This window comes from Sciurus vulgaris (assembly GCF_902686455.1).
Source record: "Sciurus vulgaris genome assembly, chromosome: 3".
In the NCBI taxonomy this organism is placed as follows: Eukaryota; Metazoa; Chordata; class Mammalia; order Rodentia; family Sciuridae; genus Sciurus; species Sciurus vulgaris.
This window is the reverse complement of record NC_136463.1, coordinates 182,410,362-182,517,804: the sequence shown is the minus strand read 5'-3', so window position 1 is coordinate 182,517,804 and position 107,443 is coordinate 182,410,362. Positions and strand designations below refer to the sequence as shown.

Here is a 107,443-nt window from a genome sequence, read left to right as displayed (position 1 = left end):
CCCCTCCCCGCTCTTTCTGCGGTGCTGGTGGTTGCACGCAGGGCCTCCTGGATCACCGAGCAACATCCCCAGTCCATTTAAAACTTTTTGAGACAGGGTCTCGCTAAATTGCCCAGGATGGCCTCGAACTTGCGACCATCCCGCCTCATCAGTCTCCCGTAGCGGTGTCACAGTTGTGCAACCCCGAGCCCCGCAACCCTCCCATGCAATGCCTGGGAAACATCTCGCCTTGAAGGCAACGCTCTCAGCGTTACAGATCGTGGCATGAAGACACAGAGTTGGTGACACCGAGGAGAAAGGTCTTTGTTGATAGAGACAAGTCGGGTCGCGGCAGGCATGAGGATTTCCCTGCCCCGAGCGGGTTCTCGAGGCAAACCCGCGTCGCCCCGGCCACTCCAGCTCCCGGGACTGCGCACGTCCGCTGGAGCGCCCTCTGCCGGACCCCGCCGTTTTGTCGGGGACCACCTTGGGAAACGCTCGGCAGAACTTCATGAAGTCCAGCGCGCCCCTGGCATTTGCTCACTCGTACTTCATGCATTCAGCAAAGGTTATGGATGACAGCCTGTGCCAGGTGCTGGGCTTCCTGATGGCGATTCGAGGACTCGCGGGCTCCGATTCTTGGGTTCATAGGGAGACATAATAAAACATTCGCACAAACCGTGTTAACTGGCCGGGATGAAGAACAGGGTAATGACAACATATTACAGGGGCCAGGACCTAGTCAGGGACGTCAGCGATGGCTGCCTGTAGGAAGTGGCAGTACTCCTAACATCGAAGTTTGGAATTGAACAATGTCAGGCAGCCAGCCTGGTGCCACCAAGTGACTGAAGGGGCAGCGGACTGGCCACAGAGCAGTGCCAGATGGAAACAGTTTACCACGGAGTGAGAAGTTTCATCAGGGACTGCTAGCTGGAGGCCATTTTAAACGGAAATTCCTATCGTCTTTGGGCCAGTTTACACTGTCTGTGATGCTCTCCAAGGTAAAGGTCACGTTTTCCTTCTTCACCAAGGAGTGCTTTACTTGCAAATCACCCCAGTAAAGGTGAAAAACCTTTTTTACCAAGCAGTTTTTTACTAGATGCCAGACATTTCGATATTTGTTTTGGGGGCTGGACTTCGTTGTGCTCCTTTTAAAGAGCTTTGGAGGTTTTATTTATTTGTTTGTTTTGTGCTGGGCATTTAACCCAGGGGCACTCGCTAAGTTACTCAATTTACAGCCCTCCTGTCTCAGCCTTCTGAGTCCCGATTAAGGTGGCTAGATTCTAAGCGGGAGTTCATTTACTTGCAAATCACCCCGATCTTTTTCAGACTTGTTTTTTTAGCCTTTTCAGGATTGGTCTGGAGTGGTCTTTCCTCTCAGGCTAGTATAACCCACATCTTTAAGGTGTGGCACCTCAGGGGTCTCCACTGAACGCTGGTCAGTGGGAGCGCAGACACCCAGTTCTTAAGAGAACTGGGAATTGTTCCTTCCCTGGGAGGTGTTTGTGTCTGGCCTCTGGGGTTTTCTCCCTGTGGGTGCACAAGTTAGTCGTGGGCCAGAGATTCAACAGGTCAGTCCCAGACGTCAGCTCTCCATCCTTACTCCCTCCTCCCCACCCCTTCCCAGCCCTTCCAGCTGTCAGCCTCTTCAAACTGCTCTTTCCCTTTAACTTAGACTTCTGGGCTGCGCTGGGAAGAAGGTCTGGTGACAACAGGACGATGCGCAGATTCACCTTCGCGTGCCCTGTCCCAGTCCCGGCTTCAGCCCTTGCTCTAAACACACCGGTTCCTTTCAGTGGAGCACCGTGCTGCCAGCCCAGATCTGGAGGGTGGGTGTCTGAGAGGTGAATGTGCTTCCAGGTCTTAGCACACACAGCTAGGTAGCAGCATGTCTGTGTGCACCCACAGAAACACACAGGCAGGTGTAGTTACATCTGTATTTTTTTAATTTTTTTTTTTTAGTTGTTGATGGGCCTTTACTTATTTATTTTTGTTTCTATACAGTGCTGAGAATCGAACCCAGTGCCTCACACACTCTAGGCAAGCTCTCTGCCACTGAGCCACAACCAGCCCTATATTTATTTCTTTAGATATATTAAAAATCGTGGTCTTAGACCAATACCTCCAGTTCCAGTCCAACACGGCAGGCCTTTCCTTTGCCTGCCTCTCCTTTCCCAGCAGAGAGACACCTGGCTCCCATCGTGCCCAACATATCGACTTGTCTCTCATTGTCTGCGTGCAGCACCGCTCCCAGCTCCTCTGGCTGTGCCCACTTCCCAGGGCTCCATTCCCATTGGGGTACCTCTGGATTCAGCTGGCCCAGCCCCAGAGCCAGCTCCCTCCCTGGACCTGCCCATGGGGCATTTCGTTTTCGTTTTTGATGGAAGAAGGAAAGATGCCAATAATACACATTTAATGAAGGGAAAGAGGATGCAATTATTTTATTTTTAAAAGTTAATTAAATTACTTATTTCCTCCCTTTATTGAGTAACACCCCTTTAGTGACTTAAGATGTTGCTCTATCATATACAAAGTTAGGATAAGGAGGCGGCAGCTGGGGACTGAACGCAGGGCGAGCCACACCGCCCTTCCAGTCTCACCTCGGCGTGTGCCCTGGCATCTGCAGAGGGCCTGGTGCAGTCGGTCCATGTCCCCCTGTTGGAGCGGATGAGGGCAGTCAGGGCAAAGCCGGAAGAGCACAAGCCCTCCTCACCTCAAACCTGTTGAATCTGGGGAGACAAGGAAGCTACCTGGGCAGGTAGGAAGAGCAGACAGAGCCTGGACCGCCGGGTGACACCCGTGTAGCCCAAGCCCGGCTCCAGAGGGCAGCTGCTGCGGTCGCTCCCTGGGGATCTCGGGCGCCCACGGTCTCCCCTCCCGCTTCCTGCAGCGGGCTGACTTGCGGATGGCAGGGCGCGACCACCAGACGGCGCCGCCGCGCTGCCCGCCGCAGCTCTGGAACGCAGACCTCGCGGCCCCGGCCGGCTGTCTGGACTTGAGGTCACCGGACACTAACCGAGCCTCGTGGGGAGGGAACCTTCACCTCCCCAGATGAGGACCCCAGTTCGCGCCGCTGGCAAGCAGCCTCGCTGGACCGGTCCCAGAGCTGCGCCACTGCACCCGACCTTCAGGGCTGGCTCCCAGCTGTCAGAGGCCGTGTGGAAGGTCTTTTCCTGGATGCCCTGGGGCCACAGAGCAAGCACAGTCTCGACCACTTGGTCTCCCGCGACCCCACCCGACCCGGAGCGCAGGGGATGGGAATCAAGCCTCAGCCCCAGCCCCTGGTCCTTCATTCTTTAACCTTCTACCAAGAAAGGCAGTGGCTCAGTGTTCCGGCGTCTTCCTCCATCAGGAGCCAGGAAGAAAATGAAGGAGATGAGAAAACAGGAGGGCACTGGACAACCCTGGAGAGTGGGGCCTCCTGGGGAGGGGGCCTGCCTGCTGCATCCCCACCACTTCCTGGGCTCTGCCAGTACTGATGCCCAAACTGGCAATGCGTTTCCTTTCCTGGTGTCTCAGCTTCCTTATCTGTAAAATGGGACGGTGATCTGGCTGCCTGGCTTTGGGAGAATAGAATGAAACTGTGCTCACGGCACATGGAGATATTGGTCGTGGGGGGAAGAGCATTGTGGGCAGGAAGAGGAAGTCACCTTCAAGGAGTGATCAGAGCAAACCAGCAGGATCTGGGAGTGATGGGGAGAGTCTAGTCCACTCAAGTCCTGGCTGTCTCTCCACAAGAAGTGTCCTTTGTTTTTTGTTTCTTTATTTTTTATTTTATTTTGGGGGTAGAGGGGGATTGAACATGGGCACTTTACCACTGAGCCACATCCCCAGCCCTTTTTTAATTTTTGAGACAGATTCACTAAGTTGCCCAGGCTGGCCTTGAACTTGCAATCCTCCTGCCTCAGCCTCCTTCAGCTGGAATTACAGGCATGCACCATTGCACCCAACCTAAACAATGATTATTAAAACAATGCTTTGTAGAACGAGCCATTCAGATCCATAGCCCTGAAAACAAAATCCATAGGTGAGCCAGGCTTATATGATAATATATGATAAGGATGCACAGGCACTGACTTCTCTCTCCAGCACATACACCATACATACACACATAAATACATACACTCATACATACATACACTCATACATACACACATATGTATGTACACATATGTATACATGTATACATTTTCATTTCTTGGGGAGAAGAATGTTTAACACAGGGTGTTTTAAGAACTGGGGATGTAGTTTGTACAGTGCTTGCCTTGCATGCACAAGGCCCTGGGTTCAATCCCCAGCACCACAAAAAAACAAAAAACAAAACAAAACAAAAAACCTGCCTACATCATAAAATGAAAACAGGGTTAGATGCCTACCTAACATGCTAATTTATTCAAGATCTAGTAAGGACTTAAATGCAAAAGCAAGCAAACACAAAAAGTACTGGATTTACAAGAAAAAAAATACAGGTTAAAGGTTTCATAACTTTAAAAGAAATAAGCAAAAAGTAAACATAAAGAAAAATTTGATAAACTTAACCAGATAAAAATTTAAATACCACAAATAAAATTCAAATGCAAATGACAGGCCAGGTGTAGTGGCACATGCCTGTAATCCCAAAGACTCAGGAGGCTGAAGAAGAAGATCTCAAGTTCCAAACCAGCTTGGAAAACTTAGCAAGACCTTCAGCAACTTAATGAGACCGTGCCTCAAAATCAAAAATGAGAAGGACTGCAGATGTAGCTCAGTGGTCAAGTGCCTCTGAGTTCAGTCCCCAGCGCGAGTACGCATGCATGCAAATGGCAGAGCTTGAGATGTAGCTCAAAGTAGAGGGCTTGTCTAGCATGCTTGGGGCCCTGACCCTCCTGGCCTTAATCCCTAGCAAAAAAAGAAAGAAAGAAAGAAAACAAAACCAACGACAACCTGGAGAAAATATTTGCAACAGATATGGCAAGGGATTAATATTTTAAGCCTAAACAGTTTACCAGAAATCAAACAAAAGCCAGGTGCAGTCACCAGTCACCAGGCCTGTAATCCTGGTGACTCCACAGGCTGAGGTAGGAGGATGGCAAGTTCAAAGCCAGCCTCAGCAACTTAGGCCCTAAACACCTTAGCAAGACCCTGTCTCAAAATAAAAATTTTAAAAAGGGCTGGGGTTGTGGCTTAGTGGTTAAATGCCCTGGGTTCAATCCCCAGTATGGAAAAAAAAAAAAAAAGTTCGAGGTCAACCTCAGCAATTTAGTGAGGATCTGAGCAACTTAGTGAGATCCTATCTCAAAATAAAAAGGGCTGGAGATATGGCTCAGTGTGCCCCTGGGTTCAATCTCCAGTACCAAAAAACAAAACTCACGAATTTAATTTTAAAAATTGTATTTTGGACCTAAGAGGGCTATATCTTTAACTATATCTATAATAGTAAATTGTATATGTATCTCCAACACCTATAATGCCCCACAACAGAACAATACCATGTCTTACACATCAAATTGGCAAAGACTAAAAAACATTAATAAAACCCAGACTAGGAGAGAGTACAAGAAAACAGGTGTTTTCTGGAGGACAGTTTTCCAGTACTGATAAAAAATTGTATGTTTGCTTTTTGCTTTGTTTTGTGGTACTGGGACTAAATCCAGGACCTTGGGCCTTTCACATGCTAGGCTCACACCCTACCACTGAGCTACATCACCCCTTTTAAAAGGTCTGTGATGTGCTAGGATTCCCCAGGTGCTGTGCTCCTGACCCCTGACACCTCTGCCCTGTACTGGGAAATAAACCAGGATGATTATTTTAATTGAATTAGAATAATGCCACCATTTCCCCACAAGGGTTGGGCCAGGAAAACCAGTTTAAGTTAATTGGCACTTGGCCTTCCCTTGTCCAAAAGAACTGGTTTAGGTTTAGCCACGTACTCTGTCCAAGCCAAAGAGACTCAAGGGAAGGATTTCTGGGACTATTGGGAAGGAAGATTCCTTGTTCTTTGGCAAGAGCTCTTGGACTCCTGCCCTCCTTCCCTTTCTGGAAGGAATGGAGTGCATTATGAACCATGGAAGCACTGCAGCCATTTTGCCCCCAAGAAGGCTGGTACCGAGAACAAAAGCTGTCCTGAAGAGACAGCGAGAACTGATTCCCTAATGGTCCTGTGGAGCCATCCAATCACAGCAACCCTGAAGCCCCTCCCACCCCACCCCACCGCCGCCAGCTTCTCAGCCGGTCCTGAGACAAGGATTCAATGTAAATGACTTATTTGGAAAGTAATGCCTGGCAACAGCTACAGGAGAGGGTGGGAGTGAGACCGGGAGTGAAGCATGTTGTTAAAGCTGATGCTCTTGGTAACTGCGTGGTGGGAAATGCACTGACACCCACTCCTCAGGTCCCCTGGGTACCTTATGGAAATGCACGCAATGAGTCATTACGTACCTGTCAAAAAAACTCACAGGTTTGGTGGCTCCCACCTGTAATCCCAGTTCCTTGGGAGCTGAGGATTACAAACTACAGGCCAGCCTAGGCAATTTAGCAAGACTCTGCTCAGAATAAAGGATAACAAGGTTTGGGGGTGCGGCTCAGTGGTAGAGCACTTACCCAGCATGCACAAGACCCTGGGTTTGATCCCCGCTACGACCAAACAAACAAAACCCTCCACAACAAAACAGATGCTTTTGATACAGAAAACTGCTCAGGGTATGTTGATAAGTAGACAAAACAGATTACAAAGAGAATCTACAGTGCTGCCAAAGTCCAGGTTTGGCCATTGTACTGCAGTTACATGACATTTTATAGAGGGGCAGCTGAGGGAGACACTGGCCACTTGGAACTATTTTTGCAAGTCTATTATTTGAAAATAAAAAGTGAAAACAAACAAAGAGAAGCTATTGAATGATCCCACTGTTAGAGTTCTCTAATCAGTATCTAGTACAAAGTTGTACCTTGGTAGTAAGAATGGTTCTCTGAATAAGTGAGATCATGGACTTTTCCAGAGCTTTCCCCCTTTCTAGCTCTTCTCTGCCTCACCCCACACTTCCCAGCTGTGGGTAAAGGAGCAGCTAAATGGGTTTACAGAAAAAATTAGGTGAAAAGTATAGAGTGCTCATATCCCCTTCTGCTCCCTGAAATGTCCCCATTTTGCCTGGCATTAGTGTGGTACATTACTTACGAATGATAAACAAATATCAATACTTTATTATTACTACTAAAGTTTGTAGTAAACTATAGTAAAGTAAGTTTATACTAAAGTTTATTCTTAGTTTATATTAGACTTCACCATTCGTGTTGTATGTTCTATGAGTTTTGACAAATGTATAATGACATGAACCTTCCATTACAACATCCTACAGAATAATAGTTTCACTGCCCTAAAAATCCTGTCATGGTTTGGATCTGGAACGTTCTCTAAAATTTCCTGTGTTGAGGGCCTGGTCCCAATGCAGCAATGTTCAGAGGTGGGGATCTGGGGAAGCAATTGGGTCATGAGGGTTCTGAACTCCTCAGTGGATCAATCCACTGATGGACTAATAATTTGAAAGGACTCTTGGGAAGTGTATAAACTCTAGGAGGTGGGGCCTACTCTGTCCCTGCCTCTGCCCTTCCCAGCTGCCAGGAGCTGGGCAGCTTTCCCCCAACACACCATCCCACCATGATTGACAGTCTGACTCTTCTCAGGCTCAGAGCAATGGAGCCAGCCAACCATGGACTGAACCTCTGAAACCGTGAGCCAAACAAACGCTTCTCCTCTAAGTTGTTTGACTCAGGTCAGCCATTGTGACCACACTGATTGAAAGCTGACTAACACAGATCCTCTGAGCTCCACCTGTCCTTCCCTCTCCCCCACTCCCTGAGTCTCTGGCAAGCCCTGATCTTCTCATTGTCTCCAGAGTTCTCCCCTTTTCAAGAATGTTGTATAGTTGGAATCATACACTATGTAGCCTTTTTAGATTAGCTTCTTCCACCTAGTAATATATATTTTAAGTTCCAATGTCTTTTTATGGCTTGCCAGCTCATTTGTTTTTATTGCTGAATTATATTCCATTATGTGGATGTATCACAGTTTGTCTAAATTTTGGTTTGCTTTTGAAATAAAAGAAACCCTTCATTTAGAAAGGGGAAAAACCATTTTGTGAGGACAGGAGGCAAGGAATTCCAGCACTGAGCAGGGAAACTGGGTGAGGCGGCTGGCTGTGTGCAGGAGACAGGGCTGCAGAAGGAAGGATGGACAGCAGCAGGAGGCCCTGAGCTGGAGGAGAGAGGGCAGGACAGGTGCAGGAGCAGCTCAGATCCATGTCTCTCCACGCTGACTTCTGTGTTGAGGAATTTCCTGCCTGGCTTGTGGGGAGTTTCACATCCCTCCTTCCTCTCCGTCCAGGCAGCTGCAGTTGGGAGAAGCTGGCCACAGAGCTATCCTTTTATAAATATGTGACACGAACCTCCCAGGCGGCCAAGAGCTCAGAGTTTGGACATTTAGCACCTTCCCAGCCAAACTGGCAGGCTGCTGGGTGGCCGCTGGCACCAGAACCTGCTTTACCAGTTGACGACAGTCTATCTAACTCCACTGCATCTCTGGGGTCCACGTGGCTGTTGGATGGGGAGGTTAGACCTTCAGACCTCAGTGCTGAAGGGGACCTTACGGTCGCCTGGTCTACTCTTGCATGTCTCCCCTTGGGATCTCCTTGACAAATGCCCCAACAGGTGGCCTTCCGGCTTCTGTGTGTTCACCTGCACTGCCAGGCCAGCTACTCCATTTTTAGATAGTTCAAATAGGCAGGCAGCTTTTCTTAAATCTAAAACCTGTTTCCCTGAAACTCCCACCCAGACGATCTGGCTCCACACGACAAGGCCACTTTCCACCATCAGTCATGTAGGTACTTGAAGCTCTTCCCCAGGCACTGTTCCCTCCTCCAGACTAGAAAGTCTCAGCGACCTCCCCAGTGGAGCCTGGGGAGCCTGGTACAGTTAGCTGAATGCTCTCAGCCTGGGGAATCAGTTGGGGGCTTCCCAGGCTCCGAGTCAGTGCTGGGGATCCACAGCCTCCCGGGTTCTCGGGCTCTCAGGCCCTCACCCATGCTCCCTTTCCCATGGATGATCTGTTTTCCAACAGACAAAGCAATTCATTCTCCTGAAAGAATGGACATTTTTTTAAGCTGTCTGTTTTATCTCAACTCCCTAAGGTTTCCCTCCCAGTAATGGGAACAAAGCCCTTAAAGCTGTTCTCTGTTCCCAAACAGAGAGTAAAAGAGTAAATTGAGCCTGATAGCCAGATAGTGCTCAAACAGTAGGATTACCAGAAACTATTGACCAGAATCTACAGCCTGTTGTAAAACATTGTGAAACATGTTGTCAGCAAACCCAGACCCCCTTTGAAATTTCCTGGCAGCTTTGTTCCCCCTTTTCCCCCTTTCATGTGTGACCCCTCCCGATGTGTGGTTTCTGCCTTTATAAACCTACAAGATTTTCTGCTAGGGACTCGACTCCTGGAGTTGGGTCCCAGCGCGCTGGAATAAACACCTCTTGCGGTTTGCATCAAGTGACGCCTCCTGCGGTTGATTGGGGTTGCCATCCATCCATGGGACAGAGTTGGGGTTTCCTTTTTGGGGGGCCTTACACTCCCTTTGTTGATCTCACCCCAATTGTCTCTTGTTCTTTTTATGCTCATTTTGGACTAAAAGATCCTTTACATTTGCTGGGCATGGTGACCATCACCTGTAATCCTAGTCACTTGTGGGCTAAAGTTGAAGGATCTCAAGTTTGTGGCCAGGCTCATCAACTTAGTGAGACCCTGTCTCAAAACTGAAAAAATTTTTAAAAAGAACCTGGGTTATAGCTAGGCTCTGGGGAGGCTGAGGCAGGAGGATCACAAGTTTAGGGCCAACCTCAGCAATTTAGCAAGGCCCTAAGCAATTTTGTGAGAACCTGCCTCAAAAAACAAAAAAGGGCTGGGGATGTAGCTCAGGGGTAAAGTACCCTTGAGTTCCACCACAGGACCCCCTGAAACAAGAACCTGGGTTGTAGTTCAGTGGTAGAGTTCAGTTCCCAACACCAAAAAAAAAAAAAAAAAAAAAAAAGTGACGCTAGTACAGAGTTCCCATGTGTCTCACACCCAGTTTCCCATTATTTTCGTCTTATATTAGTATATTACACTTGTTATAATTAATGTCAACACTGACACATTAACTAAAGTCCAATTGTTATTCAGTTGTCCCTAGTTACTGCTTACTGTCCTTTTTTCTGCTCCAGGGCACTACATGACACCACATGCCATTCAGTTGTCCTACCTCTGAAGGCTCTGTTCTATGACAGTTTCTCAGATTTTCCTTGTTTTTGATGACTCCAAGTTTTGCGGAATGTTGCCAGCTTTTTGTAGGATGCTTTGCCACTGGAATCTGCCCAGTGTTTTTCTAATGAGTAGCATGGGATTATGGGCTTTGGGGAGGGAGACCCCAGAAGTGCAGTGTCATCCCCCTGCCAATCACATCCAGACATGTAATGATAACAGGACTTCTCCCTGCTGGTGTTGACCATGATCACCTGGCTGAGAGTGTTTGTTGGGTCTTTCCCAATAAATTCTTATTTATTTATTTATTTGTCAAATTCTTATTTATTTGTTTGTTTTTTTGGTACTGTGGGGTTAAATCCAGGCATGGTCCACCACCTCACCCCTTTTTTATTTTATGTAGAAACACGGTCTTCCTAGTTTGCCCATGCTGGCCTTGAACTTGTGATTCTTCTGCCTCAGTTTCTTGAGCCACTGGGATTACAGGTGTGCCCCACCATGCCTGGCTTCAGATTCTTTTTATTACTTTCCTCTGCTGCCCTCTTTGGAAAGAAGTCACCATGTGCAGCCCACACCTAAACAAGGAGCAATTATTCCATAAATTATTTGGAATTCTTCGCCATGGGGATCTGCCTATTCTCCTTCAGTTGTTCATTTGTCCAGTCATTTATTTATACCAGTATGGACTTATATTTATTTGATGCTTTAAGTTATGATCCAGTGCTACTGTATCTTGTGTCAAGTTGCCCCAGCTCTCCCCAGTGGAGGCCTTTGTTGGCCCCTGTGTCCTTTGATATACCCCTGTCAGTATGGGGTTTTAGGTTTGTTTTTAGTAAGTCTTTATTTTCTAGCACTACAACATTTTCTGGGATTATTTTGCATTTTTCCTGCCCTAGCTCTATAATCAGTTATTTGAGTCTAATTTTTTTTTTTTGGAGAGTTGTATTTAGAAACCAAGATCTGGGCTGGGGTTGTAGCTCTGTGTTAGATCACTCACTTAGCACACTTTTGAGGCCCTGGGATTGAGCCTCAGCACCACATAAAAATAAAGATATCGTGTCCACCTACAACTAAAATATACACAAATATTAAAAAAAAAAAAAAAGAAACCAAGATCTGGGTACAAGGTGTGCTTGATGCTATTGGTGTGACATTGTGTTGGACCCACTCAGAGGACAGACTGGGACTATATTTATGTATACCAACCCCTACATGCACACGTACCTATTTCTTTCCATCAACTTAATCAAAAAATGGTCATAATATGGATAGAAAAGATAATACAAATTGTCCTAAATAGATGAAAAACTCCATTTCACTCATACTAAAAGTGACATTGAGATACCATTTTTCATCTATCACATTAGCAAAAACTGAAAAGTTTTATAAATCTACCTACTCTTTGATCCAGCCTGAATTCGTTCTCTTGAGAAACAGAACTAAAAGGATATATTTATGTATATATATATATATATATGAGGAGATTTACTATGAAAATTGCCCCAGGTGATTCTGGAGGCCAAGAAGTCCAATTTGCAACCTGGAGAACCCAGGAGAACCAGTGGTATAATTCAGTTAGAATCTCAAGGGTGAGAATCAGGAGCTTTGATGGGCAGGAGACCAATGGAAGAGTGAATTTGCTATTATTTTGCCTTTTTGTCCTACCGGCACTCCGTGGATTGAATGAAGCCCACCCACACTGCTGAGGGCAATCTTCTCTCCTCAATCAACTGATTCAAATATTTATTTGCTCAGACACACCCACAAATAATGTCTTACCAGCTATCTGGGCATCCCTTAGCCAAGCAAAGTTGACACATAAAATTAACCATTGTGCAGTCCAATGCTTCCAATTCCAGGAACTGAGTCTATGGATATGCTTGCACGTGTACAAAATGATGGGTGTGTATACAAAGTTAATCATTTCTTTTAATTAGAAAAAGGTGGGAAATAATTCAAATGTTCATTAAATTAGGGGACTAGTTTTAAAAGATAGTATATCCATTTACTCTCCCACAAAACTCTTTTATACCCTTGGTTCTCTTCTTTAACAGGATAAAATATATCTCAGTTGAAAAGTTGGCATCTAATGTAATGAAGACTTTTATAAAGAAAATCTGGGGAAAGAAAGCTAAGTTGTTTGCATTAAATCTTCATTGGCTGTAGATAAGAGAGGTGGGGGAAGGCTGAGCGGGGAAAGCCTTGGGGTAGGAGTGCAGTCCATAAGAAGGGTTTGTTGCTTCTGGACTGGCCAGGGTTGCAAGCAGCATGCCATGGTGCTTAGGGATCAGGAACCTGGGGTTTGGAGTCAAGGGTTCTGTCTGTCTGTTTGTTGTGGTACTGATGACTGAACCCAGGACCTCGGGCAGACTATGCAAGTGCACTACCACTGAGGCTCTTCTCCAGCCTTTAAAACTTTTTGTTTTTCTTGAGACAGGGTCTTGCTAAATTTCCCAGGTTGGCCTTGCAATCCTTCTGCCTTCAGCTTCTGAGCAGCTGGGATTACAGGCAGGCACCATCACACCTGAGGTGAGTCAAGATTTTAATGCACCTGAGGGAATGCAGATTAGTTTGGGGGGTTTGGTTAAGAACTGTTATCTGATTAACTTCCCTCTTACTGCCTCCATTGTCTGGTCCTTGAAATTCAATTTAGGACATCTCAGAATTTTCCTCTTATCAACTTTAAGAGCCCTCTTAATAGGGACATGATGAAAATTGGCTGGAGGGGGACATCCAATTCTTCTCTCTGCCTTTGGAGACTCACAAGGGAAGAGAACTCCTTGAGGCACATTTCTCTGTTCATTCATGCTCCTGACTGAGAACACGGTAGGTGGAGAGCTTCTCTAAATCCCTCTCTGGTAGACAGAGGCTCTAGGGCTCAGAAAACAACACGAAGTGCCGCACTTTGACATGTGGGCTGATCTCTCTGACTTTCTCCCATCTGTCACAGAAAAGAAATCAGAAATGAGTCACACCTGGATGGACTTTTCACATGATATTCTCTGTCTCTTGGGATCAAAATCCAAAGAAGAGGGCTGCGTTGTGGCTCAGTAGTACAGTGCTTGCCTAGCATATGTGAGGCACTGGGTTCAAACTTCAGCACCACATAAAAATAAATAAATAAATTAAATAAAGGTATAAAAAATCCATAGAGGCCTGGGGTACAGCATGGGGCTTAGCATGCTTGAGGACCTGGGTTGTATTTCCAAAACAAACAAAAACAACAAAGAACCAACCAACAAATTCCAAAGAAAAAAAACCTTTTTTTTTTTTTTTTTTTTTTGGATCAGAGATTGAAACCAGGGGTGCTTAACCATTTTTTATTTTTATAAATTGCTTAGGGCCTTGCTAACTAGCTGAGGCTGGCTTTGAACTTTCAATCCTCCTGCCTCAGCCTCCCAAGCTTTTGGGATTACAGACACATGCCACTGCACCCAGCTAACCAACAAATTCCAAAGAAAATAATTTACCAGTTAATGTGTGTCTCTCAGGCCTATCAATTCTAAGAATAACTTACTGTTCCTCAAAATTTGCAACATTCCCCTATCTCCCTCTTCCACTATGGAGAAAGGAACAGAGTGTTTGAACCTCACTGGGTTAGTGGGCAATTGTGCTCCTGTGAGCCTCCGTGTGCACTAGGAAACGTGGGTATATTTTCTCCTGTCAATCTGTTGTTAGATCATTAGAAGGAAGGCCTCCTGAGGTCTGCTGGGATGTCCTGATAATCGAAACGATTAAGGGTCAGGGAAGGTCAGAGAGACCTGATTCTAAGACTATTTATCTATTTTAGCACATCGAAGTACCATTTGGGGGTATCTTTGGTTTTTTTCTTTTCTGTTCTGTGGATGGAACCCAGGGATGCTGGACCACTGAGCTACATCCCCAGCCATTTTTATTTTTAAAATTTCGAGAGACAGGTTTCACTAAATTGCTCAGGCTGGTCTCTAATTTTTGATTCTCCTGCCTTGACCTCCCACATCACTGGGATTCCAAACCCCACACAGGGTACAATTTTCCCTTCAGCCTTATAAGGTCAAGGTAGAAGTCAAGTCTCTGGGTATAAAATCCTATTTGTCTTTTCGACCAGGGAAGGGCAAGGTAGATGAAATGGGGAAAAATGTTGCTCTGGGTGGGAATTTTGCTTCCCACAGTTAATGGAGAGGGCCTGATAGGGAAGTGGTCTTGCAAGGCTAAAATGAAGAAAATGATGGGGGCAGACTTTTTGCAAAAATATTCATGGTCACAAAAATGGGGAACAGGGGATGTCTGGAACATACGGGTCAGGACTGGGGTGAGCCAGTACTCAGGCTTTCTGAGTCAGGAGGATGGTAGATTAGGGAAAGGATGTAAAGTATCACCCTCTAGGGACCACTGCCCCCTCCTGCCCTTCAGAAACCTCAGGGGAAGTGCCTGAGCTCACTTCTCTTGATTCTCTATGGCTGGCGGGGCTTTTCAGTAGGGATCATCCGGCTGGCCAAAGGGCCTGGGTGCTCTGGAGACCTCTTTCCCAGCAATCCAAATAATGACTTGCAGACTAGGTAAGCCTAACCTACTGCATTAGAAAGTTTAAGAACCCTGGATCAGGGCTGGGGAGATAGCTCAGCTGGTAGAGTGCTTGCCTTGCAAGTACTAAGGCCTCTGAGTTCGATCCCCAGTACTGCAAAAAAAAAAAAAAGTTCTGGATCAAAGTCACATTCTATCTCTTCCCTAACATGACCCAGTGACTTTGTGCAAGTTACTTAATCTCTTCCTGCCTGTGTCTTCATCTGTAGAGCAGGGAATATAATCACCTACCCATAGGGCTGTTGTGAGATTCATTTTTAAATTTTATTTTCATTTTTTTGGTACTGGAGGTTGAACCCAGGGGTGCTTTACCACTGAGCTACATTCCTTGTCCTTTTATTTTTTATTTTGGGACAGAGGCTTGCTAAGTTGTTGAAGATGGCCTAGAACTTGCAATCCTCCTGCCTTAGCCTCCAGAGTTGCTGGAATTACAGGTGTGCACCATGGCACCCAGGGGTCGAGATTTATTTTTTCTACCCTTTTAAATTGGTGTATTATAGTTGTACATATTGATGGAATTTGTTTGTTACACCAACTACAGTTCCCCTCAGTGCTTGACAAGGATTCCGCTGAGTAATAAAGGTGTTTGCAAAGTCTCATTGTATTGGGAATTTGGTTGCGACTTTCCTTCCTTGCTTGCTTAATATGTGTAGGTTTACTATTAATATTTTATGTGTTTTCCCTGAAAACAGGGGTCTTAACAGAACCAGGGTTAAAACATAAAAACCAGACTTCTAATGGAACAGTGATTTCAGATTTAGTCATTTGTAATAAAACTTTGAGTAACCAAGAATGTTATGAGAAAATACAAAAATAGATTCTAGCTGCCAATCCCCTGTTGACTACTCTCAGATGACCTGAAGTATGTAGGCAAATAACTCCAACCCTATCAGGAATGATTAACAGGAACAGAAGAAATAAAGAAAACAGAGTTCCTATAGTTAAAACACCTTATGACAATGCTTATTTAATTAATGGAAAGCCATGACATCCTTACAGAGGGATGCCTCTTAAGCCCCTGGATTTAGACCCTCCTTTATCTCCCACGGGATATTTAGATGTAAAATCAGGACATGCTATAATCTGGTTTGAAAGTATACATACAAGAGTGCAAGATATTCCATTTCTTAAAGATTAGGATTTACTAAATGCTGTAAATATTATTGGCCACCTATCTCCTGGAGAAAAAGTTCCTCAATGTTAAATTCACACAGTAGAAGATGATGTCATATTATTGTCAGCTTAAACTGTCTAGCACTTATTAACCACAGCAGTAGCCACACAACTGACATTTACTAACCCTGTTGAACTTGCTTTAACCTTTAGGATTAGTTAAGCAATGTTAGTATGTCTTATTGTTTAGTTATAGGTTATCATGAGTAAGCAATTAATAAAAATAATTAGAATACTTCATTGCCTGGTCTAGTAATGATTATACAAGATATTTTTGTTATTTTTCCTTGTGATCCTTTTCTGTTCTGGAAAAACATGTGTAACTGTCAACCTTTTAATGTATAAAAAGCTGGCTGGGAAAAATAAAATTTAGAACTTAGCATCCATTCCTTGAATTTGTGTTGCTTTGTTCTCCACCTCGCCGACGCCAATTCCATCACCTGTGACCACTACGACCCCTGCTAGGGCTGGACCCCAGCATTTGTTGATACATATTCATATATGCACATAATATAACAATATAGTTTAGCCACTCTCATTCCCCAGAACATCCCCCCTCCCTCCCTGGCTCCCACCTCCTGGTCCCTTCCCTTTACTAATCTCCCGTTAATTTTTAGGAGATCCACCCCTACCTTTCATTTCCTTTTTCCTCTCTAGCTTTCACAAATGTAAGAAAGCCTTCTGAGTTTGACTTATTTCACCTAACATGATGATCTCCAGTTCCACCCATTTTCCTACAAATGTCGTAATTTCATTTTTATGGCTAAATCAAATTACATTGTGTGTATACACATTTTCTTTATCCATTCATCCACTGATGGACACTTAGTCTGGTTCCATAGTTTGGCCATTGGGAATTGTGCTGCTATAAATGTGATATGCATGTATCACTGTATATGATGATAAATACTGAGGAGTATAACTGAGTCATATGGTGGTCCCATGCCTAGTCTTTTGATGAATCTTCATACTGATTTCCTTAGTGTTTGTACTAATTTACAAACCCATCGACAGTGTAAAAGTGTTCCTTTTTCGTCACCTCCTCTCCAGCATTTATTATTTATATTCTTGATGACACCCATTCTGACTGGTGTGAGACAAAATCTGTGTAGTTTTGATTTGTATTTCCCTAACTGCTAATGTTGAGCATTTTTTTTTTCAACCATTTGTTGGCCGTTTGTATTCTTTTGAGAAGTATGTTTAATTCATTTGCCCATTTATTAATTGGGTTATTTGATTTTTTGGTGTAAAGTGTTTTGAGCTATCGTCTAGATATTAATCCTGTCAGAAGAGTAGCTAGCAAAGATTTTTCTCTCGTTCTATAGGCTCTCTTCACATTTCTGTTTGCTGTGCAGCTTTGCTGGGCAGAAGCTTTTTTTTTTTTTTTTTTTTTTTTTTTTTTTTTTTTTTTTTTGATGCTGTCTCATTTATTAACTCTTGGCATTATTTCCTGAGCTTTAGGGGGTCCTATTGAGAAAGTCTTTGCCTGTCCCTAAAAGCTGGAGTGTTGATGCTACTTTTTCTTCCAGGATTTGCAGTCAGTCTCTGGTCTAATTCTGAGGCCTTTGATCCACTTTGAGTTTATTTTTGTGCTACTGTGAAATTTAAATGAAATACTGATAAAAGTAATTATAGTGCCTAGCATAGAGAGTGAGTTTTCAGCAAATGATAAAATAAATACATAAATACTGGTCTTACCATCTTCAGCACACAGTCATCCTCCCCTCTGCACCTCCAGAGTTCAGGTGAGTGAACTGCTTACTGGACTAGGCCACGCTGACCATACTTGAACCACAAATCTCCACCAGGCCCTCCTATCTCAGTGCCTTCCCCCTTTAGCCTATGAGCTCCCCTAAGACACACCCACTGCTTCCTGTCATCTCTCCCTCATCACCACCATGCTGTCCAGGCAAGTGTATGTTGATGGACATTCTAAGGATGGCAGAAGGCTGCTGTGGATGCTGTTGGCTCACAGCTAACACCTCAGCGAGCAGTATTTCCATTAATTATTGGAAAAGAGGTGGGTTCTTTGTCCAGGACATTTGTGTGGAGGTCATACAGAAGTAGGCCTGGTGGGCAGGATTTGGCTAATGCTTTCAGCTGATATCAGCTGATAGTACAGCTAAGTTGCTGAGGCTGGCTTTGAACTCATGATCCTTCTGCCTCAGCCTCCCAAGCCACTGAGACTACAGGTATGCACCACCATGTCCAGACTCTCTTCATTATTTCATGCAAATTTTTTTTCTTTTATACTTTGGGATTGAACCCAGGCACATTTTACCACTGAGCTACATTCCCATCCCTTTTATTTTGAAACAGTCTAAGTTGTTTAGGGCCTCAGTAAATTGCTAAGGCTGGCCTTGAATTCACAATCTTCCTGCTTGTCTCCTGAGTCACTGGGGTTTCTCAGGTGTGTACCACCATGTCCAGCAACTTCAAGCAACTTTTGTTGGAAGTTAACTTTACCCTCTAATCCTTAAGTAACATTGTTTTATTATATATTCTGTTCAGACAGAACTGTGGCTGAAGTAGAGGAGTCAACAGAGCCCAGATATTGATATGTTTGCAGGGCCTCACATTTCCTCATCTTGGGAAGAGAATGAGATCTACAATTAGTCATTTCTCTGGGGCAGAAAGGTTTGCTTCTGTGGCCCTGGGAGTAGAAGGGTGTACCGATGTCCAGGGGAAAAGTGGGAGCGGGTAGTATTCCAGGTCTTGCCTCAACTCCACATCCACTCTTTGTACCTGTGCTTTTGTGATACTGGGGACGGAGATCTGCAGACACTTCCACTTCACCAGCTGGCCTCCAACAGTGTTTCCAAGTAAGTGCACTTGAGGAAGCAGTTTGTTCCACAGATGAAGGGGGCTCCAGCTGCCATTTGCAACCTGCTCAGTCAGCTTCCTAACAGCCTCAGACACCAACACCTGGAGAAGCAACATCCATCCTCAGGCTCTTCCCAAAGCTGACATCTCCTGAATGGTCTTCTTTTCTTCTTTTTCACTGGGAATGGAACCCAGGGTCTTGTGCATGCTAGGCAAGCACTCCACTGCTGTGAGCTATACCCACAGTCCCTATTTCCTTGATTCCTGAATACTTTCTTGCTTTTTTCCCCAGTTACTGTGATTTCTTTTTGTCATATTATTAAAATAACTTGCATGGTTTCCATTTCCTGTTTGGATCATAAACTAACATACATAGAAAACTTCCTCTCTAGGGTTGGGAGGTAGCTCAGTGGTAGAATGCTTAGCTAGCATGTGTGAGGTCCTGGGTTCAATCCTGAGTACAGAGGGGAAAAAAATTTAAATCTAAAAAAATTTAAATCTACTAAAGCTGTCTTAAGACTGTACTATTTTTAATGTCTTGTTAACAATACTGGACACTATAGATTTTTCTCTGCATTGGGGATTGAACCCAGGGGTCCTCTAGCACTGAGCTACATCCCCAGCCCTTTTTATATTTTTTAAGGCAGGGTCTCATTAAGTTGCAGAGGCTGGCCTGGAACCCAAGCTCCTCCTGCTGCAGCCCTCTGACTCGCTGGGATCACAGGTGTGCACCACTATGCTCAGCTCTGTATTTTGTCTCCCGAGGCTCCCATGTTAAAGGCTTGATCTCCAGCCCGTGGCACTATTGGGAGTAGTGGAACCTGTAGGAGATGGGGAGCTGTGGGAGGCAGCTAGGTCATTAAAGGGCATAACCCTGAAGGGGCTAGTGGGACCCCTGCCCCTCTTCTTCCTTTCACTTCTGGGCCACCATGAGGTAAGAAGCTAGCCCCACCACAGGCCCATAAACAATGGGTAAGCCAAAGTAAACATTTTCTCTTTAAGCTTAATCTTAGGTATTTGTTATAGTAACAGAAAACTAACACACTGAGGTTGGCAAATGTTTTTTCCCTTTGTGTTTCCCATGGGTGCTGGTTATTAGAATGCCTCATGTTCATCTTTAGGTCAAACTACTTAATATAAAGAAAATATTCCAAGCTGAGGCCTGGAATGATTTCTTACCTCAAAATCAAATTCTTTGAACTTCCTTCTATCCCAATATTCCTTGGATAATTAACACCTATCCTTTGATATTAAAATCATAAATTGAGCTGGCTGCTGCGCATACAACTATAATCCCACCAACTTTGGGAGGCTGAGGGAAGATGGAAAGTTTGAGGCAAACTGGGCATGCTGGTGCATGTCTGTAATACCAGCGGCTTAGGAGGCTGAGGCAGGAGGATCACAAGTTCAAAGCCAGCCTCAGCGGCAACTGAGCAAGACCCCATCTCAAAATAAAAAATAAAGAGAACTGGGGATGTAGCTCAGGGGTAAAGCACCCTTGTGTTCAATTGCCAGTATAAAAAAAGGTGAATTGAGTTGCAGTAATGATTATACTAACTGGAGAATATTTCATAATAAATGTTCATCAGTGCAATCAGCACCATCGAGACTATTCCACATATTTGGTTCAAGTATACATTTAAAATGGAGACCCACACATCAAAGGGCAGAAGGAACAGCAACAAACCACCAGTTCCCTGCTTCCCTTGTATGAACAAGCCCACAACCTGGCTCTTGCGGATATTTTCCGTTTATTACTGCAGTAGACAATTGCTCTGAAAGTGCAACACTACGTCACTTTTGTCACAGCCTCTACTCCTTCCTCACTGGCAAGTACTCTGAAATTCATCCTTGGAGCGTTGTGGACTACAAGCTTCTCTCTGGGTAGAAAATTACGGACACTGCCAGTGCCACAGGAAAAATACACACATACGTGAACAGAAGGGTACACAGAGAAGGGCACTGGAGAGGAGTAAGAGCCAGTTTTGAAGAGAAGCCCCAGCAAAGCAGCTGGACAGGGATTCCCCTTTCTCCAGCGGCAACCTAGCATGGTGATCATGTTGACCCTGGCAGACCTTTATTCCCTCCAAAACAGGTGATACTGTGACCATAAACCATAACCATGTCATATCTTGGCATATCAGAGGCCTGCGGAGTCAAAATAAATGGAGAGACCTCTCAAGCTAGTTTGGAAAAAAGGGATGGTGTGATAAACTGACTATTCAAGCTCCCACATAAGCTGTTAAGAGTATCTGAGAGAATGTTGGGGCGATATGCTGTCTAACAGGGATGAGCCTGTTCTAACCAACATAAAGGCAGGGTATTTTTGATGGGGAAAAAAATAACTGTCAAATACTACAATGACCAAAGGAAGGGGAAATATGAGCAGCTCTAGAAAATACAGGAGATTAAAAAATCCAAACAAAGAACAAGACAAAAAAAAAGGTAAAACTGGACAATACACCTAAGCACTAGGTCTGACAAACTCACTCATAAACACATTGTACAAGTCCTCACACCCACACACACAACAATCAAGTAGATGCTCAAAGGCAGGCAAATCCAAAAGTCTGCTCTCTTTGGAATTTCCATGGCAATCTGGGTTTAGGCAAAAGTGAGGACCTCCTGGGGTCTATTCAAATCTCCAGAGGCAGCCTTTGATTCCCCACTGGAGCCAGTGTTGCTCCTGGCTTTGCCTGAGCCCTTCACAATTGTCTGTGCAGCAGAATGCATTCTTCATATTCCTGGAGTTTCAATCACTGTGAGATCTTCTTGGATCTAACTTCATCTGTAATGGAAGCACCTCCCTCTTGGCCCTTGTAGTCCCCTGTTTTCAGGAAGAAGTATCCCCAGTGGTGATTTGAGGGGGGTCAGGAGTTGGAAAGTTGGAAGAGAGGAAGATAAATATAATAAGGGAACACCTGTCACTCTCATACAATTCCTCAGACCAGGTGGCCAAGGATCCCCCAGGCTTCAAGGATATGTTTTAAGGAGAGGCCTTAATTTAAGGTACACGATCTCTGCTCACAAGAGCCAAGTAAGACAGTGCTGCTTGGAGGCTGCTCATTACTTACTTGGATCCTAGGTGTTCTTTTGACCTCTCTGACTTCAGTCCTCCTAGGGTCAGACCACGTGGCTTCTCTGATGAGGGACTGGTTATTTTAGAAGTATGCCTGCAGTGACCTTCGCCAGCTCTGTGCGGACAACGTGGGTCAGCACGCATCTGCTACATACACACCCAGTGATAAGGACTGAAAGGATTCTCCAACCACCACAGACAGGCACAGCCATGCGAAAAGCCATTCAGCAAGGTCACCTTTTCTCCAGGGTTGTAGAATATACACACTAAGTGTTAATACCTGGCAATACCAGTTATCACTTCCCTTCCTCAGTGAGGGGCATACAAGAACCCATGGAAGCAGGCTTGGCACACATGCCTTGCTCATAGGGGAAAATGATTCCATCGCTGCCCTCAGTGCCAAATCCTGCACTTGGAATCTGCATTACCATTTGACCCCCTACCAAACTGGGTTCTGCTCAAGCTCAAGTTACCAAGGCATATACTCTATAAGCCATGCCAGCAGAACCAGGGTTCCCACCAGGTTACATTTCTAAGTGCAGTAGTGCCTAAGGAGGAAAGAGTCCCACAGGAGGGAAACTGGAGGACGTAAGGCAGGAGAGAGGACACAAAATCCTAGGCGATCATCACATCAATTACACATTTTCAGAGACTGGTGGTCTGTGGGAGAGGAAGAAAGAAAATGGTCCCAATAACTTGGTGGCAGAGCTGGTAGAGGCATTCGGTTATTCTGGGACTCTGCAGAGGCTGTTCCTTGATGCACAGATGATCATAATACTGATAACGCTCATCCACAGCTCCAGCATGTCCACATGGTCACAGTGCCCTTCGCACAGCAGGAGAGGAGCGCACAGAGCACCCGGAAGGCATCTGGACAGCACACAGCGAAACAAAAGGCTGCACTCCCCCCTCCCAGAAGCCACTAAGAACAATGTCTATTACAAAGTCACGTTTTCCATTTCTCCGCTTTATAAAGTCAGCGATGCTGGAGGGTGTCTAGCGGAATCTGTCCTCCAGGAACGAGTGCAAAAGGGGAGCACACAGCTCACGGACGTCCCTTCGGCGGGCAGACGGAAGGACTGGCAGAGGCCTTCCATCCATTTCGGACAAACGCACACATACAGAAAAGGATTATTGCCACCTTGTGTACTTTCACAATGTGATTTTTGTATTTCGAAAGCTTGAATTGTCCCTGAAAAAGAAAATGGGAGAAAACACAGCATTCAATACCTGGACTGTCTAGACACAACCACACACATATAGGGGGAGATCCAACCCAAGCTCTTGGACTCTCTGCACCCCAGGATATTCCTTCCCTGCCAGTCTAATGACAAACAACAACCTGCCTCCAAGTCCCTGCAAAAATGTCCTTCAGTTGTTTGCAACAGCAACAGATTAGAAACCATTCTAATGTAGATGAAAAGGGGGCTGGTTAAATATCAATGTCATGGCCTCCTTGTACAATGTGACCCTATGAGGCTGGGAAAAAAAAAAAAAAAGTAAGTTTTCTACTAATATGGAAAGATCCCCAAGATCCACTGATCCTAGAACAGTGTATGTACATAGTTACCACCTGTGTGAGTAGGCACAGAATAAGGTTACACACATTGCTTGCTTAGACATTAAGAAACTCTTACAGGTTCCATAAGAAACCAGCAATAGCAGTTACCTGGGGCAGGGCACAGAAGGGGCACAGTAGAAATGGGACAGATGAAGTAAAGCATACAGGGAGACACACTAAACCTAACAGTGCATGTGATAAATAAAACCAACCAACCAACCAACCCTCTTCAGTTTAAAATACAATAGGAGGCTGCTCCAGGCACCCCCTTTTTTTTTTTAAATAAATTTTTTAGTTGTAGGTGGACACAATACCTTTATTTTTATGTGGTGCTGAGGGTGGTACCCAGGGCCCCATGCATGCTAGGCGAGTGTGCTACCACTGAGCAACAACCCCAGCCCTGTCCTCCAGGCACCTTCACTCTGGAAACAGCTCTAATCCCCCGAAGAGGAGCATGAGTGGGGGCAGGTCTCAACACATACACTCTTAGCAGGCTTTCACTGGACTCAGGCTGATGCGGCCACTCATTAGTAAACTTTCCTGTCCTCACTAGAAGTCCAAGGACATCTTAGCAGGTCATAGCACCATCCAAATCTCAAAATCCCAGGGATTTTAAAGGCCACCTGGCTACTGCTCTAGCCCAGTGCTTCAGGTTTAAATATGCCCAGAAATTCTCATTAATCTAGTTTCTGGAGTTACTATTTTCCTTTTAATTTTTATTTATAGAAATTCTCACTATTAACCAGGCTTGTGACAATTGGTCCACAGTAAATAAATATTTAGAAAGATATGCTCAGCTCAGATGAATGGCAGTTTTCTCCTGCTACTAGCTGATGGCAGCAGGAGGACAGGAACAAGAACCCCACTACAAAGAGAATGACTGGCCAAGTACATGGGGGGAGGTGACCAGTGCAGGTGGGCTCGGGCTCAGCAGAAACTGCTGTTCTTGCCAAAGTCCACAGATCTTTTTATAACTGATGCACTTGACCATGTGATCCATTAGCCAATGGCTGCTGAGCATTTCAACTACTTTTGCTGAAGCAACCAAACAAGGAATGTAAAGTTAATGGGTGGCCATCATTTTAAAAGACTAGTGTTATAAAAATTTTCAAAAGGACAGATCCCTTTGAGATAAAGGGATATAGTAAAGAATGACACAAAATCGATTTGATCACACCACAGTGAAAAGCAGGCACAATCGCTAAATGTGCGTTTCTGAGTCCTGAGGTATGATGTGCTCTTATCACCAAGCCTGCAATTCAGAGAAAGCAATTATATGGGGTCTGCTCTATTCCATTCCTTTTTCTGTATGACACCACTATGCTCAAGAGCCACTGGATGGCAATGGTCTATCAGAACAGATTCCACCTTTTTATTGGAACTGTAGGTCAAACCCAGGGGTGTTCTACCACATCCCCAGTCCTTTTTATTTTTTATCTTGAGATAATAAGGCTGCCCGGCTGGCCTGAATCTTGTTATTTTCCTTTCTCAGGTCCTCAGTTGCTGGGATTCCAAGTGTGCAGCACCAGGACCAGGGGCACTCCCCTCTTTTGAAGAATGCACAGACAGGCAGAGGCTGAGGGTTTCTGACTGCAATTACCTATCTTGGAGTCAGGGAGATGGCAGGTGAGTGTGCAGCTGTCCACCTGTGTAGTGGTGTGAAGAAGAGGATTTTCAAGCCAACTGTTGCCATTAGCTGCTCAGTTTATCTTCTGAAAAGAAATCCTGTCCTGCACAGGACAGGATTTTTCTCTGTAGCAGAAAAGTAGAAGAGTTCTACACTTTTCATTCAAATATTTAATAGTCTAATTACTTCTCTTATTAGAGGCCTCTTTATAGTCAGAACTCCTTCTAAGAACTCCTATCATGTAAGGTCCACTTGCAAAATGGAAACAGGGAGGAGAAAAGTAAAAGAACCAGAGAGAATCCAGCCAAGTTTTCCCAGAGTCTGATTTAACAGAACAAAGTAATGAGGACAGGTGACCTCGTGCTGGTGGCACTGAGGGCCTGTGGCTATCATCCAGCCTTTCTAAAAACAGTGGGTTCATAACAGCTCGGTGCCAAATTTAATCAAAGAAATGTGTTCACCTCAAACTAGCTGAGGACTAATATTCATCTGAGGCCTTCCTCCAGGCTGCAGCACAGAGATTAGGTGGCAGGGTAAGGGAAAATGTAGTTAAGAAGTGGCAAAGGCAACAGACAATTTTTTTTTTTTTTTCTCTTTCTGTGCTTTTTTCTTTTAAAAGCAAACTAGAAATGAGAAAATCTACCAGAAGCTAGCCCCTTTGGCCTCCTGGTTCCCTAGCCCTCTGGTTGTGCTGTGATGGTGCATGACTATGTTTGGTACCAAACAGGACTCAAGTGTTCCCAGTCCCACAGCTTCTAAATTCACATTCCCAGAGGAAAAACTGTGAGCCAAATACTCAACCAGCTTCATAATCCATTTTGCCTCAAAATATTATTTCTAGAGAGAAAGAGAAAAGTTCAGCTCTGGAACAATGAGTGAAGGCAGGAATTAACTCCTGCAGGTGGACGAGAGAGGGGCAAGTCAGCAGAATACTTCCCCTCTTGGAGATACTTGTCACTGTGCTAGCACCCAGTAGGAGCACTAAAGTAATTCCAGGTCCTCAGGTGAAAGCTGGGCGTCATCCAAGGAGGAATCCCACCTGAGTCTCTGCGCTGAAGAGTAGCTGGGAAGGGGTGCTGATGGTCAGCCTACTGACTAACATGCACATTGTCCTCAGGAAAATGTTCCCTGACTATCAGCAGTCTACCCCAGTGGACAATTCTGGCTTTCTCTCTGCTCCCTGCATACTCAGTAAAATTGCAAACTCCTTCCAGATTCAGTGGGGGTGAGTTTCCATCTCTCATCTCCCACTGAGCAATCATGCCAAGACACCTCCCAACAATACAGACCTCTGTCCTGTGCAAGACAGCCAGCTGTGTAAGTAACAGGATCCTATCCCAGAGGCTATTTGGGACTTCTATTGAAGTCATGGTTAAAGAACTGTACTATTTTGTAATATAATTCAAATAAAATAATCCTAAAATACTAGCAGTTATAGGCAGTGACATAAAATAGCTGATAAGTTGAGGAAAAAATTTGAGATTTATGAATTATTTATATAGCAGTTTTTCTGCCCATTTTTTTCACTGATCATGATCTTTTTGGAAGAGAGGGAAAAAAGGATGCACAAGAGATGGTTGAAGTAGCATGGGATGCTAATGTGGCAGATCAAACAATCATGGCAGGGCACCCATATCTTAGCACACCTTGTGCTGAAAGCAAGGCTCAGGCAGCAGATGAAATATGAATTCCTTTAAAGTCTGCTAAGACAATGAAGTGAGTTGATTCTTTGGTTTAAATTCAAACACTCTTTACTGACTCCCAAGGCTGTGCTTCAAAGAGAACACCTAAACCATCAAGTCACAAAAAAGATGGGGAAGCCACAAAAAGAACAAGGACTATACAAAAGCAATTATGCAGGTATATGGCTTTTCAAAGCAATTCAAAGATACTCTTCCTGGGGATTTAGAGTCTGTTAAGGGACTCATTTTAAGTTGTTTTCCATTCTGACCCAGCTTGGTGGACCAATTTTTAATTTGATATACTTTAAGAAGTAAACCCTTCCAATTAAAACGTTTCCTTATCACATTCACTATAAGCATCCTGATTTTAAGAATACTAAAAGTAAAATAAGGCAATATTACTAAAACAATTCCATTATACCGCCATGCTTCTGAAAATTTAACTTACTATTTTCTTTCAAGTATTTGCTATATTTCAGCCCACATGTCAATAACTTATCCACTATTAGAGCTGACATGTTTTTCATTCCTTCTTTTGTATACTGGCAGCCATCTTGGAATTCTACACTGACAACATCTTGAGGAGAAAGCTTTTAAATTGGAATTTTTAAAACCTGGTATTGTCATTTAAGACCTGAATTTATAATAATGTAATCAAACTATTAAAAGAGGGCACCATCAGTGTGTGTAGGAACCCTGCAACTGCTCATATCTAGATCATAATGGAACCACTTGGTACCCAGATCCCTCACTACCTGCTTCTGTGACCCATAGAATCACTTGTCTTCCAGTTCTCCTGAGAAATGCAGTCTCCTCTTCTGGGAAAACCTCATTTCCTTTCTGGGAAGGTGGGCTTCTAAAGCAGCTGTTGCAGTTAAGGCATTCTGTTCTAACTTCAGAAATACCTGTTTCCCAGGGACAGGAGTGGTATGGATAGCTTGATGTCCAGAAGCAGGCTCTCATCTTACAAGGCGAGACACAGACTGGGTGTATGTTTATGAATCCACTGAGCTCTATCCCCAGTCCTTTTCATTATTTTTTTATTGAGTTCTGGGGATTGAACCCAGGGGTGCTTCACCACTGAGTTATATCCCCAGTCCTTTTTGATAGGGTTATCGCTAAGTTGCTTGAGAGTCTTGCTAAATTGCCAAGCTGGCCCTTGAACTTGTGATCCTCCTGTCCCAGGCTTCTGAGATGCTGGGATTATAGGCATGCATTACTGTGTCTGGCTGGACTGGGTGCTTTGTGATTGAAATATAAACTCTCTTAAAGTGAATGCTTCAGCTGCACCAGGCCACCAGGCTTCCCTAGCTCAGTGTCCCTCCTGCCAATAAACATGTGCTGGTCCAGTTATGGTACAACCTGCAACTATCTCTTACATGGCCCTGAAATCCACCCCACCTCCACAGACTTGATAAGTCTCTGAATTTATATAAATCTATCCTCGCAACTGACAGACAACACCAGCAAACAAGGGACATACCTCTCACCTAACCCATAGTGAGGCCTGTGGAACTGCCCTTTTAGCCACAGGATATAGCAAACGGCTTAAAAATGGCCATATCTGAGCAAAAAGAAAAACGGTTTGGGGAATATTTACCATTAGGAAATGTCAACATTAGAAACTCAGAGGCCTATTGGTCCATGGAATCTGGTTTTCCAGATGGGAACAGAAGTATAATAAGTTAAGTGACCTGCCCAAGGGTTCCCCAGGAGATGGGACCAAGGACAACAGGAACCCAATAGTATGGGGCTTGATGTTTCTGAGGCTCAGTGTTGGTAGAGGCAAACTGGGAGTAATGGGGCAGAGGGCATCCCCTTGGGAAGAGGGCTCTCATGGCTGAGAGGTATGTCACAGGGTTACAGAGAAGGTAGACAAGGCCCTACCCTGAGTGAGAGACAGAGGGGGAGCGTCCGATCAGCGGCCGCTGCTGTTCACCAGGCCATGAAACTCCTCCCAGGCCCTGGCAAACCAGAGACAAAAAACAATAGCACATTCAGATCACACGCTTTGAACAGAGAGCAGGCACCATCAACCCACCTCCCACTTCAGATGCCCTCCTGGCCTCTGGAACTGCAGGAGGCACTTCCCCCCACACAGGTCGGGGCAGCTTGCCCCACATGGCAAGGCTGGCTCTCACTATTCCTCAAGGATTTGCCAGTGCTCCACAAGGCTACAGGGGAATCCTCTGAGGTCAGAGCTGCAGCTCAGCAATGATGGGAAACACTTCCAACTCACTGCAGCAAAGGACAGCAGCCCCTCCTTCCTTTTCTGCCTTGGGCCCCCCAGAACAGGTGGTGGCGACAACCTTTCTAGGCCTTCTACTGCAGGTATAGCCAGGTACTCAACTGCATTATGATGTTTAAAAATGCAATGAGGAAACTATACCATTTTCTTTTTCACGTTTTCAATCTTTTAACTCTTCTAAACTCAGACCCTGTGTCACGTTGTTTCTTAAGATGCGCATCTAAGTATTATCCTAGAATTTAAGATGTGTAGGTCATGGCAGATCAAATTTCCAGGGAACAATGCTCACTACAACTTTCAGGCTGATTAACTCAATTTAGAAACTGTAGTCAGGAAGGGCTAAGCAATGTGTCTGGAGGGGCACACATGCTTGCAGGGTAGTGTTCTGTGAACAGGCTCCTGGGGACTGCTGGATAAAGAAGGAAAAGAGAAGACAGATTGCCAAGGGTTCTGGAAGCTTCACCCATCTCCAGTGTCCTCAGAGGAGCTGATTTCCTATCTTTTTTGCCCTGGCCACCTCTTGGTCCCTAAGTGTTAGGTTCCCTAGGAATTATATATAAAATTTGATTCTTTTAAATCTGAATTTAATAATAATTATTCCACTCTTGGTTTAAGTTGATGACAGCACCCTGGATGACAATATATCATGTCCCTCACTACATATTTAATGTTATGACCACACAATACACTTCTTCATCAGATCTTCTACAGGTAACTTTTCTGTTTTGTTTTGTTTTTAAATAAAGGAGGGGGGGCTGAGGATGTAGCTCAGTGGTGGAGTACTTGCTTAGAATACACATGGACCTGGATTTAATCCCCAGCACAGGAAGGAGGGAGGGAGAGAGGAAGGAGAGAAAGGAAGAAGGAAAGAAGAAAAGGAGGGAGGGAGGTAGGAAGGAGGGATTTAATAGAGACTTGGTATACACTTCAATCTTCTAGGCAATGTTTACAACAATTTCATTAGTAGTTCCCTCTTTTGAACAGCAGCATTTATAATTAATGGTTTATAAGAGAATGATTTCTTTAGAGAATATTACCAACGCTACTAGGATACACTGACCAAGTTGAGGAAAAACATGAAGACCACTTGACAAGCACACCAGTCTTTGCCAGCTCCCAAACTCAATATCCACAGCAAGATGTATGCTCCATAGTCCTTTCTGGAGACATGGTGACGAGGTATACTCTGTGAGCTCATGAGTGATATTGGAAGATGTCACTGTTCTCTTTAGTCCAAATGAAGACAAGTGCAAAGCAAAATCCAATAACTGAGCAACAAACTAGAGAAATCCCTTTCTTTCTAAGAGTGAGATTTAAATTATTTTTTAAACAACTTAGGTATCGACAAGAAATTACACAGCAGTGTTGAAAGTTTCATCTTATGTGTCGTTTTGTTTCCAGAAAGGACTGTACCTACCACACAACAGTTCACTAGGTCAAGAGCCTGCAATGTGGACTTCAGAGCTCCCCTCTAGCCCATTCAGTATTAAACTGCCTTCCCATTTTCTTCAGAAATATTTTTACTATATACATTAACCCTTGGCAAGAAGAATCTGGATTCAGAAATTTCCCTGCATGAATTCAGTGGAAAAAAAATAGTTGGCCACAGTCTTTGGTATAATCACTCTTATTTTCACAGACAAGTCAGGTGTGAATATTCCAGCTACTTTCTATCTGGCAGCCTAGGCATATGAGGTAAAATTAAAACTTTCTTCTTTTCAAGGTAAAGAAAGAGCAAGTTAAATGGAAAAAGTGTCATATGACTGGAGTTATTAAAATCAGAATCACCAAGATCAACATACCTTAACAGGGAATTCTGAACAAATTCCAATGACACAGTAAACAAAGAGTCCTTTTCAAGTCCACTCATCGCACCTCACTTACCAGAAAGCAAATTCTGAGAGCAGAGAGATCATTTCTATGTAACTCTATATTTTACCCACCCCCCCAACCTCCCACCCAAAAGCCTGAAGGGTCAGGGTGGTGCACTCAGCCAGCCTGCAACGCCCATGGAATTTTGACTCCTGCCAATCCAGACTTCCCCTTGTTTTGAGTACTGGCATGGTGGCACAGATCACAAACACAAAGCCAGGCCAGTAACCATAATGGAGCAACTGAGGGCAAAGGTTATGATTTTAAGTCCTGATAGGAGAAGGACTTGTGTTGGTTCTTGCCTGTATATTCAAGTTCAGTGTTGAAATACAATGATACTGAGACATGGCTAAGGAAAGTCACCATAATTCAATCTGTCTCCTCCAGAATAAAGAGGAATCACCTATCCTTGACTCTGCAGAGAAGTCTAGCCAGTCTTTCCCAGGATGGCAGTCTACTATGGGAAGCTGTTTTGTCTTCCCCTTTCCCATTTCAAGCCAGATGCAGAAGAATCAATGAGACTATTCTTCATATAAGACAGTGCTGTTTTTCATGGCTCTATGCCCAGCTTTATCTTGATGGCCTCACAATTCTGGCTGTTATGAGGTCTATATTCAAAGCAGAGCATATGCCAGGCAAGTCACTTGATACAAGGTCTCAAACCTATGAGAACTCATTAAAAGGATGTATGAACTGGCCTTATTAAAAGGAGACAGGACCTGAGCAAAAACTAACGAGTTTCGTATTTCTTAGGGGTCACTGGCAATCAACAAGGACAAACAAAGCCCTCACATCAAAGCAGCTCATCACCCCTTCAGTGGGCAGCGGACAGTGAACACTCCTGGCTCACCTAGGGTTGCAGCAGGAAAAGGCCACAAGCAGTATGGACTGGAGGAAGGTTGACAAGAAAAACAGGTGATGGACAGTGGACACTGGACCAAAATGTGGCAAGCTAGAGGGAGGAGTACTTGCCTGAAGAACCTAAGGCACTCTCAACACCCTCTCACCCTACCCTTTGAGGAGCCCTAAACTCCAGAATACTTGGAAGACCATTGTTGGCTCTTCCTTCATTCTCCTTACAATTCTCAAGTTCCAGCAGCTGCTGTTCCTTGACGCAAAACAGTCACACCTATGGAAGAGCCACAATAAGTGAGCAAAGCAGAGCCAGTTCTGACTTCTATTCACATGTGGCTGGGACCCAAGGGGTCCCAAGGTCGGTTTGATGCTCTCTGAAGGACTCCTACTCTGACATCAAGCTCATCCCCTAGGCAGTTACAATGTAGCTGAAATTAAGGTCAACGCATGCAACATGATAGTGGAAGGTAGGGGGAAAGGGCCAGGTCTTTTTTTTTTTTTTTTTTGCAATACTGAGGATAGAACCCAGGGGTGCTCTACCACTGAACTACATCCCAGCCTTTTTATTTTTTATTTTGAGACAGGGTCTTGCTAAGTTGTCCAGGCTGGCCTCGAATTTGGAATCCTCCTGCCTTAGTCTCCCAAGTCTCCAGGATTACAGGTATGTGCCACCACACCTGGCCAGAGGTCTTTTCTGACAAATGCTAAAAACATATCCCAGCAAATCTCCCATATTCTAGGTACTTCAACCAATTTTGGGGAACACAATAAACAAAGAAGAAATGACACAAATGTCCCCAGAACATCTGAACCCAAGGTGCTAGTCCCAATGTGTGTTCTGTGGGATCCGGAGCCAAATGGAGGCTGGGGTAAGTCAGGAAAGCACAAACACAGGGTGCTGCTGCCAAAGTGGAAGACCATTCTGGAAAACTCAACCTTACTGCCTCTTCCACTCCTGAGATCCTCTTAGGCAGCCTGACCCAAAATTTCCAAAAATGACTATGTTTGATTTTGGTGGTAGCTTCTAAGAAAAACTAAAGTAACACGAGGCTTGCTGAAATTTTCCTGAATGCCAAGCTGCAGCACATACAAGCCAAAGCTACAAAGCACACAAGAGGCTGATATGTGCACAGAGCGTTCTCCTAAGTGTCCAACTCACACCAGAGGAAAGCCTCCCCACTCTAGACCCCGAGGCACAGGAATACTGGGCTGTGAGGAAGGGAGGGTTACCACCCTGAGATTAGGAAGCAGGGCGAGCAGAGGAAGATGATTTGGCTCTAGAGGGAAAGCAGAAGGAAGGAGGCTGGCAAAGAGTCTAGGGCTTAGACAGCTTCATACCAGTGAGAACACCCCATTAGCACAAAGCAAAGAAGCTATATGTTTGTCAGCCACACACGGACAGAAGCGGGGCTTTACCTCCAAGCAAGACATTTCTTTGAAGTAAAAGCAAATGGAAGTTAGCAAAGCAAAGGTCAACGATCCCCCCTTCCAAACTTTATAGACTATCAAGCTGAATTCAAATCAGAAGCCACTCTGGGCTGGTCATCAACGTTGTCTAAATGGGAACTAAATTCAAGTACCAGGAAATGGGGCCTCACTTTGAGAGCTAGGTGTCACCTCATTATGTCCGCCCTCAGCAGTCCTAGAACAAAGTTACCACATGATACTACATAATGGCTCATGGCAATGAGGCTGAATTCCCTGGATGGCTCTGCATGAAATCTGTGCCATCCCTTAACATGGTGACAGTCAGTCCAAAAGGCCACATCTTGATGCACCATAAAGAGCAAGAGCATGAGACAAGCTAGTTTAGCACCATTTATTTGTGATCTCAGCTGTTGTTGTAGCTGCTGTGTGTCAGCCTGTTCTCAAAGCATAACATGCTCTTCCACTCCTCTCGTCCAGGACAGAAGGGTCTTCCAGGTGGCACGCCAACAGAACAAGAGACTCCGATGACGCCAGCTTCAATGATGGTGCCATCCAGAGAGGGAGAGGGTCATGGCACATTCAACCGCGGCTTCCAGAGGTTTTGAAAAAGGAGCCTTTGGGGGCCCAGCCTGCCTGGCATTCTAGTGGAAGTGCAAAAGGTGGCTCATTGGGAGAGGAAAGAGAGGGGGGCACAAGGGAAAGTGGCATCTGGGTCTCGAGGAGGGTGTTCTGGCCCTACAGCTGCAGGGCTGGAGTCCCAGAGGCAGGTCTCTGGGGAAGCAGCGTGCAGTAGGCCAGTCCTTCCAGCAGACTGTGGTGGAAGTCCACACGCTCTCCTAGACTCTGGGAGGACCTACGCATGTTCTATAACAGTTAGGATGAACTGCCTCAAGGTATTAGAAGGAGAACAGCAGAGAGGGGAGAGCTGATGAAAAATGCCTCTTTCCCTTTCCCTACCTAGGTGCAAAGTTGGCTTTGGGGATGGGTGGGGTGGAGTGGGGGAAACTTGAGAACCTTGAAAATAAGAATCCCAGAAAATGATGTCGATCTCTCCAGCCTGGACTGAAGCTGGTAGGAGGGTGGAAATTGTGTCTATCCCCGAACAGACAGCAAGACAGATCAGCCTCGAGAAGAACAGTGCTACTACAGGACTGCTGAGGCAAGCAACCAGGGCCAGGCTGGATAGTAACTGCTGGTGGTTAGGAGTCACAGCCAGTCATGTGATTTTGGACCAACTTCCGTGGCAGTGTTCCCAGTTAAAAGCTGGCACTTAGCTGGTATAAGCAAACTCCACCCACACCATTACCTGTGTATCCATGGGAAAGAGAGTCCCAAATGGTCTGCCTGCTGAACACAATCACTGGGCTCACTACTAGTCTTGGTAAGAACTGCATGATGATGACATTATTACTAAAGATGATGATGACAGTAGTGATAATATTTGGCCCTAAAAGAGCCTTCAGAGGGCTCTCCCAGGACCCTCAGTTACAAAGACTAAGTCAGTCTCACCAAAGCCTTGTTGGTAAGTATTACTGTCCTATTATTACAGCTGGGGAAACATAGAATTGCAGAGTCTGGCCAAAGGCACACACTGACTGGGGGCCACAGGAAAAACTAAACCTATGGGCCTGGCTCCTAGCTCGCTGGTTCTGGCAGCCACCCTTCACGCCCTTCTCTAATCATCTGAGCCTACTTCTCACACCTGACTGCTGAAGGAGCAAGCCTCACCAGTGGCCTCTATCTACCCTTTGATTCTCCTCTCTCAAACACTACCCTGCTTCCTCTTTGACTTCAGCTCTACACACAGGGAATGGAGTCCTCATTCCTGGTAACAATTTCCCAGGACAAAGAAAACAGACTGAAGCTAACAGTTAAACAGACATGCAAAAGTGGGGTGAGGGATGGGTAGGGAAGAGGGCTTTATTGTTCAGTAAAATTATCTTTAAAAACAGTGGAAAAAGAAAAGTACTTTGTCTTTCACTTTCAGAGAGTGATTACTATAGGAAAGACAAGACAGCCCACAAAAGTGCACTGGGTTTCTGCAGAAGGGCTCTCTGCCCCAAAAGCACCTTGCAGTGTAGGTAGGCAGGAAGCCTTACCAATAAGAACTGCAGCACGTGGCCAGAAGCCTAGAGGGGGCTGGTCTGTCCCTTTTCCACAAGCCAGTCTCCTGTATGACCATATGCCTCTGGGCCCAACTATGGAGACTATTGCTAAGCTCAGGGACCTGTCCCCCCCAACACCCCCAACACGTACTTGATGCTGTCGGTGTGAGTTTTGTATTCCATAATGGTGTTGGGAGGTAGGTTAAGCACGCGCCGAAGCGTATCCCGGATTCGGGCTGTGGTTGCTTGGTCACTGGCAGTCTTATTCCATATGGAAATAATGTCCTCCTATGGAGAGAACAGAAGGTATCATCAAAGCAAACCAGAGGCAGGAGGCAAGCAAGGGCAACACAGGAAAGCAGACTGGCTTCAGGTAGCTTACCTGAAAGCGGACAGAGACCACAGCCCCACAGATCTCCTCCCCAACCATGAACTGTTCCCCCAGCATGGCCAGGATGAGATTCTCCCAGCAGCGAGAGGCCAAGCCCTTCCGCAGCCGGATGATCCACTTGCCACCATTTTTATTTGCATCATCCTATAAAAAGAAAGGGTTATAGCTAAAATAATGGTTCCTAGCTTTTTATTTCCCACTAAAGCAGTACAAAGCCAAGAATCTCTTAAATACTAAGTCTGGTTGCACTTTCCAGTTCTTCAACATTAAAAAAAAAAAAAAAAAAAAAAAAAAAAAAGGTGGTAAGATGAGGGAGAAAAGCAGTAGCAGCAACAACAAAAAACAAGGCAGGTATTCTTGGTAAAAGCCATTAAAAAAAAGGGGGGGCGGCTAGACAGACCTTTAAAGAATAATCCCTTTTTATTAGAACTACTTTAGGAATCAAAATGAAATGTTAGATTCCAAACATTTCATTTCATTTCATTTGCTACAAATTTACTGAGTGTCACCAAGTACCAAGTATACAAAGACCCAGAATCTACTTAGGTCCAAAAGGAGAAAGATAAAAATAAAATAACTACAGCCAAGCAGTTTGACAAGTGCTGCTGTAACAAGAGGACTGCACAGTAAGAACCTGACAGCTGGAAACACTCAAGATCAAGCATTTAAGCTGGTCTTGAGGGAAACAGGAGTTAGCAGGTAAAGCAGCTGAGGGCACCGAAGGCACCACAAAGAATATGTTTGTGTATAAACTGCGAATTGGTGAGATGCAAATAGGAGGATCTAACTGCAGAGAACAGATTTAGAGGTGATGGGAGATGAAGCTTGAAAGGTAAATAAGTTCTAAGAGGTTATTTAACAATAAGAGATACATAAAAGCTGGGAACAGTGGATTATGCCAGTAATCCCAGCAATTTGGGAGCCTGAGGAAGGAGGATCACAAGTTCAAGGACAGCTTGGACAAGACCCTGTTTCCAAATAAAAAATAAAAAGGGCTAGGGATATAGTTCAGTGATAAAGTGCCCCTGAGTTCAATCCCCAATACCAAAACCCAAAACAAACAAACTGCATAAAATATGGGGAGTGGGTGTACGTGACCACATAATCTTCTAGAAAAATGCCCTGGCATCAGAAGAGATGCTTTATGCTGGGCTGGGGTTGTGGCTCAGTGGTGAAACGCTTGCCTAGCAGGGCGAGGCACTGGGTTCCATCCTCAGGACCACATAAAAACAAATAAATAAAGGTTAAAGGTTATATTTTTAAGAAAAAAAAAAAAAAAAAAAGAGAGAGAGAGAGAGAGAGAGAGAGATGCTTTATGCCAGCAGTCACCTAGTGGCTCAGCAAAGAGATATCACAGAGCTCAACTGTGGATCTCCAGTTATGGCCTGTTATTTTCTTATCACTTTATGCTATGTAAAAGTATTGCACACATACACGCACACACTATAGGAATAGGTGAATAAGGGCAATTTTGAAAAAAAATCTTTAATGCTGTAACACCATCTGAGTTAATACTATCATCTTTAAAACCACCCAGCACCAATCCACATGATCAGGCAATGGCGTCAGCGCCCGTCCCCCGAGGTCCAGATTCCCAGGGTATAGCAAATAGTGTTGCAATTGAGGGAACACTTTAAAATAGTTTTAACCTTGGTAGGGCTTTAAAAAACAAACAATAAATTGCTCAAAAAGCAGTCCAAGGCCCTCAGTCCTACCTCCCACATGGGTTTAATTCCTTCTTTGAAGAGATGGAAGTCACTGTGGCCTGTCAGGTCCCCGGGACGTACCATGTGGCTATAAAACCTCCAGAACTGCTCCACCTGCAGAGAGAAGACCCCAAAATACCAAAGATGTATCTTTTCCTTTTTCTTTGAATTCCTCCAAAGATGTGAGAACATAGGCATAGAAGACACTCTGCTCTAGCTTTCCTCTTTGGAGGACACTTCCATGTGGAGCACTGTGTGAAAAGGAAGGTGTATTAGAGGAAAAGTCTACCACATACTATGACCAAAGAAAAATGCACCCTGGCAACACAAGAATAAACTCTAGACGAGGACTGCTAGCCTCTGCTAGGAGTTTGAGGAGATGACACCATGTCAATATGTACCTTCCCACTGAAGCTGTAGGGAATGTGTCATGTGCAGACCAATTTTCTATATGATGGAAATCCACTAGTCTTGAGGTATATAAATGCCACACAGCCTCATCCTGAATGCCTTTTTCAGAACCATATCAATTCTTGATCAAAGATTGTTTAACTGGCAATTACAGCCTTAGCTGGGACAAAACACATTTTAGTTCTATTTACTGAGTCTAAGCAACAGAGGCATCTACATGTACTACACTGTACCAGCATAACCTTACTAAGGCCAGGACAGTCCAAAATCAAACAGGACTTATTCTCTCAGAGGTAAGGTTCACATCCCTTTCCTTAGCTAAAACTGTTTCTCCTTGTTCCTCCTTCAGGTCTTCATAGAAAACGATATACTTCTCTATCAAATGTCTGCTCACTGATACTCAACCTGTTTCTCTCATCAGTGTCTTGATGGAGGCACTACTGCTTTGTAATTTGCAGAGGACACCTACTAAGTACTGGTCAGTAAAGAGGCACACTTAAAAAGCGACAGCCTGAGGAGAAACTGCCAGTGTTTGCCAACACCGTGCTGAGGAGGCCAAATCAACACACAGCAAGACACCATCACTGCATGACAGAAAATAGATACCGACAGACATTCAAATCATACTTCAAGATTTGGGTGGCAAATGAGGAGAACCGGACCTTATACTGTATGCAATGGTTCTCTCCTTCAGTTTCTCTCTGGAATAGGAACATGTGAAATGTTTTACACATATAAAACAAGTCAGGAACAGGTCTATTCTTAGGACTTCAAGCAGTGCCACACCTCAGCAACTGACAGGCTTAACTGTACACAGTGGTTTGGAATATGAAGTGGTCATGTGTACACAAAGAACAGTAATCTAGCCAGGCGTGGTGGTGTATGCCTGTAATTCCAGCAACTTGGGAGGCTAAGGCATGAGGATTAAGTTTGAGGCCAGACTCAGCAACTGAGAGAGACACTGTCTCAAAATAAAAAATGAAATGGGCTGGGGATGTAGCTCAGTGGCAAAGTGTCCCTGGGTTTAATCCCCAGTACAAACAAACAAACAACCAAAAAAGCAGTAATCTAAAGTCTTATTCAGCCTAACATGGTTAAAAGAATACAAAGTATACACCCACCAGAACCAGTGGCTCCCTCTGAATTAGAATTGGAGGAATGTAGTAGCAAGAAACCACTCCAACAGTGCAGTCTCCCAATCTTACATCCAAACTGCACAAGCTGCACTCCAACCACAAGAGGGATAAAGGAAAGTTTTGGAAACATTATTAAACTTTGAAAGATTTCTTTTCAAAAGACCCAAATGAAACAAAAAAATAAAGTTCAGAATATGAAGTGCAAAAAGGATCCCCATCATAACTATCTTCCTCATTTTACAGCTGAGAAAATGGTTTCAGGTCTTGCTCAAGCATGCAGTCAAGCACCAGAATAGATTAGCTCTGGGATGGTCAAGCCCACTGCTCTTTCCATTTTAAGACACTGCATTCTTAGTGACCGCAATTTCAAGAACTTTTAAAGGCTGTTAAATATTAGGATTAAGAACCATTGGGAAATACTGCTTTAGATTTGATAAAAGGTTTCACAATATAATTTCTTCTGTGAGGAATTTAATATTGTGAACCACTTCCAAATGCCCTGAATTATATGACAGCAGACTTTAAACACTTTTCACACATCCAGTGAGTACTAAAAAGGTATTAACCCAAGAATCTGATGACAAATCACTCAACATATAAATTATAAGGAGAGAAAACAAAATACAACCTCTTTCACAAGCACAATAAATTCACATTTTTTTTTTGTACAAGGGGGAAGAAAAAACTAGCAATATTCATAACTACTTCAAAGAATTTGACAAAGTCCTTGATAAAAACTGATGCCCCAGTGCAGTTTCTTCTCTGATTCATCAAGCGTTCATAACATAAGGACTGCCACTTTACCTGTATTGTCTACCATTCCCACGGAGCAGGCAATTCAAACTTTTGTGATCAGAAATATTAGAAATGCATGTATACTCAAAAGCTGAAGTCTACTGTTCCTTCTGCCTAGAACTCCTTTCTCATCATCTGTCAATTCTCTAAGTTCAATCTTAAACCTATCAGCTCCAAGGCAGTTTTCCCCAAGCTGGAATGGACCCTAACTTCCCTGGAACTCCAAAGGCACCAGAGCCAAGCCTCTCCTACAGTTCCATGCACTGTTTATCCTGTATTAGAAATTCCCAGCCACGCAGTAGCTACACTTGCCTGGGAGGCTAAGGCAGAGGATTCTAGGTTGAAGGCCAGCCTGGGTAATTTAGCAAGACCCCATCTCAAAATAAAAAAATAAAAAGGGCTGGGAATGTGGCTCTGTGGTACAGTGCTCTTGGTTCAATCCCCAGTACCATTAAAAAAAAAAGAAAGAAAAGAAAAGAAATCCCCAAACAAGCCTTATTCCCAAGAATAGGCTCCATAATTCTTTCGGAACACTACTAGGGTCTTGAGTTGAGTTCATTCACTGAACGTTTTCACTACCCTGTGGTGCTGGGGATTGAACCCATGCATGCCCAGCAACCACTAAGCCACATCCTCAGTACCTTAACAAACATTTCTTGAACCAAATATGCACCAATGTACAAGCTATTTGTAATATTTCAAACAAGCCTAAATCTAAGTGATGAGGCAGCACAGGACAAACAAATCATTTGCACCAGGCTGAAACTGTATCAACTCAGCATAGAAATACTGCTGATCTCATATTAAAGAGACAATTTATTACCAGTTAAATATGTATATCTGATTAATAATAAATGGAAAAATAAGGACAATTTTGAAATTGTAGCCTTTTGCCCTGCTTTTGGGTGTACTGTGTGGACTTTGAAATCTTCCCTTCGCAGTCCACCTGAACTGAGTTTCAAAAGTGGCTCCCACTTAATCAAGTCAGTAGCAGAGGACTTGAGACCTTATATTAGATACTTTACCCAGGTCTCACTTTTTCCTCATTTGTAAAATATGGATAATATCACTAACACCATAGGACTACTCTAACAATTAAAAGAATTTACATAAAGTCGTATTATTTACTGTGTCTTGCCTCTTTACTAGCTTATTGCAATGTGTACAATTTTAGTATTTTTTTCCAGTTCTATATTTGAAACAGGACAAATATGTCAATAAGTTTTAAAAAGTGACAAATCCTGTATCTGCTTCTGCCCACAGAATGAATGTACAGGACACAGAAAGTGTGTAATAATCTTTGTTGAACAGATTCATGTTAGCTTCAATTAGTACCTCCAAGTTCATAAATCTAGTCACCTGAGAAATAAAACAGAACCTGTTGTATTCATTGCACCCAAAAAATAATTATTAGAGATTTCATTTTCTTTCTAAACACAGGAAAAAGATGCTACTTTATGACAGTTACTATCATAACCAAATCCTAATAGAAAGCTCTTAAATATAAAAAAAAACCTTTCAAACTTTGCTTTCAACTTTATTGTCCAATTTTGTGACCATGTACTTTAAAATTTTGTATCCCCCAATTACACACTCTGCATGTAAGAACTCAACAAATAATATATCTACATAAAAAACACCTGTCAAGTGCGGGGAAAGGGGAAAAAAAATAACAGAATGAATCAAACACCATTACCCTATCTAAATGTATGATTACACAAATGGTATGCCTCTACTTCATGTACAAACAGAGAAACAAGTTGTACCCCATTTGTTTACAAAAAAAACACAAAAAAACAAAAAACACCTGTCAGCTACAGCCAGGCATGGTGGTGCACGCCTGTAATCCCAGCAACTTGGGATGCTGAGGAAGAAGGATCAGAAGTTCAAAGCCAGCCTTAGCAACGTAGCAAAGTCCTAAGCAACTTAATGAGACCCTGTCTCAAAATTAACAAATTAATTAATTAATTAATTAAAAGGCCGGGCATATGACTCAATGGTTAAACACCCCTAGGTTTAACAAACCAACCAACCTGTTGGCTGGGCACAGTGGCACCAGCCTATAATCCCAGCAACTCAGAGGTTGAGGCAGGAGGATCACAAGTCCAAGAAACACCTAGGACAACTCAGCAAAACCCTGTCTCAAAAAAATTAAAAGGGCTAGGGGTATGCATGTAGCTAAGTGGTAGAGCACTCTTGAGTTCAATTCCCAGTACCACAAAAAAAAAAAAAAAAAAAAAACATTTTTATATTATACCCTTCTACAGTGAACAATGGATGTCTAATGAGAAACCTAAGGACAAACAAGTCTGACCTTGGAAACTCAGGTTAGTTGAGTAAGGAAACCAGAATGTTAAACAAGTTACCAGAAGTGTACATAAACACAGCAACAGAAACACAGGCATGAGCATTCTGCCAAGGCACACCCCATTAAACCCCTAAGTACTCACAGAGGCAAAGGTGCCAATCTGCTTGATATTCTGTTCATAGCTCTGTGAGCTGGTGGGACGGCCTGGGGTCCTCCTGGAATACCAGAATGTATAGTTGTACTGCAGGGGATGTTCTGCTGGTCCAGGGACAACAGCCTGGAAAGTGAAGAAGGTGGGTTAGTTCTGGGCATTTGTCACATGCTCTGAGACTGTGAAACATGTAACAGTATTACTCCCTACTACTTTTACAATTAAAAAAGAATATATCTCAATTACAACGATTCCAAGATTCTGCTCTCCCAGTAAATTTCCCTAGTGGTTAAATGTTTCTCAACTCCTATAACACTTTATCTGTGTTCTTCTGGCTCTGTATCATGGGCATTTTTATTTGTTATGACTAGTCCAAACACTGCCTCCTCCAGGATACTTTAATCATTTAAGAGGGACAAACTGTTTAATCTGCTTGTGTCTTGGTTTATCACCTGCAAAATGGGGAAATTAATAATGGCCATCTCAAAGAGCTGCTGAGAGGGTCCAACGAATTAGTATATGTAAAGTGCTCAGTGCCAGAGTAAGTGCTCAGTATCAGCTACTCTTTTTAGGTGGGGGGGTGGAGGGGGGAACCAGGGATTGAACTCAGGGGCACTCGACTACTGAGCCACATCCCCAGCCCTATTTTGTATTTTATTTAGAGACAGGGTTTCTGAGTTGCTTACTGCCTCACTTTTGCTGAGGCTGGCTTTGAACTCGCGATCCTCCTGCCTTAGCTACCTAAGTTGCTGGGATTTCAGGTGTGTGCCACCGGGCCTGGTTCCAATATCAGCTACTCTTTCATTCACCTTTGTGTCTTCATAGTGTCTAGGAGAAAATGTTTGTACTTGGAGGGTAGGTAATACTATAGAATAAATAATGATTGCTTTGGTATCTCAAGGAAAAAGCTGATCCACCTAGTTCTCATTCTCTAAATTTTCTCTTTTCCAGGTCATTTTCAATTCAGACTATTACTGACTACAGAGTCTAAAGTCTGGAGGGATGTGTATGATTTCAAATACTCAGTAGCAACTTCTGAAGCAGCCCAGCCTAGCCAAGTGCAACAACTCGACTTGCTAAAGGTGGGCGAGGTGAATTATGCAGGTCAGACAGTACCTCGTAATCCCATGTCAAGAGGAACATTCTAACTCCCAATTGCTGTTGTGCTCCAGTGAATCCATGATTTTTTGAGAACAAAATCAGATATTACAAAACAGGGTACTATCAAGTTAGCCTGGTGTCTTCCAAATAAACAGACTCCACCAAGACAAGCATGACTCGTCTAGAGACAACTAGGCCCATGCAAGACAACCCGCACCTTCCTCTTGCTGCTGCTCTGGCTCTTGTCTCGCTCTGTTTTTTCCTTCTCACCATCTTTCTGTGTGCTGTTTTCTTCATTCTGATCGTGGTCCCCACTGTCATCATCTTTCAAGCTGAAAAGAAAGACAAAGTAATGTTATTGCATGACTAAGCTGATTTCCATGATCTAACAGAGCTACTAGGTCATCTAACCTACCATGTAACCAACCCAAGTCACTCAGAATGCAGGTCTGTGAAATGCACCTGAGATGAAGGAAGGGCAAAGAAATGTAGAAAGATAAATGAAACAAAATGCCCATCAGCTAGCCTGTGAACTCTAGGAGGCACTGTCTTTCAGTTTTCTAACAGGAAACACGATGAAGCAGTTAAAGGATTTTTTTTGCCAAAAACAGTCAACAATGAGTTTTTCTATTAAATAACTCCTCTGGCATTGCAAATGAAGTTTAAACTTACCTATGTATATTGCCATATCTCCTTACCACTTCTCCTAGACTTCCCCATTGTTAATGCTTTAGGTTCAGGCCCTCTTTTTCTGTCATCTTAATCACTAGGATAAATCCCTAAATGGACTCCCTGACACAAATCTCTACCTATCCTCCACATCATGAAATATCTTTCTCACTGCAAATCTGATTATTCAATTTTCATCCTAAAATTGTCAATTGTCCTTCAATCTTTGATGCCTAGCCTCCAGGTTGATAAAGTACAATGAAATGTAAGATCCTCTAGAATCTGACTCCCTTCATTGGCATTCTCTTCCTGTTCCTTCTAGTAACCTATATTCCCACATCAGGACCACCCCTTCAAGATGTCATTCTCCCCAATCCTCGATCCAGATGGAGGATTCCCTCAGAACAGTGTCTTACATGGTCTCAGTATCTCCTGCACCTGGGACAAGAACATGTTGAACAATTGTTGAATGAAAAGGGCAAATAAAAGCCTCAAAGAATGAGTGAATGTGCTCTTGCACTTTAGGGGTTACTTTTTCAAGCACAGGGAAACTACCTAAAAATCTACTGGATTCAGATAAAAATATAAACAGATGGTGAGTTTACAAAGGTAAGAATGTCGTTTATTCTATAGCTGGACTATTCACTTATTATGGGATTTTTTTCTAGAATCATCTTTCTGGCCTCATAACTATATGTGTAGTCAAATGGAATTAGGCAAATCTCAAGAAAGATACCAGAAATACTCCAAGTATAACCACAGACATTATCATATGAAGATGCAGATACTACATTTGTAGGGTTTTTTTGTTTTGTTTTGTTTTTGCCTATAAACCCCCAAAGTGCCTAACACCAAAAGCAACTGAGAAATATTAGAGCAGATTAATTAGCTGTGTGTTGAGATGCCTGCTCTGCCTTGTCACAGCCCTAGCTGAATGAGATACTTGGGTAGTTGTACACTGCGCCATGACTCCCCATTGCCACCCTGGCCAGACAAAACTAGGAAAGGCACCTGACCAAAGGGGAGTCCAGCTTGGTCAAATGCCTATGACTCAAGGCCTTGTTCAAAAATATAAACAATTCCTCCCTCAGCACTTCAACCAGGAGAAGAAAGATCACAGATTTGGAACCTGGGGCAGCGACATGGGCCCCATGCAAGAAAAGCCACAAGAGAATTAATAAGAAACAAAAACAGAACAAGCCCGGTAAAGAGAAAGAGAATGGAGCAGATGAGCAGAAAAGGAAAGAGGACAGCTTGGTTGTGTTGCCAATGCGGTCATCTCTGGCTTAGTTCAGCCTCCCTGGACTTCTGGAAGACCCTTATCTATGCTTATGATACCTCCTCCCCTTGATTAAACCTGTGCTTGTTTTCCTTTCAAAAGGAGCCTACCTAATACAAAAGTTCTGTGGATCCAAAATTACCAGTATTTACTAAGCACCTACTATGTATCAGCTACCAGAGTGCCTGTCCACAAGGACCAAATTGAGGAGATACGGGACACACTCTATGCCCCAGGATGGTGCTAAGGCTCCTGGTCCTGCCCACTTTCAATAGCATTTCCTGCCTGGTCCCAACATACTCCTCTCACTTCAGCAGATCAAGTTAATTGCAGTCCCCAGTATCACCCCTGTTACGATCAGCATGTGGTCTTCCCTCCTCCCCTAGTAACTGTCCTTCAGGACTCCCTTTCTCCTGGAAATATCTCCTAATCTCTCAGAGAGCAACATCAGAGGCAAAATCAGGCTCCCCTCTTCTGAACTTCCCCATGTTTACACTTGTCCCTACTATATGCTGTCCCAGTTTTCTGCCTCCCAATCAAGAACATCTTATGCGTTTTTCTAGTGCTTAAGCCCAGGACATCTAAATCCAGTTTTTAATCCTTATTGGGATATAAACTGCACTCCTTTTCTTAGCTTCCAACCCCAACAAAAGTTGCTGGGGTCCTCTTTGTTAGTTCTTGGTTGAAAAAGGGCAGTCACCCAACATCTCTCATTTTTGTCATCCCCCCAAAGCATTTAAACTCCTTTCTTTTTAGTGGTTTTGCTCCTAATCACTAGTAGAAACTAGAAAGAAAAATAAAATTGTCATAGAAGAAACAATGTTACCATGACCCCAGGACTGTTTTCTGACTCCTTTCTAAGCCAGGAAATGGAATCCCTAATGCACCTTCATCTAGTGCTTTTACTTCTTGAGCTGAAGCTAGCCAACCACCTGCCCCCTGAGCCTATGCATAAGGCAAATCTTTTACAACCTATTTCCCAGAGATTGCCCTTCCCAGCTTGAGGCTGGATTTGAGCCAAGGTATAGCTAGACTGAAAAAATCAGTGCTCCACAGGCTCAAGCAGGCAATGGGCACCCGAGGCTATCCAGACTGTGAGGCACCTGGTTAGCTTGCTAAGCTTCTGCCCAGGAACTTCTTCACACTCTCTGAACTACACCCATTCCTTGCAGTAGGAACTTGACTGAATCCATCTTATCTCCAGCTTCCAGCAGTGGCAGAAAACAAACATTTGTTTAATTCATGGATCTCAAGAACCAAAGTGATGAGTGCCAAAGAAGCGGCCCAGATAACAGTTAAGAAAGGGCTAAAAGGTAATGATACAGAATAAAAAGCAAATTATATAGATTACGGTCAAAATCAAGTATGATATCTAGAAAAGCCAAATCTGAAAACCAAGTTTTCACAAGTAGGACTGCAGTTCTTGAGAAACCATCTTAGGGGTTTACATGTCGATGGGACCAATGGCAACATGATCCAACAATTTGATGGGTCTATATCCTCTTCCCCTAAAAGTAATTACAATCTGTTTACATTCAGAGAAGCAGAACCCACATGGTAAAGGAGGTGTGAGCTCCTCCTTACTCTGGGTCCACAGAGTATTACTGTACTACCAGCTCCAGGCACCACACCTTGAGAAGGACTTCGGCAAACTAGAATACATCCTTTGTGGTGATGTGGTAAAGAGTACAGACTCCAAAAATGTAACAACAGTCTTAACAACAGAAATCAAAACTAAGGTCAGGAGTACTGTTCTCAATTTCTAATTCTAAATGAAAGAAAGCAGATGGAGGAGCACTGGGGTAATGGCTTCCATCCCCAGCACCACCCTGTCACACACAAAAGAAAGAAAAAAGAAAGCATGTGTTATTGTTTTTTCCCCCTTTTCTTCCTTTCTTTTTTTTTTTTTTTCCCTTTTTTAAGTTTTTTTCCTGAAAAGCTAGGGGACAAATGTTAAAAGTCTGGCTCAGTAGAACAGCTGATAATCAGAAATAACTAAAATGACCCATGTTAATTTTTGTCAAGGGATGCCTGAACCAAAGTAAAACAACAAACCTGGAAGGGCCCTTCCTGTTGTCTTGGGCAAGCTACACAACCTCAGAGAGCCTCATTTTCCTTACCTACACAAAGAGGTAACATCCTCTTTGCAGGGTATTAGAAAGAACAGAAACACCTTGCAAGATGCCTGTGGAAGCCCATTATTACCTTTTTTATTGCAGATCCTGAATGATTTGGGTAGATTGAGAGAGATAAACCATAAACTATCTATGAGGTTTGCAATCTGATCTGTTCAAGTTAGTGGAGGAAGGCGTGTATGGGTTACAAGAAAACGCCACTGAGGTAGAATTTGGATCTGGAGCTAGAAATTGTTGACCTTAGAATGGGAGTGAGGGGTCCATACACTGATTGGCTCAACTAAGCTGCAGAACGGAGAATGCACCCACTTTTTCAAGAATCAGAGAACTCTCAGCAATCAAGAAACGCGCCTGAGGAGCTGCAGAGTATGCTGGAAGCCCAGTACCCCTGAATTTGCACACCAGTACGCATTATATTGGGGGAAAAAAACCCAATTTCTAACAGTAGCACCGGGTCACTATCTATAAACAGTAATTCCACTTTACATTTATACCCCATTATTCGGCAATCTACACAATTTGCCGAGGGTGACTGGCTTCCTGCAGCAGGGTAATAACATGAACGTGGGTGACAACAGCTCAGAGACTGGGGACTTTTCTGTTGTCAAACAAGGGGCGGGTCTGGGACTAGAAATCTGAGTCTTCGGATAGGAGACAGATTGGACTATTACAAAAGGAGGTAAAAACATAATCTACCTCAAGATACAATTATTGTGATATTGTCAAAAAAAAACGAACAACAACAAAAAAAGCGAAAAGACTGTTGGAAGGCCTTGTATTCCCTCTCCGTACCCCTACGTGCTGTGATGCTGGACCGAGGATCGGAGTGGGTACCGAGGAGCGCGGGCGCGGGCCACACGGAGCTGGGAGACGCGAACGCGAGGGGCGGAGACGAGCAGAAAGTCTCGGGTGGCGGAGGAGAATCCCGCCACTGGGCAGCCACCCCGCCTCCGACAGCCGCGCTGCCCACTACCCGCGGGGGCCGCCCCACTCTGCAGAGGAGAAGACCGAGGCGCAGGGGCGCAGGGGCGCAGGCGCCCTTCCCCAGCCACCGGCTGCGTGCGTGAGGGCAGCGGGGTCGGCGGGCGGGGCTGCGGAAACAGCGAAGCCGCCGAGGTCTCCACCCCTCCACGCCACCGCGCCCGCACCCCGGGGCGGGGCCTCCGGGAGTCCCCTCCCTCCGGCGCACGGCCACCCCGTCCGCGGGCCCCACGCTTTGCCCGCGGTCCCCGCGGACCTGGGGTCCGCAGCACCCTGCACCCGCGCTCCCCACCCCCTCCTCCCCACCGGCCCGGGCCCGTGCGGCCGCGGCCGTGCCCCGGAGGAGGCCTGTGCCGCAGAGTGTGCGCCAAGTACCAGTGGGGGCGGGCGCGGGGGAACGGTTGGGGGAAGGGGCCCCGGGGGGCGGCCACGCGCCACTCACGCGTCGAACTTGTTGTTCATCCTCTCGCCGCCGCTGTCGCCACTACCTCACAGAGTGACTTCCGCTCTGCCTGGTCCCTCCGGCGAGGGCCCGGCCACTTCCGGTTGCGCGGGGCTCAGCGGAACGTCGGCGCGCTGGCCCGAAGCGGGACGGCTTTCCCTCGGCACCGACCCAGGGAGGATGCGCACAGGCGCGTCGCGGCTGCGCACCGCGGATCTGTACGGTCGTCGTCGGCCGCTCGAGGTCTCTGCGCTCGCCGCCGGGTGCAAACCCGACTTCACCTTCAGCGCGGTAGTGCGGCCGGGTGCCTCTCTAAGCCTCCCCGGGCTGGTTCCTCTGGCACTGCTGCTGTACCGTAGCGCCGACCTACCTTTCCAGGTTGCCGTCTGGATTCCGGAGTGACCGGCACGCAACACAGTAACCCCCCGATAATTGGTAGCCAGGGTTCGTCTTCGAGTCCTTCTTGTGGGCCAGGAGCTGAATGGAGCTAATTCTTTGCCTCCTGAAGCTTTCCGAGAGGTTGAGAAAGTCAGGCCATGGTGACAGCTAGTAAGGAACCTGAGATGGTCCCATGGCCATCCTCCCCACTCCCTAAGACCCCATGGTCCTGACTGCCCCAGGCGTGTCACGCACACACACTCGAGTAAGTGAACCTGCTGGTAATGGAGCCCCAAAGCCAACAACCCTGTGCTTGGGGGAGGACATATTTCCCAGGTCCCCTCTCCCCTACATGTTCCACTGTCAAGGCTTTAGGGGGCACTCACTCACAGTTTGGAATCACTGTTACCCCCACCTTCGATCCCGTGGTGAGGCTAAGGTAGAAATCAATACCTGTGTCCGTATTTACAGATGGGGAAACAGGCTTAAGAGGCATAAGTGACTGGCCCATTGTTGTGCCCTGGGCACCAGCAGAACTCAGGCCCCTTCATACTCAGAGCAGGGCCATGCCTGTACCTCAGGAAGACCTCAGCTAATCATCTTATTTCATGATAGGTGGGGCCAAGAGAGTCTGATCAAGGTCTCCTGCAAGGCGGAGCCCGGTGACTCCTTGTTAATGCTAGCTTCCTGCCTAGCTCTTCCTTGTTTTAACCATGTCTTGGAACCAGTGCAATGGCCCCGGCTTTAGAGAAGAATGGGAAGAAGACCCGTTGTTCAGGTCATAAAATCTTAGAGTGTGTGAGATTAGGTCAGAGTCAGGAACTCGGAACTCTGAACCTCCCTGAATCACCAGTGGTCTGGGGGAGTCCCTCTTACTCTGGGCCCAAATTTGCCCATATGGCACAAGGAGAAATAGTGACTCTTTCCTGTCTGTGATGCTGTGAGGAATTGTTAGCAATGAAAAAAGATGATACAACTCAAATCTTTTGTGGTCAGTGACAAAAAGGCACCAGTGGAAAGTCTTTGCTTCAGGTGACTGTTGGATGCTTGTAGCACCCAGGAACAGGGAGCTACATGCTAGCTGGCATGGGCTGCCACCCTTCTTTTGAGAGGGCTCTTCACACCTCTCTTGATTGCCCTCCTCCTGGGAGGACTCATCCAGCTGGGGCATGATACAGAACAGTTTTTATGGCTTCACAATGATGGCAGCTGATGCTTTGCTGGAGAGAAAGGAGTGGCTAGTGCCAGGGCCATCTAGCTGATGTTGTGTAGGTGCCAACCCCTGTAGTGTGCCCTGACCACAGCCCATCCCCAACCACTCCAGGACTCAACTCAGCTCTTTATTTCCCCAGCTCTTCCCAGGGCAATTTGGCTCACACAACCCAAAGGGCACTTCCCAAAGAGCATCCTCATGACCTAGCGGCAGAGCACAGCTGATGAGACAGGAGGACCCACAAATGTGACTCCCCTGTGTCCAGCAGCCATGGCTTGACTCAGTCTGGAGGGGGCAGGTAGGGACGGGGGTCTCCAGGGAATGGCTGGGCAGGCACCCGGTTGTAGTGGGCCATGAGGAAGATGCCAGTAGTGCCACAGATGAAGAGTGAGAGCATGGCCAGGAAGCAGACGCGGTCCAGCACGCGGCCCACCAGGAACCACTCCTCATTCCCCTGAGGGCAGGAGGAGGGTGGGAAGTGACTGTGGTGGCACCAAGCCTGCCCCGGCTCCTCTTCTGTCCTTGAGCCTCCATTCTCCATTTCCTTGGGCATTTCTCACCTCCCTCCAGGTGCCAGCCTGTCTTCTTCCATGTCCCCTCTCCCTAAGCACCCTCCTCCTCCCTGTTCCTAGCTCCATCTTTCCCACCCACTGCCCTATCCTGGACACCCCACTCACCCCCCATCTCATGCTCATGCACTCATGTGGCCTGGACACCCCACCCATCCTAGTCTGACCCACTTACGCTGTCAAAGTGACTCTGCTGGTGCCGGGCACGGGCAATGAGGTTGCAGGCGTCTACACAGGCCTGGATGGCTGGGGCGGCCTGTTTCAGGCTACCGCAGAACTCCTGGCTCTGCCCTGGCTCTAGGCCTTTCTCTGATGGGGAGAGAGGGTAAGGCTACTCCCCAATGGAGTGTACAGGGTAAGGCCACTCTCCAGTGGAGGACATCATAAATGGAGGAGAAACAGGCAGAGAAGTTGGTATTTCCTTAGAAACCTCAGCCCCACCCTCCCCAACTTGTCCAACACTCATCTGCTGTGCCCAGCTCCCCAACTAGAGTCCCTGGGCAGGAGTGTCCCCAGTGGCACGGTGGGCCTCACCTAGCTTCTCCAGTGCTGCCCTCACCAATCCATTGCGCTGCCGCTGCTGGAAGAGGAGTTCGCTGCGTGGCAGGCAGAGGGCCACCTCCTCCCCAGTTGTGAGGGACCACCCTGAGGAGGAGCCATTCTGGAGCCTGGGCCGGGTGACCTGCACAGTGGCTGGAGCCAGTGGGCGAACATGCATCCGTAGCAGCTGTGGCAGGAGCTGCAGGAACACCTGCAGAGGGTGTCGCTCTGGGTGGCTGAGTTTGGACAACCAGGCTGAGCTTTGGAGCTAAAGCTGGAGGTTTGCATGAAATCTCGTGCTGCCAGGTCTTGGAGGCAGCATGTTAGGGCAGTGACTGGCCTGGCACAGCTTGGCTGTTCTGTTCTGAACATGGATACTGAGGCCCCAAACTTTTGTGCATATCAGAATCACCAGGGTGCTTGTCACAAACACGGATCATTACCCACCCTGCCCCCCATGCCTGCTCTTCTGGCCTTGGACACACAGGTTCCTGGGACTCTACATGTGTAACAAGGGCCCCAGACATCTGCTGCAGGTGGACACACAGATTCTGAATCAGACTGCTTCCACCACTCTCTGGCTGTGTGACCTTGGGCAAGCTACTTAACTGCTCTGAGCCTAGATTTTCTCTTCTGTTAAATGGAAATGATACTAATATCCACTTAACAGGGGTTTTATGAAGATTAAATAAGCTCATGCATGTAATCTCCTTGTCATCCTCATCATCTACCCATTTGAGCACCAACTGGAAGGAACGGAGAGGATGGGTTTGCTGCTGAGTATGACCAGGGCAGCGTAAAGGTAAATGTGTGAACGTGCTGGACAGGAGACTGCTGGAGTGGACAGGGAGGGAGGGGCCTTGCCTTTCGGACCCCTGGGGCCATGGAGTGTGTATGGGGAGACCGCAGGGACACGTTGAGCACCACCACAGCATTCACGACAATGAGGATGGTCACCACCATGAGGAAGGTCAGGTACCTGTCAGGAGCAGGTGGGTGGGGGCTGGGTGGCCCTGGGGTACACGGTGCCCAGACTCCCTCTACCATGAGGGGTTGCTCCCCTCAGGTCCCCGAGCAGAGCGTAGTGGGTGGAGGGATGGCAGGAGGGCCATGCTGGGCGTCTCAAGAAGGGAGGGAGGGGTGGGTGGGAGTCGGGACTGGCCTTACTTGCTGATGAGTGGCACCGCCAGTGAGGTCTCGGGCACCTTTTTGGCCACCAGGAAGAGGAAGACGGTCTGGGCCAGGAGCACGTTGATGGCCACTGTGCACTTCTGGCCGCCCGCTGACCGTGACCGAGAGGCCCTCAGAGTGGGTCTCCCCCTCCCTCCTCCCTCCCTGCCCTCGGATGAACCCCTCACCCCACAAGGAGCCCCGGTCCCTGCTCCTTGGCTATGGTGCTGCTCTGCGCCCTGGGTAGGGCCTTCCCTGACCTCCCAGCGGTCCCCTGTGCCAGACAGGGGCATGGCTCCCCTCCCTGGGTTCCAGTACCCTTGGCAGGCAGGAAGTAGATGAGGATGGCCACAGAGGAGATGAGCACGCAGGGCGCGATGATGTTGATGACGTAGAAGAGGGGCTTGCGCTGGATGAGCAGGTAGAACACTACTTTCTGGTGGCCTGCCTCCTCAGCTGGTGCCTCTGCGTCCAGCAGCATCTGGGCTGGTCGGTGCCGAATGGCCCACTCCCCGTTCTCTACAGGTGGACAAGCAGTGGGCACTCTGAGGGACACCAGTGGTGTGGGAGACTGGATATTGACCACCCTCCCTCCAAAATGGGACTGATTGTCACAGAAGAAGTCAGAAGTTCCTTGGATCTTTCAGGAACTTTCTTCGTGGGTTGCTGTAGTTTTCATTCTGAGCTCCATGGAGGGGCATGGCCTTGGTCTGACCTTGACCCCTCAGCCACATCTGGTGGGGGTCCTGAAGGTAGAGGTTACCTGTGAAGGCCTCAGGGTCAATGAAGATCCACTCAATGGTTTGGCCACCTTCCTGACTCAGCTGCAGGTTGATCTCACTGGTGCTGTAGGTCTGAGACCTGCGGGCACAGAGGGCACAGGGGTCAACGAGTGCAAGGAGACCCACCCGCAAAGGCACAGACATGACCGTTTGAGGACAGCAGTGGGCACTGGGCTTCAAAAAGTCCAGCTCCACACTTCCAGGTTCTCCATAAAGCCCTGGCTCTGAGGTGTGGGGGTGGGGCGGGGGCACATGGGCTCTTTGGGCACCAGGCTGTTTGAGTCCAAGGGCCAGGAGGCTGCTGTTCCGTGCTGTCATCAAAGTACCCAGAGCCACTCTGTGTTCATCCCTTGCTGCCAACAACTGTAATAGAGAATGCATGCCCTCCAGGAGAGGCCCTCTCACGTCTGGTTATTGAAGGACCTGCGCTGCCAGATTTCCCTGCCAAAAAACCACTTGCCTAAAGACAGGAAAACCTCATGCAGGCCCCACTTCCCGCTCTTATGGAGAAGGAACCGAGACCCAGAGACCCCCAGATGTGGTTTGGTCACATACAGGCTTGGCCCCTGGTCCCTGGCCTGGTCTCCCCTCCTGGGATAGCCCCACCTGGTGGTGGTGTTGTGGGTGCCTAGGCACGCAGGTCGCCTTCTCCCCACCCCCTACTTACGGACGGCCCCAGATGTCGATTCCTGGCTTGGGGCACAGACTGGAAGACGGAGGCAGTGAAGAAGGTGAGTGAGAGGGCTGCTCTCCTTCAGGAGTCTCCGCCTGAGATGCATGCAGACTCCGGGAGCAACGGAGCCTGGCCCCTGCCCCTGGGGCACCCCAGGACACTCGCCCACCACCCGTGCCTGGGCCCTCTCAGAACAGCTCCTAGAATCGCCCCGGCCCCATAAGTGGCCTCACTGGAAGATGAGGGAGCAGTTCTGCCAGTCAAAGGGGAAGTAGGTGACAGAGATGGAGCAGGAAGATCGGAAGATGGCGGGTGGCAGCCAGTAGATACAGCCATCAGGGGACACCAGAACGTTGCAGTAGAGGGCCACCTCAAAGACGCCATCCACACTGTGGACACAGGCCAGGCCACCACTGTGGGTTCAGACCCTAACAGCCTGGCAGAAACCCCATGTGGTTGGAGGCCTGGGGACACCAACACCCCCAACCTGCCACTCCTCTGATAGGTCTTGAACCACAACTGCCCCCCAAGCAACTTCCCCCTGGACAGGCTCCCTCCAGGCCCACCCCTGATCTCTGCTTCTCTTCTCCTGTGATCATTAACAGTAATGGCGATAACAGCATCTAACACTGTTAGACTCTTAACGACAGACCCTGTCACCAGGCCCAGGTTGCAGGGAGGTGGCCCAGTCCAACAGCAGGACAGAGCCAGGTGTAGAGTCAGGTGCTGGCCCTGAGGTCAGGGTCCATGCCAGCTGGGGGTGGGGTCTGCCCCATGACCTGCTCATCAAGTCCTTCCCAGCCCCCCACCCTGTCCCACACACCTGCTCTGCACCCTCTGCCCCCACCCCGTGTCTTTTTCCAGAGTCGCCTTGTCAGCTGTGCCCTGGTCTGGCATCCTTGGTCCCCCCACCCCCGCCCGTGCCCGCTGCTCACTTGTTCTCCAGCACGATATCTGGCCGCCACACCATGGTGGACGGTACCCTTAGCACCCACAGGCCCTCGTAGTTTTGGGGGTCCCAGCGCAGGCGATAGTCACACCACTGCTGCAGGGAGAGAGGTGGCTGCCAGGCCTTTGCTCTGGCCTGCACAGTGCCCAGGAATGGAAGAGCAGCCCAGGAGCAGGAGGGGCTGCCGCAGGGGAGGCAGCTCTTGGAGGCCAGGGCCCTTGGGTAGGGACGCTCATAGAAGGGCAGCAGGGTGGCCTCTTACCATCTCTATCCAGACGTTGGTGGTGAGGGCCTCCTCTCGCTCATTCTAGGGGTGCAGAATGAAGGGCTGAGCCCCTCGTACCTTGCTCTCCCTCGTGCTATTCCCAGAGGCCACCGACGGAACCGAGAGGCCCCAGCCTCCTGAGCAGTGCCCCCACCAGAGGAGTTTCATGATCCCAGCAGCCCCTCAGCCCCGTGAGTCCTTCCTCCCTCCTGGGTGCTGGAGCCAGGCCCTTCTCTCCCCAGCAAGTCCCAAGGCCTGGTGACAGCCCCCTTCCCTCCCACCGCTCACCAGGGAGATGAGGTTGGTGAGGGTGAGTTTCAGGCTGACATTGACGATGTCTGAGTCACGCTCTGCAGGCCGCTGGTGGGGGTCGTAGCTGTGCATCAGGTCAGCAAGCAGGCGTGCCTCCTGGTTCCGGGCCTGGGCCCCTGCAACAGACAGCAGGAACCTTGACAGCCCTCCAGACCCCCTGTCCCCTGAGGCCTTGGACCCGTCCTCTGGGCCCCCCAGACCCAAACCCCCTGTACCCATGTGGACAGCCAGCAGTGGCAGGAGGAATAGCAGTCCCTGGCCTCCATGCATGGTGCCTCTGCTCTCTCCAGTGACAGGGATGGGACAGCAACTCCCAGTCCAGGGCAGAGGGAAAGAGATGGGCTAGGTGTCATGTGACAGCCTACTCCCACCCCGGCTGGTCACTCCACCAGCTGTCCGACCACAGCACTGTCAGCTGTCCCAGGATGCACACAATGCTGGGCTCAGGTTACCTGGGCCCCCAGACAGGGAGGGTGGCTGTCTGCACCCCCATCCCCACCCTTGAACACAGATGGTGGCCCAACCCAACCCTGTTTTCCAGGCTGGGTTTAGGACACAACCAGGAACAGATGGGTGTGGGACAGAGACAGCCCATGGTTTGTACAGGAGGTTCTCTGTGACGTGCTTGAGGACCCCAAATCTCTGCCACCAGCCTGACATCTTCGTGGGCCACTCCGCTGCTTGAGACACTGGGAGCAGGGGAAGGTGAAGCGTCCAGGAGAAAAACACGCACAGTCCAGGGTTTTGGTACCGCACGGCAGGCCAGTCAGGTCCTTCTGTGCCCTGAGACACAGCACACAGACCTGGCACGATGCTGTGGGATCGCAGGGCTGAGAAGGATGGGGAGCTCGGGGCTCTTGGGACTCAGACAGCTCCTGAGCGGGGGCTCCTCAGTGGAGCCCCATCCAACAGACTGTGGCAGGCACAGCACAAGCTGGGGACACCCAGGAGTGTCCCAGCGCTTATAAGAACTCAAGGTCCACTGAGGCAGCAGACAGAAGTTGAGGTCATATCTCCTGCAGTTGGAGGAGGGGAACCAGCGGGGAGAGAGGGTGAGAAAATGAGCCCCACTCCCTCACAGTGTGGCTGGGAAAGGGCCGGGCTGAGGCGGATGCCTACCTGTGGCCGTCTATTCTGTACATGGGCAAGAAGGGAGATCCAGGGGCCCACAGCGCCACCCACATCACACTTCAAGGGCTCCTGGTGTCCTGGGGACAGGTGCCGGGTTGTTGCCTGTGACACTTCACAGTGTGCTGGCAAACCAGAAGTCGGGCCGTCCTGGGAGACCCGGGAGGTTGGTTCAGAGGCCAGCCCCCCAGGGGCCCCGGTGTCCTTCCTGTGCTGCCAGGTCTGGGCTGGGGGTGGCGGGCAGCACCTGTCTTCCCCAGCCTCTCGGGCCTGGCTTGCTTTTCCACTGTGCTGCCTCTTGGGCGGCCTGCCGGCTGTCCTAGTGGTCACACCTGCCCCTGTCCCTCTCATTTCTTTCCTTTTTGCTTCCTTTCTTTCTTGCATGTGTGTTGGGAGGGAGGGGTTTCTGGGGCACTTTTGCATGGATCTACATTCACGGTCCTTTTTCAAATTTTATTTTGAGACAGGGCCTTGCTAAGTGGCTGAGGCTGGCCTCAAACTCAGCCTCCTCCTGCCTCAGCCTCCTGACGTGCTGGGTGACAGGCATGCACCACCACACAGACCCTCCTGTTTCCCTTGGCAGCTCCCACCTCCCTCCAGAGCTCTGCTCTCGCTGAGCATCTGTCTGTGAAACCCACTTCCCCTGGAGCTTCAGAGCCAATGGCCCCTTCCCACCTGTGACCGCTTGCCTGCCCCGCCCCGCTGGCCTCCGGCGCAATCCCTCGCCTCTTCTGCAGACCAGCGTCCCACCTCTCTGCTCCCCTCCAAGCCCACCTGTGCCAAGGCTCATCAGGGGCCTCTGGTCAGGAAGCAGTGCTGAGGTGCAGGGCCAGGTAGATGCTGCCACTCTGTCCTTTTCCTTCCCCACAGCATCTGGGAGGGACCAGCGCGGAGACTGGATTACACACTGGCAGGAATGGTGCTGCCCATCCTGTTTGGTCCCTCTCGGCTCCGGAGGGGAGGGCTAAGGATGCTGATTCCTCTGTGGGGGCAGCTGTGCCTGGGGTCAGGTGCGGAGGGCAGGGCCCACCAGGAGAGAGTCACAGGTGGGCATCGCTTACTGCCCATCAGCCCCTTCCCTTCCCTACCTCCTATTACAGAGGCTGAAAACTAAATAGAGTCACCCCTCGGTCTCCCAGGCAGGACTCCCTAGACACCAACCCTGCCTCTGCTCCAGTGGCTGGTGTAAAACAGTGCAGTATTTACATCCAACCTAGGTGGTCCTCCTGTGCGCCTTCCATCGTCGCTAGATTGCCTGTAATGCCTCCTCATATGATATCAATAATGTGCAGATATTTGTCACACTGTATTGTTCAGGGAGTGACAAGAAAAAGTCAGTGTGTGTATATAGTATAGACAGGGTTTTTGTTTTTGTTTTGTTTTGTTTTGTTTTTTTGTGTGTGTGTTTGTCTCAAATATTTCCAGTCCATGGCTGGTTGAATCCACAGATGCAACAGGATCCACGTGGCGATGGTTACGGAGGGCGTATTTTCCAAGCTCCCTTGCAGAATGGAGGTAGCTGTGTGATGTCTTAACCAATGGAATGCTATGGGACTTCATGTTGCTTCCTCATAAAAAGGAGTCAGAACTGTCTGGCCACTTTGCTGCCTGAACGTAGATGTGAACTGTGGAGCTGTGGCATTCATCTTGCAATCTGAGGCAGCAAGCATGAGAATAAGGCCCATGTGCTCTAGAGACGGGCCTTGCTGGACTGCTGAGCCAATGCAGCCACACTTCCCCTGGACTCCTGTTGTGTGGGAAGGAAGCTGGGGCTCTGGCCCTGGGCTTCTGGTTCCTTGTAGCTCAAGGCATTGATCCCTTGCCCACTGAAATACTGCTGGTGACCCTGCTGGCTTCCGGAGAGGCCGCCCGTGGGTGTGACCTCTGGGCAGGGAAGATGGAGTCCCATGTCAACCAGGGTGGACCAGTCCTGACTGGTCCCTGGCAGAAATGTGCAAAAGGCACCCTTGGTTGGGTGTGGCATTTTGGGGCTGTCTTCTGTGGAAGGTCCACAGTCACCTGAGCAGGTGACAGCTGGGCTCCTGGTGGCTGGAAGAAGACCCACTGCCAACAGCACCACCGTGTGGCCAAGGGAAGCACTGAGCGTGGCGGAGGGTCCTGACTCGGGCCCTCTCTCACCTCTGTGCAGGAATCAGGGACCCTCCCTGAATTGCTGGGTGATTCCGGGGAAATCCTGGGCTTCCTGCTTGGCTGACATGTGTGACTTTAAGCTGGTTTCCTTATTCAGATAAAATTAAAGATCTGCATCTGGAATTTGCGGAAGGCAGAAGTGACTAGGGTCAGCTTTGATCTTAAAGGGTATTTCTTTCTCTTCAGTTACATGAAGAACCTGACCTACAGTCTCCTGAGGTCACAGTCCCCTCTAAGGGAACCGTCTTGAGCCCTCATGACCTGAAGCCTGCACGCGAAGGGGTGGATAATCGGCCTACTGCACCCCATTCCTGTCTTCTCCCAGTCACCACGCCAGGCTTGGATGCAGGAGACTCAGGTACAGTCCCCTCACAGGGACCCCCCAGAGACCCTTTTTCTGTGACTGAGGCCCACAAATGAGGGTAACCACTCCTTAAATTTACAAGACTAACATCCCTTAAATTTAAGTACCTTCTCTCCTACAAGCAAATTCAATTTTCCCAGTCCCATGTGTAGGACTTACTGCACACACATTTTACAGATGAGAAAACCGAGGCTGAGAGCTGAGTTGTGTTTCTGCCAAGGTCATATTCCTGGTGTCACAAATTATGCCAAACTCCGTCACCTACAACCAACATTTATTATCACACACCGTTTCTGAGTGTTTGGAATCCAGGAGCAGCTTAGTTGGGTGGTTCCGGCTCAGGGACTTTGATGGGGCTATGATATGTGGAGGCCCCACTGGAGCAAGAGGATCCACTTCAAGTCCACTCACATGGCCACAGGCTGGAGGCCTCGGTTCTTTGCATGTGGACGTCTCCACAGCCTCAGCATCCCCGCTGGCTCCCCCAGGTGAGTCACTGTGAGTGGGACAGGACCTGCAGCGTCTTTTGTACCCTCACCCGGAAGGGATAGACCATCACTTCCGCCTCATTCTGTTGGTCACACACAGCGACCGGGTTCCGGGTGGACGGTACCGCGTGGGGTGAGTGCCCGGGGGTGGGAATCACTGGGCCGCGTAGGAGGTGGCAGGCCACAGACCCGCGACTCCTAGTTCCTACAGCCTCGGCCTCTGGCCCTCAGTTAGGACACAGTGGGGCTCCCTTTGGGAGAGCATCGCCATGTTTAGCAAATAAAAATACTGGGCGCCTGGCTAGACAGAGCTTCAGATTAGAAAGTGAATGACTGCTTAGAATGGCCATGTCCTGAAGATTGCCTGGCGGCCCTACCTTGGGAGGAGGAGCAGGTACTCGGGGCGACACGCAGGATGCAGGGTGTCCTGTTCTGGTGCCTTAGGATCTACATGTGACCTCAGGATGACAGGACCCTGGTGTTGCCAAGCCCAACCCTCTGACACCAGCCCTCGGCTTCCCACAGAGACCACAGTGGCCATGGCAGAAAGGACTAGAAAAATCGCTCTGGACCCTGCTGCTCTCCCCTCTGCAGAAAACCTTCCCCAGGCCCTGGAGAGACCCTCATCCCCACGTGGCCTCAGAAGCCCGAGCTGAAGGGGAGGCGGGGAGCCGGGAGCACAGGCAGAGTCCTGCCTCCTCCGCCCGGGGAGTGGGGGCAGAGGAGGGCGCTGTCTGTGGGGCCCTCACAGCGCTCTCTCCTTGAGGCTGGCCGCGCTGACACCCCTCCTGGCCCCTGAGCAAGCCCCTGCCTCCCCCAAAACCCTCCAGCCTACATCCACACTCAAGCTCCTGCTCTTGAGGAGGGGCTGCTCCCCGCCTTGCCCTGACCTTGAGCCCAGCCTCGTAGGACAAGCATGCAGCTCACCCCCTGAGCTGGCCTCCCCTTTCTGGCTCACTGTCCACAAAGCTGCCCAGCGGGCCCACCCTAGATGAAGCGTCTGTCCTGCAGGTCGTAGGAGAAGGGGTCCCCTGGGAAGGGCTGGGGTGGAGGCTGGTTGTAGGCGCCCTGCAGGAAGATCCAGGACGTGCCTACCACCATGACAGGTGTCACCACAAACAGGCAGAGGCGGTCCACCGTGCGGGCCACTTGGTTCCAGCTGTCCTTCTCCTGGAGGCAGGGCAGAAGCCGTGGGGTGAGGAGGACCCTCAGACTGCAGGCCCACCCCTCCAAGCGGGGTTCCAGCAACAGAGGTGGCAGCCTGGACCCCGTGTCTACAAGGATGCCTTGGTCTGGCAAACATGGGATGGGATGGAATGGCATGTGCGGGCCTTGTCCCCAGCAAGGGCCTAGGCCCCTGCAGATGTGGGCAGGACTGGTCATTGTGTCCGTACTTCAGGGTTGGGGGCCCAAGGAGGGTGGGCAGGTCCCTCTGCTCTTTTGGAGCCCACCCAGCTACTCCTGGCACTCCAGGCCATAAATGGAAAGGTGACTTTCTCCAGGGAGAATCCAAAAGTTATGTGACCGTGAACAATCATATATGGCTATCTCTTCAACGTCTGGCTCTGTCTGGAGTAGCAGGCTTGGGGTTGGGAGGGACATAAACTGTAGGCTTTGGGAGAAAGAAGGGACCTTTAGGGATACGCAGAGTGTGACCTGGACAGGTTGGAACCAAGGGGCCACGAGTGGCCCTGAGTGTGTGCCTGGCCCAGTGTGCTGCTAGGGTGTGCTAGGCAGGAGTTTCCCTTCTCTGGGAGAATACAGGCCTGGGAATCTGCACCCACCACGAACTCCCTCATCTAAGTTGGTGTGTGTATGTGGGAGGAACTGTGCCCTCTTAAGACAGGACACACTTGATCAGTGCAGGACGCGAACACCTGTGTGTTGCAACCCTGTGGCCTCACCTCATTGTAATTGTTCTGATCTCTCATGTGGCTAACGATGAAGTTGGCCCCGTCCACAGCAGGCTTCAGTTCATTGAAGAGTTCCTGCTGGGCTTGCTCGGAGCTTGCTGGGGGCCTGCCTGTGGACACAGGTCGAAGGGGGTATGTGGGGCCTGCCCCTGCCCACCTTCCATAGGTGGCACATGCCCCGAAGCCACCGAGGACCCACGTGCAGTGGTGAGGCGCCTGGCCAGCCCATGCCGCTCTGACTGCTTCTCGAACATGAGGTCGCTGCGGGACTTGAGTGAGAAGTACTCCTCAGCTTTGGAGATGTAGCCCAGGGAGCTGCTCCTCCGGGTCAGGGCCGCAGGGCGGGGCCCGTCCTCCGCCGGGCGGGACATGTGCAGGAGCTCTGGCAGGGTCTCCAGGAAGAGCTGCAGTGGCCAAGAGGATACAAGAAAGGCTGGCTCACAGGTGCAGATGACCTTCCCACGTCCTCAGATCCGTGTCTCCCATCTCTGGCTGCCTCAGACTGCTCCCTGGTCGGCCTGACACTGATTTCCCTGATCCCCTGCTGAAGGACACTGCAGGCTGCTTCCAACTCTCCTTCATTAGTCACAGCACAGAGCAGAACTTAGTCACTGAAAATGCATATTAAAAACAAAAAGGTAAGAGGAATGCCCTAAATGTGCCTGCTGTTCCTGCAGTGCCCAAGAGGCAAGGACAGCCCTGTCCTGAGCACCTGGACCCCAGTCCCCACCCTCTTCCTTCCTTCCTTTCTTCCCCCCCTCCCTCGCTCCCTCTTTCTTTCTTTCCTTTTTTTTTGGGGGGGGGGACTGGGGATTGAACCCAGGGGTGCTTTACCCCTGAGCTACATCCCCTGCCCTTTATTTTTGTTTTGAGACTGGGTCTCCCTGAGTTGCGCAAGCTGGCCTCAACCTTGTGATCCTCCTGCCTCAGCCCCCTGAGTAGTTGGGATTACAGGCGTGGGCCACCATGCCTGGTGGCTGGATAAATTTTTATGACGGCGTTCAATTGTGTAGTCAGCACCCAGATGCAATAGTAAACATTATCCCTGAAAGGTGCCCCTCTCTCAATTCCTTCCCGCCCCAAGGGAGCCACCATCCTGACTTCTATCACCAAAGGCTGGCTTTGAAGCGCTGCAGACGTGGCTTCATGCCTAGCATGCGTGAAGCCCTGGGTTCAACCCCCAGTGCCACAAAAGAAAAAGACTGTTTTTGCCTGTTCTTAAACTTCAGAGAAAGCAAGTCCAGCTGGTCTGTGTTCTTCCGTGCCTGGCACCTCTCGTGGGACAGCCTGCAGTGGAGGCTGGTGTGACCCTGTGTCTTTACGCTTCTCCTGAGCTTGGCCTTGTACAGTTTCCAGCTGTTGGCTGTTGCCAGCACTCACCTTCTTGACCCCCTCGGACAGCACGTGGGTGCTGGGAGTTCGGAAGTGGATGTTGAGGGTGATGACACAGATCACCACGACCATGGTAACCAGGACCATGCCAAAGAGCAGGAACCTGTGGGCAACAGGCAGCCTGGAGCCCGGGGCAGGCATGTGGGGCGGGCGGGCATGGGTGAAGCGAGGTGTGGGCCACACTCACTTGCCGATGAGGGGGATGGCCATGGACGTGGCAGGCAGCCGCTTGGAGATGAGCAGCAGGAAGACAGACTGGGCCAGGAGCACTGAGATGGCCACGGATGTCTTCTCACCACCTGGGGAGCCAGACAGCTTGAACCCCAGACCTCGAGCCCACAAGGTCCCCTGCAGCGGCTCCTGCCACCACTGTTCCCAATGCCAGGGTGCCTGATAAACATCACAGGCTATAGCTCTGCAGTGCCTGGGTACAAACCTCAGCTCTGCCACTTACTAGCTGGGTGACCTGGAACAAGTAGCCTAACTTCTCTGTGCCTGTTTTCTCAACTGTTCAATGTCGTGAGAGTGTTTGTCAGCACCAGGCAAGTGCCGAATGAATGTTAGCTGTCGTCAGACGCACGGGCACATGCCTGTAATCCCAGTGACTGGGGAGGCTGAGACAGGATGATAGCAAGTTCGAGGTTAGTGTCGGCAACTTAGCGAGACCCAGTTTCAAAATTTAAAAAAAGGGGGGGGGGGTGTGGGTGTAGCCCAGTGGTAGAGCACCCCTGGGTTCCATCCGCAGCACCACACAACGGAATAAACCCCGAACACTGGCTGTCTCTGTTAGCCCAGCGCCAGACCCCCACTTCTGAAGCGCAGAGCTGTGTGTTGCCCTTGTTCAGAAAGCTCCCGGACACTCTCGCCTGCGCCTGCTCCGAGGCGTCCGGGCAAAGCTCGCAGCTCCACCGACGCCGGCGCTCCGCCTCCTCCAGGGCCCCGCCCGCCGCCATTTAGAATGCCCCCGGCTTCGCCCCCTCTGCCGCAGCAGGCGCTGGGTGGCTCGTGGCTAATGTCCTGCGATTGTAAAATTGCTGCTTCCTGGAGCCAAGGAGCCCAGGCTGATTTTCTGCCCCCACCTCCCCGCTTCCTAGAGGCCCGCTTGCCCACTCATTGGGTCAACAGCTGTGGCCTCTTGGATGCCAGGCCCAAAGTCCCACAGTGGTGACCCTGACAGGCCCGGTCTCTGCCCCGACAGCGGGATAGTCTAGCCACTTTCCCTGGGGTCCCTGGGAAGCCTCTGGCGAGGCCCTGGGCATTGAGGCTGTCAACGGGCCAGGGAACCTCCCCCAGCTGGCCTTCTGGCCCTCGGGCTGGTGTCCGGGCAGGGGCCCAGGGGCCGGGAGAAGTGGCCTCCAGGATAAGCGAGGGGGCAGGGCGGGAGGGGGCCGCGGAGGCTCACAGTCGGCCGGCAGGTAGAAGACCAGGTTGATCATGAAGGAGATGAGCACGCAGGGTACCAGGATGTTGATGACATAGAAGAGCGGCTTGCGGCGGATGATGAGGTAGAAGGTGACGTCCTGGCGGCTGGTGCTGTCCATCGAGGCACTGGGGTCCACGTTGACCCTGGCTGGCCGGTGCACTATCTCCCACTCCCCGTTCTCTGAGGGTGCACATGGACATCTTGGGATGGGCCAGGTGTGGGGGTCCCAGGGACCAGGGGCTTCGGGACAGGATGAAGGTTTGGAGTAGAGTCAGCGACTGGGGCTCAGGGTCAGGTTCTGTTGGTGGGTGTCTGTCCCTGGAGGGGGACCGATGGGCAGTTTCCATCTGTGAAGGGGACGTTTTCCTCTGACACTAAGGCCATGCAGAGCTCAATGAGGAGTATGTCTCACGGAGATGGTGTGCAGCTTAAGGTTCCCAGTTATTGTGCATATCAAAAGGGAACTCGGCTGACATCAGCCAGTCCCAGCCTTGAGACAGGCAGGACCTGGTGGTCAGGGGTGAGCAGTGGGCCCCACAGGCCTGAGCCTGGCCACAGGGTTGGGAGTGACAGTCACCCCATCGGGTCACACAGCCCACACCCCAACCACACCCCTGGGGTCTCCAGGCACAGGAGAGACCAACTACCCCTCCTGTAGGCCACATCTGTCCTCAGCGGCCCTGCTGCACACGGAAGAGCACTGTGGCCTGGTGGGGTGTGGCGGGCCCGCGGTCTGTCCTTGGGTGTCTGTGTGGTCCTGAGTGTGTGGGCCTCCGTGGTGGGATGTGTGGCCTGTGTGTGCATCTGAGAGGGGGCGGGGACTGTGCCGGGTGTGTCCCGGGCCTGCCACACCTGTGAAGCCCTCGGGGTCGATGATGACCCACTCCACCGGGTAGGTGCGTCCATCCTCCTCCTCCTGCTTCAGGCTCAGCGTGATCTCCTCGGCCGTGTACTTGAGTGAACTGGGGAGAGCAAGGGGCAGAGGGTGACCTGTGGCCAGTGGGGTGGGGTGAGGGGCGTGGGCCATTCACCTCCTCCAGCCTGCGCAGGGGCCCTGGGCTGCAGGGGCTGGAGAAGTGGGCGCACCTGAACTTGAGGGAGCAGTTCTGCCAGTCGAAGGGGAAGTAGGTGACGGAGATGGGGCAGGAGGAGCGGAAGATGGCGGGCGGCAGCCAGTACACGTAGCCCGAGTCGAAGACCAGCACGTTGCAGGAGTAGGAAATCTGGAAGGAGCCGTCATTGCTGGGGACAAGGACACATGTCGCTGTGAGCACGGACCAGCTGAGAACCAGCAGGGCTGGGGAAGAAGAGCAGCTTGGGGCTGGAGGGGAGGCGCCAAGGGAGGGAGGGCAGGCCAGGGAGGGCTCCACTCAACTTATTCTCCAGCACAATCTCTGGAAGCCACACCATGTCAGGGGGCAGGCGCAGGACACTGATGTTTCCAAATTCCTTGGCCTCCCACTGTAGCCTGCTGTCTGTCCAGCCCTGGAAGACCAAAAGGCATGTCAGTAGTGGTTCTGCTGCTGTCCAGCCTGCCCCATTGCCCCCACTTCCACCAGGAAAGATCAAAGGGCCTGGGAGCCGTGCAGGATGAGGTAGGTGAAAAGTGGGGACTATTGTGGTCAGCTGTGTAGGATGCACACTGCACAACTAAGGGAGCATTGTTTCCATTGTAGGCCTATGTGTGTCTCTATTAGGAACTTCTGACAATTTTGACACTTTTATTAAGAGTGTCTTCTAATAAAAATCAGGGTAGAGTGACAATTTCCCCTGCAGATCAATTCTAATCCTCTTGAAGTTGTCACCAGAGCTAGCAGGGGTCCAGATCAGGGAGAAGGGCAGCTGGGCCTGGAGTTTCTCTGTAGGGAGAAGTCAAGCCCTGCTGGAGGGCAGTGTCCAGGGCAGACTGGGGATCCCCAAGTGGAAGTGAGCACTGGGCCCTGGACCCCTGCCCCCAGCCCTGAGTGGGGTGTTCTCCTTACGTGCTCTATCCACACGTTGGTGGTGAGGGTCTCCTCCACTTCTTTCTGTAATCAGACGGGAGGGCTCTCTCTCAAAGCACATGTCTCTCCCTCTGCACACATTCTCCAGGCACCTAATCTGGCTGAGGCCAGGGAGACCTGGCAGCCCTCAGGTGTGGGTAGGCAGGCCACTGCGTGTGGTGCGGTGGCTACATCCCAGAACTGAAGCTGGAGGGGATGGAGCGCCAGCCTTGGAGTGCTGGCGGCTTGCAGGGCCTAGTCCTGGGAGGGAAGCTTGTGGGCCTGGGCCTTGGGCTTCCTCCATGGCTCTCCCAGTTCTGGGGAAGCCACCCTCCTTTCCCAGCCCAGTGAGGGCAGGGCCTCTTACCAGGGAGATGAGGTTGGAGAGGGTGAGGGCCAGCGAGACATCCACGCTGTCCTCTTTGCGAGTCACCGGCCGGAGCTCCTTGTTGTAGCCCTTCTCCGTGAACAGGTGCTGGATCAGCCGTTCCTCCTCGTTCAGGCCCCAGCAGCCTGGGGAGGGCCAGGGATGGGCACTGGGCACTGGGCAGGGGACCCAGGAAGGAAGCAGCCCTGAGGTCCTACTGGGCCATTGGGCTGGGCTGAACAGAGGGGATCCAACTACTTCCTGGGCATGGGGACCCTGGAGGTCAGCCCCTCACAGGCAGAAACGGCAGAGTGGGAGTGGGAGTTGGGCACGATCCCAAGGAGGGGGCCATGCAGTGGGGAGCCCAGGTGGTGCGCGAGGAACCCCCAGGGTGGGGTGGTGTCCACCCTTACCGCACACTACCAAGGTCGCCAGCAGCCCCAGTGTCAGCACGAGGCCCTCCATGCTGCCCTCTGACTAGGTCCTGTGTCTGCCCTGCTTGTCTGCAAGGCTGTGGAATGAGGACAGAAGGCAGAGGGGACAGGTGCAGGGTGGGGGTGGGGGGCTAACGGAAGAGGCAGCCGGAAATGCAATCTGACACCTCAAGGCCGGTGATGAGTGGGTAGGGATGGACAGCCAGGGCAGGAGCCAAGGGTGTGAGGCAGCGCCAGGCCAGGTCTCCCAGGGGAGGAGCAGGGAGGGGGGAGCCCTGGTCAGTCGTGCATGATGGTGGTGATAGGCAGGCCAGTTGCTGCCACTTGGGAGACAGGGTATATGCTCAGATGGGAGCTTAGCAGAACCCCTCATTTCTCTATAAAGTCTATCAACTGCTCCCAGAAACTAGTCCCTGCTCTGCCCACCCCCAGATCTAATGTCCACTCACAGGTTCCCCAGCCAAGAAAGTTCCAAATGATCTCCATAGAACATAAATAACATTTATTAAAGCAGCTGCAATTCTCCGATCGCACTTCTGGGAAGACCCAGCACCCCACCTGCCCAGTGCCAACTGGGGCAGTGAGTTTGTTGGCTCATGCAATGATTTCTGTATCCTTCAGCCTCTGGGAGCCGTGGCCCTCACCATGGCTGCCTGGCAGGGGGAACTTGACGGTTGAGTGGGTGGTGTCCCTTCCTCCCCAGCCCTGGATCCTGCTTCACACCCGTCCGGGGTCCCTCAGGCTCTCCCTCTGCCAGGGTAGCCAAGCGGAAGGCCTGCAGGGCCTCTACCAACAGCCTAGGTAGGCTGCGAGCCAGTGTGGCCCGCTCCAGGCCCACCAGGCCACTGAAGGCCACGCGCCGGCCTCCCAGGCCTGCCCGCACCCAGGCTCTGAAGAGCCCTGTCAGTGTCTTGGAGCCCAGATCTGCCAGCACCTGTAGAGGGAGGGGCAATCAGGGACCCAGAAACCACACCCAAGTAGATCATGGGAGTCACCCCCTCCCTCCGGACTCCAGAAACTCTAGACTCGTGCCTCCCCTCCAACCCTTCTCTTTCCTGCTCACTCGTGCACCCCAGGGGCCCCCACCTCACACCTCTCCACTGCCACCATGCCCAGCTCCACTTCCCTGGTCCCCCTGGAGCTGGAGCAGAGGCAAGCCAGGCTGAGGGCTGAGTCTCACCTCCTGCTGTGGGGTGCATGCACCTCCTTCCTCCTTCCTCCACCCACCAAGGCTGGTCTCTCCTTCTCCCTGTCCCTGGGCACTGGGGCCCTGCATTCCCAGCATTCCCAGGTTCCCGTGAAGGAGTCTAGGAAGCCTGGGGACCTACCTCCTGAAAGTTCATGGCCAGGTGCTCTGAGGGGATCTGCAGGATCCAGGCATGAGCCCCCTGGAGGGCAGCCAACTTCTGTCTCAGGGGCTCCAGCCCAGGGCAGCCTGCACGGAGAGGAGAGGCTCTGGAATAACAGAATTGCCTGCACGGCGGCTGAGAGCCGGGATTCGGCCTCCCGCTGAGCGCCAGGGTTCCCGGGCAGACATCCTCTGCACGTTACAGATGGGGACGCTGAGGCTCGGAGAGCTTAAATGGTCACACAAGGAGTATCTGTTTGACACCGACGAGGGCCCAAAGCCATAACTCCGCTAAATTCATCCACCCTACCACGATGAAGGGGAGAGAGGCTGCGATGTTGCCGGGCGGGGGGCTGTTCCCAGCCCAGATCCCACACCCAAAGCTCCCCTGGACTCCGCCAGCCCCTCGGCTACTCCCCTCGCGAAGGCCGGCAGGGGGCGTCCTTACCGTTCGTCGCCCCGCGCTGCTCTCGCCTGGGCTTCCGGAACCACACTCCCGCAGCCCTCGGTCCTGTGGAGAAGCTGGGTTAGGGGACGCCTCCTCCGCGGGAGAAAGTGGCCCCACCAAGCAGGGACCTGGGGGGCCTGGGCAGGACTAGGGGGCGCGGAGTACCTGAGTGCAGCCGCTGCTCCAGGACGGGGTGCGGCGGAGGCCCCCGGAGCGACAGAGCCGAGAGAGCAAGGGCGGGGCTCAGGCGCCGCAGCCCCGGGCGCGGCCCGAGCAGTTCCTGGGCGCCCCGCAGCAGGCCCAGCAGCGTGTGCGCCAGAGAGCGCAGCTCTGCGGGAAGGACAAGAGTCTGAGTGGCGGTCAGAGGTGGCCCAGCCTCCCGTCGCAGCCGCTGCCACTGCCAGGGAAACCTGACTCACCGCATCGCCGTCGGCGTTGAAGGCACTGCTGGTGAGCCAGGCGCGCACAGGCGCCGTCGGATCCCGGGCACAGACGCGCGTAGAAGGCACAGAGCCGGGCAGCGTCTGCCAGCAGCTCCTCTGGCGGGTCCCAGGTCAGAAGCTCCCTGCAGCTGGGCTCGCGAGTGGAGGAAGCCGCTGCGGGCGGGGCAGCCAGCTCACCCTCTGTTTGCCACTGCCCACCCCCCGCCACCCTTTGGGACCTGGGGACCCGCGTCAGGGTGAGGAGGGAGCAGACTTGTCCCAAGGCTGTATGCGGGGCGCTCTGGGGAGGAGGAAACTGGAAGGGGGCGCTCACCGCTCATCTGCTCCAGGAGCCAGTCTTTGAACACAGCCACGCGTGTGTAGACCCCCGGTTTCCCTGGCTCCCCGCAGCCGTCGCCCCAGGAGGTTACTCCGAAAAGTACCTCCCTCGGGTGGGGGCCAGGCTCCGAACAGGTTAGGGGCCCTCCAGAGTCACCCTGGAGTACAGGAGCCAAAAGAGAGAGCTCACCGCATTCACCCCCCCCCCCCGCTTTTGCCCACCTTACACCTGGCAGGGTGTGTCTGCTCTGAGCTCTCCTGTACCCAATTTAGCTATGAGGACATAATTGCTCAGAGAAACTGAGTGGCAGCCTGACCCAGAAGGAAAGGAGGCCATCCCGCCCCTGCAAAGCAGCCCAACCAGTGCCCTCCATCCAATCAGTCTGTGTGCCTACCTGGCATGAGTCAATGCCCCCTGCCAGGTAACCAGCACAGAGCATGGTGCTGGGGCGCAGCCCTGGCCCCAGTGCCCTTTGGCAAGTATCCGTGCTGAGCAGGGGGACGCGGGCCTCCCTCACTGCCTCAGCTTCAGGCCCATCTACAGGGAAGAGTGAAAGGGGCTCAGGTTTGGGGGGTTCCTCCCATTGCACTATCTAACTCCTTCCCCTTTTTAAGATTAAGCAGTAACACCCCGATCCCTTAGGCTCTGGCCTCCCAAACTTCATCCTAGAAGCCTCGCTCTCCCCCCACACCTGGCTCATCCAGGCCCTGCCCTGCCCAATACCTTCGAAGAGGGCTCCCCAGCCCGCGATGGCACAGGCGGTGCCGGCTGGGGGCTCCTGGGGCCCCTGGGGCAGGCACACGGGGCGCGCGGGCCCGGCGGGGTTCACCGGGGTCCACAACTGTACCAGGGCCAGGTCATTGTGGAAGGTCTGTGGGTCAAACTGGGATGGGACGGGGAAGTGGCACAAAGTCAAGGAAGCATGGAATTGGGGTCCTGTTTCCAGCTCTGGGTCTGGGGACTGATTGCTCACCTTGGGGTGGGGCAATATGCGGTTCACTGGCACCTCCTCGGCTTGCTCCCCACGGGGCCCTTCGGCCAGCATCACAGTCCACAGAAACTCATTCGAGGCACTGAAGAGCGAGCAGCATTTGATCAGGAAGGACAGGGACACAAGAGCCCCTTGGAGCGCCTGACCCTTACTTAGCGCACCTGCACTACTCAGCAACCCATGCTTGGGCTGTTTCTCTCCAGGGGGACGGGAAGGCGACCCGAGAGGGGCGTGCCCCAGAGAAGGCCAGTGCCCTAGGCGGGGTGCTACAAGCTGGCCTGACTGGTGCCGGCACCTTGAACCCGGACAGGCCTCCGCCAGGGGGCAGCAGAGATCGGCTCTCTCACGCGTCCCAGCTCTGAAGACACCAGGGAACACCAACATACCCCACGAAGCAGTGCGCCGCCGTGAGCACCCAAGACGCTGCCACTAGGACACCGCCACACAGGGGCTGCCCGCCGAGTTGCAACCTCACGAGCCAGGGCCAGGCCCCGGGGGGAGCCGCGCTGCCCCCCACTATGCGGCCGTGAGCCCGCGTCACGTTGGCAGCTCTGGGGCGCCTTTGACCACATGACCCTTGAATGACAGAGGTAACGTCATGAGGGACAAGTTCTAGCTGTCCCCACGTAGAGGCTCACTCTTGCTCTTCACCTGCCCCCTTGAGACTTTTTAGCCTCACCTGGTTCAGGTGGGTCCTGGAGGAGAGGTACTTGAGGCCTGGGGTGTCCGGGTCCTGCTGAGAAACAGCCCTTTGAACCTCACTGCCACCTTCTGGCCCGTCCTCCACTCTAGGCTAGGCAGGAACGCCCTCTCTTGCACCATTCCCCCTTGCACCCCACCTGCCAGCTCTCAGCAGCGAGAGCCTCTCACCAGTCACTGGTGAGTGCAGACTGTTCCCGCCTTCTGCCTTTTCATATACTCTGCCCCAAGCCTGGCATGCCCTTTCCACTTGGAGAGAACTCTCTAGTAGTGTCTTGGGTCCAGCCCCACCCAGTGTCGTCCCAAGAGGGGATCTGAAGTAAGGGATAGGGATGACGGTAGAAAGAGTCCAGGGTAATGAGTGCAAGTTCGCTGGGGAGGGGTGAGGTTGGCCAACCTTGGCATGCGTGCAGTCTGTGTTGGATCTCCATCTCCACTCGCTTTACTGCCCACTGGGCACTTCTCTGGGCAGCCTGCAACGCCTGGGTCCCCTGGGCTGACAGAACTGCTGGGGCATGGAACACAAAATTAAACCTTGTTGGGGCAGAGTCTTAGTCTGATCCTTCTGCCCCAGCCCCGAGCCCTGCCTTGGGAGACCACAGGGAAGCAGGCCGGACTCCCCCAAGGCCGGGGGGGGGGATGGGTAGGAGGGAGCACCCCAGGGCCCCAGGCCCAAGCCTCAAAGCAGATGGTCCCAGATCCTCAGCCCAAGATATCTCCCTAATCCAAATAAGCTGGGTTGGAATCTTTGAAAAGCACTTTTCCTTAAAAATTTAAGAGGAAAACCACTACCCCAAGATACAGCTATCCCAGAACTCAGGCGGATTGACATGAAGTGACTGTGGTTAAACTGTCCACCTTTGGCCCAGACAGCCAAGGCACCCTGCTGCCCTTTCCTGTCTGCTAGGTCTGGAGCCTTCTCTCGACGCCTTTTGGTGCTCTCTCCAACTCTGTTCCCCATGCCAGCCTACCTGCCCCTCTCCTTTCTATATCTCAGCTCCTGGCCCCTTCTCCCAGGAGGTGTGCAGAAGTCACCAAAGGCCCTGACGAGTAAGGGCGACAAGTTCGTCTTCCACACCGGGAACCCCACTTCCTCCACGCCCCTCCCTTTTCAGTGGCTCCCTCAGACCAGCCCAGGCTCACCTTGCAGGGTGCTGGGGGGCAGACGCATGTACAGTGGGTGCCCACAGGCAGACCAGGGGTCTGGGAGGGGCGGCAGCAGCAGCAGCAGCAGCGCAGCCAGTAGCATGGTGACAGGAGCGGGGCAGGAGGCCCCGTCCTCTTTTCTCCTGGGGCCTGCTCTGCCTGTGCCTCTCCTGCCTGCCTCCCACTGCCTTTCAGACCCTGGGCACAGGATTTTTGTCCTTCAAATCATCTGACTCTGTTCCTTACATCGGCATTACCCACTTCCCTTGGTCTGTGCCTCACCTGGCCCTTACCTCCTGGGAGCCGCAGGGAAATGGGGCTGTGGGGGCTATATAGAGGACAGAAGGGGGAGGGCGGCCGGGATTGGGCGAGGGACTGAGGTAGTGGGCTCGACCCTCACCTTTGAAGTCTCATCGTTCCGGCCCTGAGCCCCCCTCTGTCAAAGGAGCCCTTGTTTCTGCGGCTCCATCAAAGGGGCTGAGACAGGGGAGAAGAGCTGACGGTTGGGCCGGGGGCCAGGCAGAGGGGGGCTGCTGGGCAAGGGCTGGGAGGGGGGATCCCCATCTGCCTGTGCCCCCTGAGGAGTCTACAGCCATGCTGGGGGCAGACACTCTTGAAGGGAGGGTGCAGGGGGTGTCTGGGGGGTCCTCGGCAGCCCCACCCCCTGAGGAAGCCACTGAGCTTCCAGCCCCTCTGCCCCTAATTGCTTGGCAGCGTCCCTCCCTAGTGTGGCCATTTCTAAAGATGATCAAAGCATCCTAATTAACGCCGTAATTGCCGCGCTGGGGCTGGTGGGGTGGGAAGAAGCAAAGGCAGGCGGACGCTGGAGTGGCCCAGAGAGGAAAGCGGGAGATGAAAGGCCCCACAGTGGCCCAGTTTGGGAAGCACGGGCCCCAGCAGCTTCTGACGCTCTCCCAGACCCCTGTCCCTGCCCGCTCAGCCTGTCCAGCATTGTTCTCAGTTGCTGTGACCCTGATCTGGCAGGAGGGCTCTTTCAGGAAGGGCCACAAATGGGCAGCTCTCCTGGAATGGAGTCACCACCTGGGGCAGGGTGGTGCCCTTCTGCCCTGCAAGAAGCCCTGGGGCCAAAAAATACTGGGCACCCGGTTGGTACCGGTGAGCCCAGGCCCACTATGGTGGGAGAGTTTCGCGCCGGAGTGAGTTCGTGCTGAGAAGCAGGGTGCTGCCAACGTTTCCTAGCACATGAGGCTACGTGTCCCTCCCCTCGGCAGTTAACACCACACTCCCTCAGTAAGTACCCTGACACAGGAATGCCGGGAAACACTGTCCGGGCATGGACTGTGAGGATTTTTTAATGCTGGAACTCACTCATACTAACCAGAGTCTCTGTCTGTCTTGCAGAGTATCTTTTTATCCATGAGCTTCAAATTCTTGGCAGAGAGGGCGTGAGCTCAACATGGCCTGCACTTGCCCCTTCGGCTCCTGAGTCCCTCAGCTGCTTGGATTTCAGCAAAGCCACATGCAGACCTCTGCCCTGCCTCCCCACCTCCCTTCGGCCAAACTCTTCTTCAGGGCAGAAGGTGAGAGAAGCAAGACCGGAGCTTTGGTCTCTGCTGCCCATCCCTTCTGCCCTGACTCAGGGTAAGAACCCAGTCACTGCCAAAGAGAGATTAGAACCCTGGCAGCATGGACTTCGATTCTGCCCAAACCCCATCCCTGTGTTCCCTGGCGCCTCTGTCCACTTCCTGTTCTCATAGCTGGACACCTGCCCTCTCCTCCATGTATACCCCACCCCCACCTCAGGTCACTTCTTGAGATGGCGTCTAAATCCAGACATTTTGAAGTCGTCTTGCTCATTTGGTGGCCTGCTCCTGCCCCAGGGATGCCCTGGAGAGAGTCACTGTCCCTATAGTTCCTCTTATTCTCTATCACACAGCCTTCCACAGAGTAGTCTTTTCTATATGGCAGGATGTGGAGGGACCCTTGCTTTTTTAGGGGGTCTAGGTGAGTGGGCCTCAGCAGTTGGCCGAGACCTCTCCCCAGTGGAGGGCTTGAGGCCCATCAGAACCCAAGCAGATCCCTACGTCCCCTTCTCCCAAGGGAACAGGAAGACGAGAGGGGAGAGGAGCCTCTGGGGCAGACAGCACCTCCCTTCACTTCTCCAGCCTGGGGTCCCTGGAAATCACTGGTGAGAGGGGGAGATTGGCATCTCAGTGCCCGTTTGGAGCTCCCTGTAGCCAGAGGCTCCGGGACCAGCCGGGGATTCCTGGAGCAGTGGTGTGGTGAGGACTGCCGAGTTGGGAGAGAAGGCCTGAGACTCTGCTGTGAGGCTTCTGGTCCCTAAGGTGAATCCCACAGGCCAGACAGTTGGCCCAGAGTGTGAATAGGACCAGTGGCATCAGGCTTTTGGGACCCTGAAGTGTGGGGGAACGAAACTCAGAATGGTCTGATGCCTCTGGCTGCACATTGCTAAAATAGACATGTCTGCAGGCAAACCAGCCGCAGAATCTGTGAGGGACCCAGTGCAAAATAACATGCAGGGCTTCAGGACCGACACTTAAGATTTTTCAAGACAGAGACAGCAAAGCATTAGACCAAGGGCAGGGCCTTTCTGAGTACAGGCTTGGTGCCCAGGGGAGCCCTGAGCCAGCCTTCCATCCATGGGTGCTGCACCTACCTGGCTAGATAGCTGCAGTTAAGCTGCCGTGGGACTCCCTGTCCCAGGCTAAACAGGAGCCCAGTGCTCCTTCCTCTCACCTACCCAATACCAGAGGAACCCCAGGTAGAGGAGGGCCCCTACTCACCATCTCTTCCTTAACTAGAGCTTCTGAAGCTTGACCGAGCTGGGGGAAGGGAGAAATCCTTGGGATCAGGGGAGAGACTGACTTCAATGGGTAGCATCCAGCGGGAGAAGATTCTAACCGCCAGGGTGGAGATGGCCCTGAATCCAACCTGGTCAGGAGCGGGGCAGCCCTTTCCAGTGGGAAAGGGGTCTCTGACCAGCATGGCACAGGGAAGTGCCTGGAGAGATTAAGTCATGCTGATCCCCAAAGCCAGTCCCAGCCACCTGCATTTGTGAATTTGGTCATTTGCTGACTGCCGCAGGGCAGTGCCCCCCAACACACATACCAAGCCCAACCTCGCGTATGTGCTGAATGAATGTTGAGCAGCAAGGCCCCTCTCCCTGCTAGAGGCTGCTTCTGCACCCTGGGCCTCAACCTCAGCCCACCCAAAGCAGCTCTTGAAGACTCCCCTCCTTGCTGACTCCTTCTACACAGAGGGCCATTAGGCTGCCATCTCTCACCACACCTGCTGGCCTAGGGCCACCATCCTCAGCGGGTCTGGGCATTCCTCCCCCTCTGAGTTTGGGTTAGGGAAAGAGAAGCAACATCTGTTTGTTTTAAAGAAACGGGATCCTGCCGTGATGCCCAGGCTGAAGCTCAGCCTGTTGGGTCTACAGGTGCACCCCCTGCTCCTGGCTCAAGAAGCATCATGTCGGGAGGGGCCCATGTGCTCTCAGCACCTCACAGTACATACAGTTAAGGCAGCTTGGAGAAGCGGAGTGGGGCTTCCCCATCTCCTGAAGGTCCCGTGTTCTCTCCGCTCCTTTTTTTTCTTGTTGCAGGAGGGAGGGTGCAGGAGGGACACAGAGGGCCCTGGAAGAACTTCTTTTCCTCCCCACTTGCCACCTGCCCTCCAGGTGCTGGGTCTCCTGCCTGGGAGCAGTCAGCCCGTCTGCCACGTGCAGGCCCTCTCGGTACCCCAGGGTGTCCCCAGAAGGCCTATGGGTTTCCCTAGTTCCACCCAGAAACAGGCAGAAACAAAGTCTTGGCCCCAACCCTCCCATTTCAAGAAGAGGGAGGGAGGGAAGAACCCTGGGCCTTCCCGATTTTCACGTCTGGAAAGGCCAGCAGGAGATTCCTGTGGGCTCAGGTGGGTGAGCCCCGGCAGCTTCAGAGGGGAGCTCCAGGCCCTTGCCACCCTTGGCAGAAATGACTATAGCATCTCTACAGGAATCCTTCTGGGAAAGGCCCCTGCCTGCCACCCTCTTAGGACCTGATCTCCTGGGCTCTTCTAGTGGCCAACAGAGAAGTGGGACCGAAACCCATCCAAGAACCGCCATGGTGGCTTTGGGGGCAGTGTCCCTAATCAGGACAGTGGTACCTATAGCTCTGCCAGCTCTGTGACCACCACAGGGACCTGCTACACTCAGAAGTGGCCATGTGTTGGCCTCTGATGTGTTGAAGGGTGAGGAGAGGCTGTCGTGAGTCTTCTTGGGAGGAGAGGCCACTCAGGCTGAGTCTCAGAGCTGAGCTGACCCGCCCGTGTGAGCTTGACAGATTGGAGTTATGCAGTTGCAAGTCGAGGAGCACCAAGGACTGCCAGTGGCACCAGAGGCATGGGACACACCCCTGGAGCCCTGGAGAGAGCAAGGCCCTACTGACTCCTTGATTTCAGCTTTCTGGCCTTCAGAACTCAGAGCAAATTTCCTGTTGTCTTAAGCCCCACAGCTGGGGTTAACTGTGACAGCAGCCCTAGCAAACTAATGGACTTCTCCTCCCCTGACCTCCTGCTGTCTCCGGGAATGAGATAACAGCATCCACCCTGGGAGGCTGAAGGAGTCGGCAGCGCTCTGGGTCACTTCGTAAGTGTGTGGGATGGCGAGGACACTGTTGCCCTGCCTGAGCTTGGGGAGGGCACTGGGTTTGAGCTAGGAAGGCATCAAGGGACATGGGGGAGCCCAGAAAATGAGAGTAGGGACATGAAGGGGCCCCGGGTGGGGGGGCTCCCTGGGGTGTGTGCTGAACAGGGCCGCCTTGCTCAGTTTCCGCTTTGCTTCCCTGCCCTGCACTTGGCTGCATTTAAAAGGATACTGGAGAGACAAGGGCGCTGCCTGGGAGCGGGAGCGGGAGCGGGGCTGTCCCCATCGGGCTCTGCGGGCCTCTGACAGCGGGGTGGTCCTGGAATCTGCACGCAGGGCTCCTGTGGCCCAGGAGGCCCCTGCTTCTTCCCTCCCTTCTCACTAATGTCCTGGGCAGCAGCCACATGTCACACGTCATGGACGTTTCTAGACCACCACCCATGCCACCAAAGACCCCTGTTGAACCTTGGGATTGAAAGAAAGCAAACCATTCACAGTTCTGCCAGTTTCCTTTTCTTCTCCCCCGAGGCTTCCTCCTCTTCCTGGTTTTTGTCTTTTCTTCCCTTTTTTTTTTTTTCTTTGTGGTCTTTTTCTTTCCCATTTCTCAGTCTGGCCATTCCTTTGAAATATGCTGATTTAACAACTTTCATTTCTGTTACAGTATTTGCAAGTATCTTCTCCTACATGGTAGATTCTCCTTGGTCACTAGCTTGTCAACGTTACGTGGTCTTTTTAGAAAACACAAGCTCCGTGAAGGACAGCCCTTCCCGGAGCCACACAGCCCACTTCAGGCTGCCTTCCATGCATTTTCTTTTGTTAAATAAGCTAAAATTAGATTTAATAAGTTTGATTAAAGTTTTCATGAAAACTCCTACTTATCAAAATAATTCTGTCCCTGTGTCTCTAAACTTCTATCTGTATTAATGCAAAAAGATTTTTGTCAGTGGTGGTTATTCATTAATAACGATTTAATATTGAGACTATTAAACTGCAATTGAAATTTATTTACTTTGTTTTGGGTTTTGCTTTTCCTGCAAAGGACTTGGGTTTACTTTAATTCTCTAAAATTATTAGGTAGCTTTTATACAAATATAAAACATCAAGAGTATTAAAAAAAAGCACTGCAGGCATCAAATGGAAACCTTATCAACAGTATAGTTTATTTATGCAATATTTAACCCAAAAGTGTCTACTAATGTCAAACACTGGTCAGATAAAAGCAATTTCATGAAGTTCCAGGTATTACAATGTATTTAATCTTCACCATAACATTTTAAGTTGGCATCATCAGACCCATTTTACAGACGAGGCCACTGAGGCTCTGAGAAGTCCAATTGACCATGGCCAACACCACATTGCTGGAAACTGGAAAAGAGATTAAACTCGGTCCCACCTGCTGTTAAAGGTCACACCCCTGACCATCAGCCCTGCCTCCTGAGTCCATTATGCAGGGGAGGGGTATGGTGGGAGCTCCTGACTACAAAACCTGCAGCAGTTTGCTGAGATATTGACACACAGGTTGAAGGCTGTGGAAGATTCTGGAAATTAGAGGGTTGGGTCTCCCTGAAGGAGACCTTGTTGTGAGGCAGGTGGGAGATGGGGTTATGGTAGGAGGGAGGGAGAGCAGCTTTAATGACAGCTAAGGGTGGGGGTCTCTGCACAGAGCAAACAAAGAAGATGATGGGAGACCAGAGTCCTGGAGGGGAAGGAGAAACTGGGGCCCTGGGTCCACAAACGTCTCCCCAATGTCCCTTCTGCATCTCACACCCCAGGCGGGTTGGACACCTCAGAGTTCAGGGGTCTGGGAGCCTTCCTGGGGGTGCCCTAGCCCCTCTCCCCTTCTGCGTAGGAGGGGCTGGGCCTCCATCACGGGCCCCTCAAAGAGGCCTTACCTACCCTCCAGCTGGCATATCCAGTCCTTGCTCAGAGACCCCCTTGCCCAGGGTCCAGCAGAGGCCTGTCCTCTGGTCCAGGAAAGGGACCAAAGGGAGGCCATGGAGGGTGCAGGGCGGGCACACAAAGCCAATAAATCCCCCGAGGCAATTACAGCAGTGAGCGAGGCATAAACAGGGCACTCTGCCTGCCGCAGCCAACCCTCCCCTGTGCGCGTGCGTACACACACACACACACACACACACACACACACACACACACACAGAAACTGGTCCATTTGCAGGGTAATGGCTTTGCAACGGCAGGAATTATCTGCAGCATTAGAGGTAGCCTAGCTGGGCGGGACAAGCTGGGGGGCCAGAGCCTAAGGCTGGGTCTGGGGGATCCCAAAGGAGGAGACAGGTGCCCACAGGCTAGAACCTGGGTCCCTGGGAACCCCGAAGCAGTGGAGAGCAGGTATGTGGGCTGCAAAGGACTTGATGAGGGCCAGGCAGGTGGGCGGCCCCTCCCTCAGCAGCCCACAGCCCCTTCCGTTTCTGCTTCTAAGACCTGAACCCGGACAGACAACCAGGAGCACCGACTGGGGACCTGAAGAGGCCCTGGGCTCCTGCCTGTCCTCAGGGTCAGGTCCATCACCCAGCCTCAGGCTGCTGCACCAGGCAGCCTAAAGCAAGGGGCAGAGGGTGATGAGGGGACACACATGGGAGCCCCAGAAAGAAGGGCTTGCACTCCGGGTGTGTTGATGGGGGGTTGCATTGCTTGACCAGTTCCCTCCGTGACTGCCATGGGAATCAGGCCTGCGCTGCCTGGCAGTGCTGGAGGCGGGGTGCCCAGGTGGGAGCACAAGGTGTCCGCCCGGAGCAGGAAACTGAAAAAAGCTGCCACCTGAGTCCTCAGGAAAGACCTCTGAGCACCTGCCTTAGGCTAGGACAGAGGGGGCTCATCTCGCCACACCTCCTCTAGGAAGGGCTGGCAAACCCCAGTAAAGAAAGTGGGACAAGATGCACCTTCCAGGCCTCTTGGGACCCCAGGATTCACCTAGATGTGGGGGTGTGGCTGGTCTCCAGGGTCCCTCGTGTCCTGGTCAGGCCTGGCATCTGCTGTGGGGGTGCCGGCTAGAGAATCATGCCTGTCAGCCTGACAATAAAGCCAGGCTCCGTGACTCCGGCAGCAACAGAGCATCCTGCCCACCTGCGGGCACACCCAGATTGCATTTGCTGAAATAAATTGCTGGAGAAAATAAATCCTGCACACATGATTAATGGGAGGCAGGGAGGCGGGCAGCCGCCACAAGGAGCCGCTGGGGATGGAGTGACAGTCGGGCATAGAGCCAGCAGAGACGTCAGGCCTCCAGGAAGGGGGTCTGGCAACTGCAAGACCACCAGACCCACCATGGCTCTGCACTGCCACTGTGCAGGGGACCCGGCTCTGTCCCTCAGGGCCCTGTGGACTTGGGTCAGTCCCAGCTGGCTCCCTGTCCTTGCAGGTGGTACAGAGGGGGCTTAGCCTCAGCTTGAAGCTCTCACCTGGGCCTGGGGTCCCCCATGAACCACAGTAGGACAGAAGTAAAGGCAGGGCCTCAAGAAAAGGGATAGGGGCAGGGGCAAAAGAGTTGCCCTCTGGCCAGCTGTGAGTCCTTGAGCAAATCCCCTCCTACCTCTGAGTCTCAGTCTCCTCATCTGTTCAGTGGAGCTAACACCAGTACCTCCCTTGCAGGGCTGCTGAGAGGCTCAACTGTGCACCTCCCCCGCTAACACACGCCATGCAAAGCACCTACTAGGGAGCCCAGCACCCAGGGGGCTGTGCCAGACCACAAAGGGATAATTCAGTCTATGGGGATTCAGTCCCTGCTGAGTTGGACTGGGTTACAACCCCTGCCCTCATGGAGCTCATAGGCTGGTGGTAAGCAATCCCTGAAAAGATAAGTCACTTCAGATGGGTGAGTGGTATGAAGAAGCATGAGTGTGAGTGTGTGTGTGTGTGTGTGTGTGTGTGTGTGTGTGTGTGTTGCAGTGCAGGGAATCCAACCCTGGGTCTTGTGATAAGAGCACTGCCCCTGAGCTACACTTATTTTTCTTTTCTTTAAAAGACTACACACGAAATGCCCACCTCCAGGTACTCGGGTTGGGATGGGAGTGTCAGAATTTTTATTTTGAATTGCTTTAACTTTTGAATCATATGGATGCACACACACACACACACACACACACACACACACACACACACACACACACACACACACACACACCCTTCCTGGACACACACCCCCTTCCTGGACTTGGTTTCTTCCTGAAGGGCAGAGGACTCCCAGATGGACAACCACAGCCCACACTGAAGGAACCAGAGGGAGCGGGTCACGAGTGAGCGTGCGCACTCCAGGCCTGCCCTCAGGCCGGGTGGCCCGACATAAGCTTGAAGGCTGGATGAGTCTGAACAAGCCAGGCATGGGGACATTTAATCAAGGAAACTTCGGGTAGGGGTCGAGGCTCGGAGGAGAGGTCCGCAGCAGGTGTGGCCCGAGCGGCACTGAGCGCACGCGGAGGCCGAGGACTCTGTGGGCGGGAACCGAGGGAGGGGCCGAAGGCACTGACCGGGAAGGCAGCGGGGTGGCACCTAGGAGCGGGACGCCGGTGGGACACTTGCCCCACAGTGTGGCAGGGGTCGGCCAGAGGAGGCGGAGGTCTGAGGCCAGGGCAGGAAGTGCTGGGCCCTCAGGAGGGAGAAAGGCTCACCCGGCGGGGAAGCGCTGCCCTGCGTCGCCCCAGTGGCTTGGCGCAGCGACCAAGGAGCCCCTCCTGCGGACGCCAGCCGGGCGGGTGCTGCGGCCTGTGGCGCCTCCTGGTGGCGCTGCGTGAGAGACGCAGGCCTTGAAGGGTCGGGTAGCCGGGCGAAGTGCGGACCCAGTTCCCGGGCCCAGGAGGGCCGAGGGCTAACGCAGAGCAACGGATCACGGCTGGGCAATTCAGGGGGCGATCTTGGGCCGCTGAAGAGAGAGCTCAGCGACGGTGGCCAGTCCAGTAACCCCTTGGGCTGCGGAAGCCGGCTTCAGAAGCGCCGCTCTCCATGACAAGCGCCCAAGCCCCGGCCCGCAGGCTTATCCAGCAGAAGGGCACAGCTGCTCCACCTTGGAATTTTCTGGGGTTCAGAAAGACGACCCCCACGATATTTCCACTGTGCACCCTCTTAACCTAAAGCTGGCGCTCCTTGTATCCAATTACCCCCTCCGCCATCAAGCCACATCTCTGGGCCACTTTGCCTGCCCGTGCAACCCAGTGGGCCAAGAGCAGGGCCAGCTGCATAGTTTTTAGGGCCCCTTGGTCAACAATCCTTAGGACTTGCAAGGACTGAGGATGTAGCTCACCGCTGGAGCATTTGCCTGGCGTTTGTGAGACCCTGAGTTCAATTTCTGGCAACACACATGGACACACCCACACACAGAATTTCAAGACAGTGACGGCAGAAAACTAAACGAAGGAGACGCTGTCTGAGGGCAACATCCGCCAAGCTGAGTGGGATAGGGGTCGGGTTGCTGGGCAGGTGGTGCTGGGAGGAGGGAGCTCACCACTGAGCCTCACAGGAGACCCGCTCGGCAGATGAGGATTCTGAGGCAGGAGAGATCGATGGCTCATTAGGTGAGTCAGGATCCCAGCTCTGAGCAGTCACAAACCCCTCTGGGGAAGAAAGAGGAAGGAAGAAACTGACTCCAGCTGTGAGGTTTTTGTTTTTTTGTACCAGGGATTGAACCCAGGGGTGCTTAACCACTGAGCCACATCCCCAGTCCCTCTTTTATATTTTCTTTAGAGACAGGGTCTTGCTGAGTGGCTTAGGGCCTCACTAAGTTGATGAGGCTGGCTTTGAATTCACCATCCTCCTGCCTCAGCGTCCTGAGCCGTGTGCCCTGGTCCAGCTGTCATCTTGCTTACACAAACAGGCCTGTTGTGACTGGGGAAATAAAAGTAATAGTAACCTTTTGAAGTTCATGGACCAGGCATAGGAAGGGACCCATTCAGAAGCTTCACGCCCTGGGGGCCATTATCACCCTACTCTATAGATGGGGGACTGAGTGAGGCACAGTGGGTCATGTGGTGGAGCTAGCATTTGAACCCAGGCGGGGAAGGTCTTCTCAGGGTGAGTCTGAAAGGTAGTGGGAGGACTGGCAGCCCCTGGGTGTCTACTTTGATCTCTGCTGGTTCCTGATCTTTAGGCAGCATTGTTGCCAGACCTTGCCCGGGGCCTGGCTCTGTCTCCTTCAGAGGCACCCTGACCCAGTCAGCCCTGTGTCAAAGTATTACAGGGGCTTAGGGCTGGGACTTGCCCTCTGTACTGGCCCCTGTCCCTACAACCCCATGGGGGCCAGGCTCCACTCTCCTGCAAGGAGCAGGCTGCCTGGGAATAGGAGCCATCCATATGGCTGGAGGCCAGGCCCATCAGTCTAAGCTGCTCCCAGCAGGACTGTCCTGTGTCCCAGTGCCCTCCTGGTCCAGGAGGAGGGATGTGAAAGGGCCAGCCATGACGCCCTGCCTCCAGCCTGTCCTTTCTTAGTGGGCTGGGTCCCTCTTATGGCCCACCTTATGGCCCACAACAGCATCCTTGCCTGTGAGTGCAGGGTCTCCCCTCCTGCCTGTCCCTCTCCCCATCTTTGTGTCTGTCCCTCTCTGTCCTCTCTTCTTAGCTTCCTCTCTCCCTGCCCTCTCTGCCCTGGTGTCTGCTTCAGTCTCTCTCAGACATCCCTCCCTTTCTCTCTGTCTGTGAACTTCCAGCTCTTCCTGTCTCCCCACTCCCTGCCTCTGTGTCCCTCCCAGATCATTCTGGAACTCCCCCAGCACGCCCTGGCCCTTCCTAGGGCTCAGTCCTCCCAAAGCTTCCTCTTCTCTGCAGCTCTTCCCGGCCTGGCTGGGGTGGAGGAGCACATTTCTCCCTGTCCGGGCCTAATATCTTAATGCAAGGCCATTACTCACCGGAGACCAGGCAGGGCAGGCCGCTCCCCTCCTCGTTTGTCATCCAGTGTGAAGCCTCCTCACTGTTCCTCGGGGATCAGATTAAGGGACTGACAGGCTGCATGAGCAAATTTCGCTGCCAGCACTGCCTCCTCACTCCTCCTGCCTCAGACCCCCAGGCTCTGGGTCCTAGAACTGTGGCCCAGGAGGAGGCTTCAGGTCTTTGAGTAGGGGAGGCCTGAGACCCTGAGAGTCCTGTTTCTGCCTCTGCTTCTCCTCAAGTACCTGGCAAAGGGTGAGGGGTACAGGTGGCCTTTGTCCTAAGAGAGGGAAGAGAAAAGGAACTGGGTCCACAGTGATCTGGACCCCTGGAGGTTAAAAGTAGGACAGCACACACTCTTGATGGTCTTTAGAGCCTGTTCACAGCCCTGTATTCACTTACTCAATCCTTGCAACAACCCTGTTAAACAGATCTTATTACTATCCCCACTTTACAGAGGCTCAGAGAAACTAAGTGACTTGTCCAGGGCCACACAGCTAGGGAAGTCTGTATGCTTTGTATCTTTGTTAATTTTTCAGTGCTATTTGTGGGAGAGGGACTAGTGTGTCCTCATTTATTGAAGTGTCCAGCCAGCTCTTGAGCCCTCTGGCATGGCTCTGTGCCCCACTATGGTCCTGCCCTCCCTTGCTCTTGTTTCCTTAAGAAGGATGCACTCAGTGGTCTGAAGAGCAGGTGTGATGGTAGCAAGTTTGAGGGAAGCAGGAATATGAGGCTCCTGGTCTGCCCTGTCCTGCCCTTCAGCCCCACTGTGGGACCACATCCTCCACAAGGGCTCTTGGTTTGCACGGACACTCACCATCGCCACATCTCCTGGAACCCAGGATCTAGCACCCAAGAACTGGATTCCATGGGAAGGTGAGGGAAGAGGCTGGGGAACCCAGCCTTCCTGTTGCTGCCTGGACACCAACTCTGCACTCACTACATCAGCCTGGTTCCCATAGTAACCGCCAGCTTGCTGTCTCCTAGAAACTAAGTGGTCCTCAGCGGGGGAGGCAGAATAGCTGACTTAGCCAGAGCACTTGGGTTCCAATCCCCATTATGACCAGTCCTAGCTGTGAGGTTTTTGGCAAGTCACTTAACCTCTTTGGACCTCTGCTTTCCCATCTGTGAAATGGGGATGAAACTGTTCAAGGATTAAGTATTTAGGGCACACTTGACAATCTGAAACAGTGAAGGGTCACACCAAGGTGTGGAATGAATCAGAGATGGCCGGTGGGTCACCAGTGGGTCCTGGTGGGAGCAGAGGAAGGTGAAGCATGGGTTCAGAATGGGACCCTTGGTGTGGGTGAGTCTCCTCAATACCAAGGACCCCAGCTTGCCCATCTGGCAGGGCCACCTGGACTCTGGCCCTTCAGAACACCACAGTCTTCAATGTGTTGCTTTCCAACCAGGCGCCAGAGCCGAAGCCGGCGGGAGGGAATCCCATCCTGCAGCCCCCGTCCTTCAGACAGCTGGGACAAATGCCAAGGTGTCCCGGACCTGCTCTCAGCGGGCTCGGAATTAGCAGCTTTATGGGTTTCTCAGCACGGTTACTGGGGGGAGGATCGAAGCGGGGAAGGTGTCAGCCACCAGCGGAAGGTGCAGAAGGGCGGGGGACCGCTTGAGCACCCGGACAGGGGCACGGCGAGGGCGGGAGCGTTTCCCCAGCCGGTCCGCATGGGTCTGACCCGCAGCCAGCGCCCCCGCTCCACAGTGCGGTGCCGGGGGCCGGGCCCAGGCGCTCCTGGGGCCGGGGGAAGGAAGGCTGCGCGGGACGCTGACCTATATTCAGGGAGGCCGGTCTCCCTCCGCAGCCGAGGTGCGTCCCCGCGCCGCCCGCCCTGCCCCCGCCCGGGAGCCCGCGCCGAGGTCGCTGCGGCAGCGCGGGCCGCCTGATTCAATTAACTAATTCCCGACAAGACAGATGTGCAATTCCCCGTCGCCTGCCATTAGGCGGAGATGGAGCACCTCGCGGGCGGGGACCGGAGAGCGGCCGGGGCGGAGCGGTGACGTCACGGCCCCGCTGCTGACGCCACCGCGCGGAGCCAGGTGTTCTGCAGCGACCTGGCCAGCCCCGCGGTCTGCGGCGAGTGAGTGCGTGCCTCCTGCGCACCCCTGGGCCTCTGGGCCTCTGGGCCTCGGGGCTCTCCGGCGAGTCCACGGTGGGCTCCACGTCGCCTGACTCCCGGGATGCGACCTCCCGCTTCTCCCCCGCCCCCCGCGGCCCTTCCCTTCTCCGCTTCCCTGAATTCGCTCTCCTCCCTCCCTCGCGCCGTCCCCGTGTCTCACTTTGCCAGTGCCTCCGGTGGGCGTGTGCACGGTGAGGCCACTCACGTACCCAGGCGTGCACACACGTGTGCACACAGGGCCTGCCCGCGCGCAAGCTGCATGCCAGCAGGAGCATACTTCTGACATGCACATAGTGGTGCCCAGGGACACGCACACGCACTCACACACGCCATAGGTCTAGCCAGACCAGACCCCCTTGGGACCACTCAGCCTTAGAGATGTTCAAAGCAGCTCAGCCGCTTCTCAGCCAGTTTCCCAAGGAGCGTTGGAACAGTTAGAGCCAGGGTTGGGGAAGGGGCAGGAGAGGGGGAAGGGAAGCCTTGTCAAGGACACCAGCAAGGGAAAGGGGAAAAAAATGAAGTGGGAGAAATAAAATCAAAAGGCTTTTAAGGCTGCTCTCCCCAAGTAGCTGATGTCTTGGCTGCGATTGCCGGCAATGAAATATTATGCTCTCTGATCGCTTAATGCACCGGGCCTGCAGCCCCCTCCCCCTGCCCCCCACAGTGCCTCCCCTCCCCCTGCTGCCCCCCCTTCCTCCCAGGCAGATCTGCCTCCTTGCTCTTGGAAGGACCCAGGATGAATGCACGGCTGGCATTGGGAAGCCACAGCCATCTGGGGATCCACTCACAGCCTCTGCAGGAGGAGAGAGCCCAGCTTGGGACTGGAACCCCTGCCCACTCTTGGTGGTGGTGGTGCTGGGGCTCTCTCCCTTCTGAGATGCTGGCTTTGGGGCTCCTGCTCAGGAGGGAAGGGAAATGGAGACCCCAGTGTGGTTGATAGGGACCCCTGTTCTTGGAGTCTGGGAGTGAGGGTGGGGCTCTTGGAAACTGTTGAATAGGTGGGTGGGTGAGGGAGTGGGTGTCCTGGCCTTATTTTTAGTCTTTGGCTAAAAACTGAGCCCAGTAATTGTTACAGGCCTGGCTTTGCCAGGGCTCACATTCCAACCCCAACCACTTCCTGGCTCTGTGACCTTGAGCAAGCTCTGGGCCTCAAGTGCCCAAGTCTCCACACCAGGAAGGCTAGAGCAAATAAATAGAAGCGGCCTCATAGGGTTATAGGAGGATTAAAAGAGAAAATATATGCAAAGTGCTTAGCACAGGAGGTGCCCATAAGTGGGGCTAATTATCTCTGTAATCTCCCCAATGGCTCCACCCCCTTGCCTGGACTAGGAGGGGCAGCAGGGAGCTGACAGAGAGGTGGGGTGCCTACAGCTTCTTCTCCTTCCCAGCCCCCTCAAGCTCTCCCATGGTGGCCTCCACATCCCACCCCTCCCCCAGGCAACTGCTCACTCTGTGCGCCTTTCTGTCAGGGCCGCCAAATTGGCCAAATCTCCGTAATGCTAAAAAATTGGTCCATTAGCTGGCGGGGAACATTGACAGGAGGGGAGAGCCGTGAGTATGGCTGCCACAGATGCCAGGGCGGGGGAGGGGGTCTCCAGGACTCCCTGGGGGATCTGAGCTGTGTGTGTTGGGTGTGACCCCAAGTTGTGTGCTCAATGTGCCCCGGGAGCTTTCCTGCATCACCTCCTGTAAGCCCCACAGTGCCCTGAGGGGCTGGCCCTGTTATAATTCTGTGTTACTGATCAGGACAACGAGGCTCAGAGGTAATAAGAAGCTCCAGCAAGTTTGCTCAGGCTGGTCTGAAATCCCACTGGCCTTCAAGGGGTCTCTTCCCAGATCCCGCCTATTCCCGAACAGAACACACCGAACACTCCAAAGTCTGCTTTGCTCTGGCCCTGCCCCTAGGGAGTTGCACTGCACTGGGGCAGCTGGCGTGGGGAATTCATCTTGCTAGGATCACCCATGCTCAGTTGCTCATCCACAGGGAGAAATGGTAGTTGTGGGGAGGAGCCAGTAGGTGCCTGGATGAGAGAGGGGAGGGAGCTGGGGGAGGGGAGGTGGCCCAAACTTCATACTGGGGCTGCTCAGCAATTCCTGCCTCTTCCCTCTCACCCTCCCTCCCTTCCTGGATATACTCACCTCTGCGCTGTCCACTGATCTTCTACAGTCATGTGGACCCATCCTTATCCTTGTCTTTAAGAGGTGAACACCTGCTAATGGGACCCCCCAGTCATCCCCCAGAGTCCCATCTTCCACTCCAGTACCCCCATCAGATGTCAGGCAGGGTGGTAGGAACCAGGCCCTGAGAATGTGGCTGCCCTCTTGAATCCTCCTAAGTGTCCTCTGCATCAAGGTCAACGACCTGGGTTGGGGCTGGGGGCAGGGGAGGCTGAAGGAGTGAGGCCAGCAGGCTGGGGAAACAGCCTTCTCTCTTGGCCAGATTCTATCCTGTGTCTTGAGACATTGCCAAGACCCTAGTTAGGCTGCTGTATGCCCTCTGATCTAATTGTCTATTATAAATTGCATGATAGCATCCCCCCAAATTCACATGTTGAAACCCTCTTCCCTGCCATGATGATGTGTCCATGGGTCCTTCACGAGGTAATTAGGTCATGAGAAGGGACTCCATGTGGTAGAATTTGTGCCTTTATAAGAAGAGACATGAAAGAGCTTGTTTCCTCTCTGTTTTCCATCACATGAGGACACGAAAGAAGACAGCCATCTGCAAACCAGGAAGAGGGCCCTGACCAGAACCTGACCATGCCAGCTCCCTGGACTCAGACCTCCAGCTACCAGAACTGAACGGAATAAATGCCCCCAGTCTACTGTGTTTTTACAGCAGTCCCACCTAAGACGACATTCATCTTCAAACTGGTTACCACCCACAAGAAGTGAAGGATTCCGCTCAGAGCCAGCTAGGAAACGAGAAGACACTGGGGGGTATGGTGCAGTTGGCCTCGGTGGGGATGGAGACAGAACTAGCATTCAGCTTCTCAAGTTGTAATGGCTCCTTCTGACCGCTCCCCTTCTGCAGCTCTGGCAAAGCCCAGCCAGAGGGGAGGCTGGGGCAGGACTGCCAAGCACCAGCAGGTGACAAGGTGGCTGGCAGCTCAGAAGATGGCTGGGTGGAGGGTCTGCCTCCATCACTGCTGCTCCCGAGGAGTGCCAGCGCCCTCTCCCCACGTCCCTTCTCCCTCTCCTTCTGGCACAGTCCCCCAGCCCCTTGGATGATGTGCAGTGCGGATGACTTTGGGTCTGAGATCCTGCAGTTTAGGTTCAACTCCTGCCTCCGTCGCCGGCTGGCTGTGACTTTGGGTAAGCCCTTTTGTGTCAGCTTTGGTTCGCTCACCTGTGAAACGGGCAGGTAATAAGAGCGCCAACCTTTTGGATGTTGTGGTTTAATAAGACAGCGCCAGGTACGGCATGAGCCTGAGGACAGTCTGGTGATAGTGACAAGGATGATGGTGGTGGCAGTGGCAGGACAGTTTTGACGCTGCTGATGATCCAATGGTGATGATGGCGGCGATGACGGGGATGAAGACGATGATGATCCATGAGGTGGTGGTGACGATGGCACTGTGGTTGAGAACAGGATGGTGACAGGGATGGCGTGCTGTCATTCAGGCCTCAACAAAGGACGAGAACAAGGCAGAGATGAGGCAGGGTAAGAGCAGAGGTGCCGCCTGGCAGGACCTGAGCCTGCCCTCCCAGTGAGGCCCAGCCTCGGTCAGCCCAGGAGGAGACAGGGGACCCTCTCTTCTGGCCTGAGTTCGAGTATGTCATTCTGGGGGTCTGACTATGGCGGGTGTGAGCCTGCTCTCCTGCCCAGGGCCCGTCAGCAGGTGAGCATGTGTCCAGAGGGGCAGCTGTGGCTGGTACCTGGTAGCAGACCTGTGCAGGGGCCCAAGGCGGTGGCCCTTCCCACCCTTCCCATGGGGCTCTGAGGAGGGGCAGGCTAGCGCTGTGGAATGCTGGGAGGCTCCACAGGAGGGGACAGGTAAGTGGACTGGATGGCAGAGCTTCTGAGTTTGGTGCTGGCCGAGTTCAAATCCAGTCTCACTGCTGACCAGTCAGGAGTCTTGGCTGTTTCTCAGTTTCTCTGAGTCTCAGCTTTATGGCTGTCCTAACACCTGGGATAATGATGGTATCTACCTGGGAGTAGTGTTCTGCTTTGTTTGCAAATTGGGCAGTCAGTAAAACACCTGCCCCTCGCAGGCCTGGGAGAATATGTGGCTGACTTCATTATCATGGCCTTTGTTGGCTATGGTGGCTGCACAGCCCTCGGCCAGGTTCACACTCAGGATGCTCAGGGGCTGGGCCCAGGGCTAGATGGGGGGCTCCTGGCCGGTGGGCTGGGTTCAGTGCTCCACCTCTCTGACCCCTCATGTGCCAGGCACCCCGCTCTCCATTGCCTCCCCTCCTGGCTTCCCCCTGCGCCCTCTCCACAGGCTGGCGAGGGCTCTGACGTGTGAAATAAAAAGGGATTTTAATTACCTCTCAGCAAAACAGCAATTAGAGAGAATCGCTGCACAACAGCAGCCCCTCCTCCCCTCCCCCGCCAGGCCTGCCTTCTGCCCTCTCTCTGGTCCCCACCCTGGTGCTGGAGCTGGATGTCAGAGGGGTCCTCCAGTCCAGTTTAGGCTCCCTGTTCCTGTGCCCTAGTGGTCTGCGCTGGGGATGGGGGCAGAGCGGGGCAAGGGGCTTGTACCTGGAAAGTCCCTGAAGGGTGAGTGTTGGTTGTGCAAGAGGGGTCTCCTGGTGCCTACGCCTCGGGACGTACCAGTACCTCATCTCTTTGAGGTTCATGTGGGCACCACAGGGCTGTGCATCCATTGTGGATGCCCAGTCCAGGCTGTGTTCCTGTGCATGTCCAGCACATGTGAACACTGTGTGTGCAAGCTGTCAGCAGCCTGGGGCGGTATGACCGGCAGGACCAGCCACTACACTGGGCGGCCGGTGCATTTCCCCCAACAGGCTTTTAAAATAATTGCCTGTGACCCTGAGCTGTAGCTCTCTGTCCACTGGCCACTCCTACCCAGGGCCCTGCTGCCAGGGTCAAGTCTTTGTCCATCTGCAGATCCCTGGTGCTGCATTGGGGAGGGGGTTGAGGTGGGTGGGGCGGGGTGTCCCCACAGGTCGCCTGAGGCTGGGGGCGGCCGGTGGTGGGTGGCTGATTGAAGCGGTAATTGCAGGCAGCAGGCCCTGGCTAATGCATGTTATGATTAAGCCCCATTACTGAGGGAGGCAGCTCAAGCGTGGGGTGGGGGCGGGAGTGGGGAGGCTGGCTGTGGGGGCTGACTGACAGCCTTTCTCCTGGGGAGGGGAGCAGGTGGCCACTGCCACCTCTGAGTGCCCCGCTGAGCGGGGAGAGCCAGCCCTAGTGGTGGAAGAGGTATACCTCATTGACACACATGCCCACCGTGGGCCAAGTTCTGCAAGCCCCCATTTGGTGGTTGAGGGGTCCAGCCTGCTGGAGGTAGCAGCAATTTCCTGGCCATTAATTTTGGGGTTTCTGTGTCTATGAAGCCTGCTAGCCTCAAAGCTGGGGACATTGTCATTGGGTTGCAGATGTTAGACTGGCTGTACTTGGACAGCTGACATTATAGACTGGTCCCACCCCACCTTGTCAGGTGGCACAGATGCTACCCAGGGTCCCCACATGCCAACTGGCCTTAGGGGGACAGATCAGTTCACTGGCCCTTTGCAACATGGGCCCAGAGTCCTCCATGGAAACAGACCTTAGCATCCTGAGGCCCAGAGTGGTTACCTGAATTTCCTAAGAACACACAGCAAGGGCTAGATGATCCCCTGTGTCACCCTAGTGTTTCAGCTTGACTATTTGCCTTTGTGGCTTTGTGAAAATCTCTCAGCCTCTCAGGGCCTCAGTTGTATCCTCTGCAAAATGGGAGAAATAGTAAGCACCCTCCTAGGATTGCTGTGAGGACTGAGTGAGATAACTTTGCCTGGCCTGGGGTCAGTACTGATGTCCTTAGCATTGGCTTTGCTCTTTGACCCATATTCTTTGGTAGGCAGGATCCTAAGATGTCCCCAAGATTCTCAGCCATTGGTGCACACATGTGCTTCTCCCCATTGTCCACTCAGGCACAGATCTGGAGTGGCGGGAGGGGGGTGGGAGTGCGTGCCTATAACAAGTGGAGCACTGGTTGACAGTCGGCAAAAACAAACACCTAGTTCTACAAATGCAAGGAACTGAATTCTGCCACAACCAGTGAAGACCCCGAGCTCCAGCCCTGGCTGACATCTTGATTTCACCCAGTAAAACCCTGAGCAGAGAATCTAGCCAGGCCAAGCCTGGACTGGCATCCTGCCACCTGTCCTCAAGTGTGACCTACTAGCCACACCCAGAGCATGTCTGTGGGAGCCCCTGGCTAAGCACCCTCCCGGTCCAGGCCCTGGCAGGTGCTGTGGGCAGAGGTGTTCATGGTGGTGCACTGAGGCTGCAGGCCCCCTAACTCCACGCTCTTGGTCCTCAGCCCACAGCAACAGTGCCCCCCAAAAGCATGTGTGTGCAAGCAGAGCTTCGAAGGAGGCCACACCCCGGGCCCGGCCTCAGCTGTTTCCCGAGCCCCTCTGTCTCTGTCCGCTCCTCTGCAGCCCTGCTTTCTCTCCTACAAGGGACAATTAGTGGCTCAGCTTTAATTAGCTAACGATCCCCTTCAGTTCCAATCACTTGAAATGATGATGGAGTGCTGGGGGAAGGGACATCAGGCCCAGGGACCCCACAAGCCAAGAAAGAATCAGCTCCCATTGCCCTCTCTGCCTGGTCCAAGCCCACTCCTCCCCCAGGCGAGCAGTGGGCCACAGTGGCCCTGACAGGAAGGAGTGCCAGGCTTTGAGTTCCACGGTCCCAGATCTCCCAGCCTTCACTACCTTATTTCCATCTTGCACAGGAGTCAAGCTGCCTCCCTTCCTCTCCAACAAATGTGAGCCCAAGGGCCTAGTCATCAGAGCTAGAGGATCGCAGGCCCTGGCCTCTCCAACACCCCTTCCTTCCTGTCTCCCGTCATCACCCAGCCTTGGTTCTGTCAGCCTGCCCCACCCCTTGATCCCTACCTGTGCCACAGCTTTGCTGAGCAGGAAAGATGGAGCAAGGGCAAACTCTGTTTCCAGCAGAGCCAAGGAAGAGAAGCCACTATCACAGACGGTGTCAGGTGGAGACAAATATAGTACAGGCCGTACCCAGAGCCACAGGTAGAAATGGTTGGGCAACTTGAGATAGGGAGATCCAGGAAGAGCCCCTGGAGGTAGAAACATCTGTAAAGGAGGCCAAGGTCCAGCTGCAGGACAAGAGTCTTCCTGAGGTCTCTGGGCAAAGCCCACCTAGACACCTGCCCCATTCCTGGCTCTGAGCTGCCTTTGCTTGGGCCTCTGAGTGCCCTGCCTAGCTCACAGTGTCCCTGGGACTCTGATTGCAGCAGATATGGGTGCAGTTCTTGGCTTCCATACTTATTAGCTGGGCGGATCCGGGTGACTTTTTCCCCTTCTCTGGGTCTGTTTCCTCCTTTGGAAACTGAGCCAATAGCAGGGCCCCCTGTGGGCTCAGTGTGGATGAGCAGGTGGAGGCTCAGCCCGGGTCACAGCTTGTGGGGGCTGCTCTACACATTGCTGTGGTGTGTCTGCCTGCCATGGTGCCTTCTACACATCCCTCCTCAGGAAGAAAGGCCCTCTAGCTGCCCCCCAGCTGGGGAACTGCACAGTAGAGCCTGCAGGGGGATCCTGGGCTGAACTAAAGGAGGGACATGGGGCTGGGGATAAGGACCTCCAGGGAGGGGGCAGCTTGAACAAAGGCCAGAGGAGGGGCACTCAGTGGGGAGAGGGAACTCAGGTTGGACCAGACCAAGGCAGCACACAGCCATGGTTCTCAGAGGGTGTGGGGGCTTCACTAGATGTGCAGGCTGTAGGTGGGAACCGGATCGACAGGCGAGGACACCCCCTTCCCCAGCAACGGAGGGAGAACTAGGGCCAGAGCTGGAGACAGGGGAGGGGTGGGAAGGAGAAAGGAAGTGAGAAGTCTTTCCAAGTGGCTCCTGGGAGAAATCACAGATGGGCAGGGCTGGGCAGGCGGTGCTGCAGGTGCTGGAAGTGCAGGTGGGACCTGGGGCCTGGGTGTTGGGAACCTCCCCCCATGGAGGCAGCCCGCTGCCGGGGCGGAGGAGGCTCAGCAGCCAGGGAGGGTGGGCAGGTCTTCAGGATGAGGTCTTTGGGACTGGAGACCTCAGGTGGGGGGCCCAGCCCAAGGGTCCCACAGCTGAGGATGGGACTGAGAAGACTGAGAAGATTTCTGTGTAGGTCAGGCACTGCTGAGGCAAGATCCTCAAGACATAGGGCCATGTGGGGAGCAAGGCCCTAAACTAAACCATGCACCCCACAGTGTCCTCCTTAATAATAGTAATAAAGTAAAGAGACGCTGAGTTGATCACTGAGCTTACCCTAGCTGGGCGAGCTTAGGGGCAGGTGAAAGAGCACCTGGGCATTTGTCTGAACACATTCCAAGCTATATGGCACAAATCTTTTGAAACAAGAATGTATTTACATATTCCTTGCATAAAATAAAACACTCGTGTAGAGATGGGGAGGTGGCCATGGAGAGCTGAGGGTGCTGGTGGGGAGCAGCAGGGAGGGCGTGGGGGAGGGGGAAGCAGCCCCTCTGTGGGCCAACAGGTCACAGGGCAAAGGAGAGCTGTGTGTAGGATGCCAGAGCCCGGGCAGGTGTGGGGGGTGCTGTGCCCTGGTGCTCTGGAAGATTCCTCACACGGGGCTCTCCATGGGCCGATCATAGTGGTCATCTGAGTTTACCAGATGTCTCCTCCATGCTGGGCTCTCAAAGGGACTCGGTGCCTCAGAAGCAGGAAGAACAAGAGAGGGCCCAGGGGAAACCTTTGCACAGTATAGTGGGTCTCAGGAAAAGCAATGCCCAGTCCATGGAGGCAATGCCGGACCAGATGGGGGAGGCCATTCCTAACTGACCCAGAAAGATGGGTGGCAAGCAATTGGCCAGCAAAAGAGGTGATGGAGGATGGGTGTTCCCGGTAGCTGGCATGGCAAGTGCTAAGGTCCTGAGGTACAGGAGAGCCAGCTGTATTCTGGGAAATGAAAATAGATCACAGTTACAAAGGGAAAGGGGAGACTGGTGAGGAACACGGACTGAAAGGGCAGAAAAGGTCAGAGGAGAGGCACTGCCTCATGGCCACATTACTGTGAGTGAACGACTCAGTCCTGGGGGATGAGGAGGGGCTTCTGACAGCTAGGGGCCAGTAGGGAGGCCATCCAGACTGGAGGGAGCAGAGCAAGGGCTTAAGGCCTAGCAGAGGAGCTCAGCTGGGGGGGTCTGGAGAGGGTGGAGGAGACTCCAGCTTTCCTCTGTCCCTGTCACCTCAGTCACTTGGGAGAGTAATTGAGTAATTTCATTTCTCAAAAATCCATTGTGCAGCTGGACATGGTGGCACAGGCCTGTAATCCCAATTAATTGGGAGGATGAGGCAGGAGGATCACTTGTGCCCAGAAGTTCAAGGTCAGTCTAGGCAACACAGTAAGACCTGTTTCAAAAATAAAATCAGTAAGTAAAATAAAAATATTTAAAAATATCCATTCTGTGCTGTGAATGCTAGATGGGATAATCTCTGGGAGGCCAGGCAGTGAGGGTCAGGAAGTTTGGGGAGGTGCTGGGTCAGGTGAAGAGGCCCAGGGCAGCCCTGGAGGCCCAGGACTCTGAAATCAAGTGGCATGCAGGGTCTGGCCACCCTCCCCCAGGAGACTCCACTTGGGTCTCAAGTAGGACTGATGCTCATGGCAAGAGGGGGGTGGAGGTATGTGGGCATGTGGGCCCCCCAGCACCTGCTGCAGAACACACCTTCCCAAGAAAAGCCTGAGGCAGAATCATGTGACTGCTCTGCGGCTCCAGCCTTCCTCTGCCCCTCCCTGCCACTGGCCACTTGGGAGAGTCATTTCATTTCTCAAATTAAAAATCCATTTTGTGCTGTGAATAATAGATGGATGAGCCCAGGGAGGCTGGGCAGAGGGCAGGAAGCTGGTCCAGAAGCACCACTGTGGGACAGGATGGAGACTGAGGCTAAGTCCACAGCCCTGCTCCAACCTGATGTGGGGGGCTGGGGTTCCATCCAGAGGTATACCCAGAGCAAAGCAGAGCAGAGCTGGGTCTGATCACAGCAGGCCCGGAGCGGCTGACCTGGCATTGGCCTGGCCAGAGTAAGGCACATAGTACCTCACTAGGTGAATGCTCAATAGATGAGTCCTTACTGGGAACACTGTTGTCCCCAGGGCCCCAGCAGAGCCACTGAGATCTGCCCTTGGTCAGGGAGAAGGCTGAGGGCTGGCTCCTGTCCCCTCCCCTCCTTCCCTTGTGCCCTAGGTCTTCTCTCTTCAAGGCAGCTCTCCTCTCCTGCCCACCCCTCCCCGACAAGCTGCGCATCCAGTTGCCTCCTCCAGGCTTTGCTGGGCTTTGCTGGGCACTTGCTCATCAGTCATGGGGTCACCTTAGCATTTAGGGAGGAGCCCTGGAACCCTCAAAGACAGCTGGAGGAGCTGGGGTCAGACCCTGGCGCCTGCCACTTATGAAATGTCCCACCTTCCATTTCTGAGAGGGGCAGGAGGAGGAGGGTCTCAGGCCCCCCCTTATGGGCAGGCTGTGTAGGAATGGCCTGGGTCAAGTGGCCAGAGGCCTGATTGCTTCAGGGATGCGGCTGGCAGGGGAGCCCCACGCACTGGGCATGGGAAATGAGATGCTGAACCGAGCCAGCAGGTCGCCTGGCTGGGAGTCTCCAAGCCATGAATGGATCAATGGCAGCTAAGTGTGGGAGCAGCATGGCCCGAAGGGGGTCCAATAGCTGACCTGAGAGGGAAGAGAGAGTGGCCGAAGACCTGGGTCCCCGTTCTTCCGTAGCTGAAGCAGGAGAGTCCCTGAAGAAGAGTGTTTGCCTCCATGCCTAGCTGTCGGAGGACAGTGGCTCCCTGAGACAATATTCATTTTTATATTTCTTGGAAATTTCACGGCATTCATTTCTGGGAAAATAAAAGCTGTCATTGCTGGAGAAATGATACCAATCAGGGTCTGAAAAGGCTGGAAAATTATCTTCCTGGAGACGGAATGTTGAGGGGAAAATGCAGATTAAAAGCACAAAGAGCCACTCGGCCACCGCCCTGCCCTCCCCTCCCCCTCCCGGAATCACCACGTTTGCGTAATTCCATCTTTCCTCGGTGGAATTAATTGGACCTGAGAATGAGTGGGTCAGAGGAGGACCCTGGGATAGCAGAGTACCTAGAGTGGGGGCTTAGAGATGGAGAGACCGACAGACAGGACAGGTAGAAGAGAGGCAGAGGTGGCCACTCTGGGCAAGGGGCCCAGGGGCTGGCTGATGAGCAGCCCCAGGGGAGGGTGACAGGATAGTGGCCCAGTCCCTGCAGTCTTCACCTTATGATTTTCATCAGTTGGGGCTCCATGGCTGGTCCTGCAGGCTGGGGTCTTAAGACCTGGGAGTGCTGGTGCTTTGTGGGGTCCCTTGCTAGGGGTGCTGGGTGGAGAGAGGGTGGGTAGGATGGGGCAGAGAAAGCAGACTCCAGAAGCAGAATCAGTTATTCCAGAAGTCCTAAGTTCTGTGTCCCATGAGGGCCTGTCCTGTGAGGTCAGGGGTGAGGCAGGCAGAAGTGGGCTCTGCTCTGGAGCAGGAGGAGGGCCTAAATGAAAAAAGGAAGTTCAACTGGAGGGATGGGTGGGTGAGTTCAGAGTCCTGCCTGCACTGCCTGTCCAGGTACGGGTCTTGAAGCTCAGGCCTGTGTGAGACCTGTAGATGTTGGGCAGAGGGGGCAGGTTCCCTCTCTCCCGGCAGCAGAGAGGCCTCCCTCATTCCTCTCTACTTGCGCAGGGACTTCCTGGACGGTGGTACCAGGACCAGCCAGGGTTGGGGAGGCACAAATTCTTTTTGCGGTCAGCGCCCCAGTGGGGCATGGTGAAGGGAGTGGCTATCCAGAACCCCAGACGTGGGCTGACCATAGGCAGAGGTTAAAAGGAGGACAAGGAAGCTGTGATATTGAAGGCCAGTTCCACACCGGCCGCTGGGCGGGCAGATACGGGCTCTCCATCCGCGCCTCCCAACAGTCCTTATGAGGAGTCTTCCCTGGGCTGAGCTCCAGTCCTTTGGGCTCATCTGGGACGGGCCACGCGCCTCCTGATCTCCAGCCCCTTTCCAACGGGCCCATAGGAGGCTACGAGTCGAAGCACGACATCAAAAGGGGACCTCTGTATCAGGAGCAGTAGCTGCACTCATTCCTCCAGTGACAGCTGGACTCGAAGTCCCCGAAGCTGGTGCACGACCCTCGGGAGCATTTTTCCGCGGCCGCTGTCCCCACCTCCGCTTTGCTGCGGAGCTGACAGGTAGCCAGGAGGGAAGCAGGAAGAAGGAGGGGGCGCGGGGGGCGGGCAAAGGAGGGTGGAGCAGCCGGCGCGCCCCCTCCCTTGGGGCCGGCGGGCGGCGCGGCGCGGCGCAGCGGCCTCGGAGCGGAGGCAGAGGAGGCGGCGGGCGCACGGAAAGAGCGGACGCCCGCCTTGCTCGGCTCGGGCTCAGGCCCGGGCTCCGGCTCGACCCGCTCTGTCCAAGCCGGACCTGGGCGCGCACCCGCTGGGTAAGTGGCGCTCGAGTCTGCTGCCTTCAGGACCACGATCGCAGCCACCTCCAGCCACCGTGGCCGCGGCGCCGATCCTCCGGCTTTGTCTGCGTGCTCCCGGCTCTGACTCCAGCTGCGACTGCGGCTGCGACTCCAGGGCTCAGCTCCTGGGCTCCGCGAACTGCGCCGCGCCGCGCAGGAGACTCCCAGCCCAGGGCTCGGAAAGCGCCGGGCTAGCTTGCTAAGAGCGGGGGGTGAAACTTCGCCCAAGTTTGGGTTCTGGGGAGAACCTGTTGAAGCCGGGAGTAGCCCGGGGACGGAGGCAGAGGCTGGAACCAGTTTCGGGTTCTCCGCTTAGACCGACGGGTTGAGGGATGTCTACGACCCTGGGCTGGAGGGCGCTGACGCTTGGGGAAGGGGCTCCTTGGCATTGGGGCCACTGAGTCGATGGAGCCAGAGACCGTACTAGGAAAGATATGGAGGACTTCTTCCAGGACAAAGTTAGGTTCTTTCGTGGCTTTTGAGCTTCGCTGTGCAGTGCGAAGAGCTGAAGGCGGATACGTGGTCTGCATAGTCGCGCCAGTCACCGTACCTCCTTCTACAGCCTCTGCTCTTTCCCCCTCCCCCACCTGGCCTTGGCTGGAGCAGGTCTTGGACAAGAAAGGCAAAGAGAAACCGCCTGTCAGTGAAGGCCTACTACGTGCCAGGCCCTGTGCCCTCCTGCTTTCTTTCAGGAGTTTCCCGAACCTGCAGCGGGCATGTGTGTGCAGGAGGAGGGGAGACCGGTTAAAGACTCCACTGTGCGTGCGAGAGGTGGTGGTCACACTAAGCCTTCCTCTTCCCTCCTTCCCCGGGTGGTGGAGAGAGGGCAGGCTTTAGGCCGCAGTTGGGGAACCCAGGTGATCTCCGGCCAACAGACATAGGCCTCCGCCTTTCCTCGCCATTGAGGTGGGCCCCAAGCGGCTGCAGAGCCACTCTGAGCTGTCTCTGTCTTTCCCGCAGTTGAGGCCGGGGCCATGCGGACGTCCGCGAGGAGGCCGACCACTGGGTTCATGGTGTAGCCCCAAGACGCGTCCAGGGGGTAAACGGGGACCAGCTCGGCACCATGGAGGCCCCCTATTCGATGACAGCACACTACGACGAGTTCCAAGAGGTCAAGTACGTGAGTCGGTGCGGTGCTGGAGGCTCGCGCGGAGCATCGCTGCCCCCCGGTTTCCCGCTGGGCGCAGGGCGTGGAGCATCGGGGGCCCGCGCCGGGCTGCCGCGCTGGAACCGGCGCGAGGTGTGTCTCCTGTCGGGGCTGGTGTTCGCTGCGGGTCTCTGCGCCATCCTGGCCGCCATGCTGGCGCTCAAGTACTTGGGCCCGGGCGCGGCAAGCGGCGGAGCGTGTCCTGAGGGCTGCCCCGAGCGCAAGGCCTTTGCGCGCGCTGCCCGATTCCTGGCCGCCAACCTGGACGCCAGCATCGACCCGTGCCAGGACTTCTACTCGTTCGCGTGCGGTGGATGGCTGCGGCGCCACGCCATCCCCGACGACAAGCTCACCTATGGCACCATTGCCGCCATCGGCGAACAAAACGAGGAGCGGCTGCGGCGCCTGCTGGCGCGATCCTCTGGGGGCCCCGGCGGCGCGGCGCAGCGCAAGGTGCGCGCCTTCTTCCGCTCGTGCCTCGACATGCATGAGATCGAGCGGCTCGGGCCGCGGCCCATGCTAGAGGTCATCGAGGACTGCGGGGGCTGGGACCTGGGCGGTGCGGCCGAGCGCCCTGGGCCCGCGGCCCGCTGGGACCTCAACCGGCTGCTGTACAAGGCGCAGGGCGTGTACAGTGCCGCGGCGCTCTTCTCGCTCACGGTCAGCCTGGACGACAGGAATTCCTCGCGCTACGTCATCCGCGTGAGTGCGTCCCCGGGCCGCGCCGGCTGCGGGAGACCCGGGAAGCCGCGTGCGGCATGAGCTACCAGGTGGCCTGGAGGCCGGTGCCGCCCTGGAGCAGAGCGGCGAGGAGCCGGGCGCGTGGGCAGAGCGCAGGAGGAGGGCGCGAATAATTTCCCCTGAGTAATTGCGGCGTTTAGCGGAGCCGCGGGAATCGCAATTTCAGGCCCTCTGAAAGGCGGGGACAGCGCAAGGAGGGAGGGACCTTGGCCTAGGACAACTGTACTGGGCTGCCCAGGAAGTTCCCCGGGCCCTGCCTCCCACTGAGGGGTCCTTCCAGTGGCCGCTGAGCAGGGCAAAGCAAAGGCTAGGGGAGAGAGGAGGATTGAGAGGTGGGTTGCGCCTGGCGCCCCCTGGCTGGCGTGGGATTGGACCAGCTTTTGTGCTGGGTGGGATTAAATCCAGTCTTTGTGCCCCTGGGGCTTGTGGCAGTGGATGTCTGGCAAGTTCTCTCAAGGCGTTTGGGTGGAAATTCAGTTTGTTTGGGAAATGTGGCATGTCTCCCTCTGCAGATTGACCAGGATGGCCTCACGCTGCCAGAGAGAACTCTATACCTAGCTCAGGACGAGGAGAGTGAGAAGGTGCCTGGGCATGGGATGGGGCTGCGGGGAAGGCTGGGGTCCCTCTGGTCCTGGGTCTGGGCTGGGCCTGTCCCCAGCTTGAGGAGGCCCCTGTCCTGGTGCAGATCCTGGCTGCATACAGGGTATTCATGGAGCGTTTGCTCAGCCTGTTGGGGGCCGATGCTGTGGAGCAGAAGGCCCAGGAGATCCTGCAGCTGGAGCAGCGGCTGGCCAACGTGAGCAGCAAGGCTGGGGGCTGCTGGGGACGGGGGAGGGAGCATGGCAGGGCCGGGCCAACTCTGGTCTCCACCCAGATCACTGTGTCTGAGTATGATGACCTCCGGCGGGATGTCAGCAATACATACCACAAGGTGACCCTGGGGCAGCTACAGAAGATCACCCCCCATGTGAGTGGCCCAGACTGGTGAGCAGGGGTGGATCTGTGTGGCCACTCTCCCTAGGGAAAGATAGGAGGCGTTGTGTGGACCTCGACTCCCTGGTCTTCTCATTTCCTCTCCTTGAACCCGCCTCCCTCAGCTCTGTGGTCCCCACCTCTGCCCACAGCTGCGGTGGAAGTGGCTACTGGACCAGATCTTCCAGGAGGACTTCTCAGAGGATGAGGAGGTGGTGCTGCTGGCCACAGACTACATGCAGCAGGTGTCCCAGCTCATCCGCTCCACACCACACAGGTGGGGCTGCACATGGTCCACGGGGCTGTACCCCAGTTCCCCAGCCTCCATCCTGGCTGCCTCCCTGCAGCCTGGGTCCATCCCGACCTGCACCTGCACCTGCACCTGTGTGGGGAAGCCACTCTGGGGAGGCAGGTGGGGAGCAGCAGAGCAGGAGTGCAGGTCCTGGGTTCAGGTGCTGAGCTCCCCTCCCTGTGAGCCTGGGCAGGCTGTGAGCTTGCTGAGCTGCAGGCCTCACCTGGGGATGCAGGGGCTGGTGGTGCGGATGCCTCCCAGGGACAGTGTGTCTGCAGTTCTGCTGGCCCAGGGCCAGCTTGGGGACAGCCTCCTGGCCTCTGGCCTCCTTGGGGAGGAAGAGAGGCCCATCAAGGCCCCCCTGAGGCAGACAGTGAGTCCTGAGTGCCCAGGTCCCACCCCATGGCAAGTCAGGAAATGGTGCTGGCTGTGACCCCTCAGGGTCGGGACTGGTCATTAGCAGGAGTGTGTCCTGCCGTGAGACTGGGGCCTGTTGCCCCAGCTTCTTGGTACCCTTCAGGCTGAGGCCCCACTTTCCAGGATTGATCCCTCAGCCCTTCTTGGAGGGGAGGGTGGAGACCAGGTCCAGCCCCTGAGTGGGGGCACAGGTGGTTGCCTGGGGTAGCCCACCTGCCTGTGTGTCTGGACACCCTTGTTTCATCTGCCCTCCAGGATCCTGCACAACTACCTGGTGTGGCGTGTGGTGGTGGTTCTGAGTGAACATCTGTCCCCACCGTTCCGTGAGGCCCTGCATGAGCTGGCCCGAGAGATGGAGGGCAGTGACAAGCCCCAGGAGCTGGCCCGAGTCTGCCTGGGCCAGGCCAACCGCCACTTTGGCATGGCACTTGGTGCTCTCTTTGTACATGAGCACTTCTCAGCAGCCAGCAAAGCCAAGGTCAGGCTGCCCTGGGTGCAGGGTGGGCATCCAGGTGCTGCTGGGTGTGGAGGATGGGAGCCATATACATCTCCCTCTACCTGGGGCCCCCTGGGTCAGCTTAGGGCTCAGTCCTGACACTCCAGACTGCTCCTCACCAAGGGTCCTTCCCCAAGGCACCCACATGCTCTCTCAGCCACAAGTGCCTCCCTCTGCCAAGCCTCTGCCCACCCTTCTCAGTCGTGCAAAGGAGGCTTGGACTTAAGAATGTATGGGATTTTTCTGGGGCAGTTTCCCTATTCTGGGCTGGGAGCTTATTGTCAGCGTGCAAGGTGTGGATCCCCACCTCCGAGGTCTTCCTTTGATACTCAGTATTGCACTCTGAGCTTAGGAAGTGGCACTGAATCACAGGAACACTCTGGGTGCCAGATGCTGGGACCAGATCTGAAGCCTCGTGGTCCTTGAAACCCACAGGTGCAGCAACTGGTGGAAGACATCAAGTATATCTTGGGCCAGCGCCTGGAGGAGCTGGACTGGATGGATGCCCAGACCAAGGCTGCTGCTCGCGCCAAGGTAAGGTGGAACCTGAATCCCAGTTGTTGGTTCCCACAAGCATTTTTTAGTGTCTAAGGGTGCCAGATGCTTAGGATAACAAGAGAGATCAAAAGAGATAAAGATACCTTTGTAGAATCAACATCAACTGGCTGTTCTGCCCGACCTTGATACCCTTACCTGGGCTGACCTAGAGCTTCCTCCCCTGGAAGTGAGGGGGCTGTCACCTGATGCCCTGGTCCTTCCTGACCTGCCTTCTCACTTGCAGCTCCAGTACATGATGGTGATGGTCGGCTACCCAGACTTCCTGCTCAAACCAGAGGCTGTGGACAAGGAGTATGAGGTGGGTCCACTCCCCCTGTGGTGCCCAGCCTGACCAGGCATGCTTCCCCAGGCCCTTTGCCCAGACACCTGGGAAGCCCACCACCGGACACAGAGAAAGCATCATTACTCCTCAGCTGGTGGGCTGGCCCTGATCCTGCCCCCCTTGCAGTTTGAGGTGCATGAGAAGACCTACTTCAAGAACATCTTGAACAGCATCCGCTTCAGCATCCAGCTCTCTGTCAAGAAGATTCGACAGGAGGTGGACAAGTCCACGTGGGTGCCTGGACCCAAGCACGGGTTCAAGGAGGGTTGGGTTGAGGGAGTAGCAGGCTTCTTCCCAAGGCCAGGAGCTAGTGGAGCAAATCGCCTCAGCTCCATGCCGGGTGGGGAGTGCAAAGGCCTGTGCAAGCATGGTGTAGGGCCAATAGGGGTGGCCCCGTCCAGAGACAACCCAGAGGATTCGCAGTCGGAAATCAACTGTGGCGGGGTCCTTCAGACATGGATGAGGCCAGGATGTGAAGGGCAGTAGGGGTTGTGCTGCACCCCACGCCCCAGCTGACTGCAGCCTCCTTCCACAGGTGGCTGCTGCCCCCACAGGCACTCAATGCCTACTACCTACCCAACAAGAACCAGATGGGTAAGGGGGTATGTCCCCACCAGGGGGCGGGGCCTGAACGTGGGTGTCTCCCACTGACCTCAGCCTCCCCTTAGTGTTCCCGGCCGGCATCCTGCAGCCCACACTGTATGACCCCGACTTTCCACAGTGAGTAGGGAAGCTCCCCTGGATGTGACTGATGGGCTGGGCCTGCTTGTAGGACTTTTGTGCAGATTTGGGGTTCGGGTCTTGACTGCTACAGAACTGGGTTGGGTCATAGCAACTGTTGTTTTTCGTTTGTTTGTTTAAAATGCCTAGATGCCCCTTACCTATTTTAGGCTTGTTTAGGTGTTTCAGAGGTGGCGGGACCCTAGTGATAAGGAGGCCACCCTCCACATAGGGGCCTTAGTGTCCCTCCGTATCCCCCCAATGCTCCTATGGGCCCTCCAGCTGTGTTAGATATTATTTCCTACAAGGCAACTGGACAGGTTTGAACCCTTTCCTGGCTCATGAGGACGCTTAGTGCCCAGGACCTTGCAGATGCCTCTTTAGCTTCCTTGGCCACCTCCCTCGCTGGCCAGGGATCTCCAGGGGCCGGTGCAGCAGTATAGGCTCTTAGAAGGCAGGCGAGGGCTGGGCCTGACCCTGCTGCTGTGGCCCAGGTCTCTGAACTACGGGGGCATCGGCACCATCATCGGGCACGAGCTGACCCATGGCTATGATGACTGGGGTGAGGCCTGGTGGGGCTTGGGGCAGAGGGAGGGCAGGCAGTGGGGGTGGGGGGCGATGGGCCAGTGGGGCTATCAGGTGAATGAAGGAGGGGCTCTGGGGTAAGGATCAGTGTTGCTTGGCCACTGTCCACAGGGGGTCAGTATGATCGCTCAGGGAACCTGCTGCACTGGTGGACTGAGGCCTCCTACAGCCGCTTCCTGCGCAAGGCCGAGTGCATTGTTCGCCTTTATGACAACTTCACTGTCTATAATCAGCGGGTGAGGCCCACACCCTGCCCCTCATGCCCCAGCTCTGCTGGGCATGGACTGGGCACAGACACACTCATGTCCAGATCTGTGCCCAGGCCCCTGCACAAGCACACAAGAAGCTGGGATTTCACACCCCCATGGTACATGCGGGGCTGGGGCAGGAGAAAGACTTTTCTCCAAGTCTGTGGGAGAGGGAAGGAGAAGGTAGGCTGGGGTTAGGGCCAGGGCCCCAAATAGTAGGCCTGGGCGGCTGGCAGGCTCCAAGCAGCCCCCTGCCTCTTCCGTTCCGGCAGGTGAATGGGAAGCACACGCTTGGGGAGAACATCGCGGACATGGGTGGCCTCAAGCTGGCCTACTATGTGAGCCACCCTGCCCGCCCTTCATCCCTGCTGGTAGATGGTGGAAATTGATGAGGACACTGGGTGGCCACCCTCCTTGCCCACCTTGCTGAACTCCGGCCTGGGCTGGGGTGAAGGAGTCATGGTCAGGCCTTTACTGGGAGAGCAGAGGGCTACCTGGAGGGGTGGCTCTGGTCAGCCTGCCCTGCTGCTGACCACAGAGCATAGTGGGTGACACGCAGAGCTGGGGAGAGAGGGGCTGGCTTTCCACGGGCCTGGCACCCCCGGGAGGAGGGCGTGGGTGGAGGGTGGAGAACAGTGCCCAGGGAAGCTGGGACTAGCAGCTCCACGCTCTGCACTCTCAGGCCTACCAGAAGTGGGTGCGGGAGCACGGCCCAGAGCACCCACTGCACCGGCTCAAGTACACACACGACCAGCTCTTCTTCATTGCCTTTGCCCAGGTGGGCAGGGGACAGCACCGGACTGGGGCTGGGGAGGGACACAGCATCCAGGCTTTGCCTCAGCCCTGCCTTACCCAGGCCTGGCATGGCCAACCCTGTGGGTCCAGCAGTCTCCTCACAAGTGCCCTCGAGGTGATGGCCCTGTGGGCTCTGGTGGGGGCCCTAATGCCTGGCGTGGGGTGGGCAATAGACACCCAGCTTCAACTCCCCCTTCTCCCCTCTGCTCCCTCTGTGGCCCAGAACTGGTGCATCAAGCGACGGTCTCAGTCCATCTATCTGCAGGTGCTGACTGACAAGCATGCACCTGAGCACTACAGGTATGCCCACCTGCCTGCCTGGTTGGGAGCAGCGGGCAGGAAGGGACAGAAGTCAATCCCAGCAGCTGGGTTAGAGCAGCCACTGGGATCCTCACTGGCTGTGTCTCCCTCAACCCCAGGGTGCTGGGCAGTGTATCCCAGTTTGAGGAGTTTGGCCGGGCCTTCCACTGTCCCAAGGACTCGCCCATGAACCCTGCTCACAAGTGCTCTGTGTGGTGAGCCCGGCTGCCGCCCGCCTGCCTGCACGCCCCCCTGCCCCGCACGAATTGCCTCCTGCCAGCTGCCGGGATGGGCTTGTGCCACATGTGGCCCTGCCGCTGGCCCACCCGCCTTCCCAGCCCCTTCAGGACTGGACCCCTGGACCCTGTAGTCCAGTTGGAGCAGGTGTGGGGTGAGCTCCAGGGCACATGGCAGGGAGACACTGAAGTCCCAGACTTGGCTGTACGGAGCCAGACCACTGGCCAGGTCGGATTGTACAGGCCCCATCCCTGCTGTGTTCTTGCTGAGAAGTCTGGTCAATAAAGCTGCTATACTCTTGCTGTGGCCTCGTCAAGAGCCCTCAGACCAAGGCTGGAGAGGCCTTGGGAGGCCCCTTTGGGAGGAGATTCAGTCCTATAGGATAGCCAGGACCCCAGAGGTCCCTTCTGGTTGCCCTGGCGTGGCTGCCTCTGTTCTACCTCCCCAGGCAATTTTGTCCTCCACCAACCACTGATTCCCTCCTAGCCAGACGTCCCTTGCCCACACCCTGCCTGGGTCTTCCTGCACTGCGCTGGGGCATTCCCAGGCCAGCCTTGTGTCCTGCTGACCCACATTTCAGGGTGACATGGGGACTTGATGGCAGTGGAAAGCAGGAGCCACTTCTGCAGTATCTTAGCTAAGCCACAGCGTCAGCTTCTCCTCTGGGAGGGGGGATCTTGAA

At 52.3% G+C, this 107,443-nt stretch overlaps 5 protein-coding genes across 12 annotated transcripts; 1 reads left to right on the top strand and 4 right to left on the bottom strand.

The window, feature by feature from the left end:
* Positions 1 to 22,896: 22,896 nt before the first annotated feature.
* Positions 22,897 to 48,917, bottom strand: EIF4E2 (eukaryotic translation initiation factor 4E family member 2). Of its 3 annotated transcripts, XM_079132245.1 has the most exons (8): positions 48,762 to 48,917; positions 43,473 to 43,587; positions 42,146 to 42,280; positions 37,363 to 37,467; positions 35,639 to 35,791; positions 35,408 to 35,544; positions 28,636 to 28,712; positions 22,932 to 23,070 (listed from the first exon to the last, which is right to left on the bottom strand). In XM_079132245.1, exons 1-7 carry the CDS (start codon positions 48,779 to 48,781, stop codon positions 28,667 to 28,669), a joined length of 711 nt encoding a protein of 236 aa, XP_078988371.1. In that variant the 5' UTR covers positions 48,782 to 48,917; the 3' UTR covers positions 22,932 to 23,070; positions 28,636 to 28,666. The 3 variants fall into 3 exon arrangements, with proteins under 3 accessions (XP_078988372.1, XP_078988371.1, XP_078988370.1); XM_079132246.1 differs by lacking the exon at positions 28,636 to 28,712 and having other exon boundaries at positions 22,897 to 23,070; XM_079132244.1 differs by lacking the exons at positions 22,932 to 23,070; positions 28,636 to 28,712 and adding an exon at positions 33,529 to 33,792.
* A 944-nt stretch (positions 48,918 to 49,861) lies between these two features.
* CHRNG (cholinergic receptor nicotinic gamma subunit) lies at positions 49,862 to 56,170 on the bottom strand. Its single transcript, XM_079132247.1, has 12 exons — positions 55,828 to 56,170; positions 55,589 to 55,728; positions 55,298 to 55,342; positions 55,022 to 55,131; positions 54,320 to 54,475; positions 53,395 to 53,492; positions 52,950 to 53,150; positions 52,629 to 52,743; positions 52,326 to 52,440; positions 51,456 to 51,672; positions 51,097 to 51,230; positions 49,862 to 50,806 (listed from the first exon to the last, which is right to left on the bottom strand). The coding sequence occupies exons 1-12, from the start codon at positions 55,880 to 55,882 to the stop codon at positions 50,633 to 50,635; spliced, it is 1,560 nt and encodes a 519-aa protein (XP_078988373.1). The 5' UTR covers positions 55,883 to 56,170; the 3' UTR covers positions 49,862 to 50,632.
* Positions 56,171 to 60,499: 4,329 nt separating this feature from the next.
* Positions 60,500 to 69,569, bottom strand: CHRND (cholinergic receptor nicotinic delta subunit). Of its 4 annotated transcripts, XM_079132557.1 has the most exons (15): positions 69,470 to 69,569; positions 69,216 to 69,380; positions 69,051 to 69,113; positions 68,583 to 68,689; positions 66,821 to 66,966; positions 66,454 to 66,498; positions 65,847 to 65,956; positions 65,558 to 65,713; positions 65,324 to 65,433; positions 64,451 to 64,651; positions 63,236 to 63,347; positions 63,037 to 63,151; positions 61,856 to 62,060; positions 61,648 to 61,766; positions 60,500 to 60,913 (listed from the first exon to the last, which is right to left on the bottom strand). In XM_079132557.1, the coding sequence occupies exons 1-15, from the start codon at positions 69,472 to 69,474 to the stop codon at positions 60,731 to 60,733; spliced, it is 1,842 nt and encodes a 613-aa protein (XP_078988683.1). In that variant the 5' UTR covers positions 69,475 to 69,569; the 3' UTR covers positions 60,500 to 60,730. The 4 variants fall into 4 exon arrangements, with proteins under 4 accessions (XP_078988683.1, XP_078988684.1, XP_078988685.1 ...); XM_079132558.1 differs by lacking the exon at positions 66,454 to 66,498; XM_079132559.1 differs by lacking the exons at positions 68,583 to 68,689; positions 69,051 to 69,113; positions 69,216 to 69,380; positions 69,470 to 69,569 and adding an exon at positions 67,234 to 67,358.
* Positions 69,570 to 69,604: 35 nt separating this feature from the next.
* Positions 69,605 to 72,751, bottom strand: PRSS56 (serine protease 56; the record flags this gene model as incomplete). The annotated part of the gene is made up of 7 exons (XM_079130407.1): positions 69,605 to 69,711; positions 69,807 to 69,969; positions 70,207 to 70,349; positions 70,536 to 70,695; positions 70,786 to 70,885; positions 71,190 to 71,379; positions 72,646 to 72,751. 7 exons carry the CDS (start codon positions 72,749 to 72,751, stop codon positions 69,605 to 69,607), a joined length of 969 nt encoding a protein of 322 aa, XP_078986533.1.
* Positions 72,752 to 98,526: 25,775 nt separating this feature from the next.
* Positions 98,527 to 107,061, top strand: ECEL1 (endothelin converting enzyme like 1). 3 transcript variants are annotated; one of them, XM_079134856.1, is made up of 18 exons: positions 98,527 to 98,659; positions 99,892 to 100,780; positions 101,332 to 101,400; positions 101,505 to 101,615; positions 101,694 to 101,786; positions 101,944 to 102,068; positions 102,756 to 102,978; positions 103,432 to 103,530; positions 103,778 to 103,852; positions 104,003 to 104,106; positions 104,412 to 104,470; positions 104,545 to 104,596; positions 105,091 to 105,158; positions 105,293 to 105,417; positions 105,702 to 105,767; positions 106,112 to 106,207; positions 106,448 to 106,524; positions 106,644 to 107,061. In XM_079134856.1, exons 2-18 carry the CDS (start codon positions 99,995 to 99,997, stop codon positions 106,741 to 106,743), a joined length of 2,328 nt encoding a protein of 775 aa, XP_078990982.1. In that variant the 5' UTR covers positions 98,527 to 98,659; positions 99,892 to 99,994; the 3' UTR covers positions 106,744 to 107,061. The 3 variants fall into 3 exon arrangements, with proteins under 3 accessions (XP_078990982.1, XP_078990980.1, XP_078990981.1); XM_079134854.1 differs by having other exon boundaries at positions 105,702 to 105,800; XM_079134855.1 differs by lacking the exon at positions 98,527 to 98,659 and adding an exon at positions 99,244 to 99,702 and having other exon boundaries at positions 105,702 to 105,800.
* The last annotated feature ends 382 nt before the right edge of the window (positions 107,062 to 107,443 follow it).

Coding starts and splice junctions, on each gene's coding strand:
- ECEL1 (XM_079134854.1), top strand. CDS start 99,995: ATGGAGGCCCCCTATTCGATGACAGCACACTACGACGAGTTCCAAGAG. Junction 101,401..101,504: donor AGGACGAGGAGAGTGAGAAG/GTGCCTGGGCAT, acceptor GTCCTGGTGCAG/ATCCTGGCTGCATACAGGGT. Junction 105,159..105,292: donor CCATGGCTATGATGACTGGG/GTGAGGCCTGGT, acceptor CACTGTCCACAG/GGGGTCAGTATGATCGCTCA.
- CHRNG (XM_079132247.1), bottom strand. CDS start 55,882: ATGCATGGAGGCCAGGGACTGCTATTCCTCCTGCCACTGCTGGCTGTC. Junction 55,132..55,297: donor CCAACGTCTGGATAGAGATG/GTAAGAGGCCAC, acceptor CTCTCCCTGCAG/CAGTGGTGTGACTATCGCCT. Junction 53,151..53,394: donor TGACCCTGAGGCCTTCACAG/GTAACCTCTACC, acceptor GTCCACCTGTAG/AGAACGGGGAGTGGGCCATT.
- EIF4E2 (XM_079132244.1), bottom strand. CDS start 48,781: ATGAACAACAAGTTCGACGC. Junction 37,468..42,145: donor AGATTGGCACCTTTGCCTCT/GTGAGTACTTAG, acceptor TTCTCTCTGCAG/GTGGAGCAGTTCTGGAGGTT. Junction 33,793..35,407: donor ACTCACACCGACAGCATCAA/GTACGTGTTGGG, acceptor CACTTCCACTAG/AATGCCAGGCAGGCTGGGCC.
- CHRND (XM_079132557.1), bottom strand. Junction 65,714..65,846: donor GAGATTGTGCTGGAGAATAA/GTTGAGTGGAGC, acceptor CCTTGTCCCCAG/CAATGACGGCTCCTTCCAGA. Junction 61,767..61,855: donor CAGGCGCCTCACCACTGCAC/GTGGGTCCTCGG, acceptor CTGTGTCCACAG/GCAGGCCCCCAGCAAGCTCC.